The sequence below is a fragment of the Callospermophilus lateralis genome, chromosome 15, assembly GCF_048772815.1.
Source record: "Callospermophilus lateralis isolate mCalLat2 chromosome 15, mCalLat2.hap1, whole genome shotgun sequence".
NCBI lineage: Eukaryota > Metazoa > Chordata > Mammalia > Rodentia > Sciuridae > Callospermophilus > Callospermophilus lateralis.
This window is the reverse complement of record NC_135319.1, coordinates 35534725-35678903: the sequence shown is the minus strand read 5'-3', so window position 1 is coordinate 35678903 and position 144179 is coordinate 35534725. Positions and strand designations below refer to the sequence as shown.

The 144179-nt window shown below is 33.9% G+C and overlaps 1 protein-coding gene across 1 annotated transcript; it reads left to right on the top strand.

The window, feature by feature from the left end:
- Window positions 1–56516: 56516 nt before the first annotated feature.
- Window positions 56517–125477, top strand: Rtkn2 (rhotekin 2). The gene is made up of 12 exons (XM_076835071.1): window positions 56517–56576; window positions 61815–62011; window positions 84711–84769; window positions 88685–88738; window positions 90062–90179; window positions 92793–92990; window positions 102468–102562; window positions 106064–106170; window positions 107112–107243; window positions 119021–119186; window positions 123379–123486; window positions 124942–125477. The coding sequence occupies exons 1-12, from the start codon at window positions 56517–56519 to the stop codon at window positions 125475–125477; spliced, it is 1830 nt and encodes a 609-aa protein (XP_076691186.1).
- The last annotated feature ends 18702 nt before the right edge of the window (window positions 125478–144179 follow it).

Here is a 144179-nt window from a genome sequence, read left to right as displayed (position 1 = left end):
TCCTCTTACCAGGAATGTCACATGCCAAGAGCTCATAGCTTGGTCCCTCCTTAAGAATCACTATTGGTGAAGATAGAGGATTACTCAAGCTGTGGCACCTCTGCAGGGAGAATTCACTTCCAATGACTGCTTGATGTGTATGTAGAGTCTGTTCTTAACTCCGGACACATCTGAAGGGCTTTTGCAGCTTCGGAGTTCCCCCAAGGGGTTGGGTGAGTCTACTGTTGAAACTACATCATACAAATTCTTTCTGCTCAATGCTGGTTCTTCCTTCCTGCACAAGTATTGCTCCTGCTGACAAGTCCAACTACACTTCCTACGTACAAATCCCCATCTCTATTTCCCATCCCTCAATACTGTCCCCAGTGATTCCCATCCCTTTGTATTCATTCCCTTCCACACTGAATCAGAGCAGGCTTGTATAAACAACAAACTTCTGCAGCAATGGTGGTGTATAACTTCTGATGCTAGCTCATAAAAAGGGATGTGGTTTCACATTTTTCTCTTGGATTTCCTACAATGAGACAAGTGAGCTAGGTGAGTAAGCTACCAGATACTGAGGACCTCATTTAGCCTAATGCAGAAGCCCAAATGGAAGGGAAAAAATAACCAGCATCAACCTGCCAGCTTTGTACAGGTGCTTTTGTAACCTCAGTTAAAGCTTCAGTCAAAACAAACTGCTGACTGCATCTCACAAGAGACCCTGAACCAAATATACCAACCAAGCTGCAATGAATTTCTGATCCACAGAAACTATTAGATAATAATTTGAATTTTGGTGGGTTTTTTTTTTTGTTGTTGTTGTTCTAATCCAGTGGGCTTTGGGTGATTTTTTTTTCTTTTTTGCACAACAGTAGATACAGATTTTGATAACAAAACATGAGATGATGTCATGAAAAAATAAAACTAAAAATATGGTGATCGTTTTGGGACAAGTTGGTGGGGAAAACGAAAATGGACTTGGAAAGGTTATTAGTGAAACCTGAATGTCATTTGAGACAGTTAATGGAAACTGGATGGTGCTCACTGAAGATATAAGGTGAGAGAGAGGCAAAGAAAATGTAACTGGAAGCTGGTGAAAAGAGGACATCTATTACAGAGTGATGGGAAGCTTATCACTATTGTTGCCTGAGGTAGCATGGAGAATTTAAAATATGCCTACTAAACTGGAAAAATTGCTAAGAGGATTTCAAGCAGGAGTGTTAAATGTATTGCCTGGCTTCTACTTGCTGCTCCTCGTAAAGTATAAGAGCATGGAGATAAGCTAAAGGAAGAAGTGCAAATGATAAAAAATCAGCATGTGCTAGCTTTGAAATGAAAATCATTTCTTATTCCAAGACTTTACAGATGGCAAACAATGCTAAAATTAAGAAATAGCTTTCAGGCATATATCAATCTAGGGCACTCAGTAAAAACATGATCTAAAGATGAAGCAGATGGTATAACTGTAAGATTCTTTGCTAAGAGTTTAGAAAAATCTAAAATAATGCCTTATGGAACTGCTCCGTGAGTAAAAAAAAGTCCTACACAAATTTGAAAGATGTGCTTTATAAATCTTCTCTATTAAATAATGAAGCTTCTAAATATCTTGGGGGATGTCTTTCAACAACCCCAGAAGAAGCTTAAGGTTGAAAAGGGTGAAGACATTTGTGAGTATGGCTTTAGCTAATGGAGTAAACTCCAGTAAGATTCATAAGAGACTCACACAATTTTTAAAAGAACTGTATTAATGGCAATAGTATATAGACTGATAAGGACCAAGATGGTACAAAATGCCAAAAGGTCTTCAGACCACCAAGTTTATAGAGTCATATAGAAGGCTGGGATAAACTATTCACCTGCAAGTAGGGGTTACCATTTATAGAAGAGGAAAGAATATTTAGAGGTGGAAACAAGAGTCCAAAGAGTAGACTGAAGTGCCATGGGGAATTATTTCCAGAAAATAATATTGAGTCTTAATAACTGAACTAGCAACACATGCCTAGAGAGTTTCAGAATTTCTGTGCATCAGTGATTCCTGTCTACCTTTCATTGTCCTCTTTTTTAAATGGGAAGGCCTATAGTGGTTATCTTATGCCTGCCTCACTATTGTAATTTTGAGTATTTGGGGAGTAATAAAATTGCCTCATTAGTTCATGGGTATTCAGATCAAGAGAAATTACTATAGAAGCTATACTTAGGACCACAACCAACAAGACTTACCTGAAACTTCATTCTATGAAGGAGAAACTACCCAGAATGTGCTGAATTTAAAATTAAAATAATTTCTCCAAGTCTCAACAGATGACAGATGCAGAGTTTGACAGCAGCAGTGTTACAGTTTTGTTAAAGAGCAATCCTTCTGGTTTGACCCCAATTTTTGTTGGAATCCACATGACAAGTATTAGTCTTTTTAGCCACAGAAGAACAATAAAAAGGGAACTTCTGCTCCTGGCTGTGACAAATAAGCTGGATAAGATGTACAAGACCACTGTACAGGCTATGCAGGGCTATACCCTTGAGAGAAAATAATGCAATCCTTAACTTTTTCCAGCTTTGCCTGAATGCACTTTCCAGACTGTGGAACAAGGAAGAGAAACACAAGTAGAATAGGTCACTATCGCTGGGTTAAGGAGACATTAAATTGGAGTTTGGGGAGACTGTGGCTGCTGAAATTTGTAGGGGGGCTTACAAAACACAAAAAGAAATTTAAAACTCTGCAGAGTTTCCTGTAAGACTTCAGGCAATACTAAGCTAAATATACGTATGGTGAAACTCCACAAAATGGGGAAATCTGGTTGCTACAAACTGAATAATCCTCAGAGATCATATAAAGCTGGAAGATATTTTCACTCCAATCTTTCAGAGGGGGAAAAGCAGTTAAGTTCCCAGGAAATTCAATAGAAATTTCAAAACTACCGTTTCTTAGTAGTGGAGATAAAGCAGCCCAGAGAAAGCCTACTCTAGACTACTTTAACAAAATTTTTAAATAAAGATAAAAATTACCAAGCTGGTCAGCAAGTAATTTAACCAACCACCAAAACAAAATTGGACACAATTTAAAGAAAGACAAGGAAACCCAGACATTTGACTATTTTAACACCATAGTACTTAGCATTCATTTAACACTACATGTGAAAAGAAAAAGAAAATTGTATATCCCAAAGAGTATTCAGTTAATAGAAACAGATTTGTGAATAAGTGGCAGCTATTATGAAGACAAACAACAATAAGTGTTGGAGAGGATGTGGGGGAAAATGTACACTCATACATTGCTGGTGGGACTGAAAATTGGTGCAGCCAATATGGAAAGCAATATGGAGATTCCTTGGGAATCTGGGAATGGAACCACCATTTGACCCAGTCATCCCTCTCCTCAGACTATACCCAAAGGATACTATAGGGGCACAGCCACATCAATGTTTATAGCAGCACAAGTCACAATAGCTAAACTGTAGAGCCAAACTAGATGCCCTTCAATGGATTAAAAAATGTGACACATGTACACAATGGAATTTTACTCAGCATTAAAAGAGAATAAAATCCTGGCATTTGCAGGTAAATGGATGTAGTTGGAGAATATAATGCTGAATGAAGTTAGCCAATGCCAAAAATCCAAATGTCAAATGTTTTCTTGATATAAGGAGGCTGACTCCTAGTGGGGTAGGGAGGGGGAGCATGGGAGGATTAGATGAATTCTAGATAGGGCAGAGGGGTGGGAGGGGAAGGGAGGGGGCAGGGGATTAGCAAGTATGGTGGAATGTGATGGACATCATTATCCAAAATACACGTATGAAGACTGGAATTGGGTGTCAACATACTTTATATATAAACGGAGATATGGAAAATTGTGGTATATTTGTGTAATAAGAATTGTAATGCAAAATAACAAAGTACATGTATAAAGGCATGAATTGTCATGAACATACTCTATATACAAATATATGAAAAATTGTACTCTATATGTATAATAAAAATTGTAATGCATTCCACTGTAGTGTATTTAAAAAATAAAATCAATAAAACTAAAAAAAGAGAGAGAGAGATGGTGGTATTTATAGGTTAAGGATTTAAAAGACCTCTGAATAGATGCCCAAGGACTTAAAATATGGATATGAGGAGGAGAGAAATAGAATTTTTAAAACGAACCAAATTTAACACTCGAACATGAAAATATAATATATGAAATTAAAAACTCACTGAATATTATGGTTTAGATATGTAGCGTATCCCTCAAAAGCTCATGTATGAGACAATTCAAGAAAGTTCAGAGGTGAAGTAATTGGGTTGTGAGAGCCTTAACCTAATCAGTGAATTAATCCCTAATAGGATTCAACTGGGTACGAATCACAGGCAGGTAGAGTATGGTGGGAGGAGGTGGGTCCCTGGATGTATGTCTTTGGAGTAAATATTTTCTTCTTGTTGAGCAGAGCTCTTTCTCTGTTTCCTAGTGCCATGTCCCCAGCTGCTTTCCTCCACCACAATCTTCTGCCTTGATGTCCCCCAGCCAGGAGGAATGGAGCCAGCTGTCTATGGACTGAAATGTTTGAAATTGTGAGTTTCCAAATAAATTTTTCCTACTCTAATTGTTCTTGTCAGGTCTATTGGACACAGCAACCAAAGCTGACTAAAACACTGAATAAACTCTTCAGAGTATTAGATACTTCAGTAAAAAGAGATCATTGAACTTGAACACATATCAATATTACATATACAAATATGAGGATGGAGGAAACTACAGAATCTCAGTGACCTGTGAGACAAAATCAACCAGGCAAAGATTTATATATTTAGAATCCCAGAAGAGGAGAGAGGAAACAAAGAAAAAAAAAACTCAAAGAATAAATGGTTGAGGTTTTTTTTTTTTTTCAAATTTAATCAAAGCTATAAACACACAGATCTAACATCTTTTTACAAAGGGAACTCTGAATCAGATCAAATAAAGACAATGAATCTGTGTAGTTGAGAAAAGCAAATTGGTAATCCCAGCATCTCAGGAGGCTGGGGTAGGAGGATCGCAATTTCATGGCAAGCCTATGCAACTTAGCAAGCCTCTAAATAATTGCAGAAAAAGGGCTGGGGATGTGATTCAGTGGTAGAGCACTCACCTAGGGTATTAAAAGCCCCCATGTTAAATCCTCAGCAACACACACACACACACAAAAGCTGTATATAATTGCATGTTGTTTTAGCTTTTTCGCTGTTCTGACTAAAAGACCTGACCAGAACAATTTTAGAGGAGAAAAAGTTTCTTTGGGGGCTTACGATTCAGAGGTCTCAATCCATATATACCAGGCTCCATTCCTCAGGGTTCAAAATAAGACAGAACATCATGGTGGAAGAGTGTGGTGGAGGGAAGCAGCTCACATGATCAGACAAAATAGACTCCACTCGCCATATACAAAATATATACCCCAAAGGCATACCCCAATGCCCTCCTCCTCCAGCCAAATCCTACCTGATGCTACAGTTAACAATCAGTTAATCCCCTCACAGTATAAATTCACTGATTGGGCTGAGACTCTCAAAATTCAACCATTCTGCCTCTAAACTTTCTTATATTGTTTCACACATGGACCTTTTCGGGGACACCGCACATCCAAAGCATAACATGTGCTATTAGTTTATTGCCTCTCAAAACCAAATTCACCCTTTCAGTAGGTATTCTGTAAGAATGGTCTGGACCCTATAAGCATTTTTCCTATGCAGTGAATACAATATCAACCTTTGTCAGTAGCAGGTGCTGGTCCATCCCGTTTTCTGCTCTTCCTGGTCTAGTTATCTACTGTTTTATTTCTTGTGACTGCAGCTGTACAGCCTGTCAGCTGAACACATGTGGCAACCTGAGCTCTCCTCTGCCTCACATGAGAGCATAGAGTCCCCCCACTGACCTTGCAGCCCAGCCTCTACCACAGAACTCCACTTCCAAGCTTGTCTTTCTTTGGGTGCTCACTCCCCTGAACCCTAGAGTATCCTTTCAAGATTTCTTTATGTGATGAGTCACTTTTCTCTTGCTGCTTTTAAGATTCTATCTGACTTTGTCCTCTGACAGATTGACTTTGATGTGTGTAGGTGTGCAATCCTTTAAATCTATTCTATTTGGAGTTTGTTGAGCTTCTTCCGTGTGTTGATTAGTGCTTTTCATTAAATCGAGGGACCTTTTTGCTACTATTTCTTCAAACAATTTTTCTACCACTCCGGACACATGCACAAGCTGTATATAATTGCATGTTGGTATGCTTGGTGTCTCTTAAGATTCTGAGACTGTTCATTTTTCTAAATTATTTTATCTTTTGGTCTGTCTTAGCAGGCAGACCTCATTGCTTTCAGTTATCTGATGCTTTTTTAAAACTGTGATTGTTGCAATATATTTGACTTTGGCTAGTTGTTGCTAGGTATTGCCTGATTTGCTGGACTTTTAAAACCAGATTTCTCTATTGCTTTCAACAGATTTACTATTCCATTGGGTTCACTACACACTTATTGTTCCCTCTTCATTCTCCCCTTCTTCCATATTAAAGTAAATGTGAACTGCTTGCTGAATACATGGTTTTCCCAGGGTAAGGACTACACACTTCAGCATCTTTTGTAGCTAAGTATGGATATTTTTTTCCCCATTAGGATATGAGCAGAAATCAGGCAGACAGCTTCCTGGTTGCATGTTCCTTCTTCCTTCTGGTTAGAATACACATGTGGAGGTACACATCTGGTGCTACCCGGAGAAAAGCAACTTCTTAGGATAAGGGGAGTAAAAAGTGGTGAACCGGCATGACAATCAACACTTGAAGATATGGGTTGGCAAAATAAGTCCTGTGGGTCAAATCTGCCTACTCTCTGTTTTTATAAATCATTTTCATGATTTATCATTTTTATAAATCATGGAAACAGTCGAGCCCACTCATTTTGCCTATAGCTTCTTTCACACTGCTGTGATAGAGTTGAGTAGTTGCAACTAAGGCTACATGACTCCCTCCTTAGTTTCCTGAAACTACTTTAAGAAATGACTACACTGGAAGAGAGAGCCTACAGAATGGGAGACAATCTTTGCCACCTGCACTTCAGATAGAGCATTAATCTCTAGGATATACGAAGAACTCAAAAAACTTAACACCAAAAAATAATAACAACCCCATCATTGGCAAAGGAACTGAACAGACACTTCACAGAAGAAGAAATACAATTGGTCAACAAATACATGAAAAAATGTTCAACATCTCTAGTGGTTAGGGAAATTCAAGTTAAACTACACTGAGATTTCATATCACTCTAACCAGAATGGCATTTATCAAGAATATAAGTAACAATAAATGCTGGCAAAGATGTGGGGAAAAAGGTTCACTCATACATTGCTAGTGGGACTGCAAATTGGTGCAACCACTCTGGAAAGCAGTATAGAAATTCCTCCTAAAACTTGGAATGGAACCACCATTTGACCCAGTTAAACCACTCCTTGGTATGTACCCAAAGGACTTAAAATCAGCATACTATAATGACACTGCCACATCAATGTTTATAGCAGCTCAATTCATAAGAGCTACCCCAGGTACCCTTCAACAGATAAATGGATAAAGAAAATGTGGTATATATACACAATGGAATATTATTCAGCCATAAAGAGAAATGAAATTATGGCAGTTGATGGTAAATGGACGGAGAAGACTGTCATGCTAAATTAAATAAGCCAAACCCCCAAACCCAAAGGCCAAATGTTCTCTCTGATATGTGGATGCTAACTCACAATAAGCTGGGGTGGGTAGGGAAAAACAGAAATACTTTGGATTAGACAAGGGAGAATGAAGAGAAGGGTGGAGTTAGTAGAATAAATTGGACATTACTTTTCTGTTTATATATGTTCACATATGAATACACAACCTATGTAATTCCACATTATGTACAACCAGAAAAATGGGAAGTTGTACTCCATATGTGTATAACATGTCAAAATACATTCTACTGTCATATATATATGTGTGTGTGTGTGTGTGTGTGTGTGTGTGTATGAAATGACTACGCTGTATGTGGCTAAAATAACAAATAGATTATCTTACAGTTCTAGAAGTCAGAAATCCAAAATCAAGGAACCACACTTTCTCTGGCTACTCTAGGGAAGAATCCATTTCTTACCTTGTCAGCTTCAGGTGGCTGTGGGCCCTCTAATTAAGACTCTATCACTCCAATCTCTTTTTTTGATGGCTTTTCCCTTTTCTATCTTTCTATCTTCTCTTCTGTGTGCCTTTTGTAAGGATGCTTATTATTGAATTTAGGTCCCACTCAGGTAATTCAGGATTATTTCCTCATCTCAAGATCCTTAATTATTTTTTTTAAAGGGGAAAGAGAGAGAGAGAGAGAGAGAGAGAGAAAGAGAGAGAGAGAGAGAGAGAATTTTTTAATATTTATTTTTCAGTTTTCGGTGGACATAACATCTTTATTTTATTTTATGTGATGCTGAGGATCGAACCCAGCACCCTGTGCATGCCAGGTAAGCGTGTTACCGCTTGAGCCACATTCCCAGCCCTCAAGATCCTTAATTATATCTACAAGGACCCTTTTTAAAAATAAGGATGTGGCATCTTTGTAGTCCACTACAGTCTCAAAACCTAAAATACGTATTATTTGACTTTACAGAAGTTCTCCAGTCCTATACAGTATTGTAAAGAAAGCCAAGTAACTCAGATAGGTAGAGATGGGAAATCAAGAATACATTCTCAGAGAAAGTTTTATTTGAGCTGAGTATTGATGGTTAAGTACACGGTGACAAGTCTTGAGAAGTATTGTAAAAATATGAGAGTAGAAGAAAGAACTGTGTGCATACTTAGCTGTGCAGAGGAATGAAACAGTGTGGTATGTAGGTACATACATGTAGCTCAGCATGGCTGATGTATCAGGTACATATGAAAGGGTGGCAAATGTCAGGTCATGAGGAACTATAGGAATCAAACTAAAAATTTTGGATTTAATCTAAAATACCATAAGGTATGATGTTGAATATCAAGCTGGACATAAAAGCAATGAGATATGCATTTTATGAAGATTAATTATGATGAATTCATAGAAAATATATTGTAGAATAGAAAGAGTTGGATCAAGAGAAAACTAAGAGGCTATTATAGTATTCTGAAAGTTGTAATGAGAGCCCAAACTGAAGTGGGGGCAGTGGACATAGGGAAGATAGGGAATTGAAATATAACTTAGAAGGTAGAAACAATAAGACAAACAGATTTTTTTATGGACATGGCAGAAGTTGGACAGATGACTCCCAGATTGCTGAGCTGGGAAGTGAGTAGATGTTTATATTGATTATGGAGATAGGAACTACAGAATAAACAGATTTGGGGAGAAAGATGGAGAGTTCCATGGTATAACTATTGAGTTTAGGGGTAAGATGATATCAACATTTTGACCATGTTTGAGTTGTGGATATCTATCTGAATCTATTAAATAAGTGTGTCCAAAGGTCAAGAAAGGTTATAAGTTTCATTCTATAATTAGAATTATATATAGAATTGATTCTATAATTATACTTCTTTTTGAAGATTATATTCTATTCATTGTTCTTACCTTCTATTCATTGGTTAATATCTTCCCCCATGAGTGAGGTAAAGATTCATTTTCATTAACTTGTCAAGTTGAAAGGACAGTAGAATAATTATACTTTAGAATAATATTATGATATGTTCATCACTATCAAGTAATGAAAATTAACCACCACTTTACTTGTTTCCCCTCCTACTTTACAAATACTAATTAGTATTCAAATCACTCATGCATGGTGAATAAGAGCATCACAGAGATTATTCATATACTTCCTGGTTGCTGGAGAGCCAATTTATCCACATAGTAGATTGGGCATCCAGGAAGTGACTAACACATGTATTAAGTTGCATGATAAAATAAGTAAAGCAAGCAGAATTTCTCGAGTTGAAAACTTACAAGACAGGAAAATATATCTGAGTTTTAAATAGATGTTCAGATATTATTCTGGGCTTGGTAATTCAGCTTTGTGATTTGTATGATGCGTTTCTTATTTTCCCTCTTTCTCAACCTTATGGCTATTTGCTAAGGAAGATTCTGTTGATGTTAACTAATTCAGGCCTTGTCCTACCTCTTACGATCTGGACCTCCTTCTTTGTTATGTCCTAGACTTGAAAACTGAGGGTTTTTGTTTTTGTTTTAATACATCATGCTTTTTCTGACTGCAAGAATATCTTAAATACTTGAAGATAAAGAAGGAAAGATAGAAATCTCCTGTGACTGATTTTTAGTTTTACCCCATTATGGAGAGAAACATGCTTGAATAATTTCAATCTTTTTAAATTTATTGAGACTTGTTTGTAGGCTAAAATATGTTTGATCCTGGGGAATGTTCCAGAGAGAGTTGAGGAGAAAGTGTCTTCTGCTGTTGAGGAGAATGTTCTGTATGACTCTTAAGATCTGGTTTGTTGGTTTATAGTATTATTCAAATCCTCTGTTTCCTTGTTCATATAATTGTTCTATTATCAAATGTCAGAGAATTGCAAAATATACTTCACAAATATGTTGACTTAAACAACACACTGGCGATTCGAGGGGGATGCGGCGGTAGGAAGATGGCAAGTTCAAGGTCAGCCTCCGCAAGTTAGCGAGACCCTCTCTCAAAATAAAAAATGAAAAGGACCGAGGATGTGGCTCAGTGATTAAGTGCCTCCAGGTTCAAAACCTCTTGAAGAATCAGTGGGTTAAAGAAATCACAGGAGAAATTAGAGAATATATTTTGAGACAAATAAAAAGGATAATTTTCAAACTTTTAGAATAAAAGGAAAAAACTATAAAAATCTACTTTAAAAAATAGCAAACACCTTGAATCAATAAGTGAACTTTAGACCTCAAAGAAATAGAAAGAAAAGATCAAATCAAGCCTAAAACTAGCAGAAAAAAAAATGAGCATAGATGGGAGATGAAATGGAGAATAGAAAAAACAATAGAAAGAATCAGCAAACCCAAATTTATTTTTTTGTAAAGATGAACAAAATTGACAAACAACAAAAGAAAAGAAAATACATAAATTTGACCTCATCAAAATTAAAAATTTAGTGCATTAAAGGACAATACCAAGAGAATTAAAAACCCAACCCATAAATTAGGAGAAAATATTTGAAAAGCATACCTCTACTAAGAATCTAGTATTCATAATACCCTCATACTTTGCTGGTGGGGCTGCAAATTGGTGCAGCCACTCTGTAAAGCAGAATAGAGATTCCTCAGAAAACTTGGAATGAAACCATCATTGGACCCAGTTATCCCACTCCTCTGTATATACTCAAAGGATTTAACATCAGCATACTACAGTGACGCAGCCACATGGAAGTTTATAGAAGCTCAATTCACAATAACTAAGCTATGGAACCAACCTACATGCCCTTCAACAGATGAATGGATAAAGAAAATATGGTTTATACAAAATGGAATATTACTCAACCATAAAGAAGAATAAAATTATGGCATTTGCCCATAAATGGATGGAACTGAAGACTATCTTGCTAAGTGAAATAAGCCAATCCCTCAAAACCAAAGGCCAAATGTTCTGTCTGATATGTGGATGCCAACACAAATAAGTGAGTATAAGAATGGAAGTTCATTGAATTAGACAAAGGAAAATAAAGGAAAGGGAGGGGGGACAGGATTAGGAAAGACAGTAGAATCAATCAGATATAATTTTCTATGTTCATATATGAATACACCATCAGTGAAATTCCACATCATGTACAACACCAAGAATGGCATCCTAATTAGAATACATTATACTCCATAGATGTATAATATGTCAAAATATACTCTACTGTCATGCATATTTAAAAAGAACAAATAATAAAAGAAAAACTCATATAATTCAACAACAAAGAGAGTCAATTAAAAATGGGGAAAGAACTTAAATAGGCATTTCTCAAAACAGGAAATACAAATGGTCAACAAGCACCTGAAATGTAGCTCAGTATCACTAAGCATTACAGAAACATAAATCAAAACCACAATGAGATAATGAGATATCACCATTCCTCCTAGCATGGCTAGAATGTTTTCAAGTAAAAAGAATGAAAGAAAATAAAGATCAACGGGGATGTAGAGATTTTGAACCCCTCTTATATTGCTAGTAGCCACTGTGAAAAAGAGTGTGGCAATTCTTTGCTAAGTTAAAACAGACTTACCATATGATTCAGCAACTTTACTACTAAGTGCATGCTCAAAAGAATTGAAAATGTGTGTTCAAACAAAAATTCTTAGAAGAAGAACGTTTATAGCATCACTGTCCCCAGTAGCAAAATAGTAGAACCAACTCAGGAAATAATGACTGGATAAATAAACATAGGACACCTCTACAGTGGAATATTGCTTAGAAGTAGCAAAGTTTTGGAACATGTTGCAACATGGATGAACTTGGAAACATTATACATAAGTGAAGGAAATCAGACATAAATTCCACAAACTATTTGATTCCATATACTTAACATGCAGGTAGTCCTATTCACACAGATCAAAAGCAGGTAAGTGGTTGCCAGTGACTGGGGATAGAGGAGCATGGAGAATGACTAATGGGTATGGGGTTTCCTTTTTGGGTGATGATAACGTTCTGGAACAAAGAGTGGTGATACTTGATACTTGATTGTGAAAGTAATAAATGCCACCAAATTATACAGTTTAAATGGTTAAAATGGTTAATTTTATGTGTGTATTTTACCACAATGGAAAAAGTTAAAAAAAAATTTTAAAAGACAAATAAAAATAAAACACAAACCCAGTGTCTGGACTCATCATTTCTCCATATAAAATTTTTAGAATAAACCCATAAATACCTTTACATCATCACCATATTGGATCCTTCAATCTATTAATATCATATAGCTTTCTATGTCTTCTTTGTACTTTTCATTGCAGTTTTGTCCTTAAAAATCGCATATTTTTGTTAGATTTATTTCTAAGTAGCTTATATTTTGCAATAATATTTGTAAAATTTTATATACATACAGAAAAGAGTAAAATACATAAATGTATGAATTGATGAACTAACACATAGTGAGGATACTCACAGAAGTACTAACCAAATCAAAAGATAGAACATTACCAGCACTCTGCAGAATTTTCCCTTCTATTCCTTTTAAACTTCCACCCACTTCCGTAAACCACTCTTTTGACTTCTACTTTTGATATAGTTCAAATTTTCAGCATTTCCGTTGGGGTTAGTGTTATCTTCCTTTTTCAAATTACAAATAGTACTACAATGATCACATTCAATGAAGTGATGGCAAAATCGAGGATCAAATTCCTAAAAAAGTTCTATTGTGATTATAATAAGTAATGGGGTAGAAATTTCAGGGATCCAAGAGACAGAGGAACTGGTTAAAAAGAGTTATTGTACAACTTCTTTATTCTCTACTGGGAGCAACATCATCCTGTATTCAAACATTACTGCATTGGCTCAGTTCACTGTGAGTACTCAGAAAGCTTTTAAATATCTGAGTTCTCTGGACTTGCCAAATTTTATCAAGAGGATCATGGGTGAGTGACATCTTCAAAGGAGAGTATTCGGGCTCTTTTGATTAAGGTACAAATCATTGTCAAGTGTCCCTTTGAGAATAGTTCCACAGATAAGTTCCTCTTGCTAATTTGTGAAAGTGTTATTAACAGCATGCTGGAAGGCTTTTTGAATAGAGATTTTTTTCATAAACTTTGCAATCCTTACATGTTCAATTTGTGGTAATAATGAAATAGTTTTTTTCTAAGAAAGGCCCATGCAGATCTTGATATGACTTACATACAAGTGTTAGATAACAATTTGATATTTTTTTCCCTTAAGAGATGAAAAATTACAATAGAAGGTGTTAAAAGGAGGGTTATATTAAGGATTTATTGGAATGGTGGTGAATTCCTGAAATTGGAAATGCTGACTTAAATGAAATGCTTTTAAATTTTGATTAAATGTGTCAAAGTGTCCTCTAAACAGTTGTAAGTTTATACTTGTATACACTTCTATTAACCTGACTACCACACATACACAGACACACAATCTCCCTCCCTCTCTCATTCTACTTGTCAAAAATATAATTTGTACACTATGGTACCTTGGTTTTTCATTGCATTCTTAAATAATAAATGAGTTTTAGCATCACACACTCCTTTTGTTTTTATTACTGTGTTATACATAATAGTGGGGTTCATTCTAGCATAATTATACATGCATTGAATATAATTTATGCCATTTCAGTACCTGGTACTTCCTCTTTCCCTCTCTTCCTTCCTCCCCCTATTCTCTTTTCTATACTTTTATTTATTTATTTATTTATAATTGGTACTTTCTAGGCATATATAAAGGTGAAATTCACTGTGGTATATTTATATATGTATACATCATAATCTCATCATTTTCATTCTGAAGTGCCTTAGTTTTTCAGTCCTCCTCCTTCTTCCTCAATCCTCTTCCTCTCCTACATTGACCTACCTTCTATTTTCATGGAGTCCCCCACTATTTTCCCCTTGTTTTGCTCTAGCTTCCACATATGAGATAAAACATTTGACCCTTAACTTTCTGCATCTGGATTATTTCACTTAGCATGATGTTCTCTAGTTCTATCCATTTACTGGTAAATTCCATATTTTATTCTTCTTTATGATCAAGTAAAACTCCATATGTAAATATATACGACAAGTTTTTTTTAATCCATTTATCTGTTGACAGGCATCTAGGATGCTTCCATAACTTAAATGTTGTGAACTACATTGCTATAAGCATTGGTATGCATGTGTCACTATAATATGAAGATTTTCCTTCTTTTGGATAAATATCAGGAAGTGGAATGGCTGAATCAGATGGTGGTTCCATTCCTAGATTTTCAAAGTATCTTCATACTATTTTCCAAAGTGGTTGTACTAATTTGAAATCACACCAACAATATATGAGTGCATCTTTTTCCCACATCTTTGTCAGCATTTATTATTATTTCTGTGCTTGATGATCACCATTTTATCTTGGGTGAGATGAAATCACAATGTAGTTTTGATTTGCATTTTCTTGATTGCTAGGGATGTTGAACATTTTTTTCATGTATCTACTACTGTCCATTTGTGTTTCTTCTTTTGAGAAATGTCTATTTACTACTTTTGCCCATTTATTGATTGGGTTATTTGTGTGGGCGTCACATCATTCTCTTATTATGGAACACCCAACTAAAAGTTTCTTTAAAGCACCTCAAAGCAAAGTGAAGAAATCATCTCAACATAGGTAAATATGAAGCGAAGCTAGCCCAAATTCCTTTTAAAAACAAGTACTTTTCCTTCAGTACTACTAGGATTTTTTTTTTCTACACTTATATGCACTGTGACTTTCCAAAAGGGAATTAAAAAGGAAGGATTTAAAAGAAAATCAGTTCACACTCCCCTCCCTACACCTTTCTTACCACAGCATTTTATAATGATTCCGTCACTGGTTCCTTAATGATGTGGAAAACGTTACTTATGGGTACATATTACTATGTATAGAAATTATAAAGTGTTTTGTTGCTAAATATGTTAGTTATACAGTTGTGGTGTGCATTTGTCATTAAGAACTGTCTTAGCTGATAAATAAAGGGATTAGATAAAATAGGAAAAAAAAAATGTAGTAAACTGTGAAGAAGCTTGCCAAATACTCACCCTCTCCCTACATTAGCAGGCCGCTTCTCCCATCAAGCATGAAATCTACTTCCCTTCCCGTTGTGCCTTCGGATTTGTTGTTACATATAGAACGTGATGGAAACTATTTTGTGCAAGTTCTAGGCCCAGCACTTAAGTGGTCTGACATCTTCTGCTTTTACTTGCTCCTGAGGCAAAACCCAGATTGACCACAATAAAGGAAAGAGGCCCAGCTAGCTTCCCACTTCATTGCGATGCCCATCCTGTCAGTAGAGCCATGGTGGACTTCCAGCTCAAGTCAAGCTCCCAGAGGACAACAGTCACACAGAGGATCCTAATCAATGTCCTGTAAGAGGAAGAACCACCCACGGAGCCCAGCTAGCCTGAAAAATCAAGAGAAATTACATAGATAACTAAGGTAGGAGTATAATAGTGCCTAAACACCGAGGTAGGGTATAAGATAGCACCCAGAGACAGTACTGTATGAAATATAAAATAAAATTTAATTGTCAAGAAAAAGAAGCTCAGTGAAGATGCATGGGGGAGACCCCAGACCAATAAGAGGAGAGAAACTTTCTCCTTCTCCTTCTCCTTCTTCTTCTTCTTCTTTTGCAGTGATAGGATCAAACACAGGACCTCACACATCATGCTGGGCAAACACTCTAACACTGAGCTATATACCCAGCCCCCAGTATATAATGACTTACCACTGGTTCCTAGATGATATGGAAAATATTACTTATGGGTATATATTACTGAGCTATATACCCTGAGTTAGGTTTAATAACTGGGATTAATATTCTCTACTTGTGCTTCCATTAGAACTTAGATGATAGAAATATTCATCTGTAATGATTTCAATAGTTACTTGGACTATAACTCTTCTGTGAAACTAAATTTTTAATTTTTGCATGTAAATTTAAATAACATGTGGCCTGTGCTAACAAGATTAGACAGTGTAGTTTACTATATCACATGTCAGACTTTACCCTGATGAAAGACAACAATTTCCAACCATTCACCTTTAAATTGTATCTTTGCCATGCTCATTCCCTTTGGAATCCTGAAAAGAACTTTACCACTTAGACCTACCTGAGTCAGAGAGCTGTTCAGAATTGTCATGTAATTTCTTGGAATCTCTAATGCAGACCCAAGAGTCAGAAGCAATATTTTCCCTTTTTGTGTTTTCTGATAAGAGATGAGGGCAGAACATTAAAACTTTAAAAAATATATGGTTCTTTTATTCTAAGGCTATAACATCTTGAGGTAAAAGCATCTATTATAAAAAGGAATTTCTAATGACTTTAATTAGGGTAGTAGTATTTGAAATTTAATCCCAAACTTTTATATATGTATGCTTGTTCCCCAAACTTCTTTCAATATAAAAATAGTTTGTCTATGTGACCTCTATTAACCTCTTGCAGCAGAAACAGGACACATTTTGAGAATGCTGTTTTAGAAAATTGCAGAAGAATTTTTATTAAACAGGGATAAATGTCATAATGAAATATTGAACACTTCAACCATGAATACTACATGATAACTTTCCAAAATCAATTCCATTTCCTTAATTACAAAATTAATCATTTGAGATTATTAAACAAATATGAGGCAAGATTAAAATGATGATTTTCATTTCCTTATAAGTTAATTTTTAAATATTTAACAAAAATAGAATAATACCCTTCTCAGAGAAAGCAAGATTGTAGCTGAGATTTAATTTAATTATATGGTAACTAGATTCCAAAATTTTCAAACACTGTTTTTAACATTCCTACCTCCTGAAGGCAATATTGACATTTACATGAATATAATTATTGTTTTTCTATGCCTACCTGGAAATGAGCCATGATTTTCCAAAGAGCCGAGAACAAATAACTATTTCAAGGACTTTTTATTTATTTCTTTATTTTTTTTTGCTAGAGAAAGTCTTGCTTTCTTAGGAGAGTAGAATTTGTTCTGCTTCACTGTCTAATTTAATACCACTGAAATTGAAAATATGTTATTTCAGTTAACATCCCCAAAGGACTCTCCTACCTCTGGAGTTTGTTCCAATCAGATCATCAAATTAAGATAAACCAGCTAATTATTGCAACCACTTAAAGATCTGGTTAAAATGTAAGAAGTTGTTTCTTCTCCCAAAATCCTGTTCATGGAATTTTATTGTTGATAGCAGTCCTCAAAGATTCGCCTCCGTGTACCTTAAACTAACTGCTGGTAGAGAGGTTGCCTTTATAAAATGCAGATTCCTGGGCTCCCACTCCAGACTAATCTCAGCAGGGGACAAGGGGAGTAGAAGGGTCAAGAATAGATATCCTGAAAGCTACTTGGAAGATGCTAAGGACTCTTATGACACCAGGCTGGTCCATCCTACTCACCTTGCATATGTGGGAACTGAATTGTGAGCTGTTGCCATTTCTTTTCTTCTTCATGACACCATCACGACTATGGCCCCTCTGAGCAAGGTTGTACATGGGGCTTATAAGAGGAATGTGTTCGGGGTCACATCAGGAGGGGGGTGGAGACAGTGAATAAGGGGAAACTAACTTCCCACCAAGGCACCACTCCTGTCTGCATACTGACTTTTTTTCATATTTTGTTTGAAAAGAGGGCTCTTCTGCTAATGTATGCCAAGGCAGAGAAATCACGCCTGGAAAAATGTGAACAGGATGTGAAAAATGTCCATGTCTGAGATGTTTATCTCAGTAACTTAGGAACCAGGCTCCAGTGATACTATTAATGAAATGTGAAAACACTTAAAAGAACAGAGGAGTGTTTGTTCTTAAGTCACGATTGCTTTTCAGGTGTCCGATGAGTTTTAAGGAATAATGTGAACTCAGATATTTGTACCCATGAAAATATGTGTAGTAGATAAGAATCTCTAAACACGGCACAAGTTTCAAATTTTTGTAAAAAAAAAAAAAATATTTGCAACTGACAATTACTATTATGTGTCCCATTACCCTAATATACAATATTAAGTGTACGCTGCCCTGGCCCATTGTTGTGCCTGATCTGGGAGATTTAGTCTGTTTACTGGTCACAGGGAGGGCTCCGGTCCTTGGTGCCTGTCTGTCCTTGCTTGCATCCTCTGAGATACCCTCCTTCCCATCTAGCCTGGGGTGGGGGGCATGAATACATACAGATCACTTGCATTCCTGACCACAGAGATTCTTAGGTCAGCTTTCTATCAATGCCCATGGCTTGGTCTTTCAGAAAGCATTCTATTCCTCCCCGAGTCCTTCTGGGTTTCAGGGCCCATGTAAGGGTGCCTCTGGCTCCTCTGTTCAGTCATCATCCCTTCTGCCATTTCTCTTCTATCCTCCATCACACTGTCAGGAGGGGACCTATGGTGCTTGGTAAACTTCCCAGCTCCAAGCTGGAAGTGAGACTCAGCTCTTCGCCACTGCTGGAAACCCAAAGCTTTCTGGAAGACCAGCCTTAGTAGTGGGGATCAAGGCACAGGGTCCCATTCAAGAAAACACAAGTGTTAAGTGTTAGTCTGTGGTGTCTTCCTTAAAGAGATGGTAATCAAGGCGCACAAAAACCGTCTTGAATTCAGCACATTTTGTTCCAAAACTGTTACTCTATTATGAAACCTTCAGGATCCAGGCTCTTGCAATGCGAAACACCTTTTTCTTCAAGGTAATTGTTTACAAAGGCCTATTTTAAGACTCCAGGGCAGAGAATTGAGAGCTTGTTCTTCCTTTTTTTCTGTCATCTCATCAGAGAAGCTGCACCAGGGAGATGGGGAGAACCACAGGACACAAAAGAGGAGCAAAAAAACACATCAGTGAAGACACTGACATTTTCTATACATGCATATTTCTCAGATTCTGATTAATTCCTTGACCTCCCTTCAAAGTTCATTACTGATCCATTATTGTGGATCTTCTCTAACCAGGACCTCCTACATAATTTGGGGGTTTTCCAGTGAAACATAAAAATTTGGAACAGCTTGTTAAAATAATTTAAAAAAAAACTATTATGATGATTTTCAAGACAGCTACAGTGCAGCATCAAACCAAGCACAGGTCTCTTCTGAACACAGTGACCCTGGCCACAGATCCTATACCATGAAACCAGCACTGTTTTTAACCCTTACAGCATACCTTTTTTTTGATTTTCATTGGAGTGTTGTGTATTATCAAAATAATTTTTAAGACAACCTGTTTCCAGCAATAGGAATTCATAACATAAATTATGGAATATGATAAATGGCTATAGTTTAATAATTATATGGGACTATTAAATGACATGGAAAAAAAGTTATGATTCTGTACATTGGGAATGTTAGCATTTCTTCTCTGAACATACCCCGTTGTCAGGGAAACAGCCCCATCCACAAAGTTTAGCTACCAGGAAGGTGGGGAGACCTTGTTTTACTACATGGCTCCTCCCTCCACTGTGACTGATTGGCTAAGAGATGAGTAACATGTCCAAGAGCAACCAATCAGTAGATTTGTAAGTTATCTATTATCTATATGGTCTGGATGGGAAAAATGAACAGGGTGAATTTGAAATATATACTAAAAACTCAAGATGCCAAGAGATAACAAGGTCAAAATCTCAGCTAAAAAGGCACAAAGATGGGTTGAATCTTGAGAAACCATGTTAGAAGCAGTAAACCAAAAGTGTGGGGGAGCAAAAATTAAGACTCAGTAGACTAAGCCATTTGGAGGCAATGCAAAAAGATGATCCCCCAAGTGTATCCCCCAAGACTCCCTGTTACTTTTCAATGGAGAAAAAGGCAGGCCAAGTATACTTATCATTACCAAGGACAATAAATTAAATAAGCACCTAAATTAAGAAATTTAGCCCCCTAAACACTTCTTCTCTTTCTCCTTCTCCTTCTCCTCCTTTTTTGCCATACTGGGATGGGGATTAAGCCCAGGTGCACTCTAACACTGAGTTATATCCACATTCCTTTTTATTTGAGACAGGATCTCACTAAGTTGTCAAGGTTGACTTCAAATCCTCTTGTCTCAGCCTCCTGAATCTCTGGGATCAGGACAACCTGCTAGGCCACCATGCCTACCAGGTCTTCTTAAACACTTTCAAATTCTTTTCCACATAATAGTATGTTTTTGTTTTTGTTTTTGTTTTTTTAAAAAAAAGAGTGAGCTCTGTCCAAAAGTGCATTCTCTGTTTCTCCAGACAGCAAACATTCTAGTTTTAACTTATTTGTTTCTGATGTAACTGGGAGGCTATATATATAGTTCTAGTTGCATAATAAAAACTACATGCCAGGAACAGTTAGTCACTCCAAAAGCACCCATCCAAATGTGCATGCTCACTTCTGTTATCTAAATAATGCTGCAGTGGTTTAGTACATCCTTACTAAGATGTACTTACTACAAAACCCTTTTTAAAATATTAAATGATACAAACAGCAAAGAATTCTGCCAAAAATTTTCAGTAGCCCAGGTATAAGGCTTACATGAACAACTTGAGCAATCCAGAAGTTTTTTGATTTAATTTGATATACTTAACCCCAACATAAAATTTCCAAGAAATTGTGGAATCTTTTGCAATCTTCTTTTCCTATGACAGTAGAGAGAAATGCATTACTTGCTCCTACCATTATTCCTTGACATGTGCAATAATAACACATGCACTGAAGAATAACTATGGCAGTCTGAAAACATGGCCGCAAATTCTTTTGTACTTGCCCCACTGAGAGGTGTTGCGGGGTGGGGGTAGGGGGGTGTTTTGAATTTGAAAAGCTTGTGACAGCTTAGACAAATTGAGCATGGCAGAAGGGATGTGACTTGCTTTCCAAAGCCAGGTCATAAATGGCCAAACAGCTTCTGCCTTATTTGTTGGAACATTCTTGGATCCATGAGCTACTGTATAAGATCTGACTCCCATGAGTTTGTCATGCTGCAAAAGCCTGGGGGAGGCACTCCAGTTACAAATCCCAGCAGAGTCCAGTCTCTCCCAGCCAGGAGACAGACTTGTAAGTGAAGCTGACTTAGACCATCTAGACCAGCCCATTTTCCAGCTATGTTCCATCAAGCAAACAGAAAAATCTTCCATGGAAACTTACTGACCCACAAAATCATGAGATGTAAAATTTCAAATCAACAAGTTTCAGAAATTTAATTCTACAGTAGTAGATAACCACAGGCAACTGCATCGTTAGTTCGGTAGACACTGATTGACTGATTGCAGGATGCCACTCTGAAGCAAGCTAGTCTACTTGACAGACAAGAAACTGAACCAGAGTCACACAGTAACACAGGGATAGAGCCTGCTTCCAGAGGTCACTGAGAACTGTGTTCTTTCTTCACAACATCTTTTCATGTTGATCAGGAAATTTTTGAACTCGAATCGGAAAAATAAATGAGTCCATTTGCTGCCCCCTCCCCCCCCAAAAAAAATAGGTGACTCAAAGCTCATCCTGGGAAAGGAAGTAGTGTGGGTAGAATAGGTAAGTGGGAGCCAAGGGTGGGGGTGTTGGAGGCTGGCTTAAATTAAAAGTGTTCTACTTTCAGTAGTCATATAAAGAATGTTGGCATTCCACTTAAGATATCTTTTGAAAAAAAATTCCACTACTAAAAACAAAAACTAACAAACAAAAAAGCTCTCAAAGTAGTGATCTAGTCCAAGTTCCTCATTGTGCAATTAAAAAGTCATGACCTGATAAACAAAGCATTTTGCTCAATGTTATAATCTACTTATTAGCCAACCAGGTTCCATGATTCCTTTTGCAGGATTTTGCCATGTTTATGTACAAATAGTCTATGTTATTCATATTAGTATTACCGGAGAGTGAGCTGGATAAATTTATCCAACCAATATTTACTAAGTACCTCTCAGGTACCAGTCTCCACACCAGGTTCTGGTGATGTGTTGAACATGGTGGGTCTCATCAGGGTTATACCTGAACAGGAAGTAATTGCCAATCAATAATTCATGAGTTTTCTTTTTGTTAGTGATTTTAGCTTCTCCCTGTCTTACTCTTAACAAGAATTATCAATAAAGAAAATGTCAAAAGTCATTTCACTTAATCTCTTGCTGAAAACAGAAGTCAAGTTATAACTAGGGGAAAGAAAAGAAGAAGGAAACTAGAATAATCCAGAACATGAATAATTAAGCAGAGTAAGGTCATGCATATAAAAGAGAAAGGCAATATAGACTTTTAAAATTCCTATGAAATCGCCAAAGTGCATTTTAAAGTTATGTTGTTTATTCAATTTTGTCTGAGAATATTGCTAGAAATTTTTGCAAAAGTACTGTACTTTTCAGGTAGCATTTTATATAACACTCCATAAAAAGATCAAACTAAACACAAGCAGGAATGAGAGATATATTTCAAAAAAGAAACAGGCCACTTGAGAGGATATGTGGACGTGGGTGATCTCTGAGCATCTGTAGCTATAGAAATAACAAGTAAAAATATTTCATCAGTTCAATCATAAAAATTCAATCCCTTCAGGCAAATCAATTCTAGAATTTGTGAGCCAAATAACTCTTAATGACTGAGTTAACACATTGGAGTATTTTATTTTTAAAGGTGCAAAAGGGGATATTTTAAACTTTCTATTTTCATTTTAATTTAAATAGATAAAGGTTCTGCTTCAACTCTTAAGAAATTCCAGCTGTAGAAACAATTCTTTCAAATCATTCTCTTCCTTAAAAACTATAGTTTGGGTAAAATCATCTTCAATTCCTCCACAAACTCTTTACTTTTTATGATCCACAATTTAAACCAAAAATTGTTTTTCTTTTTTAGTAGAGGAAACTCATTCATCTAGCATTGTCATCAGAGAACGATGTGTAACAGCAGACTAAAACTCCAGAGTGATCATTTTTATTATATATGAATTATTGGCTTTCACATCTATAAAATATAAACAAAAATATCTCACACAAATTTATTCTGATGATTAGTTAATCTTTGGTGATTCAAATGGCCTAATAGCATCACTAATATAAACATTTATTTTCATTATCTACAATAATAGATATAAATGATGACAAATACTAGGCTAGGTCTTTGGTAATGCTTGGGAAAAGCTTTTAAAATCAATCTTTAATGTGAGCTTTTTATTTCCATTTGTCTAAAAAGCATCCTTAAAAAATTTACACATACATCCTTACATATACTTATTTATCTCCCCAGTCAGAGGTGAACTCTTTGTGACTATAGCCTGAAGCTTTATTTCTTGAAGCTTTATTTATCAAGCTCCTCACAAAGGAGTGCAGCCCAAAGATGGTACTCAATCAATGTCCATTGAGGGACTAGATAATAAACAGGATTTCACAGCATTTGGCTTATATTGATTAGCTTTGTTTTGTTTTTCATAATAGCCTGAAGAGTGAAGAAGGTCAAATGGAAAATTAGGTATTTGTCACTTTTACAGCCGTGGTAATACTGTGTGCTGAAACCAGGACTCAACTCTTGCCAAGTCCTGTCTCCTTTCCTTTCCTGGACCCTACCTACCTCAAAGTAGGAGAAAATAAAGCTTTCAAGCAAAATAAATGGTACTATGTGGTGTCATTCATTTACTTGTTCTCTAACACTGGGCCTTTTCTTTCCACTTGATTCACAATATTAGAATTTATAATTCCATATATGGGTGTATGTTTGTTTGGTGCCTTTTCTTTCTAACTAGATTGAAAGTCCACAGGGCAAGGAGAAGGTCAGTTTAGTTACCCAGAGCCCAGCCCAGCACCTCCTGCATAGAGGTTTGTTAAGTATTTGTTGAGTATTTGTTGAACATTACAGAAATTGTTGCCATTCTGTTCTCCATTTCTAAGCTACAGTAGTATCAAAAATCAGGATCACCCTGAGGAGGAGGTGTCATTGAGCAAATGCCACAGCCATCTCTAGCACCAGACACCCAGGACCCTACCTTTACAAGTTGACCACTCTGATAGTCACTAAGGAGATATTTACCCTCATATATTAGCCGTTTATCTCACCCAAATGTTGTTTCCAATGGAATCTGATATTTTCTTCTGCAATTGACTTCCTACATAGGAAAAAAAAAATTAGAATCTTTTTTGCTATTTTCTAGATGCTTTCTTTAGTTATTTTTAACCTTTTTTAAAATTTGAAAGTAAAAAAAATTCAAACCTCAGACAAATGACATAAAATATATCTCTTCCCCCAAAGAGGTCCTGTTACCAAAGAAAAACTCTTTTCAGTTCTTGTATATCATTTCAAAAAGGTTTTATTCAATTTACTCTGTGTGTGTGTGTGTGTGTGTGTGTGTGTATTTTCAAGGTAAATGCTTTTAAATTAATGTAATACATATGTCTTTTAAATGTCAGTTTTTAGAATACAACTACAAAAATGACAAAAATCTAAGAGGCAAGCATAAACCAGGACTATCTTGAGTCAGTCCTGACATAAGGTAACCCAACCTTCAAATGTTCCCAAACCCTAGGAAGGTATATCAAGATTGTAACCACTATTAAGAACCTGGTTTGCTGAAAGTGTCCCATGGTGCTAGTTTTACACTTTAGAACTTAATCTATGATAAAGCTTTTTCCTATTCACCAAGGAAACAATTAGAATCCAATGATAATATTTTTATAAAATGAAACGGATTCAACTTAAAGATTTGTGTCTTTTATTTTTATTTTTTAAATTTATTTTTTAGTTGTAGTTGGACACAATATCTTTATTTTATTTATTTTTATGTGGTGCTGAGGATTGAATCCTGGGCCTTGCACGTGCTAGGCGAGTGCTCTACCACTGAGCCACAATCCCAGCCCCTTGTATCTTTAATTTTGAGAGTATGTCTTTCCCATATTTTTTATTACTTAATTGTCATTTCAAGTGTATAACAGTCATTTTTTAAAAAGTTTTCAATGTTAGTTCAGTTTGGAATGCATACAATTGTAAGGAACAATAACCCACTAGAATAGGTCTATAAAAAAGTTTGGAAGGAGGTAGCCAAGGATCCCATGAAAGTTCAGTGACGTCATTAAAGCCCCCAGCTATATTTCTACTGTACCACCCATGGTGTGATGGTGCCTCATATTAGCAAGATAGCTGTTGCAGTTCTAAGTACCTCATTTAAGTTTCTGACAGGAAGGGCCTTCAATCCATAATGTTTAGTGTTTCTTTCTTGTTTTTTTTTTTTTTTTAACTTGACAACAAAAGCCTTCCACAGTAGCCTTCTTAATGCAATCTTATCTCAACCACTGACCAGGGTGCAACACCATAGCTATAGAATTATTTTTTAAACAAATTCCAATCATTCTATGCCTCATTCAAACCCTCCATCAGTTTTCCATAGCACTGAGGGTAAAAGGGAAAACCCCTGAGGCCTTACTCAGATCTCTTCCCATTCATTCTCTGTTCCCTGTTTGACAGTGTCTATTTCTCTCCCCTTCTCTATGCCAAATGCCTTGGCCTATTTCCTGTTCTTTGGACATTGCCTGCCTTCTTCTCAATGCTTCTGTACTTGTGGCCCTCTAGTGCAGACATGATTCATTCCCTTCTCATGAGGCCATCACTAACCATTCTCTGTAAAATAACTACCATCAATGACTGCTCAACCTATTACTTCCTGTCTAATCTTGCTTAGTAGTTCTCCCCAGCTCACCATGGGGTATAGTCTATTTGCTTTTGCATTTAGTTACCCTTGGTCTCTTCCCAGTAGAATATGGTTGTCCCTTAGTATCCAGCAACTGATTTGGGGACCATGCCCCCATACCAAAATCTGTAGACACTCAAGTCCCTCAATAAAATGGTGTGGTATTTGCCTAAAACCTACAGGCATCTTCCTGAATATTTTAAATCAACACTAGATTACTTACAATACCTAATAAATAGCTTATAGTGTATTGTTTTGGGAACAATACCAAGGAAAAATTCTGTACTGCTCATTAAGACACAATTTTTTTTCCAAATATTTTTGACCTATGGTTGACAAAACCCAGGGATGTGGAACACACAGATAAAGAAGGCTGGCTATTTAAGCTTCTTGAGAACAGCAGCTTTGTCTGTTTTGTTCATTGCTGTATCTCCAAGATTTAAAACTAAGTCTGATTTGTTGTAGGTGATCTATTAAAAATTGTCAAACTACATTGATTTCAGTGTGAAGTCATATGATTTACTCTTAGGTTTAAAGTAGATGCCCATCTTTCCTATGATCTAGGATCTCCCCTCTCTAACTGCAAAAGTCTATTAACCGGAAGGGGAGGAGGAGGAGGACGAGAAAGAGGAGAAAATTGCTGGACCAGGTCTGCTGCCATGTTTTTACCTAAGAAAGAGAAACATTAGAAAACTTCCACTGGTTTCAACCAATTTTATAAAAATGAAAATCAAAATTAAAATACTTAGGAAACTTCCCTGCCACCAACATTATTCCCTGCCCATCTCTTCATCTCTGCCCTACCCCTTCAACACACTTAGTGATCTCAGTCCACTTCCTTAAATTTGGGTGGCCCTTCCATGAGCAAGATGACTTCTTAGCTGTCTGCCTTCGCTGCACTGACTCCCCGAGTCTCCACTTCCCAGGGGTACACTGTGGGCAGCTCCTTCTCCATAGCCCATGCCCCTGCTGGGGCAAACAAGATCCAACCAACAGAACACTCTCCTACACACTTTAAACATGAATTCCTAAGAAGCAAACCATTAATAAATTCTAATGACTACATCAGGCTTAAAAATATATTAGAAGTCACATGAAAACAAAAACAGTTATAGTAGAATAACTTCAAAATTATTTAAGGAGACTTACTAGAAGATACATTTTCACTAAATTTTGTTGCTGATTAGAATGAAGATTTAAGTTCTTGGTCAATAATCACCACTGGAAATTAATCAGACTCAAAGAAACATTCTAAAATAGGTTTCTGTGAACTTCCATGCATTGTTTTTGGTCTCCAAAGTTTATCCCTCAGCCTCCAATCCTTCTCTCTGGTTTGTTACAGATTTGTGTGTAATAACAGTCCACTTCTATTATGAATCTAAACGTGTGTGTGTGTGTGTGTGTGTGTGTGTGTTTAGCAGAGCGATGATGAAACATCAGGACACAGCAGCCTTCTGCTTGGTTCTGTGCTGCACAGTTGAGCTGTAGATACACGACACTGTGGAGAGCAGTCAGTGGGGCTGTGAGTAAGAGACAAGAGAAAGGACAGATTCCCTGCCCACAGGATGCATGGAACATCTGTAACTTCACATTAGGTGGAAAATTGGGCTCAACACAGTATGACAAACTAGATTCTGAGGTATCATTGAGTAGTTGATTTTCAAATGAAATTGTATGTTCTATAAAAAGAAAACATTTACTCTTGGCAAGTGGGACTCCATTTTTGAGACTTCATATAGTGCTAAATGACCTCTTCTCACTATTTCAACATTAGATTTCACAACAGACCTGGAATTGTTTTGTACTTGTTTGGTCTTAAAATTAGAAGTAGGAGATGGTTCTCTCCTCCCCCACTCCCCGGATCATTCCCTACATGCACATATGTATGTATGGACATGTGGTAGACATATACTCCTTAAACCAGTGGGAGCTGTGGGCCTGGGTGAGTACCCCAGGTGACAACAGTGGTGATCAAGACTCACACGTTCCTGCCTTCAGGGAACTTCCATTGTGGTGAGAAGTGATAATAAAAACCATTATACAACGAAAAAAATTAACAGACCGCCTAGATCATAGTCTCTAAAATAAAATAAATGGCATATTTGAAGAATAGAAAGATCAGTTGGCTAAGGCAGAATGGAAGTGATAATGTTGGTAGAGTGGGCAGGTCCAGGACTTAGTAAGCCGAAGTAAGGAGAATGGATTTTATTCTATTCATTGCCATATAGGATTCATTTTAGGAATATTTTTATTCTCTTTTCATTTGATTGTTTATGGGCATTGAGTTGTTTCCAGTGATAAATCGAAGGGTCTTACACTGAATTGGTTTGTATACCTCCCTAACTCCCTTGCATACACATACTCCCTTAGCCCCTAACATGGTCTGTTTAGTCATTAAGAATATACTTATAGGGTTTGACAATACTTTCTTTCCAATTTAAAAGGGATGCATGTTCTTTCTTGAAATTTGAAGGCAGAAAAAAAGTACATCATTGTCAATAAGTGAATCGCCCACATGCACTAGTTACCTTCCATTTGCCTCTGCAAATCGGCTCTCCGCTCAGTTCATCTTTACCCTTCTTTATGTCCCCGGAGCCTGTCCTGTATGGCTGCATTTACCAGCAACTTGGCCTCATGGCCTCCTATTGGGTGTGATCAGTGACAGGCATTAGCAAGAGCCAGAAGGGTTGAGGGATTTATTCTCCTTGTTCACTCTCAGCGGGCTCTCTAGGAGTTGGCAGCATCTCTCCGTGAAAGACTTCAGTTCCCATCAGACAGCCATCTCTATGTGGCCACATTCCAGGTTCTGACAGTCATTCTCTTTAAATTCTCCCCACACCTTTGTAAATAGTCCTTTTGGTAAATGCTCCTCAAAGTACCCAGTCTAAGTGTGCTAACCACATCCTGTCAGGAACCTGACTGATAGACCAGAGAGAGGATTTTCTATATTTATTTCCAATGTTTCTTATTAAAAAAGAAAAAAGAACTTTATAATTTGGATCATACTTTTGTTACTTATTTATACATTATAAACATTCTTAAATATTATTTGAAAAATGTTACTTGCATGATAATACTTATTCTGTTCACAATTTAAAGATTATTGAACACTTGGATTGTTTTCACTTTCTTGCCATTATATAAATTACCATGATGAATATTCTTATCTGGATTTCTAACTATTTTGTTTAAAATGATCTTTCCCTATCCTTATTGTTTTGTCACTTTAGATCTACAATAGAACTTGTAGTTAACTTTTCTTATTCACACACACCCAAGCTTTCCCAACACCATTTATTTAAGTGACCATCCTTTCTCCACTGCTCTACCATAGCACATTTTCACAAATTTAATGTCCCTATATACATGTATCTATTTCTGGGCTTTAATCTGTTCCACTGGGCTGTATATTCTTATGACAGTTGTCATTTTATTTTGATTAATGCAACTTTATAGTAAATCTTGATATTAGCAGAGGCAGTCCTTTCACCTAGCTCTTCCTTTGAAAATTTGTCTGGGCTATTCATTAATTTATTTTTAGGAGAACATGGGACACTGAGGGGTTTTTTTTTTTTCCTGTTTCATTTTAAATTTCATTCTGAAAATAAACTTATGATGATATCCCGTTTTGGAGGGGGCACTGTTCTATGAATTTTAATAGAAGTATAGATTCACGTAACCACCAGCCAAGGCAGGCAGTGGACAGTTCTGCCATCCCAAGACCTTCCACAGGCTCTCCCTTTATAGTCACATCTTCCTCCACTCCTGACCCCTGGCATTGAGGTGTTCCTCTTCGCTAGACTGTTTCTTCTTTTTGAACAAAGTCATATAAATGGAATCATGAAGCACATACATTTTGAAACTGGATTCTTTCACTTAACACAATGTCTTTGATATCCATTCAAGTGGTTTCATGTATCAATACTTATGTTCTTTTTATAACTGAGGAGTATTCTGTTGGGTGATTGTACCATAGTGTTGTTTACAGCTGTTCCCAGGTTTTAGGTATCATACTATAAGTATTCGGTTTTGTTAGGTCGGTTTGAGGTGGCTAATGGAACAAAGCACCAGGCAACCCACAGGCGAAAGAACAACCAATCAGGCGCCTTATAACCACCTGTCAATCAGGGGGGTCTCCTGATTAATCCTGGAAGGACTTGGAGCCCAGCAAGATGCCCCAACCAACCCCAGGAGTACAAAGAACCCTAAAAACCTCCCCTTCCTGCCCCAAGCCCTTCCTTCCTGTTCCAATCTAGCTGAGCCTGGGTGAGATTTCCCTGGACCCGCTATGTTGGACTGGAGGGTCTTGCCTAAAAGCGAATCTAAATAAAGCCTTGTTCAGCAGTTTTTAATCTGCCTCCTTTTGGTCACCGGTGCCTGACCTTACAGTTTCTGCATGAACATAGTTTTTCATCTTAATTGAACAAATATCTAGCAGTGAAATTGCTGAATAATAAATGTATGTTTAACTTTTTAAGAAACTGTTACTGTTGGAACAGAACGCTCAAAGAACTCTCTCAGAGACAGGGTCTCACGCTCCATAAGCAAAGTTTATTGACAGGAATGTCCTGCCAGGCTGCTCAGTTGGGTGTCACAGCAGCCAGTGTCACTTGAATGGAAGCTTATATATCTTTTGGACAAGGAATAAGGGCAAGCTGGAATTGACCTTGGGTGCCAGTGGTTGGTAACAACCTTTTTTGTGTGTGTTTTAGGGACCTTGTGGGGGTTATGGGAACAGGGTATAGTAAGTTTCTTTTTCTTGGCAGTTTATAAGTTTCAGTTTCAGGTCAAGATGGAATCCCAGAACCAAAATGGAGTTACTAATGTCTAGGATACCCCATTATTTACTGTTTTGTAAAGTGGTTATACCACGCATTACAACAGGCTTTGTCCCAGAGTTCCAGAGGCATAAGACCTGATATTTGTCTTTTTTAACTTTAGTTTTCAAGTGGTATCTTGGTGTACTTTTGGTTGGCATTTCCCACATGATTGATAATGTGGAAGATCTTTTCATATGCACATTTGTCTTCTGCATATTCTCTCTGATGAAGTGGCTCTTCAAGTCTTGTGACCATTGTTTTTAGTTGTAGAGGATTTTTGCCCTATAGTTGAGGTTCAAGACATTTTTATAGAGTGGATGCATATCTTTTTTTTTGTAGGATTTTTGTGTGTGTGATTTGAAAATATGTCATCCACTGTACATTTTTTTCTTTTGTTTAGGTGTTTTCACAGAGCAAAAGTGGCATTTAATTTTGATGAAGTATAATTTATGATCTTTTTCTTCATGGATTATACTTTTAGTGTTAAGTCTGTCAATCTTTGCCTAATTCCAGGTCATGAAGAGTTTCACCTAAGTTTTCTTTTAAAAATTTTGGAGTGCTTTGTTTTATATTTAAGTAAAAATGTAAAAGTGAAATGGGTCAAGCAAGTGATATCTTTTGAATTAATTTTTGATTAAAGTCTTTATATTATATTTTGATGTCTGTCTGTTTTGTTTTTACCTATAGATGTATAATTGCTCCAACCCCTTATGTTGCAAAGACTAGCTTTTCACCTATGAATTTCTTTTGCATCTTTGTTGAAAAAAAATTGATCTGTTTAAGTCCTCATAATTAGGAGACTACTAAGTAAATTTTGATGGCACCACAAAATAGAGTACTAAGGCATCATTAAAAGTTGAGGAAAATGAGTAGGAGGAAGAAGAAAAGGAGAGAGAGAGGGAAAAAGAAGAAATATATATACAAAGATATTCACTGTGAATGAACAAATTGTTCCCACCCCACCCCCCGACCCCCCCACCCCAACCCCCCACACCCCCACCTCCCCCAACCCCGTGAAGGGAATTGACTGAGAAATGAGTGAAAAGAAGACTTTTTTCACTGCTTAATTTTTTATGCCATTTGGATTTTGAATCACATGCATGTTATTACCTAGTTGGAAAAGTAGACAGATGGTTTCAAAAAATCATAGTGGCCTCCATTTATAATCACAGGCTAATGGCCTTCATATCTTGCTTTCTTGATTCTCAGAGTAAGAGGGCAATGAACTGAGTCCTCAAGACAGGTGACATATGTTTTAATAGTTGCCCGTTTGTCAAAAGCAGAAGAGCATGTTTCCATCCACCTAAGAGAGGCCTCTGATGTTGGTGTTGCTGCCATAGATGCTTGCAGGCATGATCATGGCAAAAACTTAGAAAGTCCCCTGCAAGTCTCAGAGGATAGTCGTGTCTGTGTTGTAAGGGGTTCAATGAAGGGAGACCCACGTGATGACAAATGGCATCCCAAAAGTCTTACCTTCAAATGTAGCCCAAGCACATCAGTAGCAAGTAGCAGAAGCTAAGACAGGCTATGCTGAGCAGATCTGAGCAGTACTGTCTGGGGTATATGGAGGGACGATTCTTAACAGAACTTCCCTTTAGTGGTGTGGAATCCAGAGAAGAAAACCACTTCTGTTGAAGATTGGTAAATTAAGATGAATTCTTTTATCCCACTAAATATTAAATTGTAGTAATTTCTCTTTTCCTGTTCTACGTTTTCCACTTCACTAACTACATCAAGTTGAATATCCTATTAGCTCAGTGTAACCTAAGAACACTCTGTCTTTCAAAATAATTGCTTGGGCTCATCTACAAAAAGTTGAAACTTTCCAATAAAAGCAAATACAAAGGCACATTTTAAATAAACTGTGCACACTCTTTTATAGTTTTCTAAGTCAGATTCCCAGAGAAAGCCCATTAGTCCTGCAAATGAGTTTTCGGATCACTTAAACAAATAGAGCATCTCGTTTCTCTCATTACTTGTCATAACGAATATTTTCAAATTAATGTATCATACAGTTGATATGTATGACCTTGTTGTTTTCTTTTATATTTACCATCAAACTTTGAGATGAACAGGCCCATAGTAACAGAATAGATCTATGTTTTTTCAAACATTTTTAAAGCTCATTTGATTCCTTCCATTCTAATTTCTGAAAGAATAACTGAAGCATAATAAATGCCTCTTTCCCTGAGTGTAATTTCTTGAACCTAATGAGAAACGTGGGACACTAAAAATGCTAAGCCTCAAAATTGAAATCGTTCAGTCTATCCACCAAATATTAGCTTCTCTCTCACGTTCAAATGTTGACTTTAATAGACATAAGAATTGCCCATAGCTGCTGATGTGGTTTTAGAATGGTTGAAAGAGCAGAGCTGGGAAAATTTAGAATATTCTTGATTTCTATAGAGGAACAGGTTTTCTTAGGACAAAATTCAAGAAGCTGTCGATCAAGACGGGTCTATTCCAAGTAAAGATGAGCATAAGGACAAATTTGAGAATAATGTGAATTTGAAAAGGGAGGAGGTTATTTGTAAAAGTCTTTTGATAGTAGGACCAAATTCAAACTTGAGATGAAGAATAAATAAATCAATATTTCTTAGACAAACAATATTTTTAAAAAGTAATTCATCTTCTTTTGAAAATTTGCCTTTAAGAGCAAATAGGTACCTAGGTGGATAATAATCTGACTGCTATGTCCTCAGCCTCTCACCACAGGGTCTATCCCCAGGAAAATGCTCTCTTATCCTCTTTAACCTCTCTGGGTACTTTCTGCCCTTCACTTTCTGAGATTTACTCTAAGTACTTTATGGTAGGTGCAATGAGGGCTGAGTGATTCATATTTTCACAATAATTACATAAAAATGTTTCAGCAGCCAGGTGCGGTGGCACATACCTATAATCACAGCAGCTCAGGAGGCTGATGCAGGAGGATTGCAAGTTCAAAGCCAGAGTAAGCAACTTAGTGAGGTCCTAAGCAACTTCATAAGACCCTGTCTCAAAAAAAAATTTTTTTTTAAAAAAGGGCTGAGGATGTAGCTCAGTGGTTAAGCATTCCTGAGTTCCAAAAAAAAAAAAAAAAAAAAGTACCAAAAAAAACAAAAGAAAGAAAGAAAAAAATAAAATATATATGTAATATGTATATATTCTAGTGTGTGGGTAACTGAGTGTGAATGAGTACTTAAAACATCAAATGGCTAACCCCAGAGGAAGGCCAACATAATCTTAGCTTTATAATTATTTGGTTTTTATCAAAAATATCTCAGTGAAACAAAACTCAGTATCAACTCTGCTTTATCAACAGAGCCTCGTAGTGAAACTACTAAGGGGAAAATTCTAAAATGTTATCCCTAAAAAAGGAATTGCTAATTTTAGGGGAAACTTTTCCAAATATGATTTGATGACTTTAATGATCTGCTATTCAGTGGCTGAACTGAAATCTTAGGAAACCAGGTCAATCATACAATAATGTCATGATTGATCAAAATTAAAAACTTTTGTTTTTCAATGCCATCCATTTAATTGCAAATGTCATGATTTTATTCTCTTTTATTGCTGAGTAGAATTCCATTGTGTATATATGCCACATTTTTTTTTTTTTTTTATCTATTCACCTACTGAAGGGCATCTAGGTTGGCTCTACAATTTAGCTATTGTGAATTCTGCTGCTATAAACATTGATGTGGCTATGTCCCTGTAGTATGTTGATTTTAAGTCCTTTTGGTATAGACCAAGGAGAGTCAATGGGTCAAATGGTGCTTCCATTCCCAGATTTCCAAGGAATTTCCATACTGCTTTCCATGCTAAGTGAAATTCCCCCCAAAAAACAAATGCTGAATGTTTTTCTCTGATATAAGGAGGCTGTGGAGTAGGAAGGGGGAGCATGAGAGGAATAGATGAACTCTAGATAGGAAGGGGGTGGGAGGGAAAGGGAAGGGGTGGGGGTTAGCAAGGATGATGAAATGCTATGGACATCATTATCCAAAGTGCATGTATGAAGACACGAATTGGTGTCACCATACTTTATATACACCAGAGATATTAAAAATTATGTAATAAGAATTGTAATGCATTCTGCTGTCATTTAATTTTTTTAAATCAATTAAAAATTTTTTAAAAAATAAAAACTGGAAAAAAACTTTGTTTTTAGGTCTTTGTCACATGAATTGAAATATGTGTACCAAACAGTTGTATCAGATTAATCAGATTTTAAATCTATAAAGAACCTAGGAAAACTTAAAATTCCAAACCTGCCTTTCTTCCCAAACCACCCCTGTTTATTCTTTATTCTTTTTTTATTCCTTACTTTCTTTTATTTTCATCTTGTTTACTTTTTGTTCAACAATCCAATGGTTGGTATTTCGAGAACAATGTTAAATTGTAATGTGTTTTATCCACTTTATGACCATAAGGCATGATACATACTTTTGTTAGAGACATAAATTTAATTTCATTAAAGAACTACCAATTCCCATTTTCTTAGAGTTATTTAATACTCAGAAATTGATTTTTTACTTTTTCAGATAACATTGGGGAATTTACTGACAGGATCACTTCTTCCCTCTTGAATGTGAATGAATTATACAAATAGATGCCCTTAAATTATTTCATCTTTATATTTAATAAATGGATCCACTTGTATATGGTTTATTGTTCCTTTGATGTGTTGCTGAATTCTATTATACACATCTATGTTTATATTCACATATACAATTATATGTATATATAAACATATTTATACAAACATGCACACACACATATAAAAGAGATGCATCTCTACATTTTTCCCCCTTGTACCTTTTTTGTCATGTGTTTCATATTTAAGTGCCAATGCTGTGCTGGCATGGTTTAAAAATTTTAGTAAATACTCTTCTCCTTGTATGCTCTAAAATAATTTCAACACTAATAAATATTTTCCCTCTCTGAATGTTAAATCCTATTCATTTGTAAACCATTTGCACTTGGTAGGTCTTAAGATGATAACTGGCAATTTCTCAATTTCTTTCCAGTTAATTTGTGTTTTTAGGTAGTCTATTCCTTTAATAGTTAAATCGCCATTTATTTCTCTTTTATTCTTCATCTCTGCTATTTATTTCTCTTTTTTCTTTCTTTTAAAATTTTTTTAAAATTTATTTGTTCTAATCATAATGACAGCAGAATGCTCTTCAATTCACTGTACACAAATGGAACACAACTTTTCACATCTCTGGTTGTACCCAAAGTAGGGTCACACCATTCGTGCAATCATACATCTACCCAGAGTAATGATGTTTGTCTCATTTCACCATCTTTCCTATCCTCATGTCCCCTCCCCACCCCTGTTTATTCTTGATGAGTAAAAGGGAGAGAGAGAGAGAGAGAGAGAGAGAGAGAGAGAGAGAAATTAGAAAACTTGTCCAAGGCTACTGATAGCCTAGAATTAATCAAATGCACCAAGGGCTCACTCACTCCCTGATTTTTCTCCTGGTTTTCTCACTTCCGAAAACTCGGTTATCTTCTTACCCACTCTTGGAATGTTTTGTAGAAAGTTTCACTCACTCCTAGACTGACTTAGATAGTTCTCTTCTTTCTTACCTTTGCAAAACAAAAACACACATTACAGATAGAATTTATCTGCTATGCTGTGAGCATTGATTTCTATCTACCTCCTCATTAAACTAGAAGAGCAGGTAAAGTGGGTCCTATTTTCTGTATCCTCAGCACTTCCATGACACTCAAAATATATGAGGAATTTAATGACTGTTGTCTTTAAAAGATTTAGTCAATAGAATTTTCAAGATTCTGCTTTTTCTATGGAACCAACCTAGGTGCTCTTCAACACCTAAGGGTACAGAAAATGTGGTATATATACATAATGGAATATTAGTCAGTCATAAAAAGAAGGGCTTTATGACTTTCGCTGGTAAATGGATGTATCTGAAGACTATCATGCCAAGCAAAATAAGCCAATCTGAAAAAAAACAAAGGTTGAATGTTCACTCTGAAATGTGGATGCTAACACACAACGAGGGGTGGAGAGAGAAGAATAGAAGTTCCTTGGATTAGACAAAGGGGAATTAAGGGAAGGGAGAGGGGTGGGAAAAGGAAAGACAGTAGAAAAAATCAGAAATAACTTTCCTGTGTTCATATATGAATACATGACCAGTGAAACTCCACATTTTGTACATCCACAAGAATGGGATCCTAATTTGAATAAGTTATACTCCATATACATGCAATATGTCAAAATACACTCTACTATCATGGACACCTAAAAATAACACACTTTTTAAAAGATTCTGCTTTTTTTTCATTATAAATCCTTTGCTTGGGCCATATCAACATTTTTTTTTTTTTTACTGCATTGAATATCTGGGTTTTGTTTATTTAGCAGTTTTGTTTGTCTACTCAGCATCTGGCTGCATTTTCCAATTAATGACATTGGAAAATTGCTCTACTCTCTGTGTGATCTGAATGTGTGGATCCCCATCTCTAGCTTTGGCAGTAGTCAGAAGACCTCATCATTATACTTTGTGCCCTGGCCAGAGAGATATATCTGTTCCAGGGAAAGGGTAGAGATCAAGTCAGATGACTTTGACCAAATCCTAGGACTGTGCTAAGAACTCTTTCAGAGGAAATTCTCTTTACACTGAAACTTATATCAATAATATGACATTAGTTTGAATATTCTTGGAGCTGCTACCTGGAGCCCAATAACAATGCTGAGGAATACAGAGTTTATACAAAGAGACAAATATTAGGTCATATATCTTAAGCTTCTGAAACTAACAGTGCTTCAGGCAGCAATAAAGTTAGAGTGCTTTTGGCTACAAAGTTAAAATGTTTCATTAAAAACAAGCATTTATTTTCCCCATTATAACAAGGAGTTCAGGGGTAGTTTGTTGTAGCACTGATTAAGTAGAGCAAATCAGGGGTCTTGACCATAGCTATTGTCCAACCATTGGCCAAAAGAGTGGAAAGAAAAGTGCTTTCTCCTGAAGATCTCTCTCTCACTAGTAGAGTATAATAGCTTTTTGTACTGATTCCCAATTTGACTTCTTATGGGAATTGGCCAGGACTGGATCATGTACCAAACACTCGCTGCAAAGGAGGCTGAGTAAGTGAAGATCTATCATTTTCTATCTCCACAGAAAGGGGCAGGCTTTTCCTGGAAGGAAATAAGTGGTAGTAGAAGGAGGTGAACCATTAGTAGGGTCTCCCACACTGGTTTCCTATGGATTCCTTAGGTACATGAAGAAAAATTGTTCACCTATTTAAACCACTTTGAGTCAGATTCCTAATCCTTATAGCCAATCATATATAATACTGTATTCTATTTTAAGATATTTTTACTATAAACTTTAAAATATTTTAAGCAAATTTTATATGTGAATATATTATTATCAAATAAATAGAGAAATTATCTATTTTTAGAATAAGCTTTTAATTTTTTGTAGGTTGACCCATTTATTCATGCATGTTAAGTGGTATCATTAATGTATTTACCAAGAGACTACCTGAGCCATTACCTCAAAAACAGAGCTTTGGTACAATTTCAAAATAATATCAGTTAATATTTTATAGAGTTCTTCATCTTTATCTTGTTTTTAATCTTTGTGATAAAAGTATTTTTAGAGTTCAAGATTAACAAACTGTTACCTACTACACATTCTCCAAATACACATCATTCCATTGCTCACTTTCTTCTCTTTTAAAGATTTTTTTTTTTTTTTTTTGGTACTGATGATTAAACCCAGTGGTGCTCTTTACCACTGAGCTACTACATCCCCAGGTAGTTTTATATATTTTTAAATTTTGAGACAGGGTCTCACAAAGTTGCTAAGAACCTTGCTAAGTTGCTGAGGCTGGTGTTGAACTTGCAATTCTCCTGCTCCAATCTCCCTTGGATTACACACACCCAGATTAAAGATAGTTTTTAAAGGGATGCATAGAACACAAAGACATAAAAATTGTACTCAATTGACTATCAGAGTTGAAACTCAGAAGTTTTCTTCTTAAAAATAAACAAAAACACAAACTAGATTACTGACATATGTGTCTCTAATGCACTACAATGCACTATAATGCACTGTAGTGACTAACTGCTGAAGACTTGAACCATTTGCAACTTAGATAATTTTTCCATTTTCTTCTAGATGATGTTGCTTTTTTCAAAAGCCAGGACAGATGGCTTTTTTTTTAATTTTCAAACTTAATTATAGCTGCACATATGAGAAGCAGATTTATTGCCATTTGTGTGAATTTGCTCAAAATTTTGTAGATAATTTTATAAATACTAAATTTTTTTCTATTACTGTAATAGGTTCAGAAAATATACATCAGTGGGACAGCAGGACTAATCTGAAATGAGTGGTTTACAAAATAAGCCCCATACTCCAAGCATAATTTTATTGAGAATATCAAAATTCCTGAGTGTAATCATACTTAGTGAATAAAAAAATAATTTAATTAGGGAACAAATGAAATTTTTAATTCTTATTGCACTTTTGATCTCTCCCTAGTCACTCAAATAATTTAACCCATTTGAAATGATATTTCAAATCATTTGTTAAAACTAATTAAAATTAGTTTTAACTAATTTTAATTAGTTAAATTGAGGGCTGGGATTGTAGCTCAGCGGTTGAGCACTTGCCTAGCACATGCGAGGCCCTAAGTTGGATCCTTGGCACCACATAAAAATAAAGGTATTGTGTCCAACTATAACTAATAAATAAATATTTTTTAAAAAGTAATTAAAATTGATTCAAAGCAATCAGTGCTAAAATATGAAGATCAAAATATTTAGACAAACTGGAAATTTGGAGGGAAACATTCAAACTCCTGGGTTTTTCAACCTTGGCACCACTGACATTTTGGGTCAGATAATTCTTCTTTGAGGGGCTTGTCTTGTGCATTATAGGATGACTGGTAGCCTCCTCAGCCTCTCCTTACTAGATGCCAAGAGCACCTCCCTCCACTGTGACAACCAAAAATGTCTGCAGGCAAAAATTGCCCCCAGTGGAGAACCATTACTGTATTAATCTGCAAGAAATGCAGAGGACAGAAAAATTTAAGATGCAATCAACAAGATCTAGACTGTGAGAAATTCTATAGAATTCTGTTGTTTCTACAAATACATCAACTCACTACAGTGTATGGAATATATTTTGACACTGATACATACAAAGTTCAAAATTATACAACAATAAGAGAACTATGAACTCACTGGCTGGATGGTTGATGATAGTGAGGAATTATTGGAATCATGGGATTATGGTTATGTTCCTTAAAAGAGATTTTATCTTTTAGAGAGCTCACTGAAATACTTTAGAAGAAATGAAATGTCATTTGGGATTTACTTCAAATTGATCCATGGCTAAGGCTAGGAGGAGGGAAGCAACTTAGATAAAACAAGATTGACTATAAATTGATAGTGTTGAAATCAAATGATAGGTTTATGGGATTTTATTGAATTATTCTCTTTACTCTGGGTTGTGTTTAATATTTGCCATACATAACAAACAACTAAAAAATATTTATGTCTTTTTGATAGTTTTAGGCTCATATGCAATCACTTTATTAATGGCTTAATTTTTAAAAACGAGTGATTTAAGTTATTAATTACTAAATTAATTGCCCGGGAAAAACACAATGTATTTGCTTTAATCTAAACTGACAGACTCTATTAATCAACTTACAAAAGTATTACTAACTCCCTTTCTTCTATTAAGCAGACAGAGCAAAATCTGGTACAGAGCCCAGTGCCGTAGTTTTTAAATAGTGTTCACCACTAAACCTGAACTTCCACAAATATTTTGTTTCAATTTCACCTTTCAAATATTTCCAATTTTTTTTATTTTTAGTTGTGGACACAATACCTTTATTATTATTTTTTTTTTTTTTAGTTTTTAAGTGGACACAATTTATTTTTATGTGGTGCTGAGGATCGAACCTAGTGCTTCATGCATGTTAGGTGAGCACTCTACCACTGAGCAACAACCACAACCCCAGGCCCCCCTTTATTTTATTTATTTATTTTTATGTTGTGTTGAGGATTGAGTCCAGTGTCTCATACTTGTTAGCTAAGCTATCTACCACTGAGCCACAACCCCATTCCTTATTTTCCAATTATTTTTAAATTGACATTTAAAAACTCAACCTGGAAAATTATTTACCTGTAGTTACCAGGTCTGTACATTAACTCAATTTTCCTAGGACTAAGGAGTGAAGTTACATTTCCCATCAGTGTTTAATTGAATACAGAATGTTCTGAGATTGCAAAGGGATTGATTGAAAAGTACTATAGTTTCCATACCTAGTTTGTGGTGAATCTGAATTTTCTCAACATTTTATACCTTTTCAAAGATGTGAGTATTTAAAGGGCTTTATAATTTCAATTTGCAACTATAATATCCAAATATTATTTTTTTATTTATTGTTATCTTTCAAAAGAGTTGTGTTTTCAGGATAATGATTCTTCTTATCTTTGTTCTGCAGTTATTTTTACTTTTTTTTTCCATCTTAACATTCATTTGTAAGTTAGAAATTGCTAAATGAAGTGGCAAATTCTACAAATGTGTCCAGGGAATGACCCTTCTCAAATACAGTAACCATGGGAGAAGTTGAAGCCCTTGTCAATATCATTTTTGTGGTCTGAATGTTGGTATCTCTCCAAATGTTATATGATATGAACTAATATCCCACGTGACAATATTAAGAGCTGGAGCCTTTGGGGAGCGATTATGTTATGAGGGCACTTGATGACACATAAATGGTTTTAGTGCCCTTACAAAAGAAGTTAAAGAGATCTTTTCTGTTTTCACCATATGAGGACACAGAAAAGTTACCATCTAATGAGGAGACTCTTAGCACTGCATACTAAATCTCCCAGCACCGTGAGTACAGGCTTCCCAGCCTCCACAACTGTAAGAGGTATATTTGTGTTATTCATAAATCACCCTTCTAAAGTATTTTGATAGGACAGTCTGAACAAACTAAGTCTGAAATTTGACTCCAAGGATTGGGGTGTCACTATAACAAATGCTTAAAAATATGAAAGTGGCTTTAGAACCTGGTAATGAGTAGAGGCTAAAAGAATTCCGAGATCCATCCTGGGAAAAGCCTGTACAGCCATGAATGGACCATTAAGGACAGTCCTGATGAGGGCCCAGCTGAAGAGAAAGGTTGTAAAGTAAGCTTCAGTATTCTTAGGAAATTACACAAGTGGGTTCAATCAGAATATTGGTAAAAATACGGACCGTAAAAGATATTCTGATGAGCTTTTGGATAGAATTGAGGGATATGTTATTGGAAACTAGAGGAAAGCCCATTCTTGTTATAAAATGGCAAAGAACTTGGACAAATCACGTCTATGTCTTAATGTTCTTGCCAATAATGATAAAGGATATTTGATAAAAGACATCTATTCTATTCTGTTTGTATCAAAATGATAGTGCAGTGAGCCCTAGAAACAAACAGATCTGGTTAAATTCCAGCCAGGTTGGTTAATTTTAGCTCTGTCAGTCAAGCAAAAATTTTAAACTTCAGAGTTTTTATACTTTCCATTACTGTATTTACTTGCTTCAGGATTGTGAGGATTCAATGAGATAGAATATACGAAGTTTTAAGCACCATCACTGCAAAACAAAAATACCAAGTAAATATAAGTTGCTTCTTCTGTTGTTTTTATTACATGCCAACTCTCTAATTCATACTTCCCATCATAGGACTACTAAAAAGATTATGTTATCATCTAAACAAAGAGACTTCGATTCAATTTTTAAATGGGGAAAATAGTTAAAAGGGGAAGAAAACTCTTAGAACGATGGTCTGCTTTTAGCTTATTTGTATTAAGGTCCATGGAAATAATTTAAGAATAGGTGCATAAGCTATGAAGTCAAAACCATTAGGAAAAAAATTTACTACTTTTCAGTAATGTAGGCGAAAAAGGAATTGACCCCAATTAAATTAAATGATAAACTTTACATTAAGAATAATTGGTTGGTAGAATTTTCAAAAGAGTTGTGTTTTCAGGATAATGATTCTTCTTATCTTTGTTCTGCAGTTATTTTTACTTTTTTTTTTCCATCTTAACATTCATTTGTAAGTTAGAAATTGCTAAATGAAGTGGCAAATTCTACAAATGTGTCGAGGGAATGACCCTTCTCAAATACAGTAACCATGGGAGAAGTTGAACCCCTTGTCATGAACTCAGCATCTCTTCAACACAGCTGAGATTCAAAGGTTTAATTCTCACTGGACATGTCAAATCTATATTCTGTACCATAGCTTGCAGATAATATGACTCTTACTAATACCATATCCTCTGCTAAAGAAAGATAAAGGAGTTTGACTATTGATCTTTTGAATTCGGAGATTTGTATGCCAAGAACGCTGAGTCACAAACTTCAAATCAGGGAACCAAACTAAATAAAATTTGTAAAAAATTAATGTCCCCTTTTTATACTTTCAGCTAACCATCTTGAAAATGAGTTTCTCCTAACCATGAGAGAGATGTTTGTACTGTGAAGTCAAGTATGATTAATTTTAGAATAAATTGAATTTTTACTAAATGTATTAGACATAGAACTAATACAATTACTGCAGTACTATCATATTAGTATACAATAATTAAAGTGAAAATGAGCATATCAAATTTAAGGGATGAAAACATGATTTATAATATCCATAAGGATTAATAACTTGCAAGAGAATAACTAATTTCTTCAAATAGTTCCAGCTTATTAAAAAATAGAAGCATGAAATGACTAGGACTTATTTCGTATTGACCCATTTTAGAAAAAACACAAGTTGATTATTAGGAAAATAAATGAGAGTCGAGAGAAATAATCTATCCTAATTGATCACTAATTAATTTTGACTGGTTATTCTTGCTAAACATTTGTATGAACTTATTAATATTAAAAGTACTTCAATAATTTAGCCATGTATATGACATATGTTGTTTTAATGATACATGAACGACATCTTGTTAACATTCTGGAATGAATAACTGTATTCATACAAGCATAAATACGAGGATCATAATAGCATTCAGATTTGTTATCTCATTTTTTAAATTGATTACTATGGCAGTGGACATTTTACCTAGTGTTGTGTGACCTATTGGTATTAATCTTGTTAATTTGAGGTTTGTAATGTAGCTAGAGAAATAAATAGGAATGACAGAAAATTATTTAATTCAAAATGTAGAATTTTACACAGTTTAGTGGAGTATTGAGTTGGAGGGTGAGGCCAGCAAGGCTTTTTGTTGGACTCTTTATCTGAAAAATTAATGTCTCAAAACTCAGCAGATGAAATTCGGCTTGCTTATTCTCCTAACAGCAACTTTCTCCAATAAAAGCTGAAAATGAATTCAGCAATTCTGAGGCTGACTCTTGACTTTAGAGAAATAGATGTGACTGTTGTCCAAGAGCTCTGTCTTAAAAGTGAGATTTTGCTTTATTGTTAAAGAGAAAATTGCTGCTGGTGTATGGAAGGGAAAAAATGACTTTCTCAGTGGACGAATGAATACATTTGTTCTGTAACGGGTACAGCTGTACCATCCTTCGGTCATGGTGTCACTAAGGAAGCATTTTATTTAAAAGACATTGCAACTGTCATGACCACCGAGCTCCAGCTTGATTAATGAATCTCATATACACTGTAACAATTGGGTGTGGGAGGCAGAAAAACAAGCAGCACAGCAGGATATTCAGCACAGGGCATCTTTTCTTTCTCACTCTTTTCTTTCCATTGAACTGTCTACACCTCCAACAACACTTATAATTTTTAGGCTCGCAGCTGGAAAGACAAACTGCAGCAAAAGCCTTTCACATATTGCTGTTGTGGCTGAGAGATGAATGTAGGGAGATGGTGCTTAGGGGTAATAATGTACCTGGGTGAAGCCTTTGCCAACAGTGAAAGTAGTAATTTTAAAATGATGGAAAAATATTGTGCTAGCCCACCATTAACAACCAATTCATGTTTTTTAGTAAATGTTGTCATCAAAAAGGCTACATCTATCATAAAATCCTATGCAGCACTTAAAGGGAATAAAAGAGGTAGAAAAATCCCGAGGTGGACCAAACTTCATGACACATTACAAGAAAAGAAGATACAAAAAATGAATAAAGTATGTTTATGTACACACACATAACAGACCCACACATTAAATATATGCATGTATAGATTGTTCACCTTAATTTTATACAATGCATCTCCAATATATACACATAGGCATATATGTATATATTTATACATGTGTGTATGTGTGTGTGTATATATACACACACACATATATAAATTTAAATGCAGTATAAAACTTTCAAAAAATGTACTTTTTTCATTCAAAAGGTAAAACAGAAGATAATTTAAGTATGTCTCTTGATATCAGGATGTTTCATTGTCCATTCTGTTTACTTGTTTTATAGAATTCTAGTAAAGCTAGAGGAAAGGCATTTGTAGTCTACCCAACAGTTCTATGATCACTAAAATTACCATAGTCTGTAGGTATAAAGAGTTTTTATATCTGAACATCACACTACTTGTTTCTTTTAAAGGATAATTTTGTGTGAAGTTGTTTATGAGATTGTTATAAAAGGATAGCTCCTGTTTGGGCAAAAAAGTAATAGTTTCATGTGGTTATTTTGTTTATTATATATGTTATATTTTGAAATACATCTAAAGGCACATCACTTATTATTCAATAATAAATCCTAAGTTTCTCTAAGTTGCTTATACAAATCTTCACATTTTACCTAAAAGAGGAGCTTTCTATGTATTTGCAAATAAATAAAAATTGCTGCATTAAAAAAAAAAAAAAGCCACACCAGAAAACCATTCTGTGAAATGTTCTTTTGCCAGACACAGGAATTGTACCCAAAGATGCCATCTGGGGTCTAATACTCAACACAAATACATAATAAATGAAAGTGAGCGATTTACTATATTACTTACAATCTTTAGGAAGAGATTTACAACATGTCCCAATAACATATTCGAAGTACTTAATGAGTGGTAAATCCTTTGTTATTTTTAGAATATTTTATTAAAATATATCTAGAATTTTCTAGAAAATTGTGTAATAGAACTAGATAGATAATTCTCTAAGCCTTGATCTAATTTCCAAAATTCTATGGTTGAATCTTCTTTGTTCTGAAAGTCCTAATATACATTTTCCCAAGAGTTCCAAAAATTCTGACCTGATTAAGCCATAAAAAAATTACACCAACCCAGATCTTTGCTAAAATCTTTATACAATAGATTTTTTTCTCTACACCTTAGAAAAATAAGCATAATATCCACCTTGTATACTTGATGGTAATTAATAAACTATTCTCATATTCATAAAACATAGGAAAGATCTTAAATTTATTTAATGAATATAACCTGTCATCATACAGTTTTAAAATAATTTTCTAGTGCAACCTAAATTAACAATTTTTCCTAAAAAATTTTTGGGAGGAAAGACTTTGTTTGCCTAATAAAAGATTACAAAGATGTTTAATTTCTTTTTTGTTTCCTCTCTTGATAAATTAAAAAAATACATTAAAAAATCAACAAAATACTCCGAGTCTTAAAGATTTTTTCATTTCTTTCTACAGACATTTCCAATTTATAAAACCCATTTTTGTTTAAAAGGTATTATGTTAATAATATTTTTTGGCAAGCATGACTTTTTTAACCAGTCTTATTATTTTATTATTTTTATAAATTTGAAATACCAGTAGTAGATAAAAATTTAGTTTTAGTAAATAAGTAATTTCCAAAAAGAGGAAACAAATCTCACCTTGGCTAATAAAACATGCACCATATTATATGTAATTTCTAGAATTAGGCTGAACCTAATAAACTATTAAGCAAAGAAATACTAAGCAGAATTCAGTTAAATAAAAACTATACAGAAAAATAAGATAATGGATATTGGGAAGGAAATCATTTTAGCAGGGAGATTACTTAGTCTTTCTACTTAATATTTATACAATATTTGTTTCTAGCCATAACAATATTTTAAAAAGCATGTTTTGGTTTGACATTTTGAAGATATGAATTAACTGTGCAATTAGAGAACAGAAATCTTCTTTAGAACTACACATTAAGAAACATATATTAAACCTATGAATAAAATATTACCTTTTACTTTTACTCTGTTAGAGGGAAAGAGTGACATTGATATAGCAGTTTTCACAAAGCAAAGAAATGAAACTCTAAAGTCTGAAGATATTATTGGTACATAAACAATATAAAGGTGAATTCATAAAGGTGATATTCACCTATCTGAAAACCATTTTCTAACATGAACAAATGTCCTCTCAAAACATCAGCATATTATTTGTGTTACAAGTGACAAAATGTTTCTTATTGTTATTACATGCTTTTTATACTTTATTTACTTATTTCAAGTAAGGAATTTAATGTGTGTTTTAAAAAATGAATGATTGTCTTTCTAAAGTAACAGAGAAATCGTTTGAAGAAATAAAATTATCTTTATGGCAGAATTAATAGATGAAAAAAATAGAACAATGACCAGCAAAACATAAGCTTTTACTTAGCATTAGAAGTTATTTAACACCTAGTTTGAGCATAAATAACCAGTAAAGCTTATACAGGTAAAAATGAAACATGAATCTTTTAGACTTCCCAATGCAAAACTAGAAGAACAGAGATAATGAATCCATTCCAGATGCCTAATAAGAGAAGGAACTCAGGGTTTCATGTGTAATTATTCATTACATGTCATTATCATTAGTGTGACAGTACCAGTCAGCACAGTAGGAGGAACTCCACCCTACTTTTTGAACATTCATAATACAGCAAAGAGCAAGCCAAAATCAACTATCCCATAAGACCCAGAGTTACCTCTCACTGAAAGTTTAAGGAATCAGTTCATATTCTTCATTAACCCATGCAGAACTGCTGAAAGTCTCCTACTCTGGAAAGCAGTCACAGAAATATTTTCCTACCTTTAGGTTTTCAGAAAATAATGCGAAAATAATGGGAAGGGCATGTTATAAGACGGTTTGGTTTGTCCTTTGTAATGTGGTGATCTCATTGGTAGACAAAGATCAACCCCGAGGGGCTCAGAATTTAGGACAACAGGAAAGGCAGATGGACTTAAAAATAAGATAGTTTAATAAGGTTGATTCTAGAATTGTGGCAAGCAGGCAGCCAACTCAATATTTATTTTGATATCAAACTCCATAAAAATAGAATATTTTTCTATGTGCAAAAAATAAATATTTTGGGCTGGGATTGTGGCTCAGTGGTAGAGCACTTGCCTGGCACGTGTGAGGCCCTGGATTCGATCCTGAGCACCACATAAAAATAAATAAATAAAGGTATTGTATCCAACTACAATTAAAAAAAATTTTTTTAAATAAATAAATATTTCAGTTCTGAAATTACCTTTGGTTTTATTTTTGTTGTTCACATTTTTATGATAGAATTTCAGAATCATTAAAGATTTTTTTTTTAAAAAAGTAAAGAGGACATGCATAATTATTGAAATATTTTAGATGGCAATATATCTACTCCACACTAAAATTATCAAGTCGTTCATTCCATTGTTATCTGATTTAAATCTTGAGTTTTCATAACATCTCCTGTGTTTTCTTCTTGGCATTGGCATTATATAGATGAGAAGATGCCAATTCAGTGTTGTTAATGATACTTCTGGCATATATTTGCACATGCTTTACATTTTTCAAACACCTTTACTTACAATGGATACCCAAAACAAACCTGGGGAGCAAACAGGAAGAGTAATTAAGTTCTGCATTACAGAAACTCCTATTTAGGGATATCAGAGGACTTGCCAAAATGATATTAGGGGGCAAGGCTGACTATAACTGAAATCCTCTCTCTCCCAGTTTGGTCCTTGTATCAGTCAGGATGGATAAGGTAATTACACAATCACCAGATCCAGAGGTTCAGAACAAAAATGGGTGTCTCGCTTCTATAAAGCCATCCCAAGATGACTGGGTGCTGTCTTTAGTTCTCTCACTCCAAACCCCAGGATATTATATCATCCACAATCTTGGAAATTTATCTGTCACTTAAATACAAAATTATAGGAAGGGTAAAGGGGTACATACCTGCAATCCCAGCAGTTCATAAGACTGAGGCAGGAGGATCACAAGTTTGAGGCCAGCTTGGGCCACTGAGGAACATTCTGTCTCAAAATTAAACATTTTTGAAAAAGGGTTGGTGATATAGCTCAGTGATAAAGCATTCCTGGATATATGACCAAAGAGGAAGGAGGAGGGAGGGGGGATTAGAAAGGGTAAAGGGAAGGGGAAGGAAAGCAAATTATACCAAATCACATACTTATTTTTAGAGTTTGGACTTGAAAATAAGATAGTTTCAGTTATAGTCAGCCCTGCCCCCTAATATCAATATTTTTTTTTGTTCACTGACCCTTCTGTTCGTGGTTTATCTGCCAAAGCAAGTCTTATAGTAACGACCACCTATAAACAGGTAAACCTGTGAGGAAGTTAAACAAACTGGGATTTTGTTTTGGTGGTGGCAGTAGATATCACGGATTATAATAGCTGGTTTCCTAGACACTAACCATTCTATTCATTTTCCTTCCTGTAGGAAACAGACATCTGCTTCTGAAGGAGAAAACCCAGAAATTCCATGCAAGATGTTAAGTTAAATGCAAGATCTTGGGTGACACATTGTAGTCCTTACATGAGAGGTAAACGTGTTTCATATGTGTAAGTGGCTTGAACCAAAACTAACAAACCAAAAAGGCAAGTTATCTCCTCCACATGCATCCAATATACACTGGGGATGCAAGTTCAGAATAACCTCTGTAACTATTCTCATTTGGAAAGGGGAAGAGTGTGAGACACATAGCACTTGTAGTCTGTAGTAGTTGTGAAACCTCAGAGGGCAGATGTTGTAATGATCCTCCATCCCAAGGGAAGAGAAATGTCCCCTAATTAGACCTGGATGAGGGGTTCTTTGTTCTACTATTCTTTGTGGCACTTGTTCTACTCTTCATCCTATTCAGTTCTGTTCCAAACAGATCACATTCAAAGGGAACATCAGGAGAGATGGTCCTTTTTGGAGACTGAGCAGTTTTTACAGGTGGAAAAAGGAGAAAAGAAAGATACTACAATGCGTTTCCTTTAAAACCAAATAAGTGTAGTTTAAAAAGACTATTCTTTAACTATGCATTTATAAGTTTTGTGTTAAACTCTCTTTTCCTGTGGAATTCTGTATTAGCAATTCCATGGATTTCATGGGTATGACACCTCTAAATTTTATGTGAATTTTAAATCTTGCATTAAGTATAGTTTTATGGCATTGCTGGGATATCAGGAAAAAATAAAACCCTGTAAGGAACTAAAAATAAAATAAGAACAAAACAAAACAATAAATGAGTTAAAATCAAAGCTGTAAGCCAGAAGTGCATACACACACACACACACACACACACACACACACATACAGAGAGAGAGAGAGAGAGAGAGAGAGTGAGTGTGTGTGTGTTTTGCTCTTCCTATGGCTGGTGAAAGGACTAGTATTTAAGATTCTTATACTAAGCCTTGGTATCTGAGTTAACTGATCATGGGTATCTAGAACCTTATGCCTCCCAGAAGAAGCACATGCAATTTTCTTTCGGTAAGGAAGTATAGATTAGCTAAAAATGAACACCCAATCAATGATTATAAAACACAAGGAATCAAATCAACATTGTAAATTTCAGTGGAAATGACATAAAATCAATACACTCGAGAACTACAAGTATTAGAATGAGTAGATGCAGAATGTACAATAATTATGAAAAGATTTATGGAAATAAAATAGAATCACAAAAGCTAATAGGCAACAACAAAATATTGTTCAAAATGACCAAGGAGATTTTAAGAAGTAACTAAAATTGAATTATTATAAAGGAAACATGTAATTGTTTAGGGAAAAAACCAGTAGATGAATTTAAGAATTTAGACACAGATAAACAAAAAATATGCTTAGGCCTTATGTGGAAAAAAAATTGAAAACTTTATGACATTTAATATATTGAGGATCTAAATTTTTAACCTTTATGATGTTCATGGATAGGAACACCCAACATCCTAAGTATATAACTTTTCTCTAAATTCAATACAATTCTGATAAAAATTCCAATGGGCTTCCATTTTGCTTCTTCAGAACCTGAGAAGCTGGGTCAAATTTTTACATTGAAAAAGGTCTAATAATGGCCAAGATACCCTTGAGAAGGAGAAAAGGGCTTTGGGTATCAATAAAGAAGACATTTCCAAAACCGAAGTACGAAAAAAGAATTCACAATATAATATATATATATATATATATATATATATATATATATATATAAAGAAAAAAATTACCTAGAGAAAGTGTTGAAGCTTCCTGGAAATAAGAAGAGCATATGAGAATGCATGAGAGGTGTTATGGCTCAGAGGGAGAAGAATCAGAGAAGAATTTGCAGTTGTGGGTCTGGTTCCATCTGCAATAATTTCAAAGTGGCATTTGTCATGTTTTAGCATATGTTTCCATAGTTACAAAGGATGTGATTGCTGGTATATTGAAAACAATTACAATTAAAATTTAGAACTTTATATTTATTAAGTGTATTCAATGAAAGAGTTGATATCCACTCACCATCATCATGTAAAAATATATGAACAACTTGACCTTTAATTTGAAAACTTCACGTTTCTCCTTTCCTATTTGAACTTGGGTTTTTATGTCACTTCTATAGAATTTTATGCTAATATAAAATATTTTTATGTGTGAGAAGTCTTTATTGCACACCTTATCATATTTCTCTGCAGCAAACATATGTATGTATGCTGTAATTTTATACATTTTCACATTTATGGAAAGGATGAGCCCCTTTTTCTCTCATTACTTTATGTATCCATGGGAAAATATTACTTATGCTAGAATGAGACAGGGTTTAACATCAATTCCACATCTGGTTTTCATTTTTATAAATATAAGCACTAAGCCCCTGGTTCATTGCCTAGAGCAATATCAACACCAATAATTTTAACTTTCCCTTCAGCCCCCAGATGGTTTTTATAGCCTGGAGCAATGCCATAGAGATGGGTGAAGTGAAGCCTTTCTTTTGCCAAATGGGAAAAGGTGATTGTGAAAGGGTGACCAAAGTGAGGCCTAGCAAGCAGGCAAGCTATTAGATCAACTTCAGGATGGGGAACCTAAGTTGAAGATCTTAACAACAAGTCTCTTTAACTGTTCAGGACATCATTTTATATATAGCTCCAGTGGACTAGTTTGAGGCTACTGGTAAAAGTCATACAACTAATTCCTCTGATTTGCTTGGTCAGTAAGAAGCATTCTGATTATAATGTCACTTGAATTTCCACTGGCCTGTGTGTAATATGTGGGTCATGTTAGCAGTAATAACTTAAATTACACTTAATTTTGTCCTTATCTGCTGACAAGTCTTCTCATCTCTTACGAATTCCTCTGGTCCCTTGCCTCCCACTATTCCCAAATACCAGCTCTTAAATTTGAAGAAAAGTCCACATAGTCAATTCTTTAGCATCCCTTTCTGGGCACATGTACCAGTGCATCATAATTGTGCTTCCAAGCCATTAAACAGTAAAAATGTACTGGAAATACATCAAATATCAAGTCAAATTTTGGAATCTAAAATTACATTATTATTTTGCTAAATAAAGGTTTTAATGCCACATATTATTGTTTAACTGTCATATCTTATTTAATATAAAATTATTTAATATAAAATGACACATATATGTATATATATAAGGTTACCTGATATATATCTGTATAGATCTATCTATGTATTTATTTATCTATATACATAGGGTTACCTGATATCTATCTACCTACCTACCTACCTATCTATCTATGGTCACCCAACTTAATTAAAACATGACCAGTAAATAGCATTATATCTGTATGCTCTCTCTCTTTCTCATCTTGTTTTCCTCTCAGAGATGTCCACTAAACTAAATCCTATTTTTAGTATTCTCTTTCTTGTTAAGTATAAACTTTTATCATGTGCCTGTTTCCCTAAACAGTAATGTTTCAATTCTCATTATTGATGTTCAAAATAATTGCACCCTGTGTATCTTCTGAAACTAGCTTACTTCATTCAGTATTTCAATGATTTATCCATATTATTACACATAGCTATGGTTTATTCATTTTTAAAGACATATGATACTCCATTGGGTACAGCAGCACAATTTATTCATATTCCTGGAATGAGCACTTGGATTGCTTTAATATTCTATTATAAGCAATATTGGTAATAGAAATTTGTAAGAATTTCCCAAAGGACTGACACCTAGAAGTGGAATTGCTAGATATACACACAGTTTTGACTTTACAAGATACTTCTAATTATTTTCCAAGTTGATTAGACACATTAACATTTCCCCCATCAATGTATAATATCCCTTGTGCTTATATCCTCACCAACCCCTAGTATTATCAGATTTCTTAATAATGATACATCTGATGACTATAAAATGCTACCTCTTTGAGGTCTTAATCTGGCAATTTGCAGACTAATAATAAGGTTGAACAATCTTTCGTGTTTATTTGCCATTTAGGTTCACTTTCCCATACCATTCGGCCATTCTCCAATAGGATTTTTATTGATTTGTTGGATTTTAAAATGTATATGCTAGATATTATTTATCTATGGTAGGCGATACATGTTAAATACATCTGATTCATATACATTTTTCTCCTTCAGTACCCAGAGTTCTGCAGGGCCAGTACAATGGCCTTTGATACTGACTATTCTTCCTATGCTAGTAATGGCTTATATTTTTGTGGGACAACTAGTTTACAAAGTTCTCTCACAAATCTTATCTCACCTGAGTCTCTCAACAATGTTTAAAAGACAAGATGGGTATTATGTTCTTGTTTTATAGATAAGGAAACAGAGTGGCTTGCCTTCGGTTATAGGTCTATTAAGTCTTCAGACTCTGCATTCTATATCTTCCTTATGATTGCATGATGCTTCAGCTGTTTGTAGAGTATGGCCCAATCATTTAAGAAAATGCTGCACTTTTGCTTAGCATTTTTATCTTAGTTTTTTTCTCCCTATTCCTCTCTCATATACAACTCAAAATACAGCTTTATTCCATGAATTTTATTCTAATTTCATTATCTATAAGATGAACAAACAAGTAAAGGAAGCACCAAGAGAATTTTTATAGTTTTGAGAGTCTAGGAGTATACTAGAAATCACAAGAGTCACCTGTTCTGTTGAAAACCATGTTTTGTTTTTTTTTTTAAATAATGGGTCTTTTATGTAAGAGAGAGCTGAGCAGTGTTTTTCTTCCCTTAACCTTTTAGACTTAAGAAGAAGAATGTAGAGAATAAAGAGTAGAAGAGTACACTTTGACATTTATCATTATCATGTAAGTTGGCTACTCTATGACAAGTAGCATTTAATTAATTTTTAAATACCATGCATTTGTTATATCACATATAGTTAATACTTACTACATTTAGCATTAAATATTGACTTTATCATGGGAAATAATATTGGTAGGGCAATGATCCCATCACTAAACCTCCAGCTGAATCTCTTTGCACCTAAGCAGTTGGGTAGATATCCAACTTCTAGGAGAGACCAAGGAGGGAGAGTTAAGAGATGTCCAAATTTAACATCAAATAGTTGAGATGGTGAAAGGCAGTACTTATTACTTCCTGGAGTTGTACAATACATTAACTACTTGGGATAAATAAATTCTCAAGTTAATCCAACTATTGCATGTGAACTCTTCAACTTTTTGGCATTTCCATGAACAATTCTGTTGTTATAGATATTACACACACCAAAGAGAATATGTTTTATGAGACTAGCAGTAACAAGAAAGAATCTGGAGATAAATAAGGAAACAGAAGTCTTACTTTGAGATATTTTAATCACCAGATAATATTTAAGCACAGAAGAACTTCCTGGACACATCCTCTGATGAATAATAAAGAGATAGGGTCACATCATATCTTCTCCAAAGAGAAAGATCTTTAATAGCAACTAGCTGTAGTCTGGGTAAGTATTAAATATGGCCTTTACCAGATCACCTTCTTGGAGTATTACAAACACATCTGCAATTGTATACCTAGTATTCACTCATCAAATATTTCCACATCATTTCCAATGTCCATTTGGTCGGCTTGCCTATTTTCATAAGTATTGCCTTCTGTATGTATTTTGATCTGAGTCTGAAAGCTGTGTGTGTTATGTGATAAATACTGTATGTCTGATGATGAGCTCTCTGTGTGTTTTCTTTTATGAGTCAGGCATTATACCAGACTCATACAACTCACGTTGAGTAGGGGATAATTACACCATAAAGTGGCAGCATGAGGTGTGCACTGGGAAAAGGGGAACCTAATGACAATGGAATTCAGATGTGTTTGGAGAGAACAAGATGAACTCTGTGTTGGTATTCTGAGTTCCATATGCTTTATAGTTGTGTGTAAGGACATGACCCATATACTCTTAATGACCCATACTCTTAATGTAAGAGTAGAGTCATTCTTAACTGGGCAGCTTCTAGTATCACCTACTCCAGAGGATCTCAAAGAAACAAATTATCCATTTGACAGGAAGAACACTTCTTATATTTTTAATAAGTATATCTTCAAATCAACGACTAAAAAAAACTTTGTGTATAAGATGAACATATGTACAAGATGAACATATAATAAAAATCACTCTGGGACTTGTGCAAGACTGGTGGAACATTGGGATAGCAGATCTATACAGGGACTTTCCCCGGCAAATAAAAAACCTGGTCATCCTCTTTCATGGAGAGAAGTGTCCAAGGCTTTCTATGAGGCAAGGGTAGGAGGGTTGATTTGTTAGACTCCTTTGTCAGGAGAAAAACGTCTTACGTCCAAAGAGGCTTACTGTACCCTTTTAAGGGGAAAATCATGATAAGTCAAGAACATTGAACATTGAACATTGTACAAGGGTCTAAAAACCACGATATCTAAGTGAGTTTGGATGACAAGGCAGTACTGTGAGAGGGTTTGAGAGCCAGGCCACGTGGTTCTCGGGGAGCAAGACCCTGGGCTCCTAGTGACACTCTGTTCCTTGAGTTGTCTGGGGCGGGGGTCCAGGAACTGCACCTGGAATCGGTTTGCTAGGATCACTTTGGAGGGCCAAACTTAGGGCAAATGCAGGGCACAGTTAACCAGCATCCTACACCTTGAGCAGGACAGCTTGCCCAGCCGCCGACTCCGCCCCTCGGCCCGCCCCCTTTCAGGCCCCGCCCCATTCAACGACAGCTCCTTAAGTTTGCCAGCCGCCTGACCCTTCCCACTAGGTCCTCACTCAGCAATCGGGTCTCTGCCGACTTCCGGCGGCGGGAGCCGCCGGGTGCACCTACTGCGCGTGCGCGAGGCCCTGGCGACCCCCGGTGCTCAGTTCCCCTGTGCGGGGACTTGGTACGGCCCAGCGGTTGGCGTACTTTGAGGCTCCAGTCAGGGGCGGGCTTTTCAAATTACCCATTTGAAGGAGAGGCGACAGCCGGGACTGGTTGCGCTGGAGATGGAGAAGCAGACCCCGAAGGGGCCTGAGCTCAGCCTGGCGGGGCTTCCCGCCCAGCAGGTGAGTCGGGAGGGAGCCTGCAGCCCGGCGAGAGGGACTCCGCTGCAGCTTTACGCCTCGCAGTGTCTGGTGGTCGGGAAAGCCCCAGCCTCGCGCCATGAAGACCGCAGTCGCCAGACACAAAGGGAAGGTCTAGGAGATGCATTGTTGGGGCTATGAAGGACTTGGCCATCTGCACCCTCTGATTTTTCAGGGAGAAACTGAGGCCCGAAATGGGACGCGATGCCAGAGCCCCTGCAGCGCGTTTCTCTGCACTCCTGTGCGTTGCCCTCCACAGGGTTTGGGCTTTTGTTTTTACTAGTGTAGGTGGTGCTGAGGGCAGTGGGTGCCCCGGGATTTGCAGGAACGCCCTGGAGGACTGTTGACTTGGTGTCGGATTTAATGGAAAGCATAGTTCTTCAAGCGATGTCTATGCACAACATAAACTGTTGGTGGGAGGCGGGATGGAGAAGCAATTGCAACCTCTCAGCTTTAGAAAATTGAAAGTTTGATAGTGAATTCTTTCCATATAATTAGAAAAGAAAAAGGGAAGACACTCTGAATTGGATATAAGCTTGACGCTTGCTTTTTTCCCCACATTTTTATTGGCGCATTCTAGTTGTAAGTATTGATGGATTTTGTTGATGCATATTCGAATATGCACAAAATAAACAGTATAATTTGACCAATATCATTCCCTAGTACTTGGTGTTTGCTTTTTTAGATATGATGTAAAATATGTGTTAGAAACCTTTTAACTTAACATAGACCAGCCTTATTTCTTGGCAACATTATTTAAATATTATACTATCCACTCTTAACCATAATTATAAGATCTTAAAAGAAAACAATGACGTCTTTCAGTTGGATTTTCACTTCCTTTTTAATCTCTGCCTTTTACCTACTCATGAAGTGCAGTTGTTTAAACCATATGAAATTGCCTGTTTTGTGGGTATGATATTTGCAATTTCATATGGTGCACCTTATATCTTTGTTTATAAGCCTGGAGTTTCCTTAATAGGTAATATGATTTTGAGAAGTCTTAAATAATACTGTGAAAAATAAAATAAAGCAAGATGTTAGGAGTTACAGTTTGGTAGTCCAGGACCTTTATTAATAATTTGTGCTGTTTATGTCAACATTTAAAAATAAATATTTTGATTAAAATACTTAAAAAAAATCTTGTTAGGTACTTTGGCTGCCCCAATTTTTAGCATAATCTTGATTTCTAGTGAATTGACAATCTGTTGAGGTTCTTGTACTATCATATAGGTGTAGCTGTCCAGCTATATTTATTACCTGTGATTGCAATAATATTTAGGAAGGATAGGAAAAAGAACAGCAGATAAAATCACAAAAGAAGTTTAATTGCATGGAATGAAAATGTTTAAATATTAAATATGCATAAGTGCTGGGTTATATACATGTGTTTAGCGATGTCTAAAGTCAAAATAATTTTCATGTGGAATTGCTTCTGTTGTTTGAACCTTGGAAGAAATCACAAAATAGTAATAGATTTCAAACAAGAAATATTTTATTTGGTGTATTTTTTTCCATATAAATGAAATTGTCATCTAATAGGGGTAAGACTAAAGACTTTGATGTGGTCACATGCTAGGCAAAGACCTATTAAACCTTGGAGTCATCTCTGATTCCTCACAGCAGAGAACATTAGTTTCAGATTCAGAGTCAGGTCAAATCCAACTCTCTTGTTCAGTTTTTATTAAGTTACCTGTCTTTTCTAAGTTTAGTTTCCAAAGTTGTAGAATGCTGTACAATTTTGATTAAATTGTCTTCTTTAATTCTAGTTTCCATAGTTGTATTGGCTATAATGCCTTTCTTAGAAAGTTGTTGGAACTTGAGAACCTCTCTAAAGTACTGAGTACAGCACCAGCACTCATGACATGCTTCAGAGATGACTATTATTATTATTATTATCATCATCATCATCCTTTGCCCCACTCATCTGAGCAATTGGGGCAGTCATCTGTTTTTTATTTTAAAATGTCCAAGCTCTTGAAAAAGACTTGAATGAAAATTAAATTTGAGAAATAATACTACCTAATTGCTGAAAAGTCAATGGATACAAAAATATAAGTTTAAGAATTCTCTGTCCAATTCCATTTTCATGGTAGTGCTAACAACTCCAGACCTTTTTCTGTACATGAACAATTCTTAAAATACACAAAATTTCTTTTGGAAAACTGCAATCCTACCATATATAGTCTTCTATAATTTTTCTTTATCTTTACCTTGGTCTCTTAGTTAAACTTGACTTTTCTTATCATTCATTAGTGAATGATAATTTCTATCGGAATTACTACTGGATAATGTCTATGTTGTCTTCCCAGCAGCCCAACTTCAATTTTTTTTTTAAAAAAAATTAGTTCTTCAACAATAAGGCCATTTTTTTGTACTTTCTTTGTGTTCTTCTAGCTTGTAAAACCAAGTCAATTTCTCATATATTCTGTATTTCTACTTTTTAAATTTTATTTATTTGTTGATTATTTATTTATTTATTTGCAGTGCTAGGGATCAAACTCTGGACCTGGCACAAGCTAGGCAAGTACTCTGTCATTGAGATATACCTCTAGCCTTAGATTTATAAAGTGTCCTCCTATTTGATTCTCAGCCTTGCCCTGTTCATTTATTTTTATCAGCTTAACTTTAAGTACTTACAAGATCAGGACATCAATGTAGGTTTCTATTTGACTTGATTATAAGCAAGCTCTTATTCAGAAAATTGAACTAGAAATAAGAAGAGGGTAGCTCCATCCCATTCTTTGCTATTCTGCAGATTTGTATTCAAACACTGCAAAGAGGGATAGGTACAAGGAAACATGCTTTTGTCATTGGTCTTAATCAGCCTTGACTCTGTGTGGCCATTTCCTTGTGGCTGAGGCAACAACAGATGATTTTAGCCCCCTACTCTTCTTTGAGATCAGTAACCCTCACCATTGAATGCTCAGTGGTTGCCTTCATTTCCTCCCTAGGATCACTTTGTTGCATTTATTAACTAAAAACAACTTCTTTGCCTCCATCAACCCTTACACTACAGCTAGTATTGCTTGCCCAGAGAGGTCTACTTCTGCAAGGAAAGAAATGATGTATACTAAAAGAAGTTGCATGGAAAACACATTTCTGGCTAAAATGATAACCTTTTAGAATTATTCAGAATACATTAAAAAAATCCATGCATACACTTCCCAATCCATTCTGCTTATGTTAGCTACCCCAGATCCATTTACATTAGCCTGACTAGACCTCCCTCAGCAAGAGAGAAGGGTCATAGTTTATGTATGTGAATTGGTGTGGGTAAAGGCTAGATATTTTCAGATTTGTAGACCATAGTCTATGTTGAAATAACTTAACTCTGCCATTGTATCTTGAAAGTAGCAATAGACAATATGAGTAAGTATGACTGCTCTCCAGTGAAACTTCATTTACAAAACAAGCGACAAACAGACAATGGTTTACTAACCCGTTAGTAACTTTTTCAGGTTAGAATTCTAATAGTAACATCTGCTGAATATACCTCATTTTTCTTATGAATATTAGCTTAATCCTACACATAAGTCTTTTTTTTTTAAACCTCAACTTATATTTCTCTTCTTCACTATTTCCCAAACCTCTATAATTTTATGGTGTCTTTTTCAATAAGTGACAGGGAGAAGGCAATCTTCATTCATAGAATAGGAACTCTAGAAGCCCAGATTGATTCCTTAATGTGGCTGTGGCCACCTGCTGGTTCTGTAACACTGTTGCAACTTTCCAGGTTGCTGTAGAAATTTCCAGTAGTCCAGTAGTTCCTTACTCTAAGACATAAAACCACTAGAGGAACTTTTTAAAAAATGCTCAGGTCCCGCCTCCAGAGATCTCATTGGTTTAGGTTAGATAGCAGTTTTAGGTTTTTTTTTTTTTTTTTTTTTAAATAAAGCCCTTCCTCTTTGCCTCAGATGATTCTAAGAAGCAGCCAGCTTTGAGAGTCATGTGCTAGTTCAACTGGATGCCTCATTGTTGCATTTAAAAAGCAAAGTTGAATTTAGTGGCACCAGATGGTATTTATATTTGGGTTGTGGGGTAAAGCTCTTCCTCCCAGCATCAAGTTGCTCCCTGTGTTCACTCTCCAGTACCAACCAGTCTGCCACTATTAAGAGACATATGGGTCACATAGATAATTCTTATAATTAATTGCTAATTACATTAAGGAAGAATTTACTTTGGGGCTGACAAGTCATAAAAAGATAAAATGGAGTTGTTGAAATTCAGTCATGTGTAAAAAAGAAAAACCAGCAAATGACTACATTTATATGGTACACCAGTTTTGAGTTACAACACACCAAGAGAAGGTTTTTATGTGGTGATTACATGATGTAATTACAGAAGGTAATTAGATCTGTTTTCTGTATGTGAAAAGCACAGTTGATTGATTTGGATAGTCAAGTTAAATCATCTACTGCAGTTTCTCTTTTGGGGATAATCTTTATAGACTAATCTCTCTCCTAACTTACATCTTTTCTTTCTGAAATAACCATCTTTCTAATATCTGAAACTTTTATTGTTAGTAGATTCCTTTCATATTTTAAATTTATATTTTGATGTAGTTAGAAAGCAAGTAATAGTGCTCATTTTTACACAAAAATAGACTTAAAAGAAGCATTATTGCATGTTTGTGGTAAAGAGTACCTTTATGATTTATAGATTTTCTTTTTACAAAATCATTGAATAAAATCAGAAAGTGAAGCTTGTATATAGATTAAATCATTATAAGATTATTAAATGAACTAAAAAAAGACTTTCAGAACTAAAATACTTAGTAGTTTCTTGATGACTCAGTATGTCCAGAAGTGTATTCTAAGTGTTCATTTGAGGTAGCTAGACCTGTGACATTTTCTAAGCAGAACCCTGCATTCAAACAAGATTACATTCTGAGGTTCTGGATGGACATTAATTTGGGGGGACACTATTAAACCTAGTACAGTTACAGTAAGAATGTGTACTGTCTTATTATTGTTTTTCCTCTGTTTGTCCAGTAGATTGTAAAAACTTTCTAACAATGAAAGAAATTAAGGTTTTGCAAAAAAAAAAATATATATATATTTAAAAGCTCTATTTTAATACTATTATATATTTAAAACTTTGTTTCTTTCTCAATATGGTATAAAATGAATGATCCCTAGTACATTTTCTATTATGGATTAAAAAAATGTAATTCTGGATTTTTGCTACCTTTTAAAAATGCTTTTTTCTTTATTTTAGGACTGCAGCATTCAAGAAAAAATAGACTTAGAAATTCGAATGCGAGAAGGCATATGGAAGCTCCTTTCTCTGAGCACTCAGAAAGACCAGGTTTTACAGGCAGTTAAGAATCTCATGGTGTGCAACACTCGAATAATGGCTTACACATCGGAGCTACAGAAATTAGAAGAGCAGATTGCAAATAAAACTGGAAGATGGTTAGTAGCACAGTTTACCTATGACTTTTAATGTACTTGAATATTTGAATTGAAAATACAATGTAATTTAAATATAAGTACAAATCACCATACCTTTTTAAGCATTTTAACAATAGGACTCAGGGTGAACTATTAAGCAGCAGTTTTCATTGGGCAATTTGTTGTGCTCAACATGTAACAATACAATGAAAGTGACTAAGAAACAAGGAGTAAGGGGATATTTAAGAGGAAAGAACTAATGTGAACTGATGAGTACACATAGAAACGTAGACTTAAAAAAAATGAATTGCTTAGAGACCTGTTAGTAAAAAGGTACTGGTTAAGAATAACAGAAACTTAGATAAGGAAATTGAAATGAGTGGGCAGCAAAATTATAAAGATAAAAAAAACTTATGAATGGAAAGAAATGTAAAAATCTTCTAGAATATCCCTTCAGATGATGAACATAAGTTCTAGAGAGGCAAGGAATTTACTTAAGGGCATGTAACTGGCTAGTGACAAGCTAATGAGGTTAGGATTTGCTAAGTAACTTCTGAACTTTTGTGCTATCGCTCTTGCTGCCTTTTAGATTAGATCTACAATTTGTATATGAAATTATATTCTATCCTATTTGTAATGACAGTTCTAACTTTGACCTAACAATCTACTCAATTTAGTGACTAGATGTTAGTGTCTTTTTCAATAGGAATAGTCCTACATCTCTCTTTGTTGATTAGCCTTATAGCTCTGGTACAAGTGAAAAGTTTCTTTGTAGACATTAGTAGCCATTGTGCTGGTCACTACTTGGAAAGTAAGGTAAAAACAGGTAGGAGAAGCTGGGTATAGTATTATGGCACATGCCTATAATCCCAGCTACTTGGGAGACTGAAGCAGGAGGATCACAAGTTTAAGGCCGGCCTAAGTAATTTAGTAAGACCCTGTCTAAAATAAAAAATAAAAAGGGCTGAGGATGTAGCTCATCAGTAGAGTGCCCTAGGTTCAACCTCAGTACTGTAAATAAATAAATAAATAGAATACTTTAGAGAAGATTTTTGTAAAAATAAAATATTAACAAGATCGTGATTTAATAGAGACCTGAGTACAAAGTAGCCAGACTTACTAGTTGTATTGCTTTTGGATAGCTATTTTCATCTCTGTGTCTTAGTTCTTTCATTACAGTACGCATAATAATATTTACCTTTTAAAGATTGAGATTAAAAAATACATATGTAAATAAATATGAATAAACCTAATGTTACATCTTTTGCATATTTAATACTCAACAAATGTCAAATAGTTTGTTTTGTGTCCATGCATTATTAATAAATTGTTCCAGTATCATAATATAGGAAAATATTTTTCAGATAGACATACATTGATTTAACTCAGTACTTTTCAAACAGGTCATGTGTCACTAAGTATAGATTATGTGTCCAAAGATAGGTAGTCTTTTAATAAATAATGACACATCTCCTTAGAACATGAACTTTGAAGATGAAGCATAAAACTTTAGAATGTGGTAGAGTTTTTAGTTGTGTTCTCAGCTTTCATAGGGGTTTTGTTGGGAGGCAGTTTCAGTGGAAAATTTTGAGAAGTACTGCTTAAAAAAGTGTAGGATTAAGCTGGGTGTGGTGGCTCAGGAGACTGAGGCAGGAGGATCAAGAGTTCAAAGCTAGCCTCAGCAAAAGTGAGGCACTAAGCAACTCAGTAAGATTCTGTCTCTAAATAAAATTTTAGAGCTGGGGATGTGGCTCTGGTCTAGTGCCCCTGAGTTCAAACTTTGGTACCCACCCCACAAAAAGTAAGTGTAGGATTAAGCATTTCATATTTTATCATTTTTCGTGGTGTCATGGTGTCTAAAATATTCTTCTGTGAGCCATAACTACCTCCATATTTAGTGCTTTATTTATAATAAATTATGAATTGGGAATTTTCTTAATTTGGCAGCTTAAATTTTCAGAAGTTGCTGATTTATAAAAACATTAAATAAGCTTAATCTCTATTAAATTTATATAGTAAAGATGAGGAAAAATTTTGGAACACCTATTTAAAAGTGTATGAATTTTAATTTTTTCTGATCTTTGATAGATAAAAATATCTTTGTTTCTATACACAGATACTTGTTCATCTTTCATATAAACCATTGTTACCTTCACTTATTGACGTATTTGTAGAATTTAATGAAACCTTGAATATTCTGAATGGATTTTTTTCCCCACAACTTTATTTTGTATATACTCTTAGAACCTGAGTTTACTGATCAAATAAAACTAGAAATTATAGTACTTGATTTCTTTCTTATCTTTTAAATTGAGGCATTATAATGATATATAAAGTTGGAGTGCTTTGTGGTGTATTCCTGCATGCACCTAATATAATTTGGTCAACTTTATTCCACAGTTTTTCCCTTTTTGCTCCCTCCTCTCTCTCCCTCTGTCCCCCCATTTCTACTCTCTCCTTTCTATTTTCACAAAATTGTCATTTTTTTTTTTTAATTTCTTTTTTCTCTCTAGCTTCTGCATATAAGAGAAATACCTGACCCTTGACTTTCTGATTCTGGCTTATTCCACTTAGTATGATGTTCTCCACTACTATACAGTTACCAGCAAATGACATAAGTTCATTTTTTGTTTTGGCTAAGTGAAACTTCATTATCTCTATGAACCACATTTTCTTTTTTTAAAAATTAGTTCTAATCAGTTACAGATGACAATAGAAAGCTCTTCAATTCATAGTACACAAATGGAGCAGAATTTTTCACTTCTCTTGTTGTTCATGAGTTAGAGTCACACCACTGGTACAATCATACATGTACCTGGGGTAATGATGTCCTTCTCTTTCCTATCCCCTTGCTCCCTCCCCACCTTTCATTTGTCCCATCCAAAGTTTCTCAGTCTCCTGAGCCACTGGGATTACAGGTGTGCACCACTGCACCCAACTTAGTTTTACACTTTCTTAAGCAGTACTTCTCAAACTTTTCCACTGAAATTGCCTCCCCACAAAATCCCCTATAAAAGCTGAGAACAAAACTCAAAACTCTACCACATTCTAAATTTTCATGCTTCATCTTAAAAGTTCATGTCTAAGGAGATGTGCCATTATTTATTAAAAGACTGCCTATCTCTAAATGTGTAATCTATATTCATCCCATGCTGGATGGATTATGGATTATGGATTAGCATATACTTGTGGATTATGGATTAGCATCTACTTATTAGAGAAAACATTTGGTCCCTGGTTTGGGGGGACCAAAAAACGCTTATTTTGCTTACCTTGATATTCTCCAACTTTATCCATTTACCTGCAAATACTATGAATTTATTCTCTTTTAATGCTGGGTAATATTCCATTTTGTATATGTACCACAGGTTCTTTATCCATTCATCTATTGAAGGACATCTAGGTTGGTTCTACAGTTTGGCTATTGTAAACTTTGCTGCTATAAACATCTATGTGGTTGCGTCACTGTAGTATGCTGTTTTTATGTCCTTTGGGTATAGACCAAGGAGTGGGATAGCTGGGTCAAATGGTGGTTACATTCCAAGTTTTCTAAGGAATCTTCATACTGCTTTCCAGATTGGTTGCACCAATTTGCAGTCCCACCAGCAATGTATGAATGTGCCTTTTCCTCAACATCCTCACCAAAACTTATTGTTGCTTGTATTTTTGATAACTGCCATTCTGATTGGAGTGAGATGAAATCTTATTTTTGAATTGCATTTATGTATATATAACATATATATCTGTTATATAACTGTTATATATATATATATATATATATATATATATATATAACTAGAGATGTTGCATATCTTTTTCATATATTTGTTGATTGATTTTATATCTTTTTCTGAGACGTGTCTGTTCAGTTCATTAGCCAATTTATTGTTTGTTTGTTTGTTTGTTTTTTTTTGGTGTCAAGTTTTTTGAGTTCTTATATGTCCTGGAGATTAGTGCTTTATGTTTTTTGAGTACTTATATATCCTGGAGATTAGTGTGTGTATGGCAAAAATTTGCTCCCAAAATGTAGGCTCTCTCTTCACCTCATTGATTGTTTCTTTTGCTGAGAAGAAACTTTTTAGTTTGAATCCATCCCATTTATTGATTCTTGATTTTATTTTTTGTGCTTTCCAAGTCTTGTTAAGTAAGTCAGGTCCTAAGCCAACATGTTGAAAATTTGGGCCTCCTTTTTCTTCTATTAGGTGTAGGGTCTCTCTAATTCCTAAGTCCTTGATCAACTTCGAATTGAGTTTTGTGCATGGTGAGAGAGAGAGATTTAGTTTCATTTTGCTGCACATGGATTTCCAGTTTTCCCAGCACCATTTGTTGAAGAGGCTATTTTTTTCTCCAGTGTATGTTTTTGGCATCTTTGTCTAGTATAAATAACTGTTTTTAGTTGGTTTGTCTCTGTGTCTTCTTTTCTGTACCACTGGTCTACATGTCTGTTTTGGTACCAATACCAAATACCATGCTGTTTTTGTTACTATAGCTTTGTAGTATAGTTTAAGGTCTGGTATTGTGATGTGTCCTGATTTACTCTTCTTGCTAAGGATTTCTTTGGCTATTCTGGGTCTCTTATTATCCCAAATGAATTTCATGGTTGGTTTTTCTATTTTTATAAGGAATCACCTTGGGATTTTAATTGGAATTGCATTGAATCTGTATAGCACTTTGGGTAGTGTGGCCATTTTGCCAATATTAATTCTGCCTATCTAAGAGCACTGGAGATCTTTCCATCTTCTAAGGTCTTCTTCAATTTCTTTAGTGTTCTGTAGTTTTTATTGTAGAAGTCTTTCACCTCTTTTGTTAAATTGATTCCCAAGGTTTTTTTTTAGGCTATTGTGAATGGGGTAGTTTTCCTAATTTCTCTTTCAGAGGATTCATCACTGGTGTATAGAAATACATTTGATTTATGGGCATTGATTTTATATCCTGCTACTTTGCTGAATTAATTTATTAATTCTAGAGTTTTCTGGGGGAGTTTTTTATATCCTCTATATATAGAATCATGTCATCAGCAAATAATGATAGTTTGAGTTCTTCTTTTCCTATTCATATTCCTTTAATTTCTTTTGTCTCTCTAATTGCCCTGGCTAGACTTTCAAGGACTATGTGGAATAGAAGTGGTGAAAGAGGGCATCTCTGTCTTGTTCCAGTTTTTAGAGGGAATACTTTTAATTTTTCTCCATTTAGAATGATGTTGGCCTTGGGTTTAACATAGCTTTTACAATGTCGAGGTATGTTCCTTCTAAGTTTTTCAGTGTTTTGAATATGAAAGGGTGCTGTATTTTGTCAAATGCTTTCTCTGCATCAATTCATATAATCATATGATTCTTATCTTTAAGTCTATTGACATGATGTCTTACATTTATTGATTTCCATATGTTGAACCAACCTTGTATCCCTGGAATGAACCCCACTTAATCATGGTGCACTATTTTTTAACATACTTTTGCATGCAATTTGCCAAATTTTAAAAAAATATATATTTATTTTTAGTTGTAGTTGGACACAACACCTTTATTTCTTATTTATTTATATGTGGTGCTGAGGATCGGACCCAGGGCCTGGCACATGCTAAGCAAGTGCTCTACTACTGAGCCACAACCCCAGCCCCAGCAATTTGCCAAAATTTTATTGAGAATTTTGCATCTATGTTCATTGGGGATATTGGTCTGAAATTTTCTTTCCTTGATGTGTCTCTGACTGGTTTTGGTATCAGGATGATACTAACTTCATAGAATGAGTTTGGAAGGGTTCCCTTGTTTTCTATTTCATGGAATAATTTGAGGATATTAATTCTTCTTTGTAGGTCTTATAGAACTCAGTTTCTTGGTTGGTAGGCTTTTGATAGTTGAAATTGATCTGTTTAAATTATGTATGTCCTCCTGGTTCATTTTGGGTAGATCATATGCCTTTAGAAATTTGTCCGTGTCTTTGAGGTTTTCTATTTTATTGGAGTATACATTTTCAATATAGCTTCTAATTCTAATTAGTGTCTGTCATGTTATTTCCTTTTTCATCACGAATTTTAGTAATTATTGTTTTCTCTCTTCTCCTTTTCATTAGGGTGGCTAAGAGTTTGTCAATTTTATTTAGTTTATCTAGTAACCAGCGTTTCATTTTGTCCATTTTTGAATTGTTTCTTTTGTTTCAATTTCATTGATTTTTGCCTTGATTTTAATTATTGCCTGTTTTCCACTACTTTGGGTGTTGGTTTTTTCTTTTCTAGGGCTTTGAGAGGTAGTGTCAGGTCATTTATTTGTTGACTTTTTCTTCTCTTAATGAATGAGCTTAATGCAGTGAACTTTCGTCTTAGCACTGCCTTCATAGTGTCCCAGAGATTTTGATATATTGTATTGGAGTTCTCATTTACCCTAGGATTTTTTTTTTAATCTCATCCCTGATATCTTCCATTATCTGTGTGTCATTTTGTGGGGTATTATTTAGTTTGTAGGTGAAGGAGTAGCTTCTATTTTTTACTTTTTCATTTATTTCTAATTTCATTCCATTATGGTTAGATAGAATGCAGAGTAGTATCTCTATATTTTATATTTGCTAAGACTTGCCTTGTGGCATAACATATGGTCTATTTTGGAGAAAGATCTATGTTCTGCTGAGAAAAAAGTGTATTCTCTCATTGATGGGTAGAATATTCTATGTCTGTTAAGTCTAAATTATTGTTTTATTGAGGTGTATGGTTTCTTTGTTTAGTTTTTATTTGGCAGATCTATCCAGTGGTGAGAGAGGTATGTTAAAAGTTACACAGTATTACTTGTTGTGGACTATTTGATTCTTGTAGAAGAGAAGGGTTTGTTTGATATACATAGATGCCCCAGTGTTTGGGGCATATTTACGATTGTTATGTCCTGTTGATGTATGATTCCCTTGAGTAGTATGAAATGTCCTACTTTATCCCTTTTCACTAACTTTGGTTTGAAGTCCACTTAATTTGATATGAGGATGGAAACCGCTCCTTGTTTACGTGGTCCATGTGAGTGATAGTTTTTCCCATCCTTTCACCTTCAGTCTGTGGATAGCTTTTCCAATAAGATGATTCCCTTGAAGGCAGCATATTGATGGGTCTTTTTTTTTTCTTTCCCCTTTAATCCAGTCTGCCAGTCTATGTCTTTTAATTGATGAGTTTAGGCCATTTATATTCAGAGTTATTATTGAAATATATTTCGTATTCCTGGTCATTTTGGTTTGTTTTTGGCTTTTAACCTGGCTTGGTTTTACCTTTGATTGGCCTTTCCTTTAGTGTAGTTCCTCCTTTTGCTGATTTTCATTGTTATTTTTCATTTCCTCCTCATGGAATATTCTGCCAAGAATGTTCTGTAGTGCAGACTTTCTTGCGGTAAATTCTTTTTATTTTTTTATCATGGAAGGTTTTTATTTCATTATCAAATCTGAAACTTAATTTTGCTGGATGTATGATTCTTGGTTGGCATCCATTTTATTTCAGTACGTGGTATATGTTGTTCCAGGATCTCCTGGCTTTGAGGGTCTGGGTTGAAAAATCTGCTGAGATGCAAATTGATCTCCCAATACATGTAATCAGATTCCTCTCTCTTTTAGCCTTTAAAATTCTATCCTTATTCTGTATGCTAGGCATATTCATTATAGTGTGCCTTGGTGTAGATCTGTTGTAATTTTGAACATTTGGTGTCCTGTAATTGATTTTCCAATTCATTCTTCATGTTTGGGAAATTTATATTATTTCACTGAAGAGTTTGTGCCTTCCTCTATCCTGATAAATCTTAGATTTTTGTCTTTTGATGTTATTCCATAATTATTGGATATTCTGTTCATGGTTTCTTACCTTCTTCACTGTGTGGTCAACTTTGTTTTCAAGATTGTATATTTTGTCTTCATTGTCTGAAATTCTGACTTCCAAATGATCTAGTCTGTTGCTCATGCTTTCTGTTGAGTTTTTTATTTGGTTTATTGTTTCCTTCATTTCAAGGATTTCTGTTTGGGTTTTTTTTTTTTTTTTTTTTTTTCAGATTCTATCTCTTTCTTGAAGTAATCTTTTGCTACTGTATTTTTTTCTCATTTCTTTGTTGGTGTGATCAATTCTTGCCTGTATTTGCTCTCTTATCTCATTGTTGGAGTTATCAGTCTTTGCCTATATTTGCTCTTTTAGGTCACTCTTTAATTTGCAGATCATTTTAATTATATATATTCTGAACTCCTTCTCTCACATTTCATCTACTGCCCTGTCAATGGACTTTATTATTGTAGTATCTTCATTTGTTTGGGGCACTTTCTCCCCTTGTTTTTTCATGTTGTCTATGAGTCTTCCTCTCTTGCAGTACAGATCTGAGGTATTGCAGTTTCTACCCTATAATCTTGTTGTATCCCTGCAGGTTACCAGTACCTCACCTTGAAGGGGGGGGGGGGATGAATGTTTGCAGCACCAAAGCAACCAATATGCAGCCATAAATCAATTAACTTCTATTTAGACATTTACAGTTTTGTCTCTTTAAACAGAAATGATGAGTTTGGTTATCTTCTACCACATAGCCAGTAGCTTTGCATAATGGTTACAGTTACTAAAAGTGGACAGAGAGAGAATGGGGAGGTAGGATTAGGATGTGATGTTAATAAGGTAGGATGTGAGAATATAGAGGTATTAGATTATAAGACAAGTGAAAGGGGAATCAAAAGAAGTTGGGTGTTAGCAGGAGAAAAAAGAGAGTCGATGCCATGCAAGGCTCCCTGATACCTCTACAACAGGATGGTGTCTGTTGGCACACGTAGTAGGGATACCTCTGTTGCAACTGGGCCCACAGGGAACTTGGTGATGGTCTTCCAGGTCCTAGTTGTTGTCCCTGGATAGAAGTAGCCATGTCCCTAGTTGGTGGCGGCAGTATGTTAAGCCTGTTGGTAGATTTTGGGCTTCCAGGCCTGTTTGTGTCACAAGATGGAAGCTTCCCCAACTAAAGATGGCTGAGGTGGCAGCGGAGGTAACCCAAGATGGTAGTGGAAGTGTCCCAAGATGGAGGCAACCACTTTCAGAGATAGGGCTAGAAGAATGGGCTGTGCAATGGTGTTTGACGGCCTGTTCTGTGATGCTGCACTGTGGTGTGCTGTGCTGCAAGGGGCCTGGCCCTGTCCGTTGTCCCATGGTGGAGATTACCACGTGGGGAGAGCTATAGCAGTGGCTTCAGTGTCCCATGATGGAGGTGGTTTGGCTGGAGCCACATGTTGATGGATAGGGAATTCCAGCACAGTGGTCCTCTCTGGGTGGGTACAGGCATTTGCGGTGGTCCTGTCTCCAGCAAGGCAATCATGCAGTGGTAGTCCCCGCGGTCTCCCTATGAACCACATTTTCTTTATCCATTTGTCAATTGATGCACCCTTAGACTCGTTCCATAACTTGGCTTATTGTAAATTATGCTGCTATACATATCAATATGCGTGTATCACTATAGGATACTGATTTGTTTTTGTTTTTTGGACAAATACCAAGTAATGGGATAGCTGGGTCATATGGTGGTTCCATTCCTATCTTATGAGGAAGCTCCCTACTGCTGCTGGAAGTGGTTGTACTAATTTGCTGCTCCACCAACAATGTATGAGTGCATGTTTTTCCTTACGTCCTTGCCAGCATTATTATTTGTATTCTTTATGGCTGCCATTTTAGCTGAGGTGAGATGAAATCTCAGTGTGGTTTTGATTTGCATCTTCGTTTTCATACATTTATTAGCTATTTATATTTCTTCTTTTGAGTAAATGTCATTTTTTAGATCTTTTGCTCATTTATTGAGTGGGCTATTAGTTTTGTTGTTGTTGTTGTTGTTTGTGTTCTTTACATATTCTAGTTATTAATCCCTTGTTGGAAAATGAACCAACTAATTTTTCTCCCATTCTGTAGGCTCTCTCTTTGTGCTTTTAATTGTTTTATTTGCTGTACAGAAACTTTTTTAATTTAATGCTATCCCAACTATTGATTCTTCATTTTATTGCTTAATCATTAGGAGTCTTATTAAAGAAGTCATTGCCTGCACCAATGTGTTGGAATGTTGATCCTATGTTTTCTTTTATCAATTGCAGTATTTCTGGTCTAATATCTAGGTCTTTGTTCTACTTTGAGTTGAATTTTGTTTAGGGTGAGAGATAGGGATCTAGTTTCATTCTTCTATATAGGGGTATCCACTTTTTCCATCACCATTTGTTAAAAAGGCTATCGTTTCTCCAACATATACTTTTGGCACCTCTGTCAAGGATCAGATGACTGTATCTATATGAATTTGCCTCTGTTTTCTAGCCTACTCCACTGGTCTTCATTTCTATGTTTAATGCCAATACCATACTGCTTTTGTGACTGTAGCTCTGTAATATAATTTGGGTTCATGTATTGTGATACCTCCAGGCCAACTCTTGTTGCTCAGAATTGATTTGGCTTACTGTGGGTCTTTTATTCTTCCATATAAAATTTAAGACTTTTTTTTTCTATTCCTATAAAGAATATCATTAGTATTTTGATGGGGATTGCATTGATTCTGTAGATTATTTTTGCTAATATGACCATTTTGACAATATTAATTCTACCTATCCATAAATGAAAAGACATGCATTTTCTAAGGTCGTCTTCAGTTTCTTTCTTCAGTGTTTTATAATTTTCGTTCAAGTCTTTTATCTTCTAAGTTAGATTTATTACTAAGTATTTTATTTGTGTGTGTGTGTGAATGAAGTAGTTTACTTAACAGATTCATTTTCGGGATATTAGAAAGCTATTGATTGTTGTATGTTGATCTTTCTGCTACTTTGCTGAATTTGTTTATCAGATCTAGAAATCTGGTAGATGGTTTTAGGTTCTTTAGATATAGAATCATGTCATCAACAAGCAAAAATAATTTGACTTCTATTTTTCCTATTTGTATTCCTTTATTTTTCTTCTCATGACTGAGTGTTCTGGCTAGAGTGTCAAGAACGGTATTGAACATGAGTGGTGAGGGTAGACATTCTTATATTCTTTCTGATTTTAGAGAAAATAATTTCAGTTTTTCTTCATTTAGTATGACGTTAGTGTTGAATCTGTCATACATAGCCTTTATGATGTTCTTTCTATCCCCAGTTTCTCTAGTGTTTTTATCAGGAATGGATGCTGAATTCATGAAAGGCTTTTTTTTTTGCATCACATGATCATGTGATTTTTGTCCTAAATTCTATTTATGTGATAAATTACATTTATTGATTTATATATATTAAACCAACCTTGCATCCCTGGAAGTGTACGTTCTTCTTAAATGAGGTTGGATTTTTTTTTTAATCACTGAGCTACATCTATCTCCAGTGCCCCCTCTCCCCACTTTTTTTTTTTTTAAACTTTTTATTTTGAGACAGGGTCTCAATAAGTTGCTTAGGTCTTTGCTGCATTCTTGAGGTTGGCTTTGAACTTGTGATCCTTCTGTCTTAGTCTCCTGACTATAGGCCTGCACCACCATGCCCAGTTGCTAGTGTTTTGTTAAAGATTTTGTGTCTCTGTTCATCAAGAATATTGTTCTGTAGTTTTTTTTTTTTTCTTTATGTGTCTTCATCTGATTTTGGTAGCAGGGTGGTCCTGGCTTCATAGAATTTAAGAGTGTTCTCTCCCTTTCTATTTAATAGAATAATTTGAGGAGTAGTAGTGTTCCTTAAATGTCTGGTAGAACCTAGATGAGAATCCATCTGGTCTAGGGCTTTTCTTTGTTGGAAGCCTTTTTTTTTTTTTTTTTAATTGCTCAGTCTTATTGCTTGATATTGAGTTGTTTAGGTTTTCTGTATCCTCTTGGTTCAAATTGGGTATGTCACGTGTGTTTAGAAATTTGTCAGTATTTTCTAGATTTTCTGATTTATTGGAACACAAGTTTCTGAAATAATTCCTGTTGATCCTCTGGATTTCAGAAATGTCTGTTGTGAAATCTCCTTTTTCATCTCTAATATGTTGATTTGGGTCTTGTCATTATTTTGGTTAGTTTGACTAGGGATTTATCAGACTTGTTTATTTGTTCAAAGAACCAACTCCATGTTACTTTGAATCTTTATAATTGTTTTAATTCTCTATTTCATTAATTTTACCTCTAACCTTAATTAATTCCTGTCTTCCATTTGTTTTGGAATTAGTTTGTTGCTGCTTTTGTAGGGCCTTGAGATGTAGCATTAGACTATTTATTTGGGATCTTTCAGTTTCTTTGTTTTTGTTTTCATTTTTTTATTGTGAGCACTTACAGCTATAGTACTTCTAGTACCACCTTCATAGTGTCCCAGAGATTTTGGTATTTTGTATCGATGGTATCATTTGATTCTAGGAATTTTTAGAATTTCTTCTCTCATTTTCTGAATAATCCATTCCTCATTTTTAAAAGTATTATTCAATCTCTATCTGTTTATGTGGTTTCTATAAATTTTTTTGCTGTTGATTTCTAATTTCAATCCATTGTAATCTGATAAGATGCATGGGATAATATTGGTTTTTATTTGTTTGTTTTGTATTTGCTAAGACTTTCTTGGTGTCTAAAATATGGTCTGTTTTGGAAAAGGTTCCATGGACTGCTGAGAAGAAACTATATTGAGCTATTGCTGGGGGAAATAGTCTGTCATACACACACACACACACACACACACACACACACACATATACACACACACGCACACATATATGAACATTTGATTTATAGTTAAAACTTAGGTCAGAAGTGTCTTTATTGATCTTTATGTCTGGATGACCTACCTGTCTCTTGTTGAGGCGGATATATTGAAATCACTAAGTATTATTGTATCAGGATCTATCTGGGACTTAAAGTCAAGTGTTTGTTTTTTCTTGCAGAATGCTTTTTAAGCACTGTGCTAGAGTGTCTATATTAAAAAGAAGGCAGTTTGTCAACACAGGAGAATGTATATGCAGCTAATATTGTACCTTTAGATACTCAGCAGTCTTTTCCTTAGTTTTATATTACTACTCCATTTTTGTATTACTGTCAGAGTTAAATAACATTTTAATGAAAAGAACACTAATCTGCTGCTTCTAAAATTTTATGATTAAATAGTTAAAAATTAATATAGACAATAAATTAGACTTTTCCACAGGAGAATCCAATCAGTATAAAATGGTAGAATAAAAGAATGTCTAAGAATTGGATCTAGTTCTGGTAGATCATGAAGGATGGAGAGATTTTAGTTAAGTGAGTAGGAAGAAAGCAGCATTCCAAGAAAAACCATTAGAAAAATGAAGGCTTAGGGTGAGAGATGAGCATGGATTATCCAAGAACAGTGGAGATGTTTCCCTGCCCTTTTTATTTTTTATTTTGAGACAGGTTTTCACTAAGTTGTTTAGGGCCTCACTAAATTGCTGAGGCTGGTCTCCAACTTGCAATTCTCTTTCCACATCCTCTTGAGTTGCCACCATGTCTGGCAATTTAATTTTGTGCTAGTTTTTATATCATCCTTGAAAAAGTAGTCTTATTGTAGTTTGATGCGACACTCCAGTTGGGAGATCAGTGATATTTTTTAAACTACATATCTTTTGAAAATATTGATAACTGGCTAAGGGTTTGATTAATGTAATGTTCTAATACTATAAAAAAACATTGTTCTAAATTGTATTTAGGTATGAAATGCCTTATATTTTTATGCCCGAATAAGCAAAATATACCTAGCTTTATTTATAATTCACAGTGAAGTTAGACTGATCCAAAAAAAGTGGATGCACAAATTTTTCTAGATTGGGTAGATCTTAGGAAGTTAGGTGAGAGCACACATGGCTTTCTGCCTCCGTTTAGAGCATGGAATGGCTTGTTTATAACAATCTGTCAATTTGGTAGCCTTTTAACTTACTAATTAGACTATCCCTCTGCTTCCTCCCTACATACTATTGCTACTAGGTATATCTACTTAAAAGACTTGTATCAATCCACTTCTCAAAAAACAGCTAATAGTTTCCATTTACTAAAATTTTTTGGATAGGCATTTTAGGATCTTTGTAGTCTAATTCCAAACTTTTCATAGTCTTATCTCTCAATTTCTAGTTATTGCAGACAAATGATTGATCTGTATCTCCAAAATAGTTCTTTCATTTTCTTGTCTCCAGGGCCTTATACTAAAGTGACTGTCTCCCATTCCCACTTGGCAAAATCCCTTGTGTTCTGAGACACTAATGGCAGCATCAGGGATTCCTTGATAATTCCATTCAAAAGGTGGTGGTTTCTTCTTTCATGTCCAGAATAAGGACTCAAAAAATTATTACTTGCTTCCTCCTGGTTCTGGTAGCATCTGAATTGTGAATATTATACCATAACTTATTACTTTCTGGGAGCTATTTATAAGTACATCGTTTCAATCAGATTGTGAACTTTGGAAACTGGGACAGTGTGTAGTTCTTCTTATTGGTAAAATAGATTTGAAATCATTCCTCACTTCATAAGCTAACTATGAGGATTAATGCCTGGAGCTTTGCGGGTACTCATAGTTGAGACAGCCCAATTAAGGATGGTTCCTCTTCTTGTTTAGTGGGAGTTCCTTCAGCATTCTCCTGTAGTCTTAGTAACTTCTTGCTTTTTGACACACACAAAAAAGACCAAAGTTGTCTTGTGTTTTCCCTGCTCCAGGACTTGAGTCAGCCATTTCTATGAGTTCTGGTTCCCTTTAATGGTTAATGAATTCTGAAAGCAAAGTCTGGGTACCACTGATTCTAGGACTTTTCAGTGGACATAGCTACAAAAAAAAAAAAAAAAGACTTAAATCACGAGTTTACATTGATATGATAGGCCTTTGTTTTCTTAAATTAATTTTGTTTTTTATTTCTATTTCTCTTCTCTTATGCTGAAAATCTTTATTGCCAATAACAGTAATATATATTTTTTTATTTTTATATAATGATTATGTAAACTAGTTTGACAACTGTAGAACAGTATTCCTGGTGGTAAACCTATCCAGGCAAATTCAGGATTTCTTTACAGTTCTTTTTCAACATACAGAAATGATAATGAAGAATTTCCAACATACAAAAAAGTAGAAAAATTATACTGTGGGGACCTACATGCTTGCCACATGGATTGTATAATTAATATTTTGCCGTATTTGCTTTTTTGCCTTATCCTATATCTCTTTCTCTATCCACCCATCACTTCATCTTACTTTTTTACAATGCAATTAAAAATTAAATTCTTTACAGTTCTTGTGTGTGTGGTGTGTGTACATGTACATATGTCCATATTTGTGAGTATATGCATATACATACATGTGTGTCAACACAGAATAGGCAACTATTCAAAAATTACTTGAAATAATCTTTGTCTCTCTGTATTAATTTCATAAACTGGGTTATTTCTGTTTGTGTTTTACTTCTTTTCTCTTTGAATTAATTGCATTTTGGGGATATGTCCTGTTTCCATGTACTCCTTCCCAATTCCCAATAGTCCTTGCTTCTGTTTCCCTCAAGAGGCCGCTAGTCTTTTGATTATTTTCGACCATATGTTTATTTTGCCTGTTCTGCAGCATAGTGTAAATGGAATGTTTCAACATAGTACTTGTGAAATTGGTCATGTATGTTATTTTTTCCCCTCTTTATTGATAAGTATTGTTCTATTATGTGTATATTCCATAGTGCTACTCCCTTTTCCCAGTTTTGACTCTTTTCCAATTACTACCTGCTTTAGGGCACTTGCAGTTCTTTTCAAGTAGTTATTTTTAAAATAGTTTTTCTATTATATTGTTTTCTGAAGGAGGATTTCTTCAATCTGAGCTACTTTGCCATTATCAGAGTGGAATCCATTTAATTATATCTTGATCGAATACATTTTTATTTTTTCTACTTTATGGAATATCTTGAAGTTTTGTGACTTAATTTTCTTGACTGTCTTATTGGCTTTTGAAGTTATATTTTATTGGGATACAAAGTTTACTATGTGTTCAAACGATCTGTCTTCCCTAACCTTACTTGTTTTTGACCGATTGAAATATCATCTATTAAATGGGTTAAATTTATTTTTCAAGCTCTGCTGTCTTTGACCTTCTGTCTCCTGCATTTTCTGCTTCATGAAGATGTAATCTAACATTTGGTACATGAGGTACTTGGAATATCGTCATTGGCAGTTGCAGTCTCTAGCATTATAAAGTGTCTTTTGTTGCTGTTATCTCATGTAATGCTTTTGGACCTGTATTTGCCTTGCCTGATAACAATACCACATCCTCTGCTTCCTTATTGTTTGCATTTGTGTAATATATCTTTGCCTATCTCTCTATTTTTAGTCTTTCTAAATCAAATTTGAAGGTGTGTTTCTTATAGAATTTGGTGAGAGCTGATTCTATATGTGCAATAACTTGTTTATAACTTATTTATGTATTTTTAGACAGAAAAAGCAGGAAGGGTTTATTTAGTGAAATGAAAGTATAATCCAGGGAGAACATGGGCAGGACCAGTCCAAAAACAGGAGGCAGCCTCTTGGCTTCTGCCCTGTGGGTTTTTTATGGCCTGCTTGGAATTCTCCCATGAGTTATTCATTCAGGGTAGCTACTACAGTTTTCCTCCATAGCATTTGGACTTTATATTTTATAAACCAAACTGAAAATCCTTTTAATGGGAAAATTAAATCCATTTATATTTAATATGTCTGATGCATTTTATTTCAGTTTCTTTCATATTCTTTTATGTTAACTGTATATTTTTCTTATTATCTGTCTTTTATCATATGGTCTATTTTCTTTGCTTTTTAAAATTACTTTTAATTCTGGGAGAGTTAATAGTTTGGTAATTGCTATAACTTGATATAAAGATTTTATATAGTGATAATACCAGTGCCCTTAGTTTTTGTTCCCCTTACATTATCTTCTATGAATTTATTTTTTTCTGTTTTAAATAGTATTATTCGTTTCCACTTATTACAAAGTTTAATGTGTCTTTCCTTTACTATTTTCCCTTTTCTCCTTCTACTTTTTCAAGATTGGGTTATTTCTGCTTTGGTACAGTGGATAATATTCATATACTAATCTTAAATTCATATTTCCACCTTTGTTTTAGTCTTTGATCTGAAACTAAATATGTATAATGTTCACTACTTGTCCTTGTAAATTGTACTTTCTAAAATCATCATCTTTTGAAAGAGAGCTCATTAGATAGTAAATTTCTCAATATAAGGACTGTTTTCTTTACAGTCTTAACATGTTTAAAGTATTTTTCTTTAATGTTGCTACTTAAAAGGCAGTTTGGCTGGTTATAAATTTTTTAGCCAATTCTTTCTTTCCGTGGATTTCTTGAAAACCTTATCACATGTTGTCTTGTTATTAAAAATATCTCATGTTAAATTTTTTTCTTTTATAAATTTTTTTTTTTTTGGTCTGGAAACTGAAAGTAGCTTCTTTGTTTTGTTTTAATCCTTAACGTCTGATCATTTTACTGGGTTATGTTTAATGCTGACCCATTTGGCTCATTTAGGACCCATTCAATAATGCAGATTCATTTCTTATTTTCAAAAAATTATTAATTCTATCTTATTATTTTGTTTTTCTTATTGGAGATCTTCCAGTTACACTTGAATTGGATCTTGTTTTGCCTATCTTCTGTTACTATCACTTTCTTTTTTTTTATCACTTTCTTTTTTTTAAATTTATTTTAATTAGGTATATATGATAGTAAAATGCATTTTGATTCATTGTACACAATTGCAGCACAACTTTTCGTTTCCCTGGTTATACACAATGTAGCATCACACCCTATGTGCAGTCTTACATGTACCTAGGGTAATGATGTCCATTTCATTCCACCATCTTTCCTGTCCCCCTACATTCTCCCCCTGTCTCCCTCCCCTTTGCCCAATCATAGTTCCTCCATTTTTCCCATGCCTCCCCCTTCCCTACTTTCTTTTTAATACATAATTTCATTTTTGCACATTTGGTTCTTTACCTTCCCTTCCACTACACCCTTTAGTGTACTTTTACTTATATCTGTTCATATTTGGGTATCTTATTTTTTAATGTTCATTTCAAAAATGATTTTTTTTCCAACTTCTTCCTTATTCTTACTTCTTGTTTGTGTATCTGCCTATTGTTTATCTATTACTAGTCTAAGGTTTCAGATTTCAGGTCTTTGAAATCATGTGTGCATTCTTGATTCTATCTGTGCAATAACTTGTTTAACTGCACTTAATTCATTTGGAATATTGTGTTCTAATAATATTGTGAAGGTAGGTTTGGTGGAGTATTTTTGTCAGCTAAAGATGTTTGATTCTCTACTTGATTTATAGTGGCTTTTTTAAAAATATTTTTTTTAGTTGCAGATGGACACAATATCTTTATTTATTTTTTTTATGTGGTGCTGAGGATCGAACCCAGTGCCTCACACATGCAAGGCAGGCATTCTATCACTGAGCCCCAGCTCCAGTCCTATAGTGGCTTTATATAGATATTAGGGTCCTTTTTTGTCCCTAATGAAATATGTAAGATTTCCGTAGTGACTAGGAGTGGGGGTGAGACATTATTAGAAGTGCTTACTTGGTTTCTTAAACAATGTTTTCTATTTTTAGAACAGTGAAGAGCTATTTCTTTAATAAAAGATGACTAGGGATATTGATTAGTTGATTTTCTGATTCTTCAATACTCTTTGGTTTCCTTGGATTTTTAACCTGCTTTCAACCCCTTCCTTTCAACTCACCCGAACTAGTGCTGTGGTTTTCATCAGGTCTTATACTTAATTCTCTCCTCTTTTAAGAGAGTAGTCACCTAACTCTTTCCATAGGTAAGGCCTCCATGAGCTTGCTTTGATGGTTTCAGATGGTAGTTTCCCCATTTTGTATAAATTGATGCTTGATAGTAGTCTCTGTTTGTTAGTTATACTCTCAGTATAAACTATAGGTGATTTTGTTTTCCTTATTTATCTGAAGGCTTTTGTAGAATGAGTAAAGAGAATCAGATTTTGATGGCCACCACTATTTTACAAGAACTGGCAAGTCAAACTCTGATCACTTTGGCAAATGATCTAGTGCCTCTTCTGTGTCAGCCCAAAGACAAACACTTGGGCCCCAAATCCCAGTAATTCTTTTATTTGTGTAATATTTTAAAGAAAGACATATGATACATTTAAAATATGAAGTCGTTGAGTAGCTCTATGAGCTAGATATTTTCCCCATTTTATAAATAAAGCTAATAAAATTAAGAGGTTAATAGCAACTTGTGAACATAACCTGTAATTAATGCCTGAAATCCAAACCTAAGACTTGAGTCCAGATCCTACTGTTTGTTCCATCAAAATGACCATATCCTTATTTCAGTTTATTCAACAGTAGTATTCATTCACTAGTGCCATAGAAAGCACTGAGCTGTAGAACAGATATTTTGTTACACAGCAAAAAACAAAATAGATGGACCGAAAAATCCCCCTATACTCACAGATCTTACATTTTAGCAATATCATCTATCTATCCATCTCCCCTACCCCACCCAGTCCATCTCTTGTTGACTTAAATTCTGAAATGCTTTATTTGGCTTTGTAAAAATAATGCTAATTAGGGGCTGGGGATAGCTCAGTATTAGAGCGCTTGCCTCGCACATGTGAGGCACTGGGTTTGATCCTCAGCACCATATAAAAATAAATAAATAAATATATTGTGTCTATCTTTAAAAAAATGCTAATTAGAATCATTTATAGGACTTAATTATGTGTGTCGTTCAACACAATTGTGATGTTTTGAATAATGCTAAAATAATCTTGCAAGTTTTATGAGATGACTGTACTTGTTTTTTATACTTCAGTTTCCTAGTTTATTGCTTTTGTACTGTAAATTAAAAAGTGTAGATTGGAAGTTAAAAATTATGTTAGTAGTTCTATAATGAAACATGCATTTGCAAACATTATTGTTTTAAAACATATCACATTTGGAGTAGAATTTAAGATATTTCTGAAGCTATTAATTTATACCACATGGTTTTAAGAAAGGTTAAAATTCCATGCTAAGCATTTCTGTTTTCTGTTTTCACTTACTTGTATAAAAAGTGAAGGATTTTATGACCTCTTTTCAAATAATAGAATACCATTTAGGATTCTCTAAGTATTAAATTATGAAAATGTAAAATACTTTTATCATTGTGCTATTTCTCATTATAACTTGTTAATTTTAAATTCCCTTATGTAACAATAAGTAGGATAATCTGTATTTACTCAGTCAATTTTAACACAGATATTTGAGCAACAAAGTGGCAGATTGGCACCCTCTTTTGGTCATTTTATTTACCTACAGGCAGAAATATAAGTAATAAAATACAATTAAAAATTTGTCTTTTATATGTTGATCTTAAAAGTTAGCATTTACAGGCCTTACCAAAATCATGCCTCAAACTAGGTTCATATGAATAAAGCACACTATTATTTATTTGTGAATTCTTTTAGTAATTTGTGGTTATTTGCTTTTTCCTCAGGCTGGCTCTCTAATCATAGAATTCAGAATTGGCATTAACATTGCGGATTTTCTAACAAGTATTTATTTATCTGTAGCAAACTGAACTGCAGCAGCACATTATTAAACAGATAATGTTTAACAATTTTATTGTGAATTTGGATTAATTAGAAAAACATCACCTTTTAGTGCCCTTAATAACAGTTTGGGGAATTATTTGAATTGAAAATAAAGTTAAGCTTTAGAAAATTGAGGCTGAGTTCTCCTCCTCTCATGTTTTTAAAATCCAGAAAATTATTCTGTAAGATTATATGGTTAATTTGATTTATATTATAGTTTGATTATATTTGTGTATAATATGTTTGTGTGAATGCTCCTGGAAATGCCTATGCAAATAATTTATAATTGCAGGGAAGAAAGCTGTACTCTGCCAGGTGGTTGGGTAGTTTGGAGAGGGAATTTTTCTTCTTGTAAATATTCAGCAAGTTTTCTTTTTGGTGGTTGTAGTATTTCAGAATTTCACATGCCTGCCAAAGCCTCAAATGTAATCCAATTTAATAATGCCTAATAGATCTCAACTCTGGCAGAATATAGACCTACTCCATAAACTTTAGGTACCACCATTTTAGAGCTTCCTTGCATTTTTTTCACTGAAATAAATATTTTAAGAATTTTTATTATGTATTGCTCATATAAAAGCTGACTTTTAAAGTTATTGCTTACAAATGCCAGACAACCATATTTGTATAGCATTTTTGTACCAGTTTGAGGACACTGAGATTTGTGTTTTGATTCCTAGTGGTCCTTTTAGTATGTTATTTCTCCAAAATATATAATGAACTCCTCAGATGAACTTTTCACCACATGATGAAGCAATAAGCATGATATTCTTTAACATAACACATTTTAATGTCAAACTCAACTTTTAAATTTGTGATTCAAAGAAACATTATTTTGAAATAAAGTACTGATATTTTTAACTATATAAATTCCCAAAATATCAGGCATGAGCATAAAGTAATTAGATGGGATTCTGAGAATATATGACTTTAAATCTACTATATTATTTTAATCATACATAGGGTATGATTCTATAAATGTCCCATGTAAACTTAACAACTTAAAACATGTCAGTATATTATTTTAGCTCATTTGGACTATATGCCAACTCTGGTACTTTTATGTTTAATCCATAAAGGGAGTAAAAATGTAAAACGATATATTTTATTTACAAATTGGATGCATGATATGAATAGATAGTCCTTTTAATAAGCCTGCTGAGGGCAATGAGTTGGTGTGATCCTCTTCTAAAAATTAAATAACTTTCCACTTCAAATTCTGACCCAATTTTTCCCCAGAAACTCTTAGAATCAAACAGTATTCAAATGGAAAGTTTTCATCATATATTTGAATTACCTAATTAGCTGTCAGTTAATTGACGAATCAAGTTGAACAGGGACGAAAATAATACAAAAATACTCTTAGAATTATTACTTAGAAATGGAATACTAACTCAATAAAACTCTCCTACTTAAAAAAAAAAAGAAATGGAATACTAATCTGTAAATGCAGGTTATTAGGGAAAAGGATATTGGGGAAATATTTAAGGATTGGGAGTTGTTATGATCTAGTAGGAGTTAACTATTATCGATTTTGAAGGTTTCTTTTATGATAGTATATTCTTAATTATATTTGCAAACGTCTTATATTCCCAGAATATTCTTTGAAACTTTTTGTATTGGCATAGTCAGACTTTTCTCTCTACATTTTATTCTCTCTATAGAGTTATCGTCTTCCTTTTTCAATTTATTATTTGCCCTAGTATATACTTGGTTCTTTGACATTTAGAAGAAATAAAATATGATATTGACTGTATAAACATAGCAGAGAGTAATTTTTGGATATTTTTCAGATCCTATAAAGATGAGCGAGATATTCTTTTGAGTAGCACATTATGTGATGGGGAAGTATGTTAACTTTTTCAAGCCACTATACTTAGTAAGCTAGAAATGTAATATATAGAATACTCATTTCCAGGTAATGGGGACCTGGACAAATATTGTTTATCTCATTTACAAATGCAACAAAAGAGTTTCATTTTAGAGAGACCAGTATACAATCATCAAGGAATACAAAGTTTATATGAAAAAGAGAATGGTTCTGTGTATTTCTCTTAATAATTGTTAGTTGTTGACTAAATATATTGAAGAAGTTTCAGTCAAATAGTTTACATTAACAAAGTGATTATTCATAGGTATGTATTTAAATATTTAGGCATTTTTAAAAGGTTTTTTGAAACAGTTGCTTATTAGAAAAGTTTTTTTTGTTTATTAGAGTTTTTCTTTTGACAGTGATATGAATTCTGAAAGTAAAGAAAGAACAGCATGCAAAGGAAAGGTTGCCATATCAGGTATGCTATATTTATATTGCTGAATACATTGTATTAAATAACTAGAGTTGATGAGTTTTTATTCTCGATTTCCAGTCTCTTCATTTTACTTTTCATACATGTATTTGAATATTTGATATAAATCTGTTTTAATCATTATGCTCTACATTTGAATAGAACTTTACGGTGTGGGGAAAAAAAATGTTTCAGGAGCTGGTCTGGGGATGTAATTGAGAGGTACAGCACTTGCCTGACATGTTCGGGGAAGCCCTGGCTTCCATCCTAACAGTGCGCATGTACACACACACACACACACACACACATAAAAGAAGAAGAAGAAAGAATGAAAGACACCCTCCCCCTCAAAAAAGAAGTCTCATACATTACATATATTGTGCACTTTTCTCCTTGGGGCAGCCTTGTAAAATAGGTAGGATAATTCTCATTTTCTATAGATTCAGAGGTTAAGTGACTTGCTGTAAGTGGCAGAGCTGGGCTGCAAACTCAAATTGATTGATACCATTCCTTTTCTGTTTTAATGATTGTCTAGACCAAGAGTTTCATGGGGTTGGAACTGTTTATTTTGTTTATCATTTTATACTCATAAGCTAGCTGGTATAGTGGTTGGTGCATAGAAATTGCTCAGTGAAATTCATTGAATATCCGGATGACTCTTGAAGACCAAACTTTTCCCTGTTTTCCTTTCTGACCCACTTCTTTTTCTTAGCCACATCTTCCATTACTCCTATACAGAAGCCATTTGCTTTAAGCAGACATTTCTTCTGTTTTTGACACACACTATGTGGCAGACACCTAATTGACTTGTTAATTAAATTAAATTTTCTTCAACATATTTGTTCAACTACAAACCCTCCCCTGTTAGAAATGTTTCCTTTGAGTATTAATGCAGTTAGGAGACCCTTTACCACTAGATGGCACTTATGCTGTGTAGTCTCAGTTTCTCCAAGTGTTAAGGAAACTATAAGACAATGGAGATGCCTCAGATTAAGTGAATACATGACTGACTCATGTGTACACTGTTAAGAAAATGCACTTTTACAAATATTATCTCATCAGTACATTTTGGAAACAATAGGACCTCTATCATTCCTTAAGAAATAACTGGTTTATTTCCTTGGCCAAAAGCATTGTATTAGGGAGTCTGCTGCTACGTTTCAGCCCCTGCCACTTAAAGAACTGTTTTCCATTTCCAGCTTCACCACTCACTTTATGGCTAAACAGACATTATCATCCAGGAAGAAAAGACCTGCACTTTATTTAGGACATTTTTGGCTAAAATCAGAAATTTCCAGCAGCTAAGCAAAAAAATTTTCAGAAAAAGAATTAAACTATATTGAGAAATCTGTTGCTTGTTTTATAGTTATTTATATTCATGTTGTCATCTTTCAGATTGTAAGACTGACATGAAACATGTTTTATATCTCCTTGTATCCTTTAGCTGCCAAACATTACAATTATATAATAGTTCTCTAAGTTTAAACATTTTAATCTTAATAAATATGATAGATGTTTGAAGGGGATTTTCTATAAATACTTAAAGCATAATCCTTGTTTCGCTTCTAATATGGCACTATTCACTATACAAATGAGATATATTAAATTGCTATTGAACATTCAAATTCCATGATAGATTCCACATTTATTGTCATTTCATAGACTGCTGCAATTCATGATATTAGAATTAACTATATATTTAGAAGGGAGACTAAATTAAAGCATTTAAAATAAAAGAACAAAACCTTCATGACTACAGACATTCACATATCTGAACTTATTTATGCATCTGTTCCTTCTTTCCAAAAGATAATTTTAAATTAAATTAAAGAACCAAAACTCTCAAGAGATGGAATACATAGGTAATTTTATCTTAACCTAGACTAAATTACATCTTGTATGTATATTTATAAAAACAATGTACTAAAAAACAAATTCACCTTTGTAATTCCATTTTCTCTTGCCATGGGCATGAAAATGTGACTTTTATTTTGGCCAAAATAAATTTGCAGCAAAGTTTTATAATGTTTCTGAGATTACTTTCATAGTCAGGAGACAACTGGATTTTCCATTTTCAGCTTCACCACGCACTGGCCAGATCTCTATAAATGTAAAAAGAATAATAGGCTTATCCTGATTCTTTCTGCCGAGCACCAAATAATAACACTGTGGTAATTGTTTCACCTTTTTTACTAACTACTCGTTCAATGACTAAACCAAATCAATTTTCTAGTACCTCAATTTTCCCTTTAGAAAATATCTTTAATAGACTTCAAGGATCTGATACTTTTAAGTTAACTATCCTAATTTGACTCTCTTGGTTTATTACTAAATTTCTATGAAGACTTAAGAAAAACAAAGGTAAGAATATTCTAAATTAAAATGGAGTCAACCATTGCAAGAATCTGGAAGGAACTTCCTTCAGTGGAGCTGAATTAGGAAACATAGTTAATGTGTTATACATTCTTTGTTGTCTCAACAGTACATGACCACCTAGGAAATCGATAAGAAATGTCTACCTTACGGAACTTACATAGATAGGCCTGGGAAAGGGTGAGATTGACCCACAGGCTATGGGTATACAGCAAAGGAAGTCAGGGTCCATGTTCTTTCCATGATAGTGTAAATAGTTAATCCTACCCAACCAGAGTAAGAACAGCTGCGAACAAGAACAGTTATGAAATGAAATGAGTCAGCAACTGTGGTCAAGCAAGAGTGGGCTCTTTGACAGGACATTAGCTAAATAATAATTATAAAATAATAAAATCATTCCCATTAAAATCAAGAACAAAATAACAATGTCTATTATGTCAGTATAATTTAACACCATTTTGGAAATTCTGGCTAAAGTAATAAAAGATGAAACTATTGAAAATGAATAGACAAATTGAATATTCGAAGATAATGGATTGCAGACCTAAAAAACCTAAGGGAATTTACTGAAACACTATTTGAATTAATAATTCAGTAAAAAGTGGCTGGATTTAAGATAAATATAAAAAATGGCAATTTCTCTCAAAACTAGAAAATAGCTGACTAAAAAATACAATGGCAAAAAAGATCTACTTTACAATGAAAATAACAAAAAACAAAACCATTAAATATATAATGATAACCTTTGTTAAAATTTTACAGTAAATATACTACTGTATGTAAAGACAAACTGTTACTAAGTTATTAGTTTCCAAGTTAATATGGATAATAGAATATAGTACTAATGAAACACTTGGGAAGAAAATTCATATAATGAAATTAGCATAAAATGCTTCCAAAAAACCTATTTTTGAAGTAGAATATAAAGGAACAATAGTTATAATATTATGGTATTGATTTTAGGATATTTAGTAATTGATAAATGATTTAATTGAATCCATAAAGTGGATAGCCGGGCAACATTTGTTCAGAATGGCATATCTAATAAATATAACGTCATAAATCAGTGAGGAAGAAAGGGTATATATGTAGAGACAGAACAATTATTCCTATAAGAATGTCTATATTTTTCACCTCACATGCTTCAGAGTTTTACACATATAAAATAGCTTTTAAGAGTACAAAGTAGGCTGGGCATATAATAGCACACACTTCTAATTCCAGAGACTGTGGAGCCTCAAGCAGTAGGATTGCAAGTTCAAGGCCAGCCTAGGCAAGACCCCATCTCAAAATAAAAAGGGTTAGGAATATGGCTCAGTGGTAGGGCACCCTTGAATTTAATTTCTAGTACCACAAAAATAAATAAATAAGTGTGTAAATAATTAGTCCATGTACAAATCATGAAAAGTAACTGGAAAGTTTGCTGTTAAGTAATATATTTCATTTTGGTTTCAGTGTCAGAATCTGTCATAGAATTCAGAAGTTCAGGTCACTGTAATAAATAAAACTTACTGAATTATTACTTGTCATTTTCCACCTTATTTGTAGATGTTCGAATACCACTAATGTGGAAAGACTCTGATCACTTCAGCAGCAAAGAACGTATGTAAGATTTTAATTTGTAATTGAGAAGTTACCTTTAGTATATAAATAAATTGACATCATTTGACAGAATAACCAGAATCTTGTTGAACTGTTTTCTGATTTTTAGTATAAATATGTTGTTCCTTTTTACTAATTAAGATATGATGCACAGCAAATGTAACTTTTAGTTGTTTATCAGAACCTGTGCAAGGATAATAACTATATGGGTTCAGGGTGGTGAGACAGGAAGGAAAATGTGGAACTAAAAAAAAAAATGTTCACAGAATAAAGGTAAAGGCAACATTTCTTTGACTAGAATCTGGGAGATCTTTTCTGCTTTATTTTGTTACTTCAGATTATTTAACAGGATGTAATAAAGGAAGATTTTTAGCTTGATCTGATGTTTTTTCTTCTTCAGCATTTTATGACTTTATATGGTCTTCACAAATCTTCGTATTGCTTAGGTCATGGAAATTAACCTCAAATGATTTCTCGTTGTTAGAGGCAAAGAGAAAAGATGTGATAATCCTTTATCTTTTTGTCTATTGTGATGGCTTTGTTCCTCATACTTGAAAAACTGAATCATATTGAGCATAATTAGTTTTATATGAAGAATTTAAAATCAGTTTAGTGTTTGTTATTCAATTAGGAAATATAATTTATTTTTCAAAGGAATGCATGTGGGAATTAAGTAAATCTGATTTCTATAGAGAATAAGTTTTTCTAAAGAGCTGGTTTCTCAATAATGAGGATTTAGCCCTTTAATCACCTAATACTTTTATAACATCACCAAATTAAAAGGCCCAGCAGCTATGCTTTTTGTGTTCCCATGTCTACTTTTAATTTATTTATTTATTTTTTGTGGTTTCCTCCCTTGCTTTTAGTTTGGTGGAAAATGTTTTGCTGTTGTTAATGTGTCTACTCTTAACCTCTTCTAATAAAAAACATTTTTTTCTTAAATAAACTTGGAGACCAAAATGACAGAAGTGATAGTGTGTACATAACAATAAATTCGTTATTAATTAAGAGTTATGAGTTTTCTGGTAATAAAGTTCATGATTTTGGTTGTTTCTTTAGCCTGCTGATAGTCCTTTGGAGTTCTTTATGTTTCACTTAATTTTTTAATACTCTTTGGTTTAAAGATGTTTGTTAGTTGAGTAAGGTATTACTGTATACTGACAGAATAGCTATTAAAAAAGGTTAAAGGTTACAATATACAATGTATGAAAATTGGAATCTATTAACAAATATTTAAGCTGATACTTTTCATTTTCAAGATGATTTTAAGACAATGTTAATATTTCTTGTATGTATTGCTGCTTAAAATGTTGTCTTCTATAGGATCACAGCGCTATGCCATTTTTTGTTTATTCAAAATGGGAGCTGAAGTTTTTGATACTGACATGGTGATTGTGGATAAAACAATCACAGATATATGTTTTGAAAATGTAACAATATTGTAAGTATCTTTAATCTTTAAAGAATGAAAGTATCTATGAAGATTTTTTTCTTTCTGGGTTTGTTTGTTTTCTTAAAGAATTTTAGTTTGGGAGTCTTTGGATGAAGGTCTATTTATTGGGTCATTGTAGTCTTACTTTATTCAAAATGAGGCCATTTTTCATATTCAAATTTATGATGTAAAATAAAATGGAAATCTCATAATGAATATTAGCAGTGAATATTTGACTCATTAGATAAATTATTATTTATTATTAGATAAATTATTATTTGGCTCATTAGATAAATAAATTGATAAATTTTAAAACATTTTATAGTAAATATATTTCCATTATTGACTAAACTATGACTAGAATGGAATTTCACTTAGCATTGTTTGATATAGAGTGAATTTGAACATAAAACAGACTCTTCTATGTCAATAAGAAATTTAATTACAGAAATACAAAAAACAGTAAAACAGATTCATTTATAAGATATTCCTGAAATATGAATCATAAGAAAAACCACTTTGGTAAATTTGGGGGTGTTCATTTTCTTATGGTGCGCTTCTTTCATATACTCCCAAACAATAAAAAAAAAAAAAATGGATGATCCTCAGGGCTGTTTTTATTGTCCCTGCTATTTTACAGGCTTTTTTTATTGTGGTCATAATACAGAACCAGAAAGAACACCTCAGGTAGCCATAGAAATAATTTTTAACCAACATAAGTTTTTCCTGCCGTCTTTCAAATTAGCCTAAATTAGTATGGGATTTGTGTTTCATTCAGGCTTTCAAAGATTCTATCTTCATATATTAATGTTAATATCTACTGAACTATTGAAATCTATTAAAATAAAATCAATATACATGGTTTCTGCCATTTTCAGCTGTGGAGCTTCAGCTGAGGACTAGTTTTGCCACTCAGATCTAACATTAGAAAGACTACAGCAAACCATATTTTGTGGCTTCTGGTCCAGTGTCCCGTAGTAATTGTATAGTGCAGAAAAATAAAATGTATTTTTCTGAGTTATTAGTAGTAATGCAGGTCTTTTTATAAGCTGTATTAAACCAAAGGAATTTATTTAGGGTCCCTTTCCTCCCAAACAACCCCTAATACTTAGATAATTGAGGCTAAATTTTTTCCCTAGTTATCTAAATATATTTATTTCCATTATCAACTATTGTTAAGAAATTTTTTCTGACAAAATTATCCTGTTAATGGGGCTCTTTTCTTCACATCACTTTGCTATTGTTTATTTTTACCACAAAGCCAAAAATCAGACTGTTTTTCAAGAGTTCAAGAACAATACGAATTACTTGGGAAGAAAACACATGATTTATAATTTTTTTAAAATTCTGTAAATATTTAAAATTGTTCTAAAAATAACTGCTGACAAATGTTCTAAATGTTTAAAAATGTGCTTTTTGTTATGATGATTGTTTTTAATAAGTATTCAATATTTATGAAGCTCTGGTTTTCCTCTAAATATTGACATTTGTTAGTCATTACCAGGAATACTGTATGTTTAGAAGCTGCCAAATAATAAACTATAAAAATATCTGGAAGTTGTTTCTTGGATTTATCCAAACTATAGATTGGCCATTTAAAAAGTTCATGTTGCATTTCTAAAATCTTTGAGACCGATAGACCTTCTGTCTGCAGGCAACATCTGTTGCTGACAGACCTCTTTTGCAGTCTTAAGTTATTTTATTGTTAGTAACACCACCACAATATTTTATGCTAAAGGTAGTTCATTGTGTCTGAAAATAGGCAAAGCCAATCTTAGTATTTTCTCAAATTGCAGAATTTCTTCATATGAGTTTAATAAATGTGTATTGAGCACCTTCTAGTTCTAGGCACAAGGCTGGGTTAAGAATACAAAGATCACCAAGACAGCACATCCCAAGGAATTCATGCCTGAACGTGTTATCATTTGTGTTAGCTCTGTGACATTTTTCTCTCCTATATAACCAAAAAGTGAAATGTTGTTTATAGTTATTAGGTTACAGAAATGGGGATGGGATACCCAGTGGTAAGGGGACTAAGTGACTATGAAGAAGAAATGAAAACTAAATGTTCAAATTCAGTTTTAGAATATCGCCATCACCCCAAACATTACCTTAAACCTGTGTGTAGTCAATCCCCACTAGCCTCTATTCCCAAGGCAACCACTGATTTTTCTGTGTTTATAATTTTGCCTTCTGGACATTTTATATAAATGGAGTCATAGTTTTTTAAAAAGAAAGAAACTAAAGATTCAGCAAATTTTGTTTTGGGGGGACAGTCATATCAAGAAGTTATACATGTAATTTAAATACCTTAAAAACAGTGGTATTAAAGGCCTGAAAAGGACAAATAGCAGTGGAACAGAATGACCATAGCATTTTATTCTTTTAAAGTAATATGCCTTTATATATTTGTTTTACTGAGTTAAGTTTGTCTTACTTTAGAAGCTGATAGCTCTGAAAGTTGTAGTGACATGCTTAGACCATTTAGATACTAAATAAACAGGAAGATTCTGTCTCATTACATTGTAAATGCTGATTTTGAATGTTGTAGAAACATCAAAGGATGTTGTAATTTTATTTTCTACTGAATTAAATTTCTAACATGAATGCCTTTGTTTATAGTAATGAAGCAGGACCAGACTTTCAGATAAAGGTGGAAATGTATAGTTGCTGTACAGAAGAATCTTCCATAACCAATACACCAAAAAAGCTAGCTAAGAAACTTAAGACATCTATAAGTAAAGCTACAGGAAAGAAAATAAATTCAGTGCTTCAGGAAGAGAATCATGAAACATGTTTGTTCTTCAATTCTACTACTGTGTAAGTTTTCTAATACAGTTTTTATGGTAACATAATATACGTTTGTGATATTTCAAAGTATGATATATGGTGTATGTGTTTACGTTTTGAATGGAAAAGCATCCTGAAGCAGAAACAAAACTTAGTTGTCTGACATTTACCCAGCTGAGTTAAGTGTAGTATTTTCCTTTGAAGGTAGGAAGTCATTGACACAGTATTTTAATAGTTTGGAATTCCAATATCTACCAGAAAGATGAAATGTTTTTCTTGAGAAGGGATTGTGTGTCTGTCCATTTTTTGCTACATTTAAGTCTACTAATTGGATTTCTGTATGTGTAGCATGATTTATTCTCACAGACCTTAAATTTTTTTATCACATTTTAATAAACTTACATTATCACTATTACATCGAATGAAATAAAAAATATCTTTAATATAACTAATATCTAGCCTATATTCAAATTGTACCATTCTTAAAATGCCCTCTTGTGATTTGTTTGTTCAAATCAGAATCCAAACAGGTTTCTGGGTGAGGTGGTGCATGCTTGTAATTCCAGTGGCTTGGGAGACCTAAGAAGGAGGATTGCAGGTTCAAAGCTAGCCTCAGCTGCTTAGGGAGGCAGTCAGCAACTTAATGTGACCCTGTCTCAAAATGAAAAAATACTGGGGATGTGGCTCAGTAGTCAAGTGCCCCTAGTACCAAAAAAAAAAAAAAAAAAAAAAAGAATCCAAACAGATCTATAATATTACATTAAAAATATAAATATTGCAATTTTCTCTTTTTTTTCTAGTCATTATTTTTTGAAGAAACCAGGTCTTGAAGGATTTCTGTAGTTTGAATCTATCTGTTTGTACCTTTATGGTCTTTTTAAAACATTTTTTTTCTGGCCCGTGTATTTCCTATAACCTTGTGGTTAGATCTGCAGCGCTGATTAGATTCAAATTCTTTCAGGGTAATAATGCTTCATATCATTAGGTATATTTCCTACTGTCTCCCAATCCTTGTTCCACTTTCGGGTCCAGGTATTGCCACCCTGATCCATACATTATAAAGTTCCCTATCAGTCTTTTTTCTAATGCTTTTTACAGCTATTACTGATAACTCATTACTTCATTAGGGATTATAATTAGGTGACTTCCTAAATTTGTCCTGTACTTTTTTCCTAAACTGGCATTCTTGACTGTTCCCTTATAAATTCTCTGGATACAACTACAATAAAACTTTTAGAGGGAAAACTACTTGATCCTTAACATGTACCAAGTTTTAAAACAAGTTGATACCCTAGGAAACATGGAAGTAAATACTGTTGTTTTATTTGAACTCTGACTTTCTATTGTTTTGTGTTTCATTCTGTTATAGTTCTTCTTCTCTTTGATGCCCAAATTGTTTCATCTCTAATCAGTGGGAAACCTTCAAGATGATTCCTGCATCCTTCTGATACTACCTAATCATTGATGGCTTCTTTTCTCCCTGCCATCATAGAATGTTCACTGTTTGTCTTGTGTTTTTCTACACAGACTTGGAATCACCATTTCTCCATGGAGCATTGATTTCTTTCAGATACCTTCTTCAAACATTGTGTTTGGGTTTTTTTCCCTCAAATAGTTTTATATTTATGTTTTATTGGGAAACCATTGATTAGGCTGCATTTCTAGAATTTCTATACATGTCTAATATAATCGACTCTTCAGCATGTCCGTAGTTTTACTGTAATAACAAAAAATGAAGTATTTTAGGTATAGATCCTGGAAGCATCAGTCATCCAAATGTAATTAAATAACTCATGTCAGTTGTATTACATGTGAAATGTGTGTTGGCACTCTAGCATAATGACTTTCCATCAATTTTGATTGAGGCTTATGCTAACATATATTTTATATCTTAACTGAATGCAATTATGTAAACAGATAGATTTCATAAGGCAATACTTGATCTTTATTATTTATAATATAATTATTAGGTATCTGTTCTATTTTAGTTGTTTTTAGTTGTTTTTTGTTTTTTTCTAGTTTTTTTAAGGTATCTGTGGATCATTAAGTTGATTTTATTATTCATGAATAGGGCTCATTCAACAGTCAAAAAAACAATCAAAGAAAATGTCTTTCCAATAAAAATGTCATTTCAAAGGGGTCAGAGGACCTTTAATTTTCATCCTTGAGATCTAAAACTATCTCAAAAACTATTCTACATTAAGATTGTGTCAAGGATTTGCTGGAAAGTACTTTAACTCAACCAAAAGGTAATGGAACTATTTTTTTTTTTTTTTGATGATTAAATAATTCTATGTTCAGGTTGAAACATAGGTTTTAGAACTGAAAGAGACCTTAGAGATAATTACTTAGTTCAATAGTCTAAAAAATGTTTAAGCAGCAGAATTTCTTATTTAAGAAATAGCAGGACCAGTAGTGTCTCTTATTCAGCTATACTATATCTTGGGCATATTACGTTTCTCTCTGGGTCTCAGTTTGCTTAAATGAAAGTTAAAGATGCTTAGATAGAGCCATTTCTCTTTTAAAAAGTTTCTTAGGGACATTCCCAGGGTTAATACTCCCTTCAAAGAATGCAAAATAACAAATGGAGTCTTCAAACAATTAAAAACTTTGTTGTTGGATAGGGAATACTCAATTTCTTATTCTGTCACTTATTACTTATCATTTATTACTTGACCCAGTGTAAATTAATGTACTCTGTTTTTTTAATCCTCTGTAAAATGAGAATAATAATAATAACACCAATATCATCTCACTCCATAAGATTGTTGAGGTTCAGAAAGATAATTTGTGGACATGATTGAATAAGCATTTAATAAATGTAGCTCTTGCCATTATTGTTACTATTTTTACTGTTGTTTAACCAGCTTTTTCTAAACCCTCTCAAATGTGTGCCGAAACATTGCCATTTGGAAACTTGACATAGGATTATAAAATGTAGAGACTTTTTTAAAATTTAAAGTCATGTTAATAATTTCCTAGCTAAATATTTTCTAAATTATATTAGAACCTATATTTAGCTAAGTATATTCTAGATTATATTAGAACCTATATTTAACCTGTATTTCTCTTTGAAGCCTAGAGGTAGTTGGAGGAATAACATTATTTTGTCTTAAATTCTTTTTCATAGGAATAGGCATATATTTCTGTAAGTGTTCACTCTGTTAGTCACATTTGTCATTCTACTTGGTTTGTCCCAGAATTCAAATACTAATTTTCTTTATGAACATTTCTCATGCAACTTTGCCATTTGCTTATTTTGTCCCATTATAGTTGGTCAAAAGATACAATAATACCTTGTATAACACTTCACCATATTATGTGTTCCTAATACCAGCATTCTCTTCTCTTCTGGTGAATCCAGAGTATACTAGGTTATACAAGGACTATTTTTTTTTTTAAAGAACTTGGTCAGCCAACGTTTTATTTCATAAGCCAACATCTTAATGTTCTTTTTTTTTATTAGCTACACATGACACAGTACAATGATCTTGACAATTCATACATTTGAATCAAATGGGGTATAATTTCTCATTTTTCTGATTGTACAGGTTGCAGAATCACATTGGTCATAAAGTCACCTATATACATACAGCAATAATAATGTCTATTTTATTCTGCTGCCCTTCCTAGCCCCCTTTCCCTCCCCTCCCCTATTTTTACCTGGTACTTCCTTAACTGTCCACTTTAGCACTGTGACAGGAGTTTTGAGAATAACATTAGTAATCAAAATGCATAAAATGATTAATTTTTTTGCTCTAGAGGTGTGATCTAGTTCACTCTGAAGACTTCTGTAGATTCTAGTTTTAAACCAAAATGAACACATATAAAACAATGTATATCTTTCCTGGTAATATGACATGTGACCAAATATAGCTATTTTTCCTGATAAAAGGGCATTATTTCAGACTACAGTTTAAAATAGTTGTTTTTCACATCACCCCCCTCATGTTATAATTGTTGGCCCATTCAATTAAAAATGTAGCTGATTAAACTTTTGGGAACTCAATATTAGGGTTGGCTAAAAGGAATGAGTGTAATGTTTTAGAAAGAAAATGTTATCCTGACAAGAATGTTTTAAAAGTGAAGTCATTGTTGGTTTTGGAAGCAATGGCATTGTAATTAGTCATGGTTTAAAAATGAAGTAACTTGAAATATCATCATAAAGTATTGTTGGATCTGAAAGAAGACAGTGAACATTTTTGGTAATTGTTAGTATGCTCCCTGATGTGATTCATTTATTCATTTTATTTGTGGAATTTAGCTTACTAAAATTCCTTTAATTCAACTTTGCCATTTCCTCTAATTGCTGAATTATCTATTTCATGTTCCTTTAACTACTTAGTACATTATTCTCACTGAATAAACATATACCTTTTAAAATATAATTTTGTGAAAACTGGTAAAATCAAGTGTGATATTTTACTGTACAAAAAGTTGTATTAAAATATTTAAAAATAAGGCACAATATTACATTTTAAATTACACTGGAGTTACAAAACAATTATCGTAATCCTTATCTGGATATATAGATTATTTATGTTTTAGGAGCAAGATTATTAAATATTTGAGGTTGTGAAAGATAATGCAGTTTTTAAATATGAGTAAAGACTTATTTACTTCTGCATATAATTGTTTGTTTAATCATTTAGAAATGATTATTCTGCAATTATGTCAGTTGGTACATTGTATTCAGAGGTTAACTTGAGGCTCTTACACTCAAAATTCTTGGAGTAAAATGTCACTATGTACTATATATTTAGTTTAGTTTTGTTTTTGTTTGTTTGTTTTTGGTGGTGTTGGGCATCACACCCTGGGCCTTGTGCATGCTACACAAGTACTGTACCACTGAGTCGCATCAACAGCCCTTGTATTTGTTTTAATTGAAAAGGTTTCCTAATTTTAAACAATTAATGAAGCATGAAAGTAGTATGGTATAGTAGGGCCTTCTTGTTAGCTACAGGCAAGTTAGTTAAATTCTCTGAACTTCATTTTTTCTATTTGAAAATATAGGCTGAAATATCTGCCCTACCTACCCAAGGTAATTGTTTTGAATATTAAAAAAGATATTAGTTGTCAAAGTGCCTTAAATTTAATATATGTAGATGTAGTATTATAGTACTTTGCATGTAATTGATTCTTAGGGATGGTTTTAATTGTTGTAGTATCATTTAACCACATTAGTTATTTTATTAGAAAAGTGATATAAATTTGAGAAATAGAACCAAGAAGAGAAAAAAATGTTCCTTATATTCAACCACTGTAAATTAAAACCTTCTGTAATTTTGAGGTGGTATTTTTCTCCCAGGTTTTTAAATGCCTAGCTTTGGGAGATAGACATTACTAATTATACTGTTTTCTCCAAAGTTATTCTAGAGTCTTTAATCACTTTAATGGCCATATTATCTGTTTGTTGGTTATATCCTAATTTTACCATTCTTAGGAGGATGTCAATATCTTTTTTGTATTGTTCTTTTCACATGTAGCATTCATGGGAAATAGAGGTTAATGTCTTGCATATTTACGTTAAAGCAGTTGAGGAAGAAAATTCCCAGTCACAATCATCACTTAAGGCCTGAGAAACAATTTAAACATGTAATTTGGTCATTACATAACTTTAGCCTATTCTGCCATACAAATTGCTCCCTAAACATGCCACTTCTACAGTGTTCCAAGTTCAGATGCACAGTTTATAAGTTTTCTTCCAGTGCACACTAATAGTAATATTTTGTATTCCACTGTGTATTGAAATTACTATTCTTAAAATGAAGATTACTCAAGTGTTTTTGGTGATCAGTGAGAATAAATTACAGTGTCACTCTTAAAATTTCTTTGTATACTTTTAGACACCCTGTTTAGTAACTTGATCTCTTAGTTTCATGACTTTCTTGCCTCCATTGATCCTGTCCTTTTCAGCATCTATCCCATGATTGTTTCCTTGGTCTTGTCATTACTAATAATTACATGCTCTCTAAAATCTTTATAGTAGGTTTTTCAATCTTTACCACATCTTCCAGGTTCTTTCATTCAGTATTCTTGCTCCAGCTTAGTTTAGACTTCAAGATTTACTATTTTATTCTTTCCCAGCATATCTTTCCTTTTGTCATACGTACCTTAGAAGGACTTCAATCTTGGTTACATTCTCCTTAGCATCTTTGCAGTGTACCTACATTTATGAGGTATAAATGAAGAAGCTGGAGAAAAACAGTCATTCTGCTTTGTTCACTCTACATAGATGGTTCTCAGTATATGACTGAACAGTTCTACTAGGTTTTCATATCTCCCACTTTATCTCTTTTTACGTTATTTCACATAATTTCTGTGTTTGCTAACTTTAGGTATCTCCTTTTTATGCCTCATTCACACCTGATGACTTTGTTTCATGTATCAGGAATATTTATGAAGTAATCAGAAAACAACTCAAATTTCCTCCATCCACCTGCATCTGTGTCTGTTTTGTTTCCTTCCTTGTGAACTGACTTTGTATCTAGGCTCATCTGCTTGTGAACTAAATTCCATCCTCTCCCTTAGTCAGAGCTGGCTGCCCTTTCTCCTATATTATTAGCTTTTCTTCTACTGCATCATTCCCACACACATGAACACCTCCCATTCCATAGCTATCCTTTATAGGAAAGAGCTTTTTGTGTTTCTGTCTCCACTTCCTCTCTTCCCATTCTCTTTCAGACTGTTTCAGTGATTTCCATTGTGATACTTTCATCCTATCTTGCAGAAATTGCTACTCTTGTCAAGGTCAACAGTTATCTGTATGTGTCCACATCTGATGATCAATTGTTGGTGTTCTTCTTCCTGGACCTTCAGACTAATAACAAAATTAATCATTCTCTATAAAATAGCTTTTTTTTTTTTTACCTTCTAGGATACTGATTTCTTGGTTTTTTTCTTCTACCATGGTGACTGTTCCTTTCCTCTCACCTGTGTTCATTGCTTTTTGGCTTAATCTGAGATGATGGAGTATTTGGCCATTGGACTTCACAGGACTCTATAAATTTGATTAAATTTCATCTACGTATTGGTAATTCCCAAATTTATATATCCAGTACTTTTTCCTCCACTGTCACCAGGCTGTACCCTAGCTGTCTACCCAATAATAAATCTAGATATTTGAAGCAATTAAATTGCTTGTCCAAAATTAAATTCTTACTTTCCATATCTGTTCCTCTCTTTCTTCCTCATTCTAGTAAATAACTGTTTTAGCCTTCCATCCTGTGATAAAATGCCTGAGAAATGTGTCTGTAAGGCAGAAAAGTTTGTTTTGGCTCACAGTTTTTAGAGGATTCAATTGATGGTGGATTGTGGTGAGGCAGAACATCGTGGAAGGTATGGCAATGAAAAGCTGCTCACTTCATGGTGGCTAGGAAGCAGAAAGAAAGAGAAAAAGTAGCCAGGGACAAGATAGACCTTTCTAGGTCACAACCACCCGTAGCCTACTGCTCTAACTAGGCCCTACCTCCTACGGTTTCTACCACCTCCTAGTAGTCCATTCACAGGTGAACCATCAATTGGATAATCCATTGATGTACTTAGAACCCTCATGATGCAGTCACTTCACACAAGCCCACCTCCAAATATTGCTGCATTGGGTACTAAGTCTTCAACACATGAGCCTTTAGGGGACATTCCAGATCCAAACCATAACAACAATAGTTCCACTTTTCTAATTGTTTGGACTTAGACTCAGAAATGTTCTTGATTCTTTTCCTTTCTTCCACATTAATGTTCCCATTGAGTCAACATTGAGAATTTATCAAGAACATTACCACTTTCTACCACTGTATCACTACCATGCAATTCTAGCCTTGCCTGGCCAGAGCTTTCTAGTTGAAGTCTTTTTTTTCACTCTTGGCCCCTATAGTCTGTTCTCAACACAGAAGTCAGAGTAATTGTTTAATTATGGTACAAAGCTGACCATAACACATTCTTCTGATCAAAACTCATCATTTGGTTTATACCTCATACAGAATAAAATCCATAAAACTCATGTGATTATGAATAGATAGGTTTTTATATAATAGCTCTTCCATTGTAATTGCTGGTCTTAATTGCACTAATTCTTTCTCCACAGTTTCATCTAACAATTCTTCAACTTTGAGAGACTCATTGTATAGACAGTAGACAAAAATAAAAGCTATTTTTGAATAGCTCTGTAGAGCCTTCAAAGTGGCCCACATTAAGTGTGAGGCTAATACCTCTCTTAGTTCTAGCAGTAGTGGAGATTTGTTGATACTTAGTGAACTTTTCCAGGAGTCTACAATGTAAGTCTGACATTATACTGATTGTTAAATGTGACTTGAAATTTACTCATGCATTGTTTTGTTTAAAATGTCAAGTTGAGATTTGGAGACAGAAACATAAATTTTCCTATATAAATCTTGACCTAAAACATTGTGTATTGAGAGATATTTCTAGTCTTTAGTGATGATTGTACATTAAAAACCAAGAGACATTCTCCCCGTGGGGAACATTCTATGGGCTGGGTCTTTGTTTATTTAAAAAAAAATACATGCATACATTGTGTGGCTATTAATTTTATGCTTATTTTATTATAAAGATTTCATTAAAGATTTAGTAAGAGACAAAGGAGGTTTATGAAATGTATCACCTGGCACAATTAATAAAAATTCCCATCAAACATCAGTCTCTTTTCTTAAAGTTTATCCACATTATTTCTTTGTTTCTCTTCTCTTTTAATATACTCTTTCATGTTTGGGTATTTTACTGTTTTAGTCAATAAAAACTAAGAAAAGTCACAAATGAATTTAAATTAGTACAGAAAATAAAGTTGTTATTCAAAAAAAATTATCTTCTTATCACCACAAAGTGCTAGGATATGAAATTTGTCACCAAAATTCCTAGATGTTTTGGCAATAATGCTCTTTTAGCTTAAGTAGCATAGAAGTGGCTATAGTTATAAAAATAGAATTAGTAATAAAGTCCTCCATTCTCCCATACTATAGATAGGAATTCCAAATCTTTGAAGTGATGTTTGAACTAGAAGGAGATTCATGTTGTAAAAGATAAAACAAAGCTGGGCATTAGTTAAAGGGGTAAGTACAGATTTTAATCAGGATATGCTATTACAATTGGGAGAAAGAATTCAGCAAGAATTGTGCCCCACTTTAATTTGTGTAGAGGTGACCAGGCATTATAAAATGGAGAATGAGGAAACAAGGAGAGTCAGAGTCAGTAATGTGCAAAGGTTCCAGTTTCTCTGCATCCTAGCCAACATTCCTTACTTTCTGCATCTGTTGTTGTGTTTACTAATTGCCATCATAACGGGTATGATGTGATGTCTTATTGTGGTTTGATTTGTATTCAAAGGACTATTGATGTTGAATATGGCTTTTTGGTGTTTTCATCTTTGAAGAAATGTCTGTTTAAGTCCTTTGCCCATTTTTAAAATCAGGTTGTTATTTTGTTAATTTATAAGTATATTACATAATAGAGAACATAAAATTACTTATAATATATCTTCTTTCTCACCACTAGTGGTGCAAAGTATAATTTGCTAGCTCATACCACCCTAACCTTGGAAAGTGCTGACGATAGCTTCAAGACTCACAATCTATCTATTAATGGAAATGGTGAGTACATTATATATTTTTATTTACTACATATAGTATGTCAATATATGTGGTGACATTGATTATTTCTAATTTTAATGTTCTGATTTGGATGTTGGCTTAAGTAATATGGGCATGAGTGATTCTCTAGGTTCTTTTAAATGTATCTATCCCTTTCCAAAATAGGAAGTGTTTTTCTTTCTCTATGCTGAGATTTGTTTGTAAGGCTTAGTGAGAGGTTGTCTGAGTCCTTATCTTTGACTTGAAGTTGATGACTTCACTACTTTTTTAGCTGAAATTCAAAGACCTGTCTCATATTTAGGTTTGAAATCAAGCCAAACTCCACTTTATTTTTGGTTTCTTTTATTGATTATTGAGAATTATTTTTCACCTGTGTGAAAGTATTGTTTCATTTATTAATCTCTCTGCCTTTGTTTATCCGAAGTTTCACTGTGATATAATTAAGAGTAAAGCTTATTTTACTTACTCTGCTTCAGGCTCCTTTAGCTGTGGATGTGGTTTGGCAGTGAGATTGCCCTAGTTATGAAATTAGGAAAAGCATCTATTATGTGCCAGGCATATAATAGATGTCATGTATGCATTATCTTATTTTCATATCAAAAATACTATTTTCATAGTACTTTTGATGAGAAATTAATACTTAGACATATAAATGGCTAGCCTTAGATGCCATATTTCTTGTCAGAAGTATGGAAGAGCTGTGGCTCTATACTGTCTTCCACAGGGGTCCCCAACTCTGAGAAACCCAGGTTAGAAGTAATAGGTGATTGCAGAGTTTGGGCAAGCAGGCTGTGGAGCAAGGAATTCTATATGCACTTTTCAGGAAATGCGGGCAGGAAGGAATTATTTTCCTTTACATCACATAAAATCTCAACTTATTTACAGAGAAACACATTATTACATGTGGTATTTGGTTCTATTTATATTATTGATTGCACTAAGTTTACATTCTGGTCTGAAAATCAAATCATTTGTTATTCTGTTTCTTTTGGAAGTATATTCTAACTTAAAAACAACTGGCTTATAGGTATTTAGAGCATAATTCATTCATAAATCTGTGATTCCCTATATAAAAAATTTCTGATATACTACTCAGATACATGCCTTTATGGAATTCTTACTGCATTTCCTGCCTATGTTAAGAAAATGTGACTCATTTATTTATTTGTGTCTACATGTTTGAATCATCCATGTATTATGTTTATACATTTATTTCTCCCAGGTCAAGCCCTTTATTTCTAAAAGTTAGCAGCTTTAACAAGGTATTAATTTAAAAAGATTTGAATAGTCCCAGAAAATTTGTTGTGTGCTATTCCATAGTAGAATGTTGGGTAGGTAAGTTATTGAAAACTTTCTTTGTTTTACTTTTTGTTCTGTGTTACGGCTGTTCTTTTTCCTTTAACCAAATAAAACACCTTGGCTACCCTGCATCTATGTATTAAATAACAAAACCAAATAAAATAAAATAAAATAACCAAAACCAATTTTTTTCAGAGTTACTAAGACTTTTTATGTAAATAATAATTATAGCTAATTGAAGCCATTTTATAGGTACTGCCCATAAGAGTGCAGTGAAAACTTCAAAAGTCATTTATGTGTGGATCAGTGTGCACTAAGAGCCATGGGTACTCCACTAACAGTTGGATTTTTATTTGTACCTGATACACAGAAAAAATTATTCAGTACTTTCCTTCTATACAAAGGATATATACTTGCTTACACACTAAAATACACTATAGCAAATTGCTTACCTGATGCTGAGTTACCCCTGAGAATGTTAATAGGTTAACAACTATCATGTCATTCCACTATGTCACCACAACTGCCAACTCAGAAAACTAAAACATTACCACCATCTAATTATTCAAGTTTTGCTCGTTGTTTCAATAGTGTTCTTTATACTAAAAAAAAAAAAAAAAAAAAGTGCAGAAGTACACATTAAATTTAATTATCATACTTCTTTAGTTTCTTTCAGTCTGGACCACTTCCTAAGTCTTTTGCTGACTTTTATGACTTCGATATTTTTCAGTATTATAGTTGGTTATTTTGTAAAAGTTTCTCATTTTAGGTTTATATGGATTAAGATTCAGAATATATATCTTTGACAATGATGCTTTGCTCTTGTTGTATCCTATCAAGTGACATGTAATTTTGATTCATCCCAGTACACTTGGTTAAAGTGGCATCTGTTAAGTTTGTCTACTGTAAAGTTACTCTTTTGCTCTCTACTTTCAAATTAATACATATTTTGTGGAGGGAGTAGGTGCTTTGAAACTACGTAAGTATACATTTCTTATAAGACTTCTACTTTTTGGATTCATGTTTTTATGTTTTACCCAATGTACAATAACCCATTGATGTCACTGTTTTTTATAAGGGTCAAATTGTTCCAGATTGGGCCAGTGGGAGTCCATATTTAGTATGGTGTTCATCTTTTTGATATCTTTCTTTGAGCACTTTCCTGCTCAGTGACATACCTAAATATTCCAGCTTGTCATGTATTTCCCCTGGCCCATCCCTGGAGTCAGCCTTGTTCTTAAGGAACACTGGTTGCCTTTCTTCTTGGAGGTAGGGTTCTGACAACACTATGCCTGTTCACACCATGTGTGGAAGGCTCCTTCACTGCTCTCAGTCTCTGATTCCCGTGAGTGGGATGCCCACCAGAAGTGGTCACTGTTATTCTGCTTGTGTTCTGATGCTTCACATCAAGCGGTCACTCCATAAGGAGGCCCTCCTCACTCTGCTGAGGCTCTTACTCCCCGCATCACACTACCCCTTATGGCTCTAGTACCCACCTCTGTCTGCCCTCCTCACTCTCCCTACTCCAGACAGATTCCCCAGTGTAGGCTGTACCAGGATGTGAACATCCTTTCAGCCCATTCAAGTTCTGTTGCCTCATGCTGGCAGCCCTCCTGCTTATCCTCATTCTGTCTGGCTCCCATACCCAGCTCAAGGACAGCATAGCTCCTTCCTCAATCCCTGCACAGATGATCTTGGGGGATTGTACCTGATGGATTATGACTTAATTGTTCAATAAGGGAAGATGGAAGAAAGTTATTGGCTGAAATAATGTTTCATTCAGAGGATCCTCTTGCTAGTTATCATAATGAGCAGTAAGTAGAATTTGACCAACAAATCAATTTATTAGAATGTTTTTATATTAAAAGAGATTACTTCTAGTCTCTGAATAATCCCTATTGAATAATTACTTTTAAGATCAAATAAAATTAAGAGGCTAAAAGATCCATGATTATTCCAGGTGATCACATACTCTAAATTATCAGTTTAATATTATCCTATCCTCTCTTCTTTCTTATATTTGATCATCACTAAATATAATACTGATACATGAGTAGGTAAAAACCTTTATATAACACTAATTTAAAAATATGTTCATGTATAATGAAAAACCTATAAAAAGAAATACCAAAATGTGTAATGACCTCAAATAAGCATATATTTATAACTTGAGTTGTTTTTTTTTTCTTTCTCCTTTGATAGAGGAGTCTTCATTTTGGCTTCCCTTATATGGCAACATGTGCTGCCGATTAGTTGCCCAGCCAGCTTGTATGGCTGAGGATGCATGTGCAGGATTTCTTAATCAGCAGGTTAGAGGACTTTAAATATCCTACAACAATTGTAGCTTTAGTTGAAATCTTAATATACAGACAGCTGTTTGACCTACTAATATTGAGAAGTCTTTTTTTAAATGTTTGTTTTCTAAATGTTGTTAAACATAGACTGTGGGAAGTGCTGGGGTGAGAAGGATGGCAAGGGCAGGGGTCTGATGCTGTTTTGATGGCTCTGCAGCTACTCCTCCCTGCTCCTCTGCTCCATGACCCTGCAGTTACAAGTAGCAGGTAATCGGCAACAGAGGACTCCTTGTGGAAACTGATGATGGCTGTGCAACATCTCTCACAAAAAGGCCCTTCTGGCAAACAGCTTCTGGCACAGTTAGGCCTCTGGGCTTCCAAACTGCCTCTTTGCCACCTACTCCTGATTTATTTATAGCCATAGTTATTTATATTCAGTAAATAATTAATTGTGGGCTTCAATGAATCAATAGCTTTTTCTAAAAGATTCCATTAGGGGGAAAGAAAATTTGCATTCTTACCAGGTAGTCAACATTTTCTAATGTTCTGAGAACAGTAAGGGAAAATTATATTTTCAACATTGAGAGTTATTTTTATAATTTTCCTGAGTCATTTGATGAATTGCTGTGAGATTCTAAGCACTAATTTTTAATAGACTAGCTTTCCTAAAACATTGATTTATGATTTTATGTGTGTAAAAGTTATATGGTAATAATTACCTTCATTTTGCTTTAATGCTTTTCAGAATTCCAGACATTTCTTCTCTGATATTAACTTTCTTTCAGATTTTGGGCAGTTGAACTTATTGTAAAGCAAATTAGAAGGTTATTTCATCACATTTTAAAAGGTCTAAAAAGTGAATATAAGTTTAATTATTTAGGTGTTGTGTTGAATTTAGAAGGAAGGTGATAATGATCTATAGTTGATTGTTTCTTGATTTTTTTTTCTTTTTCCAGCAAATGGTGGAAGGTCTGATTAGTTGGAGGAGGTTGTATTGTGTTTTGAGAGGAGGTAAACTGTATTGTTTTTATAGTCCGGAAGAAATTGAAGCTAAAATGGAACCAACCTTGGTAGTGCCCATTCATAAGGTAAAGGAAATGCTATTTTGAAAATAAAATGTTTTATGAAGTTTGTTCTTGTTTATATACTTCATTCACATTGTTGCCATCCTATAAAGAAAGGATTGCTAAAAACAGATTAGTTCATAAAGGTAATTTAATATTTACTCTGTTCTTATTTCTTTGCTTTATAGAACTTATTCATTAAAGGAAATGCTGTATATTTTCTAAGAACACAGTAAGAGAAACCAATACTGGTAAATAAGTTTTAAGTTAAAGAATGTAACTCCACATTAACAAGATATTTACATTTTTCATGAATTTATTTAACTAAGAGATTATGTAAACATAAAATGTTAGCTCATGTTACAGTCATGCTCTTTGTAGTTAATATTCAAATCAACCCATAAAAAGATATTCCTGAGTATATCTCTTCTGATTTCTTTTGGAATCGTTGGGCAGTTGTCCAATCTTTTGTCAGGACAGGGAAGTCTAACTTTAGCAAAAGCGAAGCACTAAGCAACTCAGTGAGACCCTGTCTCTAAATAAAATACAAAATAAGGCTGGGGATGTGGCTCAGTGGTCGAGTGTCCCTGATTCAATCCCCAGTACCAAAACAAAACAAAACAAAAAACTATTGAAATTTAGTTATAATTTTTTCAATTAAAATTATGTAGGAAAACTTTCCAAATAAAGCAGACTTAGTTTGTTTTTTCTCACTGTCTTAAATTTAGTTTCATGTTTTCAATTCTAGTATCTATGAGATAGTCTCTTTCTTCTCTTTTATAGTATTCCTACTCTAGAACACTTTAATGGTATTTCAAGAGTAAAATACTGTATTTTCTGCCTGTTGGGTAGCACTTGTTTCTAGTTTTATTTTACTTGCCTGTTGAGTGATTTAACTGAAGTGAGTACATGATAAAATATGAACTATCACATCTGCTACTATACATGTTCTACTTTAAACTTTTAAAGAACAATGTAAAATCATATGTCCTTTTATAGAATACTGTATTCCTGAAAACATGTCAGCACAGTCTTCTAATCTATATGGACTTGTTTAATTCCATAACCTTTTCCAATAATGAAGTTTTTGTCTCGCTGTTCATCTGCTCTTAGAAATTACACTGCTTTTTTTTTTCTCTCCTAAAGGAAATCCTTTAGTAAGACTTAAAAAAAAAAAAAAGAAGAAGTTTATAGTGGGTTTTTTGTTATTGTTGTTTGAGGTACTAGGTATTAAACCCAGAAGTGCTTTATCACTGAACTACATCCCCATTGGTTTATAATTTTTTATTTTGTTGTTATTATTTTTAATTTTGAGACAGGGTTTCACTTCTCAATAAGTTGCTTAGGGCCTCCCTAAGTTGCTGAGGCTGACCTTGAGAACTTGCAAACCTCCCGCCTCAGCCTTTCATGTCACTGAGATTATAGGCATGCACCACCAACTTTTTATAATATTGTGAGACCATCTAATTTAACTTTTGTTTATTAGAAGTATTAGTGTTCTTCCTAAATAATATAAATAAGTAATTAATCAATATTATTACAGTGAATTTATTTAGAAAAATTAGGTTTATAGAAATGTGATTTTAGTAATGAAAAATTGATTTTTTTTCATTACTTGCCACCTTTTATTTTATTTTGGTTTGTTCACATAGTGTTTCTCTTTAATCTCACTTTTCTATCTTAGTCTTTTGGAAATTAAAACAAAATAGTGAATACCTATATATCCTTCACCCAGATTCTTCAGCTGTTGTTAATATTTTTGTTACATGCCTTCTCTCTAGTTAATTTTCTCCTGAATCATTTGAAAATCAGGATACACAGCATAAATGTCTCCCCTGAATATTTTGACATATTTCTCCTAAAGCACATTTTTCTTCAGAACCATAATATTATCATTCTAAAGAAATTTATTGTTGATACAATATTATCTAATATGCAGAACAAATTGCCCCAATTGTCCCCAAAATATTCTTTGTAACTTTTTTTTTTTGTTTGAACTAGAACCTCTGATCACCAAGTACTTTATTTCCTTTTATCTAAAAGTATGCTCTTCATGTCCTGTCTTTGTTTGTTTTGATCTTTCATGACATTACCATTTTTTAAAAGTTCAGGCCAATTTTTCTCTTGTAATGTATGTGACTAATTGTTTCACTAGATTCAGGTTAAATATTTTTGGAAGAGTTCTACCATATGTAATTATGTCTAACTTGATTTGTACTAGATAGCTAGATAGTAAAAATGCAATCTTACCAATTTTTTTTACTTGTTGTGCTGTAGAGTATAAATAGTCATAAACCAAATTAAAATTTAGTCTAAACATTTTTTCATATTTTTTATTGATGCATTTTAATTACATGTAATAGTGGGATTCATTGTTACATATTTGTACATACACATGATATAACAATATAATTTGGTCAGTATAATTCTCCAGTATTTTCTCTCCGCTCCTCCCTCCCTCTGGTCTCTTTCCAGTGATCCTCCTCTGCTTTTCTTGAGATTCTCCCCTCCCTACCTTTCTTTTCCTTTATCCTCTCTACTTTCCACATATAAAAACATAGGATCCTTGATTTTCTGAGTTTGGCTTATTCTATCCATCTTTGCTGAAATTGACACAGTTTCATTCTTCTTTATGACTGAAAACTCCATTATGTATAATCTACCACATTTTCTTTATCCATTCATTTATTGAAGGACCTAGGCTGGTTCCGTAGTTTGGCTATTGTGAATTAGGTATGCAGGTATTGCTATAATATGCTGACTTTGGTTTCTCAGGATAAATCTTGAATAGTTACTAGCTGGGATATATGGTGGTTCCATTCCTAGTCTTTTGACGAATTTTCATACTGATTTCCACAGTGGTTGTACTAGTTACAGTCCTGCTAACGGTGTAAAAGTGTTCCTTTTCCCCACATCCACTCCAGGTGACATTTTAACCTCAGTGAAATAAAATCTCAGTGTAGTTTTCATTTGCATTTCCCTAATTGCTAAAGATGTTGAACATTTTTTTCATGTATTTGTTGGCCATTAGTATTTTTTCTTTTGAAAAGTATCTATTTAGTTCATTAGCCCATTTACCAATTGGATTATTTGTTTTCCAGTGTTAAGTTTTTTGAATTCTTTAATATTCTGGATATTAATTCTCTGTCAGAAGAGTAGCCAACAAAGAATTTCTCCCATTCTGTAGGTCCTTTCTTCATATTCATAACTAAGCAAATAATGGTTTTAAAGTTATTTCCTTTATTTGAAGAAAGTCTCCACGGTATTCAGTTCGCCTTATCTCAGCCCTTTAAGGTAGACAAAGCAGGTATGTTATTTCTGTTTCACAAATAAAGAAACAGACATGGAAATCAGACAGAACTTGCCAAACTAGTAAGGAAAATTAGATGACTCACTCTTTTTCTAATGGGTAGGGAAAAATAAGATAAAAATTCATTGTCTGTTTTTCTGTTTCCTCGTAGACATACTGTTAGACCATATTTAGAAGGTAAAATTAGACTTTCCTGTCTCTACACCCACTCTGAATCAGTTTTAAGTGTAAAAAGTATTTCTGAAATGAGCTTGAAGCCACAGTCGACCTATAGGTAATGGCTTAGCCATGTATTGTATCCTTACCATTTCAATTTAGGAAGAAATATATAATGAAACACCTCTGTGATTATAGCCAGTACATCTGTATTTCCTGTCTAATTATAATGATGCAGTTCCATGAAAGTGGTAACAGTGTTTACATGGCCTGAGCAAATTGACCTTTTTTAGTTGATTTATTTTTCCTAGTAGTAACAAAAACTGATGGCCAGGTGACTGATGGTATTCTATAATCAGTGCCTTCTTATGATGACAGAAATCAGCATAGACATTCCAGTGCGTGTTCCACAACTGACCATTATGTACTCACAGAAAAATTATTAAGCCAGCAATTAATATAGATTTAGACATTGACTTGGGGGCAACATGGACCATATTTGATCCTGAAGACTAATGACTCAAATATTTCTTCCCATACATGACAATCTACAAAAGTAGAGAGTTTTGTAAAGTTCAAAAGAGAATTTTGAAAGTTAAACAAGAGGTGAAAGTTAAGGTCGGAAATATCAATATAATTTAATTGCTGCCCTCAAAGTTGAAACCAATGACAAAATCCTCCATTTTCCAGCTTTACAATGTTGTAATCTTAATTTTCTCTAGTGCTGATTCCTGTTCTTTTTCTCTGTAGAAACTTTGCTTTACAGTTCCTACGTCTACTTCAGTTCCTGCTTCCTTTGAGCCCTTGTTAAAAAAAAAAGAAAGAAATAAAGAAAGAAAAAGAAATATATTAGTTATTTTAAAGTAAGTTTTATTTATTTTTCTGAGCTTACAAAATGATCTAAATATACAGAAAAGTTTTAAAAATATACTATAGTGATCACACATATTCTAGTCTTCTCTTTAGTTGTATCTGTATTTTTTTCTGATCCATTGAAACATAAGACTTCAACATAGTGACACTTTGTCCCTGAATAAGTTAGCATGCAAGTCTTAAAAATAGGGGACTTGTATGCACATATAATTATAGTACTATTATAACAATTAGGAAAATTAACTTCTAGGTCATCTAATATTTAGACCATTCAGATTTCCTCAGTGACCCCAAAATGTCCTTTCAATTTGTGTTTTCAATCTAGGACTGTTCACTGATTTTGTATCTTCTATAGTTATTCTAAACTGTGAATGAGGCCTGAAGGCTTGATTATATTCATTTTAAACCTTTTTGCTAGAGTTGTTTTGTTTTGTTTTGTTTTGTTTTGTTTTGTTTTGGTACTGGGGATTGAACCCCTAGGGGCTTCAACCACTGAGCCATATTCCCAGCCTCTTTTTGAAATGTTTTTATTTAGAGACAGTGTCTCACTAATCTACTGAGGCTGGCTTTGAACTCATGATTCTCCTGCCTCAGCATCCTGAGTTGCTTGTATTACAAGTGTGCATTACTGCACTTGGCTAGAGTTTTGAAAAATGCTTTGTAAAGGATTCTGTTAGGAAGCACATGATATCAAGTTGATTCACTACTCATAATTCCAGCTCTCCAGCTAGAAGTAATTCTTCCTCTTTTAAGTTAGCAAGTAGTCATTGAGGTGCTACCTTGGTGCTATGTGAGATCTTTGTTGTCCAACAGTATTTCACATAATGGTTTCTATGATTTTCCTCCCCTGTGTAGTTATAATATTGGAGATTTCATATGATTTTCTCATACTTTCCTTCCTTCTCCATATATTAGTTGGCGTTCTTTTGTAAAGAATCAACTAGGGATGAATCCCCTCTGAGAAGGCAGGATGATAAATCTTAATATTTTAATTACCAATTTTCAGAGTAGGGAATTCATGGTACACATTGGTATTGTAGTCTTGTTGGTAACATAGTATTGGGGTTGGTATTGCCCTTTCTGTGGGTAGCAAATAAGTATTATAAGTATTCTCTTCTTCCTTCCCCTACCTCTACACTCTGTCTCATATCGTGATAAACAGGTTTTATATGTAATCTGTGTTTTAAATTACTTGGTTTTAAAATACAAAGGTAGAGATTTTTCCACTTTCTTTGGAGTGTCTAATGGACATAGACATTACTGTATTGTTAAATAAACAGTGGATATTTGATACATGCCAGTTTGTAATTTTTTATATATAGCAGGTAAGGACCAAATCAAAAATTTAATGTTTTTGCTTTTGTTTTCAGTTTATTTCCAATGCTGAATTTCTACATTCTTTTTAAGCTTAATAATTGAAACATCAAATACAAATCTGAGTTTTTCTTTCATGATTTAGAAAATAATAATTTTGTATAATGCTACTTTACAAATTATGTGAAAACTGAATTTTGCCGTTGCTAAGATATATAAATAATAGTACTGTTATTTCGATCACAGAGTCTGTTCTGCAACCTTAATTCTTGTCCTTCTAAATGGCATTTCCTATAAGGCTATGTCAGTTCATTAATTTTCATAGGGAGCCATCTGTGGAAATAGTCACATTAAGGGAAGAAAAGCCTAAAAGCTGTTCCCCTCCCCTTTTCAATCCAAATTTGAAAGGGTGATTTACTTCAAAGTGATTGCTTCAACTTCAAAACACTTCACTATGAATGTTGTTGAGCAAGACATTCTCTATAACAGGTACTTAACTGAATCTCCTCTACATTGTAGAAAGCATTTTATTAAGCCAAAGCTTTATCCATTGCCAATGGAGTGGGGGTGGGATAGAAAAGAAGTATGGTCTTTGAGATCAATAGTCTTTTCTTGATTTAAATACTATACATCATTCATTTTCATGTTGTAGTCTGTACTAAGCAAATCAATAACACTGTTTGACATCTTAGAGCTTTTTAAAATTGTCTTCAAATTACCTTTAGCTATTGTATTTATCATGGACTCCAGAAAGAAAAGTTACTATGAAGCACATGGTATTTTTTTTTAATTTATGTTAGTCTTCTTAATATCTGACCATTATCAATATTCACATTGCCTTTTATTAAATATAACAAAAAAACTTCTGAAACATCCTTTTTTCTTTAGGAATTTACAGTTTACATTATCATAGATTGAAAATAATTATATCAAATTGATAGTGATCACCCCTAATACTTGGTTTAATTTATGGCTATGCTTTATACAGTTCAAGTACTCCTAGTCATTTATTGTAAGTGTGTGATTTTTAGAGTATGTATAAACTCTGAGGCTTGTTTTAAGCAGCAACATTTATTTGCTTTCACCCCTGATTAAGAGAACTTTATACCAAGAACCTTTCAAAACATCATGCATCTTCACAATATGTTTATGAGGCAAGTGTGAAATATTATCTGCATTACATATACACAAAAAGGCATTAGTACAGTTACTTGATTTTTTAATTTACATTTTTAATTTTTTAAAAATTTTCAAGATAATTTATATAGAGAATAGTACAAATAAACCCATGGGTAGCCTTATACATTGCCCCCACTCTAGAATTACTTGAAGCACATCCTAGAGACTATAGTATTTTAGTTGAAAGTATTCCAAGTGTGGCAAGAAAAAACAATTGTGTGTGTGTGTGTGTGTGTGTGTGTATGTTGTGTGTATATGTATAGTCATATGTGGTTAATATATCATTAAATTCTTGTTGCACGTTTTTGCAACAGTATTTTGAATCAGGATCCCCATACATTTCAGTTGGTTAGATTTTTTAGTCTTGGTTCTTGTTCCATTCTCTCTCTCTATTTCTGTCTCTCACACATTTGTGCATGTACACAAATACACATGCATGCATACACACATACCATTTATTTATTGAAGATAATTGAGTTATTCATCCTACAGGGTTTGTTATAATCTGAATTTTGCTGATTGCATTTCTGGGTTGCCTTTTTTCTTCTATATTTTGACTCATTCTCAAGTTGTTAGTTCTTAAGAAGATATTTTATATTATTATTATTTTTGTGTGTGTGGTACTGGGAGTTGAATGCAGTACATCATGCATGCCAGGCAAGCACTGAGCTACGTCCCCACCCCAAGCAGATATTTTAGAAAGTGTTAGATACTGTTATTAGGAGGTATAGAATATGTTTGGGTCTTCCACTCATTTTAATATCCATTGATGAACATTGCTTGGATTCTTTATTTTATTTTATTTTTAGGGACTGCAGACTGACAATATTTTAACAATTCTTCATTCATTTTTCATGTGGGAATACCTCTATGTCATCAATTGTTTAGTTACCCTGAGGTATAGTTCTTACAGAAAAGACAGAATAAGTGTTTGATTTTCTTTTTCTTTCTTTTTGTATTTATATGTAAGTTCCTAAAAAATTAGGTGATTACACCTTCAAAGGTGGCCAGTGAGTTACTATTTAAATATTATTACTATGGGTTCAAATATATATTCAATATTCAAATATAGTTCTTTGAACTATTCTCTATATAATTTATGGATTCAAAAACAGCCCATGACCAGTGTTATTCTTATTGATGCTTTAATTGTCCATGCTGACTAATGGAATCCTTCTCAAGTTGGCTCTTCAATCCTTTTGACACAACCCTAGTAACTTTTGATTTCTGTTAGGAGAGGATGCTCCAAAATCATATTCTCTACATTTTCTAGATCCAGTCTGGTAATTGGCCATTTTTCCATAGAGCTCTGATTCCTCTTTATAGGAAAGACTGTTTAGACCATAATCTGGTACAGTTGTAAACTTTTTTAAAGTCAAAAGTAAAATAATAAACAATTTATAAATCTAGTCCTGATCTATTAATTTTCCATTTACCCAGAAATGGAGAGATTAAACAACAGTTTCAATTTAAAATAATGAAAACCCTGAAGGAAATTTTCCTTTAACTTTGGAGTTTTATGTTTTTGTACAAAATTGACTCCTCATATTGTTTTTATAACCCTCACTTGGCCTTCTCTGGGTACTGCCACTATCTTATGCGGAGGAAGTTTGTAGTTATGTGTGTGCTGATTGCAAAAGCAAAGCCAGCTCTCAATTAAAATTTTACAGTAATTAATCTCCAATCAATAAAAGTTGAGTACCAATCCTCACAAATCAATCAAAAGATTTTGGATAAGCAAAATGAGAAACTCAGGTCTCATATAGAACATCTCTCTCTCAAAAGATGTTTCCTCATCTAAATTAAAGAATTGGATTTAAGTTGTTTCTGGGATCTGAGTCCCTTAATGCCAAATTTTCTTTTATCATTATCTAGATTGTTCTTTTCCTCTCTAGTTCTTGTATTCATAAATTTTTTTAGCCACTTACTGGGTGCAAGGCAATATTTTATGTGGTAGATATACCAAGGGGCAGAAAGTCCCAAATTGCTTGCTTTGAGAACCTGCTAAGAAGAGATACTTCCCTCTTCTACCCATTACAAATTCTTTAATGAGCTGCCCTAAAATACACCTAATATCACTTTTTCTTTTGAGAAGGGAATACCTGAGTACTATTATTGATACTTGTCTCCACTTAAAAACAGCTTGTATGCAGTTTCTAAAGTTGAGAAACTTTACTTGTTCTAATCACTTTCCATTTAATGTGTAATTTTTAGTGTAAGATATTTCCTATTAGTTAAATTATTTTGGGTGAAAAGAGAAGTTTATTCAGATTTTTGCATTTCATTTGCACCTTTTAAAAACCTCTCACGTTTTAAAAATGTAGTGGTATTTATGGTTGCCAGAGTTAATGGAGTGTATAGTATTTATCTGTAGATTCTTGTATTTTTTTTTCTAGGAGGATATAAATGATCTGCTTCATCACAATTTCTACATAGGAGTTTCATTTTAAATGATACATTGTTAAAAATATAAACATTAATCTATAAAATCACATATTTGTTATTTAAAAGTTGAATTTATTTTAATCCCATATTCAAAAAGTAGTCATAAATTTGCATTAAAATGAAATTGAGTGGAAGGGAGCACAATTTCAGTAACAAGAATGCTTCTTATTTTTTAATGGAAACAACAATAGGTTTTTCCCTCCACTATGATTCAGCCTTCGTTTAGTCTGATAGAATTCTTCCTAGAGATTAATTCATTCTCTGATATTGATAATAAACTTTATTTTTTATTGGTTCTTTTTAGTTATGTGTAACATTAGGATTCATTTGGGCATAATTATAAAAGCATGGAATATAATTTGTTCTAATCTAGTTCCTAGTACTTCTCCTTTCCCTCTCCTCCTCTCTCCTCCTGTTCCCTTCCCTCTACTCTACTCTACTGATCTTTCTGCTATTTATAATAATTAATGTATATGTAATTACAATAATTAATATTTATTAATTAGTGTCTTGTGGATGTACATGATGGGGAGATTCACTGTGGTGTATTCATATATGTTCATAGAATAGTTAGGTCAGATTCATTCCACTGTCTTTCCCCGAACCTCTTACCTTTACGTCATTCTCCTTTGTATAATCCACTGGTCTTTCTACTATTTTTTAATAAACTTTATTTTTAAAGAGATTCATTAGATGCATTTTTTTCAGCTTGCAAGGATACCATTTAGGACAGCTTATTTTTACGTTGTGTAAATAATTACATAAAAGACAATTGACAAAGTTTTATTAACAAGGCATTGAAGTATACAAAGACCCTGTTATAATAAAATGAAGATGCTAGCCATAAGTCCCATTACAGTCCTCTAAAGATATTCCAAAGTTCCCAGATTTCTACAATGACAGAATAGACTGACTCTAAGAGGGTTAACAATCCATATATTTTGTAACACTCTAAAGTTTCAAAATTATGTTGCTTCTGTATATAGCATTTTGCTCATGTGATTTTAAATAAGAATTAATTCCTTCAGAAAAGAACTTCTTCTATGGTGTATGTATAGTGTCTAGCTGCCTGTAGTTCCCCATTTTTTCAGGGAACGAATAGCTTTTCTTCCTGATACTTCTCTATACCCACATAAATATCATTGTGTATGTGAGTTTTGGTTGTGATTGTACATACAGTCAGTCTTTCTTGACTTTATATTCAGTGAAGTGAAGAATTTCTTCCCACTCTTAATCTGCTTTTGTAACTGCCAGCCCAAAGAGTTTTCTACATACATTATTATAGGCTTAACCATGTTTTTCTGGTACTACTATGTACAGTAGCCACTAGCTCCTAGTGGCTGTTGGGCACTTAAATTGTGGCTGTTCTGAATTGAGATATGCTGTTAAATGTAAAATACAAACTGGGTTTTGAAACTGAATATGAGAAAATAATATAAAATATCTCAATTTTTAGATTAATTATATGTTAAAATGACAATAGCATATGTTGGGTTACATAAAATTATTAAAATTAATTTCATCAGTTTCTACTTTTTAAAACATTGTTTCTAGAAAAATATAAATTACATATGTGGCTGACATTGTATTTTTCTTGAACAGCACTATTCTGGAAAAACATAAAACTAGTCATTATGCTGGCAGCCAGGTCTCTAGCTTTGTATTATGAATAGTTCCATTCTAGACTTATTCTCCCAAATTCCTTGGTCTAAACTGTATGTTGTTTATAGTTTACTTGTGGCTGGCTGTGCCTTGGGAGAAGACTTCTTTCTTCTACCTATAGACACAGTGTCATCATCAAAATGCCATACCCGGTACCATTTAGAAAAAAAGGTTTAAACTATAAACTGTAAACATGAATGAAATCATTGCCTTTGTGGTCGAGTGTTGAATTCAGCACTTAAAAAATAATTTTAACATTATAAGTTATATTAGCTTATGGATCTTTAGCTATGAGATGTGTAAATGAATGTTACATGTGAAATAAACATTAAGAGGAATGAATGCCTAACTTTTTTGTTGAGGTAAACACTAAGTTATGGCTTTACTACTTTAACTGATAACACTATAATATGTATGAATATTAGAATAGGAAACATACTTTACTGATTCAATTTTATTATTGTTGGAAATACATTTAGTATATAATCCACATTAAAATTATGACATGCTATACTTGTTTTATTGCAGATTTTAAGATGTATATAAAAGACAGCAAACTCCCACTTAAACTAAGATCCAAACAGGTTGTTTTAATCTTGTGTAATTTAATGTTGGTGCTATATGTAGCATACTTTTAAGCATTACTCAGATTTTTTAATGTAAAGCGTTCTTTTTTAAAAAACCTCCTAGATTTGAGTTTGAATATTGAAAATTCTCAAAATGACATATTTTAAATTTCAAATGATCAGCACTATTTTTATAAGTATATCTTGTATAAATATGGTAGCTAAGCAATAAAATATTTGTTTGAGCACTACAGAAATATTCTCTTATACAACACTAATTTTGCCCTAATTTTTAGGAAACCAGAATCCATGCAATGGATAAAGATGCCAAAAAAAGAATCCATAATTTCTCTGTCATCAACCCTGTTGCTGGACAAGCTCTAACTCATGTTTTTGCGGTTGACTATAGAGAAGATCTTCAGAAATGGATGGAAGCCTTCTGGCAGCATTTCTTTGATCTTAGTGAGTAGATATTTGGAATCTTGTAGTATATTCATGTGGCCTGAAAGGTTACACACAACAATCTAAATATTAAAATTATAATTTGTAGCAAGAATTTTTTGTGCTTTTGGAAAAAATGGTAGTATATGGATACACTATTTTTTTTCTCTCTCTCAATCTCTTTCCAATGCCTGACTATTGTATAGTATACTTTTGAATTCTTAGCATACCTTTCTCATACTCTTAAGGTCCTTTGATCCCTAAAACAACCAGACACGTTTTCTCAAAATATTAGATTTTCACTGCTTAAGGCAATGCATTTGAGCCAAGGGATAAGAAGCCATTTGAGGAACAAAAACTTTTCTAGGATAATGATGATCCTAAAATATTGAAATGTTCAGAAGGAGCCTCATTTTTATGTAACCTTCTGTTAACTCCAGATTTGTTACAATATCATCTTGGACATCATCCAGAGACTTTTTTTCTTTTAAACCACATATGGTTTTCCCATCTCAATAATACAGTCAAATCAGTGTGATAGTATTGTAGTGGGATTCTAGTGTGTACAGTTTATGAGGTCCTAATATTTAATTCTCAATTTAAAGGGGAATTTTACCAACAAGAAAATATTGAAATTACAGCAGCTCTTTGTCTTTACTGACAATAAATTAACAGAATATGTATTATCTTTAATTTTATGTTGAAAATCTAGACTGTTGATGATGGCTATTTCTGATCTAAGTGAGCCTACTATTAGATTTAACCAGTAATTTTTATGTCTATAGAATGCTATTTTGTAGAAATACAAAATAGACCCATTTCCAAACAATAGAAAGTTATTTCTATAACTCATAGAAATAATACTAAAGATATTTTGGGAATTTCTGGAATAGTATAAAGAGAGTCCTCAGATTCATTTTTCAGGCCTCCTCTATTCCTGGGTTTATTGGATATTATAGTGAAGGTTGGAAAGGAGGTAAGAAAGGGAACTAAATTTATTGATTCCTTTTCAAGTACCTGATGGCTTCATTTACCTCTCATGAGGTAGAAGTTATATCACTCTGTTCTAAAATTGGGAAAACAGCACCAAAGAAGTATCTGGATCACTCCATTGAACTAGAAGATTCTCTATGTGGTCTTCATGGATACTTTAGGATTTGTTTTCCTTAAGTACCATCCCTAGGCATTCAAAAAATTTAAATATTTGTTCCATGTCCATCAGCTTGTACTACATTTCTTTAGTTGAAAATTTCAGTATATCAAGTGTAACTCAAATGATAACTTCTTTTCTTTTGCTGATTGTAGCTTAATTTTAACTATTTTCCTAAGTCCTTCAATTTAAAGTCAGTGTTACAATTATAATATTTTACACTTTTCTATGTACACAGAAACAGAAAGGAGAGGTATATGGAGATAATAATGCCAAAATAGCAGTCTGTCAACTACTATTAGAAAACAGTCTCATTTTCTAGATTATCTAAAGTAATTTATTTTGCCAAAGTGGAGAGTTGGAAGGACAAGGAATTTATGACCTTTTTTAATTATCAAATTAAGATAGTGATAACAACTTGGTTCTTGGTCTATTTCTTTGGTATTTAATGCTTTTTAGAATAAAAAACTGCCAATCTATGTAATTGTTTTTTGTTGTTTTTGTTTTGTTTTTGTGGTACTTGTTGTTGAATACTGGGTATTCTGCCACTGAACTGCATCCTTAGCCCTTTTTATTTTTTATTTTGAGACAGGGTCTTGCTTAGTTGCCCAGGCTGACCTTGAATTTGTGATCCTCTTTCCTTCTAAGACACTGGGCTTAGAACCATGCTCTACCAGGTCAGGCAATTTATGTAATTTTTAAAGTGCAGATGTTTTTACACTTTGGAATACAATGTGAATAATGATATGAAACAATAGTAGAAGCATTTATACTATCCTAAATATTGGCTTGTACCTTATAATAATTATTTTCCCAGTAACAAAGATAGCCTCTTCTGATCTTGGTTGAAACATGGTATTTAGAATGAAGCAGAGGGAAATATCTAGAACAGAAGAAAATAAAAAGAATTTAATATTTGCAGAAAATTTCAATTTCTTTGGCCCTACCTACGAGTGGGAAACCAGGAGTAGGATAATTAGGATTCCTTTGGAAGCAATGATGGAAATAGGTCTGTTTATCCTGGAGAAGAATAGTCATTTCACAGAGGTTAGGAAGAAAGGGGGATATAGTGGCTAATTTTAATATTTGGGAGCTAACAAACATGAAAAAAAGTGACACTTGTTTTGGATGGTTAACAGGGGTAGAACTAGGAATCAAAGACACAGAAAGTTAAAATAGACTTGGAACATTAAATTTTTCAAATATTTAAGAATATAAATATTGAGTTACATTACGAGCTTAGATAATAGATCATTTTCACTGGGAACATTATGACAATAAAGAATGTGGGAAACATCGTCAGTAAATGGATTGTTATGTGAACAGTATGTATCCATTTAACATTTCATATTGGGCCTCTTTTCCTGTTGGCATCTTGGCTATCTCTGTCTATGCATACACATTTATTCACTGGCACAGTGAATATTTCAATTGTAAAGTCTTGACCAGTGAACATATTACATTTGTACATGTGACACCCGATACACACGGAATAATGTGGCATTATATTCCAATTTTCAACATGATTAGTATTCTGCTACCAGTTTAACGTTGAAATGCTTTCATCTATCAATATACAGAAAATACTATACTTTATAATAATTTGTCTAAGAATGTGACAGAGAAATATTTGCCAGTTTAAAGTGAATCATTATTTTCCCATTAGATAAGGACTTTTTTCCTGCTACCAAGAAGAAAAAACTGATTTTTATATATTTATTTTTAAAAAAGGAAGTCGGGGGAGGAATAAGTTGTCAGATCTCAGATCCTACTGGATTTAAATTTTAGAGAGCAAACTTTAAAGCCTTGTACTCAGGAATTTATTTCCTCTTAAACTTGCTATGTGGGCTATTTTGAAATTTTTACCATATTCTGTACTTAGCATCATAATAAAACATACTGAAAGGCTTTTTTATATTTCTTAGCTAGTTAAGATAATGGATTTTAAATTTATGCACACATTCTCATTTTGCCATGGCAGTACATTCAACTAGAAACAACAAAAATGAATAGATAATTTGACTAAACATGGAATGTCTTTCAGTTTTTAAGCTATGGAAAACAACTAATTTGGATATTAAAAAAAAAGAAAAAGAAATATTGAGTATGATTCAGTCTTAATAAAAAGACATGTAGGTGGATCTCATTTAGTTTTTTACTGTTGTAACATATAAAAATGGTGACCCTCAATTATTTTTGTAATCTTAGTATAGAGGTACATAGTATCTAGCATAGTTGCTATCCAGCATGCAGATACACAATAAATTTGGAAAGGTTAAAGTTTATATAGCCATTCAGGAGAAATATGAAAATTTTGTCAAAATAGTGAAACAATTAGAAGAAAAATTAATACTATCCACACCTTAAATTTTTAATGGAATAGTTGAAACACCTAACCCAAGAGTATTGTTTTTATCTTATTCTGAATACCTAATGGCATAATTTAAAGTGCCTTTCCTTAAAACAAATTAGACTCAGAATTTTATTGCATGATATTTTCTTATAGTAAAAGGTTTTTATATACCTTTTGGTTTAGATGAAAACACAATGTTTATCTAGACTTACATGATTTTGAAAAGATGATAATCATCTTAAAAAGATAGTAATTAGATAAATAATTTTTATTTCTTAATCAATATTTTCAAAATTAAAGATATTTTTTGAGAACTCTCATACTTTGCCCTTTTTTTCCCTCCTTCCTTCTAGGCAATTGTGTTTTAGTTGATTTTTTTAATATTTAAAAGAAGAGAACCTGAACAAACTTTTGCCATGAATAGATATTTTAAAATTATTATTGGCCATTTATTGAAAGAGTATAGTATCTAATAGCCTAGATATTTTAATATCTGTGCATAGAACTTTATTTTTTAAATATATTACTTTTATGTGCAGAATGAGACTTTGAAATTTTTTAGGTTTTTCAGCAGGCTTTCTTAAGGCAATGCTTTATTTGTAGATTCACTGTTATTTTTCAACAAAAAATATGTTAATCTCTGTTAAAAATGAAATAAATATCTTCACATTTATGTTCTAAACTAGCCTGTCTTTTTCTTTCTTTCTTAGGCCAATGGAAGCACTGTTGTGAAGAACTTATGAAAATTGAGATTATGTCACCACGGAAACCACCTTTGTTCTTGACAAAAGAGGCAACCTCAGTCTACCATGATATGAGTAAGTGGGGTTTGTCTTTTCTAAGCTACAGGGTAACAAAAACAACATTGTCTGTACTCAAGCGGCTTATTCTATTGACATTAAAATGCTAAAATTTTCAGAGCACAATCAAAATGAATGAAAAAAGACCATGATTACAGACTAGAGAACTCATGTTTAATAAATGAATTAATACAAAATTAATGAATACACATTTTTCATAGTTTAAATGCTCAAAATCAAACAAAAATTTTAAGGCTTAAATGAATAAGGTTGCAGCAAAAATAAATATTAGCTGGGTAGCTGATGAAAATTCTAAAACTATAAACTTGAAGATTCTAAAATGTCATCATATTTAATAATTTTTTCTGTATTTTATTAAATTAATTTTTAACTAGTAGTGATAGGAGCATATTAATGAAAGGAAGCTTTCATCTCTGACCAAAAATGATTAGTTAAGTCTTCTACTTTAAAAAATTTTTAATTTCTTAGCTTATTAATATGCCATTTACCTACACTTTAAAAGGTGTTTATTGGGACTGGGGATGTGGCTCAAGCGGTAGCATGCTCACCTGGCATGCGTGCGGCCCGGGTTCGATTCTCAGCACCACATACAAACAAAGATGTTGTGTCTGCCAAAAACTAAATAAATAAATACTCTCTCTCTCTTTTTTTTTTTTTTTTTTTTTTAAAAAAAGATGTTTATTTATCCATGGGAGATTATCTCCATGAATAGTGTTGTGAACAAGAAAAGTCAATGGTGAATTCTGGTCTAATTTTCCATTAATTTGCTTACATTTGTATGTACTTTAAAATGTTAGATTAAAAAATGGTGCATTTAGGTTTACACAATTAAAAACATCAGAATTTAATTCAATAGAAGTTCTCTCTATTCTCATTTTTCCCAAGACAAAAGTTTTACTTAGCACTATTATTATCAAAGTGGTTTGAGGACTTTGTTCTCTTTTCCTGGATTTTTGATTTGGAATTTCTTCCCATTTAACAGAGACTTCACTGATCCACAGAAAAGAAAACTGAGTTGTAGTCATTTCAGTTTATATATCAAGTTTTCCTAGAAGACAAAATAAGGCTTTAAATCAAAGAAAAGTTACCTAATAAATACTAAACCTATAGAATTTTAAAAAGTATTCATAAAGCTCTACTTTATTTAGGGGTATATTTATACATGGATGCAAGTGTGTATTATGCTTATTATTTATGTGTACCCTATGTATTTAGTACACACTATTATGTGTGTGCCTGTTTGTTATATATAATATGTGTTTATAGTGCAGTTCAGAGTACCCTTGTTTATTGGATCTGTTGATTACAAGTGAACATTTTATTGCTTATCCTACCCCTGAGCTTTTGATGGCAATCATAGCATATTCATTTGAAAAGCTAATAATTTACTCAGGTAAAGTGCATACATTTTTTGAGTTTTTCCTATGTACTTTTTTCTTAAAATTATTCCAGGTATTGACTCGCCTATGAAGCTTGAAAGTTTAACTGATATAATACAAAAAAAAATTGAAGAGATGAATGGACAGTTTCTTATTGGTCAGGATGAAGAATCCTCCCCTCCTCCTTGGGCCTCAGTCTTTGATGGTAATCATAAAATGGTCATCCAGAAAAAGATATTGCCCCCTACAAGTGAGCAATTACCTGATGGGAAAAGGAAAAAGAGACGAGCTCCCCTTCCTCCTTCCGATAAACCTCCATTCAGCTTAAAAACACAGAGCAACACAGATCAATTGGTTAAGGACAACTGGGGAGAAGCAAGTATATCTCAAACCCCGCCTTTGGATACCAGACTATCAGTCCTAATGCATCACTTACAGAAACCAATCGCTGCTCCTCGAAAACTTCTTCCTGCCAGGAAAAAGACTTTAACTGATGGTGGGCACATGGATACTGAAACCAATATTGAAGCTAAGCCAGTGCCAGCTCCAAGGCAGAAATCCATCAGAGACATTTTGGACCCTAGATCATGGTTACAGGCACAAGTATAGAAAGCCCTTACCATATAAAACATTTAACAAAATCTATAACTGTGAGGCTTAATTCAAAGTCATAAATATATTAATGTCATGTAATTTCATAGGTAAATATGGTAGTGGTTTGCATATGTAATTTATAAGCTATTTGGTGTAGAAAAACATCTTTATAATGAAGACATTGATTTCTCTTTTATTTCTGAGTTTCAGAATATAAGTGATTTTCCCTTCAGAGTGTAAGAGGCAGTTTCTAGACAATATCCTAATTGTTGGAAGGGTTAATTTATTCCTAAATTAGTACCAGGCAGTGAATAAGCACTACACAGAAGAAAGCATTAACATTTCTTTTGGGGAGAGACTGTCTAGTAATTTAAAATGTGTTAAATATGAGCCATATTCTCATTGTGAGAATTTTAATACTAATGGAATGTTTCAAAGGTTTTATTCAAACCACAAATTATAGAATCCACCCAAGAAAATTTTCTTCTTAGCATTCTGGAATTCTCATCTAATGGTTCACTGACTCTCATCTATTGTTTAACTCACTAGTTTATAGGGTTGACCTTTTAAATTCCTGGGATAAATTTTGGAATATTAAGTTCTTTGTCTTTAAAGGGAATTTCTAATGTGCTATTCAAAGTCATTTCCTTGATGAGCCCTGAAATCCTGTTGACATTAATTCTCATAAGTGAAGCATAACATTTATTAGTTTAGAGAAATGGTAGATGAAATGTTCTTTACATCCACTTTTCTGTGTGTGGTGCTAATTTCCATTGTGATTTTTTAGAATTTGGGGAAGTGAGTAGCTGATTAACACCTTAAGATTTATTTAATACTTATTTAAAAAGCAGATGGTAGATTCAAAAATATCAGAAAAATTGGCCATGGTAATAATTTCCAGAATTAATCCTTTTTTAAATTTTAATTAGGTTTCCTTTCTCTAGTAAGGGTTGATGTCTGCTATTGATATTATTCATTAAAAGTCATATTCTTACAATAATAACATTGAAATAATTTCCATAGGAGGTAATTTCCATAGCAACTAATCGCAGTGACCCAAACAGGATTATGAAATGAAGGGAGGAATAAATAGCAAAAGGATGAATATCTTCAAGGAACAAAAAAATCCATTTTTTAATGCTCCTTGTAAACAACAGCTGAATGGTTTTAAAAATCTAATCAGAATTTCCAAATAAAAGTTTCCATAAGGTGTCAGCAACAGCACTAAAAATCTCAATTCACACTGAACCTTAAACGTTATTGCAAGAAGTAAAAATATAAGAATTAAATTACTGCCCTGTGTGTAATCTCTAGAGATCTTTTCAAAGCTAGTAAGAACTCTATTTGGATCAGAACTACATTATTACAAAATAAAATGAACACTTGACCAAAAAAAAGCATTAATTTAAATGGAGCCTCTCGTTATTTTTAGATAGCTGAGTCTTTCTTCATTTATAGAGCATGATGTAACTGCCAGGTTACTTTTGTGCTTGCCCAGGATTCTTAGTAAGAATTAGAACTCTAGGGAGTAAAGACACAAAAGGTCTCTTGTGATTGGTGACACCAGGACGCATTTGGTGAGAAGAAAGTGTCCTGTGTTTACCTGATGGAATTCAGACACAATTACATGTATGAAAATCTAAAAAATGGTTAGTTTTTTTGTTTTTTTTTTTTTTGACGAGAAGGCTCTTATAAATTTCTGTTGTGTTTGCTGTTTCAGTAAATGGCATATTAAAAATGGAAAGGATATTATTGTTTGAATTTTTTGTTTATTTTTTAAAACCTCACTGCTGTATTTGACAGCATTTGTGACTGTCAGTGCCCTAAATTTTTGAGCTAGAAGATGCTGCAGGCTAAATTGTTTCTTCTAACTGGCATCTAAACATTCTTCCCCCCCCCCTTGTTGTTGATACCTTCTTTTATTATAAGCCAGTATTAAAACTTCCAAATTATATTCTTGTCATTTCTCCTCATGCAAATTACAACAGGAAAAATCTAAGTTGTACAGGAAAGAGAATTTACTCATAGAGAAATTTCCTAGTAGTTGTGTTCTCAGAGAGGAACTCAGAAGCAGATCTGAAGTCCTTCCTAGAACTATTTAGGTGAAGCCCTAATCAAGGACCAACCCCCACCCTACCCCACCCCCACAAATTATTCTGTTTCTGAGGACCCATCTTATTATATGTTACAAAGCCTTTAAGATCCCTTGAAGTCTTCAGCTATGCCCTTTGACCACTGTGTTCATTAAATGCTAGCTCACACCCTCTTAAAGGGGGTGGTTACAATACAAAGTTGGGTGGATTTTTTTTTCTTCCTTCCCCCTCCTACACTCTGCCTCCTCTGCTCCTCCCCCACCTTCCTTCCTTCACAATTTAAAAAAATATCTAAAAATACTGAGTTAAAAACTGTCAGAGAGTTCATCCGAAGTATTTGTTTTCTCATTTCCTGAACCAGAGTTTATGACAAAGAAATATGCCATGTAATATAAAAGATGTTTCAGATTTTTATGAGCTGGCTTTTCATATTCCTTGTTTGTCCTTTTAATTTGCTTCTTGATGTATGAAGACTATAAACTTAAAGAGTTAGCTGTCAGATCTTGATAATAATATTATAATTAGAGAAACATAATAGAAGGAACAGATATTTTATATTATGATAATTTTGATGTTCTGAAGATAATGTCTCAGACAATTACATTTATGTTTTAAGCTCTAGGATATAAATTACTTACAGCAGCATTTAAGATAGTATTATTTTTAATTGCTACAAAGTGATAAATTTTTTATTTTTACATCTTGCAAGGACAAAGAAGACTGTTTTGTTGTTGTTTTAATTGTAAATGCATACCTCTTACCTAAGGTAAACAGTCTTTCAAAAAACCTTAGGCATGCCAACTGTTTCTCAGTTTCTTAAGCCCTCTTAACTGTCTGCAGTGCCCCCTAACTTCTTTCAGTGGATGTGAAGGTATATGGAAAACTAAATCCACTTATTATAAACATCTTATCTTTACCCTTTAGTATCCCATCAAATGTATTTTACCTGATACTATTTACTAAAAATAGAGGTTGCCTTGGTTTAGAGACAACTCATATAAGATAGGTTGAACAGTCAAGTATTTCTTTAGGCTTATGTTCAGCACCTCAGTCACCTACTGTGAAGTTAATTAATTCAGTCCAAACTGAAACTATCTAGCAGTTTGGTGCAGCTTATGTTAAATGCATTCTAATGTAATCATCTGTTACCATGAATGAAGAACAATCATAATAAATAGAGGTAGAATGCTGTACTGTGAAAAAGAAGAGAAATGCTTTTGCAGGAAAGAATATTTGTCCAAAATGTATTAAAATTATTTTTTAAAACAGTGAATTATTGAATAGTACTTAAATTTTAATTGATGACCATTTGTGTTCTAATAATTATATTCACTGTTCTGTTAAACTATGATATAGAGTTGACTTTTTGTACTTACACATTTCAAAGTATTATTGTTCTTAAGTATTTACATGTTTATGTTTAATTTCTTCATTGATAATAATAGTTCTATGAAGATTGTTTATTCTGGATTATGCATTTTTCTAGTTTAACCTGGGAATAATATTACCTTTGAATTTTTAAAAGACAAGATTTTATTTGGAAATATGTTAGAGTGTGTTTTTTGTTTGTTTTGTTTTGTTTTGTTTTTCACATGCTGGTATCCTTAGTATTGTTTATCATTTTTATTTTTTAATTAAATGCGGATCTGATTTCTGGATTAAAAAGTATTAATTTTATCACAGACTTTTAAAAAAATCAAAGGTTTGGTAAAGAAGCCTAAGTCATGTAATTCAAACTTCTGTACATTAAAGGAACTGATTCATGAAGACATTTTCTGATAATTTTCCTTAGGTCTGCCCTCTGGGCTAGACTGATAGAAATTGTGTGGTAGAATCAGTTTAATTAGAGAAAGACATGCAGGAGCTGGTGCTAGTTATTATAAGACTAACACTCTGATTGGTTTGGTATAATTAACATTTATTTAAATGTTTGCATATAATCCTTAATATGTACATACTCTTTAAAATCTACTGATATAACCTAATTTTTAGTTTGTGATCCAGAATCTCCCCAGAGCTTAAGTCACTCTGATAATAAATTAGTTACCTGGTATATTCAGTCACTGTTAGCCACAAGGAGACTTCTTACTTTAATTCACCTCCCTCAGTATGTAATTTATTCCCATGGAGCACATCAGAGGGAGGGGAAAACAAATGAGCACTTCTGGCTCGATTATATTATCTCAGCGTTTTATTTCTAAGTGTAGTATGATTAAAAATATTTCATGTTTTTTTCAGGAAAAACTTAGAGAAGACTACTAATCACTGTGTTAATGTTGAATAAAATACCTTAAGGTTCAGTTTTAAAAAATAAGCTATTACAAAAATATTTTAAAACATTTTTCTTTCTCTGACTATAGAAAAAAATACCAATCCCTGCATATTTGATAATTAAGCAAAATCATGCCAAATCTTAATGAAAATTGTATTTTCATTTGTAGCACTTTGCTTTTGAGAGATATAGTAACCTCAATGCAGCTACTAAAGGAGAGGTAGATTGAAAAGATCTTGTTTATAAAATTATACTGTATTACAAGCATGTTTCAGGATTTCAAAATTAATTTTGTTGAAAAAGGATACTTTTCTGTCTTCTATCAAACTATTTTTATGTTTATTATCTACTCAAAGCAAATTTTATGTGAACAATTAACGTTTTTGTTGAACTTAGTTATTTTAAGAGATACATTTTAACTTAGTTATAATTTATATCAGAAGGAGAAAAAGTCTTAAGAATTACCCACTTAACCTCCAATATTAAAATGTATGTGTTATATTCCTTCTTTTGTGCTGTGCGTGAGAGAGCTGGATCATTTAAGCCTTTGCTTATAATTTATATTTTCTGTTTTCTGGGTTTGTCCCCTGTATTACAGATTATCATAAGCTTAGCTACCCAACCCAATACCAGTTGATCATCTCACATTTCTCTATATAAGAAGTCTTGGTTGGCTCAAAAGGAATCTTTGTTTATGAACCCATAATGCTGAAATCAAGGTGTTAACCAGGCTGGACTTCTTTCTGGAGGCTCTAGGGAAAATCCACTTTCCATCTTATTCATAGTTTTGTAGGACTGGCTATTGGCTACGGGGCACTCAGCGACTAGAACCACTCCCCAGTTCTTGTGTGTGGTCTCTTTAATCTACTAAGCCAGCAGCAGAGTATCAGATCTTCCTTATGCTCATAGGATGATCTTTTGATTAATTTGAGATCCACTGATTGATATATTTAATTACATCTGCAAAGTTCCTTTTGCATATGAAATAATACCACATGTGTTATTTCTTCTTATTCATGGGGCAGGAAGTATTGATGTATCATTTTAGAATTCTGCCTTTTAGAATTCTACATTTTTCAAAGCAAAGGAGCTTTGAAAAATGTCTTCTTGAACTTTTAGCCCTGTCATTATGCTATGATGAGAATGAGTACAGGTTATTTATTGAATATTTGTTGTAAGGTTGTGATAAATATTTTATATGAATTAACTTATTTAATAATTTCTATAGCTTTTTATTAGCTATACCTAACAAATGTAGGTAAATAGAAGACTTTCCCTAGTCATACTGCATAGTAGTTGGTATGGATTCTGGAGTTAGACCTGGGTTTGATTATGTTTCTACCAGGACCTAGGTGTGTACTTTGGGGCAAGGCACTTTTTGTTTCTTTGTTCAGTTGTTTGGTTGGTGTTTTTTTGTTTTTAACCTCATCTGATATGTTTTTAAAAAATCTTTAGGAAAAAAAAAAAAACAGTACTTACCACATAGGATAGTTGCAAGTATTGAATAAGATAATACATCAAATACGTAACCCAGTACTTGGTACTTAAATTTTTGTCTTATTTCTTCAGCATGGCATGTAGTACATAAAAAATGCATAAAAGGGGAGAGAGATACCTGATCAAAATATACCAATGCATATATAACCTTAAAGTCATTTACAACTCTTCCCATTTTCTTTAATTTTTCTTTTTTCTCATTGTGAACATGTTAGATTTAGTGTATAAAACTTTAGAACACACCTAAAAATATGTGCAAATACTTATTGCCAATTCTGTCTCAAACCCTATATTTGGCACTTATTAGGGCTTACAAATCAGAAGAATACCTAATTTCAGTAAGCTCATATTCTAGTAGGTGGGTCCAAACATAATAGAGAATATTGAGATTAATTACTACTTGCCTATCTCCCTTTTATTTAGTATAAATCTATCCAGATACAGACATTTAAAATAATTTCTATCTCCCATTAAAAAACAAGTTGTAAAGATGAAAGGATACATAAAACAATGTGGGCAATATAAACGAGTGGGCAATCTAACATAATTAGGCCTCTAATTTTAAGTGCTATGAGAGATTAGTGAGAGATATTAGAACTTTTAGAAAGCAATTTTTCAAATATGTGAAAAAGGCCTTATTTCCTTTTATTATTAAAATAATGAGTTAGGCAGAACAAAATTATATACTAAGAATATTTTGCAATGATGTCAGGACTCATTATAGGATTTTTCAAATCTTGTAGGGGGTAAGTAAAATAGGAAACATTTCATCCAGTGGTTTCTGTAGGTGTTTAATTTTACAGCACTCAAAGGGAGATGACTAGTCATGGAAGTTGTAGACAGGAATGGGTTGGGTAGGATACCTTACTGAACAGAAGTGGAGTGAGCATGTTAAGGCTAGAAGTAAGACACACAGGAACAATAAATTGGCATGATTGAAGCAAATGTCATGATAGGGAAATGAAGGGTATGTTGGTCCATATATAGGATCTTAAATGTCATTTCAGGAAAATAAAATAATAGTTGACTTCAGAACTAGCATTGGCAGGATTAGTGGAAGGAACACTCAGCTTACGATTTAAGGAAATTGAATTCTTGTTCCTGGATACCACTGACTAGTCATGTTCACTTGGATGTTATTTATTTACCTGTTTGATTTTTTTATCAGTAAAACAAGTGGGGGGATGGCTACTGGCGTTTGTCTCTCATGACCCAGTGATGCCAAGGCTCCTGAATTGATCCCGTTGGGATAATACCAAGAAATGGAGCCTCTGGGTCTTTTCTGTTCAGATAGAGCAGCTCTGAGTTTTATGTGGTCTATGTTTTAACTCTACAGGAAGTATTATAATCTCATTTTATAGAAAAAAAATAATTTAAAGGACAAAACAATTAGATAACTTGCTCAAGATGTGACAATAACTTAGTTAAGGCAGGCTTTGACTCTAATCAGTCATTATTCAGAGTGAGTGCCCTCATTCCCAATATACTAATAATCTTTAATAAATGAAATAGAAAAAAAAAAGTTTTGCCAATCTAGCCTCCACAAATACCTTTCCCCTAGTAATGTGGTCCCTTTGTATAATCCTTTGCATTTATTTTTCCAAGTCCCTTTAATTCACAATGAGATACAACCTATGCTATTTTTTTGGCATGACAATGTATGGCCCTAGGTTTAAGGAGCATTTGGATATATGTAAACCTGTCTCTACCAACAGGCTGTGGAAGGTATTAGTAGAGATATGAAGGAGAAAATAAATTCCATGTAATAACATCTGGAAAAACTGGAAGAAGTGATACTTGAGCCAGGTTTTGAAGTATGAGTTGGTCCTCATTAATTATATTTCTTTAGGTAGAGAGCAACAGAGGCTAACTTAAACTGAGAAGAAAATAAAAGGTGGAAAAATTTATTGAAAGACTATTGACTATTTATGCCCCAAACATCAGTGCAGCTACTAACATAAACACTACTAGATATAAAACCCCACATAAACCCCAATAAAATAATACTGGGTGATTTCAACACACCTCTATCACCAATAGATAGCTAGGTCATCCAGACAAATCAAAGATGCTCCAACCTGAAAAATACCTATCAGTTAAATGGACCTAACAGATAATTATAGAATATTTGATGCACCAGCAGTGGAACACTTTCTTCTCAGCTGTGCATGCAATCTTCTCCAAAATATATCATATTTCAGTACACAAAGCAAGTCTTATGAAATACAAAAAAAAAACTAGATAATTCTTTGTATATAATCAGATCATAATGGAATGAGATTAAAAATACTAACAAAGTTAAAAGAAAAAAAGAAACCAGATTGAATGAGGAATGGGTCAGAAAAATCAAGGGAGAAAGCAAAGTTTTGAAAATGAATACAGAGATACAACACATCAAAATTTCTGAGACACCACAAAGGCAGTTCTAAGAGGGAAGTTTATACTAATGAGTGTGTATCTTAAAAAAAAATCCCAAATAAACAATTCAGTCGCTATAAAAGCAAGATCAAGTTCCAAAACTAGTAGAAAACAAGAAATAATTAAGAATAGAGCCAAAATTAATGAAATTGAGAGTTTAAAACAATCCAAAGGATCAATATAATGAAGAGTTTGCTATGGAAAAGATAAATAAGCTTGACAAACCCATAGCCAAACTAACCAAAAGAATGAGAGAGAAGACCCCAATCAACAAAATTAGTTATGAAAAAGGAGTTATCACCATAGACATTTCTGAAATATGAAGCATCATTAGGGACTATTTTGAAAACTTGTATTTAAATAAATCAAAAATCTAGAAAATATTGACCCATATTAAACCAAGAGGATATAGAAAAATATAAACAGACCAATATAAAGCATCACTATTGAAGCAATAATAAAAAGGTTTCCAACAAAGACAAGACCAGAATCAGATCGGTTCTCAGTTGGGTTCTACCAAACCTTTAAAGAAGAAATAATCTAATCTTCAAATTATTTTATAAAATAGAAGGGAAGGGAAGACTCCCAAACATTCTATGAAGCTAGTATTGCTCTGATGCCAAAACTAGATAAAGACATATCAAGAAAGGAAATCTATACACCAATATCCCTGATGAATGTAATGACATTCTTCTAGCATTTCTTCTAGAGTCAGGAAGAAGACAAGCATCCACACTTACCATTCCTATTCAATGGAGTTCTTGGAACTCTAGCCAGAACAATCAGGCAAGAGCAGGAAATTAAAGGGATAAAAATAGGAAAAGAAGACAAATCATCTCTGTTCTAACATGACTCTATTCTTATGAGACCCAAAATAGTATTTAAAATAATAATAATTCAGAGACTTCTAGAACTGATAAACAAATTCAAGAAAATAGTAGGATAAAAAAGCAACATGCAAAAAATCAATTGCCTCTCTATATCCCAATAATGAATCTGCTCGAAAGAAATAAAAAAAATTTCTTTTACAATAGTCTCAAAAGAAAAAGGGTGGGGTTTAATCTAACCAAAGAGGTGAAAGGCCTCTACAATAAAAATTATTGAATATTGAAGAAGATCTTAGAAAATGGAAGGACCTCCCATGTTCTAGGACAGGCAGAATTGATACCATCAAATGACCACATTACCTCAAGTGATATACAGATTGCATGTGATGTCCATCAAAATACAAATGACATTTTTGAATGACAGATACAAACTTTAATCTTGAAAATAAACTAATGGCATTCTTAACATTGTTATAGGTCTTTTATTCTTCCATATGAATTTTGGAATTATTCATATGGAAGAATAAAAGACCTATAACAACCAAATTAATACTGAATGATACTGGCAGCATCACAATATCTGATCTCAAATTATACTGCAGAGCCATGGTTACAAAAACAGCATAGTATTGCCACAAAAACAGATATGAAGACCAATGGCAAAGAATAGAAGACATAGAGATAAATTAACATTGATAGAGTCATCTGATCCTTGGCAAACCTTGCCAAAAACATCAGAGAAAAAAATAGCATTTTTAACAAATGTGATGGAGAAGCTAGATATCCATATGTAGAACAATGAAACTATATACCTCTTGCCCTGCACAAAAATCAACTCAGTGGATCAAAGACCTAGGAATTAGACCAGAAAAACTGCAACTGCTAGAAGAAAACAGGGTCAACACTCCAATGCATTGGCACAGGCACCGATGACTTTACTATGACTTCTAAAACTCAAGAAATAAAATCAAGAATCAATAAGCAGATGGCTTCAAGTTTAAAAGCTTCTGCAGAGTAAACAAAACTTAAAGAGAGTGGATAGAATGGGAGAAAACCTTTGTCAGCTACTTTTCCAACAGGAAATTAATAACTAAAATATATATAAAGAGCTCAAACAATCTTACATCAAAACAAGACCAAAATATATAAAACAAATAACCCAATTAATAAATGGGCAAATGAACTCCACAGACATTTCTCAAGAGAAGAACTGTAAACAGCCAATAAATATTTTTTAAAAATTTAACATCCTTAACCATCAGGAAAATGTAAATCAAAACTATACTGAATTTCACCTCACTCTAATTAGAGTGGCAATCATCAAAACATATAAATAATAATAAATGCTGTAAAGATGTTGGAGGGAAATGGTATATTCATACATGGTTGGTAGGACTGCAAATTAGTACAACCACTTTAGAAAGAAGTATGACGATTCCTCAAAAGATTAGGAATGGAACTAGCATATGGCCCATCTGTCCCACTCCTTGGTATTTATCCAAAAGAAATACAATCAGCACACTACATTGATAATTGCATACCAATGTTTGTAGCAGCACAATTCAAAATAACCAAGTTCTGGAACCATCCCAGGTGCCCATCAACAGATGAATGCTTAAAGAAAATGTGTTATATGTATAATGGAGTTTTGCTCAGCCATAAAGAATAATGAAATTATGGTATTTGGTGGCAAATGGATGAAACTAGAGAATACCATGCTAAGTGAAATAACCAACTGTCTTATTTGTGGAGGCTGGAGAGAAATAAGGAAATTTAAAAGGCGGGGTGTCTCATGAAAATAGAAGGGAAAACAACAGAATAGATGAAAGGGAATGAAGGGCAGGGCAGAGTGTTGGGAAAAGGGTGGGAACAGTGGAATGGAATTAGCTATGTTACGTACATGTATGGACCTATCACAACAAGTTCCACTTTTATGTTTAACTATAAGGCACCAAGTTAAAAGAAAAGAAAAAAAGGCTATTGGAATCACTCAGAAGATTAAAGAATGCCTAGGAAAGGTTGTACAGGATAACTGGTAGATCCAGCAACATAAAAAATAAAGTCTGTTCTTCACTTAGCTTGTTAGAAGAATCTTTAGGGTAGTGACTTGGGGATACAAAATTAGTCACAGAACTTTATTGTCTAGAGCTGTATGACTCAATCAGGAGTAATTTTTGCCCACACAGAACATTTGACGATCTCTGACGAGATTTTTCATCGTAACTGAGGGTAGGAAATACTGCTTGCAACTGATGGGAAGAGACCAGAGATCTTACAGTGTACAGGACAAGCCCCCACAACAAAGAATTATCTAGACCAAAAAAATGTCTGTAGTTCCAATGCTGATAAACCCTGGCTTGGAATACATGAATACTTATCCTTTAAGATTAAAGAGCAGTAAGTATAGTAAAACCAAAATAAAATGTAGAAATACAATGGGCATACAAAGAAAAGAAAGCTCTTACAAGGCATTGAGAAGGCTTTTTGGAGGAAGTAACAGTTAAACTGGGTCTTGAAAGTTATGTGGAATTGGGCTCTGCTAATAAGGGAAGTGACCTGCTGAGCAGAAAGAATAGAATGAGTAAAGAGGTGGGAGCATTATAATGGTTTAAAATATTTCCACAAGAATTTTGACATTCTTCCTTCAAAGATGGAATCTGATTCCTTTACCCTTAAGCATTCACTGGACCATAGTAATTCTCATAGAATATAGTAAACTTAAGGTGATTTCATGTGACTTGTTAGGCTAGATCATAAAAAAAAAGACACCTTATACCTGTCTCCCTTGGATCATTCTCTGGGGGAAATGATTGCTATCTCCAAACAGACCCACATGGAGAAGAACTGAGACCTCCTACCAGTAACCAGCATCAACTTTCTTATTATTCACCTCAGAAGTAGATGCTCAAGTCCTGACTTGACTGTAACCTCCTGAAGAATTCCAAGCCAGACCACATAGATAAGCTACTCCTAAATTCTTTTTGCACAGAAACTGTAGGATAATAATGTTTATTGTTTTAATCACGCAGTTTTAGAGCAATATATTTTCACACTAATAAATAACTTTAAAGACTTGAAAAAATATATAGTGTATATCCAAGCACTTAAAATGGCTTACTTGTATATGGCTTTTACTTAGGGGAATTAAGGTTAAGGTTGACTAGGCAGGTGGGGTCAGCTCATGGAAAGCCTTGAATTGTAAACTAAATAAAGTACATGGGTTTATTTAGAAAGCTGAAGAAATCTGCCATGTGGGCCTTAGTCTTTCCAGATCACATCTTTGACCGATTCTTTTTTTTTTTTAAGAGAGAGTGAGAGAATTTTTTAATATTTATTTTTTAGTTTTCGGAGGACACAACATCTTTGTATGTGGTGCTGAGGATCGAACCCGGGCTGCACGCATGCCAGGGGAGCTCGCTACCGCTTGAGCCACATCCCCAGCCCCAAGACGGCTTCTTTTTTAACATATAAGGGCAAAGATGGCCACAAATAGTATTGGGAGCATTTTTATTCTTAAATTGTCTCTCATAGGAGAACATAGCTTTAAAATATCATCAGTGTATGGTAAGTTCATGAGGACTGGGCCATTCTAAGGCATGCTTTGTCATTATGAAGATGCAGAGAGGACTAGCAGCCTGTGACTTTATAAAGAGGAAACTTTTCACATCTATGCAGACCACTAATGTTGCACTATTGATTTGATTTTTCTTACCTACCAGCATTTTTTTTTTTTAACAAGGAGAGGGTGACACATTAAATTGCATCCACCTGCAACATCTTAGCATGACTGAGTCTTATCAAATTCTCTTCTTTGTAGCAAGAGGGAAGGAGAGGCCTGAAGGGTTGTGAAGGGTGACCCAGAAGAGTGAACAGATTGAAAGGAGGAAACTCAGGGGCCTAGCGCAAACCTCAGTGATTGTGTCCAAGGGCTTTGAATGGAGTCCATGATTCCTACTGAGGGATACTCAACTTTGTCTTTTTCTTTGTTCTTTTTTTTTTTTTTTTTTTTTTTTTTTTTTGTAATTTGTGATGCCCAAAGTGTTGAAGTAGTTAGTTATGAGAACAAAGATATTATCATCCCCAAGTCAGCCACTTCAGGTTTCTTTGGGAAATTAGAATAGTGTGACTGGCATATATTTCAAAAGCCTTGCTGTGTTATATGGTAATGTAGTCTAAGCAATTCAATAAGAGTTTAGAGATACAATTCCATTTTAGACCAATTTCAACCAGTACAATAAAATGCTTGGAGGACTCAGAAAATGTAAGACTAAATGTACCACAAGTCTTAACCAACACCAGTGAAAATAATCTGTTTTTCCCCCCTGCCATGAACTGCCTGGGAAGCAATTTATAATGTATACTATTAATTACATATTTGGAGGGAAAATGTTCTCAGCCAACACTTTTCTAGTCCCCATACAGGACTGTGGTGGCTACCTGGGCATCTAAAGATGAAGGATAAAGCCTAGTCTCTGTTCTCACAGAGACTGTAGATTAGTTGGATTGATTCATGTGGTTCAGTTCCAGTGTCAGTAAAAGAACAATTTTATAGTGTTCTGTTTGTTTGTTTGTTTGCCACAAAACTGCATTTCCAACAATCTTATATAGATCTTGACTACATAAGACAATGTGGAACTACTCTGGAGAGGGAAGAGGTGAAGAGCACAAGTCATGCTTCTCTATCCACTCTCCAATGATCCCAGAACCTTCTCCATAGGAACCTGACATTTCCCAGAATAGTATGAAAACTGTGGTTTCAATGAATTGCTTGATTGACCTTAACAAAACACTGCTACTTGTCATTCGGTTTAGAAACTGATAAGCTTTTGATCAACTCTGCTTGCTCTTTGTTGCAGTGAATTGGCCTTCTAGAACCTTACATTTTAACTGCTCAATACTGGATTACTCAGTAGACAAAACTAACCAATGCTCAATTCAATAAAACACCACATATACATGAGAGAGACCAAATTTTTTAATAGGAAAAAAAGTACCTTCATTTCAACATGTGTATGATTTATATTTTATGAGTTGGTACTGTACTGTTTTTAATTATATGGGATGGAGGGAGGAGGGCATCAAATCTTCAATGCCTAGTCTCCCAAAGGCCTAATTCCTTACTATCCAGCCCTCAACTGATTCCTGGGACCATGAATCATGGAGAGAACATGTCTCCTTAGGCCTTACACCGCCTTCTCTTGTAGGGGCTAATAGCTCCTATCCCTGTAGCTCCAATCTCCTTCCCTGTTGACTGACAGAAGGCAAAGATGTTCAATGGGCTGTCTTCCTTGGCAAAGTCCACACTATTCTTCAAATCAAGGTTTCTTCATCAGTCCCATTTCTATAGAGGAACATTTTTTTTTAAATTTCTCATTGTTTGAATACACTAAGTAGAAAATTTGGCTGAATTACAGAAAAATTCCCTAATATAAAACAAAACAATCTGAAAAGGTGAGTGGAGGAACTTTGGATGGGGCAAAGGGGAGGGGGAGGGAGCATATGGGGACAAGAAAGATGGTGGGATGAGATGTTCATCATTACCCTAGGTATGATTGCACAAAAGGTGTGACCCTACTTTGGGTACAACCAGAGAAGTAAAAAATTCTACTCCGTTTGTGTACAATGAATTGAAGCACAACTGATTAGAATAAATAAATAAATCAGTAGATGAGAGTGAGATCCCCATGGCAGGGAGTCAGACATGGAGAAGGGAAAGACGACTCAGGTCTGGCAACACAGCTCTTTACTGTTGTCAGCCATACTTTACAGGATCCAACTATTTCACACAGAAAGCATCCACTTTGAGTTTTAGTCCTACTGTGCTATTTCACTGACGGACCTTCAGCCACTCCACATAAGTCTTGTTAAAGCTCAGAGCCAATAAAATGGCAACAATAGGACCTTCCTCAGCAGGTCATTGCAAGGATTTATTGATTTGACTGTGTAAAAAACTATCTGGAAAGTTCCAAGAAATGTTTATTTAATAAATGTTAGGTACTGTAGCTATTAATATTGTTCAGACATTGTTCTAGGTCTAAGAAACAGTAGATGCACTGTTTAGTAAGCTAATTTAGGATTGTTGCAAAATGAGGACTTAGGAGTCACATGTAACTGTACCATGAATTCAGATGATTACCCTATTCTCTCCTGAAAGAAACCAAACTAAGAACTTCTCTGAAGTCTCAACCCACTTTGAAAGTGAGTTTTAATGCTTTGCCAGAAACTTTGTTTAAATCAGAGCCAGAGAAACTGAAGCAACCAAATGCTCATTAGTGTAGGCCTAACTCATTGTCCCAATCCAGTCAGCTCGGAGGAGCTGTCAGTCAAAAATGTAAGGATTTTTGATTGTTGAGTGCTTGATTTTTATAAATCATAGAAATGAGGGAAATAAAAATGAGATAAGAGTCATCTGAACTTTGTCGGTGGCAAATTAGATCAGGAAGGCAAAAGCAATTATTTCTGGGGAGTTAAGGATGGATATGGTGGCATCCACTATGGTAAGTAGAATGACAACTTACCAATTTAGTTACCTTTTTTTTTTTTTTTTTTTTTTTTTGGTACTGGTGATTGAACCCAGGGACGCTTAACTACTCTGAGCCATATCCCAGCCTGTTTTTATATTTTATTTTGAGACAAGGTGTCACTAATTTGCTTAGGGCAACACTAAGTTGTTGAGGCTGGCTTTGAACTTGTAATCCTCCTGCCTCAGCCTCCTGAACCTCTGGGATTACAGGTGTACGTTGCTGCACCTGGCAGTGTCAATATTAAATTGGACAGACACTACACCAGTGAATTGTAAGATTTCTAATTGAGCTTCAGGCAAAAGAGATTCTTGTACAAGATATTCTTTTTTTTCTGTTCAATAATTAATAAGAACTGTTTGTTTTCTTTACTCATCTCGTGTTTGAGATCATTGTTAAATAATTATAAAATATAAATAGAATATTAACATCTTGGGTGTATTTTGTTGTTGAGAAATCTCTCTCTAGAGAAAATACAATTTCATAATTGCAGCGCTTATCATAAGCTCCTTAGATGAGGAAGGAACCTCAAAGGTAATCTGCTTCAACTCTCCCACAGGCAGAGGCCATTCCTTCAACCCATAATATCCAGGAGTATCTAGCCTCTATTTATCACAATTGTTTTTAAGATTGTTTTTAGAAAGTTCAGCCCAATTTCTGGTAAGTTTCAGTTCTAAGAAAGTTTTTCTTATAATCGAGACAACTCATTTTTCCTGAAACTTGTAAACTTTTCCACTGACAACCATTTGTGATTCTGATCAATGGTGATTTTCTGGTTTTCTCCTCACTTTTGTGGGTCTACAGGTGATTTTTTCAAAACAATACTAATCTAATACATAATATCCAGAAACCAATATTGCCAGCAATCTCCAAATTCCCCTTCACATAGTATCTTAGATGCCTCATTGAAGAGTTGATGCACCATTTAAAATACAATGTGGCTTTGTTCTGGCAGAACCTAAGCTGCATGAGGGGAAAAACTTGTGTTTTCTTCCTTTATTCCTAGCCCCCAGTGTAGTACCTGACACATTATAGTGACTGTACAAGAATATTCAAAAGGCACCAAATGAGCATCTGTAGAGCTGTCATTTTTTTTCCATTCAGTGTTTACAAATAACTTTCTTTTAAAGTTGTCTGCTATTCGGACAGTCACTTTATTGTTCATTAGTACGTGACTCTGGTAAGTATATTTCCTGTGGAGAGAAATATCGTAACAAACTATTATGAAATTCAACACTGATATTGCAGTTACTCAACTAATCCACCCCCTGATAGAGTGAACTTTGAATTAAATGCTTTGAAGACTAAAGTCAAGTAAATCTTGATAAAAATCAAAGGCTGCGGAAATCTTGTTTGACAGAAAGCATGAACAAAAATGCTAAAATTAATACTGTTTGGGGAGAAACACTCATTCCGCAGCAGACTAAATGAAGAGCAATCGTTCAAGAGTATCAAAATGCCTATGTGATCAAAAGGCAGAAACAGCTTCTTTTTATGACAGCTTTTAATATTCCGGGACTCATCTTCTGCCTACACGAGCACCTGTCTTTGGGGTAACTAAGATTATTTGATCACCTTATCTCATCCAACCTCAAACTTCCTGTGAGGTAGGTAGGCGCTGAGATCTCTCGGTTCTGTTTTCAAGATGGGGCAAGTGAATTAGAGAGTCTGTTCACATACTCCACATTTCACAGAAGCCTGTGGAGGAAGTTGGGGTAAGAATTGACAGTGAACTCCTAGGCAAACCAGTGGCTGAACTTGAAAGGACATTGTAAGTCCCTAGACCATCATGGCTTTCATAGGATAACTTATTTGTGGTCACATGATTTCACCACCCACACAAATTTTAATCACAATAGTAATAAATACATGTATAAATGGTACAGAAGACTATTACACTTAAAAACAAATGTAAACATACACAATTATACCCTCTTCTCATCCCGTTGCCACTTTTCAGATTCCCATTGCTCAGAGTTATCGACTGTTTAATGTATTTTTCCAAAGTATTTTTGCAGTTATACCTTCCAGCTCCTATTAAGTAACTACAGATGCAAGTCTATTAGATTTCAAACTTCTCATGACTTTTTATTATCTTCCAATTTTGATATTCTCACAGTTCTTAATCTAGTAGGTAGCAACTCCATCCTTCCAGTTGCTCAGATCAAAAACATTGAAGTCAGCCTGGTGCAATGGCACACGCCTGTAACCCCAGTAATCAGGAGGTTGAAGCAAGAGGATCCTGAGTTCAAAGCCAGCCTCAGCAACAGCTAAGCAACTCAGTGAGATCCTGTCTCTAAATATAAAATAGGGCTGGGGATGTGGCTCAGTGGTTGAGTGCCCCTGAGTTCAATTTCTGGTACCCAAAACAAAAACTTGAAGTCATCACCTTTGACTCCTCTCTTCCCTTAATATCCTGTGTACAATTCATCAGCAAAATATAGTGGGTATCTGTTCAAACTGTATCCAAACTGCAAACATTTTATCTCCATCTATATTGCTTCCACCCTAATACAAGCTGCCATCATCTCTTGCCTGAATTATTTGAATCATCTTCTCATTGGTCTGCCTACCTTTACTAAGCTTGTTGCTATCTATGTTCTGGATGGCACCCAGAGGAATCCTGTGAGAACTCAAATCAGATTGTATACCTCCCATACTCAAAATTCATCCAAAGGCTCCCCATTTAATTCATGATGCAAGCCCTAGTCCTTACAGTGACCTATCAAATTCCACATGATCTGCTGACCTCCTTACCTCTACAACTTAATAAATTGAATCTTGTTCCTGTTATTATATTTTGCAAGTCCTTTGACAAATCCATGGTTTGTGAGTATTTTGTCCAAGTCTGACTTCTCTGAACAGTGCTTTTAATTTCGGTGAAGGTAAATTCATCTCTCTCTCTCTTTTTTTTTTTCTATTTCATGGATTAATGTTTTCAGTGTCATTGAAAAAATTTTTGTCAAGGTCATTAAGATTCCTCCTGTATCTTCTAAAATTTCCATAGTTTTTAGGTTTCCTATTTGCCCTGTGAAACATTTTCTAATTTGTTTTTATATATTATGACATAGAGATCAAATTTCATTTTT

Coding starts and splice junctions, on each gene's coding strand:
- Rtkn2 (XM_076835071.1), top strand. CDS start 56,517: ATGGAGAAGCAGACCCCGAAGGGGCCTGAGCTCAGCCTGGCGGGGCTT. Junction 88,739..90,061: donor TCACTTCAGCAGCAAAGAAC/GTATGTAAGATT, acceptor TGTCTTCTATAG/GATCACAGCGCTATGCCATT. Junction 90,180..92,792: donor TTTGAAAATGTAACAATATT/GTAAGTATCTTT, acceptor CTTTGTTTATAG/TAATGAAGCAGGACCAGACT.